General features: G+C 43.8%; 3 protein-coding genes across 39 annotated transcripts; all 3 read left to right on the plus strand.

The window, feature by feature from the left end:
- Positions 1-1,971: 1,971 nt before the first annotated feature.
- LOC110535397 (phospholipase D1) lies at positions 1,972-32,777 on the plus strand. 6 transcript variants are annotated; one of them, XM_021620378.3, is made up of 26 exons: positions 1,972-2,545; positions 12,773-12,947; positions 13,311-13,474; positions 13,571-13,713; positions 14,112-14,223; positions 14,300-14,365; positions 14,444-14,502; positions 14,604-14,696; positions 15,918-16,070; positions 16,240-16,389; positions 16,931-17,014; positions 17,412-17,493; positions 17,626-17,736; positions 18,017-18,202; positions 18,336-18,555; positions 22,571-22,702; positions 22,777-22,895; positions 23,059-23,172; positions 23,271-23,381; positions 23,468-23,556; positions 25,267-25,380; positions 25,758-25,807; positions 26,893-27,027; positions 30,497-30,650; positions 30,787-30,904; positions 31,058-32,777. In XM_021620378.3, the coding sequence occupies exons 2-26, from the start codon at positions 12,809-12,811 to the stop codon at positions 31,280-31,282; spliced, it is 3,123 nt and encodes a 1,040-aa protein (XP_021476053.1). In that variant the 5' UTR covers positions 1,972-2,545; positions 12,773-12,808; the 3' UTR covers positions 31,283-32,777. The 6 variants fall into 6 exon arrangements, 4 of the variants coding, with proteins under 4 accessions (XP_021476053.1, XP_090045730.1, XP_021476052.1 ...); XR_005034587.2 differs by having other exon boundaries at positions 1,976-2,545; positions 26,893-27,031; XR_016484407.1 differs by lacking the exon at positions 1,972-2,545 and adding an exon at positions 9,242-9,389 and having other exon boundaries at positions 26,893-27,031.
- Positions 32,778-38,414: 5,637 nt separating this feature from the next.
- LOC110536565 (TRAF2 and NCK-interacting protein kinase) lies at positions 38,415-103,734 on the plus strand. 29 transcript variants are annotated; one of them, XM_090189574.1, is made up of 33 exons: positions 38,415-39,000; positions 50,421-50,486; positions 58,806-58,862; positions 58,974-59,099; positions 59,191-59,301; positions 59,406-59,496; positions 59,743-59,873; positions 59,981-60,035; positions 60,213-60,291; positions 60,360-60,535; positions 60,632-60,698; positions 60,832-61,030; positions 61,262-61,378; positions 62,215-62,301; positions 68,886-69,074; positions 69,446-69,781; positions 70,700-70,864; positions 72,006-72,245; positions 75,799-75,908; positions 75,991-76,106; positions 76,239-76,330; positions 84,956-85,131; positions 85,547-85,649; positions 86,042-86,182; positions 88,979-89,090; positions 89,288-89,464; positions 89,735-89,878; positions 90,336-90,470; positions 90,810-90,910; positions 91,023-91,172; positions 91,637-91,796; positions 98,745-98,884; positions 99,016-103,734. In XM_090189574.1, exons 1-33 carry the CDS (start codon positions 38,944-38,946, stop codon positions 99,097-99,099), a joined length of 4,290 nt encoding a protein of 1,429 aa, XP_090045700.1. In that variant the 5' UTR covers positions 38,415-38,943; the 3' UTR covers positions 99,100-103,734. The 29 variants fall into 29 exon arrangements, with proteins under 29 accessions (XP_090045700.1, XP_090045707.1, XP_036790965.1 ...); XM_036935061.2 differs by having other exon boundaries at positions 38,560-39,000; positions 61,262-61,390; XM_090189581.1 differs by lacking the exon at positions 72,006-72,245.
- A 686-nt stretch (positions 103,735-104,420) lies between these two features.
- LOC110535399 (eukaryotic translation initiation factor 5A-1) lies at positions 104,421-120,628 on the plus strand. Of its 4 annotated transcripts, none has more exons than XM_021620381.3 (5): positions 104,421-104,692; positions 110,071-110,259; positions 110,549-110,653; positions 119,333-119,464; positions 119,563-120,628. In XM_021620381.3, the coding sequence occupies exons 1-5, from the start codon at positions 104,543-104,545 to the stop codon at positions 119,629-119,631; spliced, it is 645 nt and encodes a 214-aa protein (XP_021476056.3). In that variant the 5' UTR covers positions 104,421-104,542; the 3' UTR covers positions 119,632-120,628. The 4 variants fall into 4 exon arrangements, with proteins under 4 accessions (XP_021476056.3, XP_090045735.1, XP_090045734.1 ...); XM_090189609.1 differs by having other exon boundaries at positions 104,686-104,813; XM_090189608.1 differs by having other exon boundaries at positions 104,688-105,022.
- Positions 120,629-144,179: the final 23,551 nt, after the last annotated feature.

Here is a 144,179-nt window from a genome sequence, read left to right on the forward strand (position 1 = left end):
ATACAACCATGTTATTTTCTACTCCCTGTATACAACCATGTTATTTTCTACTCCCTGTATACAACCATGTTATTTTCTACTCCCTGTATACAACCATGTTATTTTATACTCCCTGTATACAACCATGTTATTTTCAACTCCCTGTATATAGCCATGTTATTTTCTACTCCCTGTATACAGCCATGTTATTTTATACTCCCTGTATACAACCATGTTATTTTTTACTCCCTGTATACAACCATGTTATTTTATACTCCCTGTATACAACCATGTTATTTTTTACTCCCTGTATACAACCATATTATTTTATACTCCCTGTATATAGCCATGTTATTTGCTACTCCCTGTATATAGCCATGTTATTTTATACTCCCTGTATATAGCCATGTTATTTTCTACTCCCTGTATACAACCATGTTATTTTCTACTCCCTGTATACAACCATGTAATTTTCTACTCCCTGTACATAGCCATGTTATTTTATACTCCCTGTATATAGCCATATTATTTTATACTCCCTGTATACAACCATGTTATTTTCTACTCCCTGTATATAGCCATGTTATTTTCTACTCCCTGTACATAGCCATATTATTTTCTACTCCCTGTATACAACCATGTTATTTTCTACTCCCTGTATACAACCATGTTATTTTATACTCCCTGTATACAACCATGTTATTTTCTACTCCCTGTATACAACCATGTTATTTTCTACTCCCTGTATACAACCACGTTATTTTCTACTCCCTGTATATAGCCATGTTATTTTCTACTCCCTGTATATAGCCATGTTATTTTCTACTCCCTGTATACAACCATGTTATTTTCTACTCCCTGTATACAACCATGTTATTTTCTACTCCCTGTATACAACCATGTTATTTTCTACTCCCTGTATACAGCCATGTTATTTTCTACTCCCTGTATACAACCATGTTATTTTCTACTCCCTGTATACAACCATGTTATTTTCTACTCCCTGTATACAACCATGTTATTTTCTACTCCCTGTATACAACCATGTTATTTTCTACTCCCTGTATACAACCATGTTATTTTCTACTCCCTGTATATAGCCATGTTATTTTTACTCTTTATTTTTATTTGTTATTCACTGTGTATTTATTCATCATGTCACTATTTAATAAAAAATAAAAAATGTTATCTTAACTTTAACTCTGCATTGTTGGAAAGGACCCATAAGTAATCATTTCACTGTTAGTCTACACCTGTTGTCTTCCAATCATGTGGCAAATACACATTTATTTGACATGTCTCTGTCTCTCTCCCTCTCTTGCTCTCTCTGTCTTTCTCCCTCTCTCGGAATGCAAGGCTCCTCTGGACTGTATTGGTACCCACTGCGCAAAATTACTCATCTGTAAAAAAAAATGTGTGTGTATGTAGAGACTGGGTTGCTTTCAGAGTCCAGTTTTTGTTTATGGTTGCATCATTTCTGGTAGTATTAGTCGGCTGAACCAATGAGCCACCTTGCTGCAGTGGTTTTAACAGCAGCAGGGAAATAAATAAGGGTGCGTTCCAGATACACACATTGTGCACTGCAGACCTGCAGAAATCAGTGACGTGGTTGCTGAGACGCTTCCCCAGACATCGTAAAGATTTGATATTCTGTGCAAGTCAACTTGCCTAATGTGCGTTATCTGGAACGCACCCACAACCTTCCGCTTATCTCCGCTTCCTTCCCAGAACAGACCTCACAACCATCCCCGGGTGAGACAGTGCTTTGGCAATGTAAACATGTTTCCCATGCCAAAATATTGCTCTTGAATTGAGAGAAGGAGAGAGAGAGTGCGATAAAGGCAGTATGTGGGAGATTCAATCCGCCTCTGTGTGGAAGGTTAATGGCTGTAATTTATTGGTGAATCTTCAACACAACTGCTTTCTGATTACCAGAGGAGATAGAGAGGGGGAGGGAAGGAGAGCGAGAGAGGTTGCCGCAATCAATATTTTATTCACTGCACGTCTGGGCAGCTGAATACACACAACAGCATTGACTCCCTTTCTTTCTTCATCTCTCTCTCTCTCTGACTGGGGGACATAAACCTATTGCGATTGACAGGCTAGTTGCATAATTTATTTTCACCAGCTGAGAGGCAGAGCGAAAGAGAGAGAGAGAGGCAGCGCGAGAGAGAGAGAGGCAGAGCGAAAGAGAGAGAGAGGCAGAGCGAAAGAGAGAGAGGCAGAGCGAAAGAGAGAGAGAGAGGCAGAGCGAGAGTGAGAGGCAGAGCGAGAGAGAGGCAGAGCGAAAGAGAGAGAGCGGGGCAGAGCGAGAGAGAGAGAGGCAGAGCGAAAGAGAGAGAGAGGCAGAGCGAAAGAGAGAGAGAGGCAGAGCGAAAGAGAGAGAGGCAGAGCGAAAGAGAGAGAGCGGAGGGGGGCGTGGCGTAGTGTAGCGTGGTGTGGTTGGGCAGATGGTTCCTTCTGGCTCCCTTGCACTCGACGTTTACTCCTCAAACCGATCACCGGGTACCCCTACTTTTCCAGCCTTCAACCGTGTGTAATTAATTACCCGATTCTACTTAATGAGGTAGCTATGTTTTCATTTTCACAACCTTTATGTAGGGTATTTGCCTATGTTGTGTATATTGTCATAAACTCCGGTTAAATTCTTTCCTTGATGACGAAGATTAATGTCTAGAAAAAGTTGAGGGAGTCTGTCCCACTCCATGGTTAATTTGTAATCGAAATCAAACAAGCAAACAAACTCTTATCCTCCAACCGTAGAAAAACATCTGACTGGTCGACTCCCTTGTCAGATCGAATCAATGGGTATGGTCAGGGTTGGCTAGGTTACCTTCTAATTGTAATAATTTGCAGTTACTAGTTAGTTACCTGTCCAAAATTGTAATCAGTAACGTCATTTTTGGATTAACCAAACTCAGTTACATCATATAAGTACTTAATGCTACTTTTTGATTACTTTCCGTAAGAGGCATTAGAAGAAGACAAGACATCTGTAAATAGCCCACCGAACTACCTCTTCCCCATGTTATTTATTTTTGCTGGTTTTCACCCCAGTATCTCTACCAGCACATCATCATCTGCACATCTATCACTCCAGTGTTACTGCTAAATTGTAATTATTTCGCCTCTATGGCCTATTTATTGCCTACCTCCCTACTCTTCTACATTTGCACACAGTGTACATATATCTTTCTATTTTTCTTTTCTTTTGTGTTATTGACTGTACGTTTGTTTATGTGTAACTCTGTTGTTTTTGTCGCACTGCTTTGCTTTATCTTGACCAGGTCCCGGTTGTAAATGAGAAATTGTTCTCAACTGGCCTACCTGGTTAAATAAAAAAAAGTGCATTTGGTGTGTCATCATATTGGTCTATGGCTGCTATGTCGACACACCATCATAGAGTCTGATGGAACAAACTTAAACTTGCTCCTTTTTTCAATGCTGAATTGAAAGTAATTGAAAAACAGAAAGGTATCATGTATTTTTTTCCACAAAATTCCTTTCTGAATGTAAAAGTAATTCAAGAAGTAACATCTAGTTTTTCAAAAGTATCTGTAATCTGATTACAATACTTTTTGCTGGTAACGTAACTGATTACAGTTAGTGTTTTTTAAATCCAATTACGTATAACTGATTGTGCAGGGGCGACCGGGATGCTGCAGTACAGTAGCCCACTGCAGATGGCCAGCTTCTTGTGTGTGCTGATTTGAAATCCGGGACACAGCACCAATGTAGGTGTAACGGATGTGAAATAGCTAGCTAGTTAGCGGTGGTGCGCGCTAAATAGCGTGACGTCACTTGCTCTGAGACCTTGAAGTAGTGGTTCCCCTTGCTCTGCAAAGGCCGCGGCAACCTGGGTTGTCGCCCCTGTTTTACCCCACTGATCTAAGGCCAAGTAAGGCACTTGAACCAGAATCTGTAGCACACTTAGGCTTTAGCAGAAGTAGTGTTTAGCCATCACCCCACCACTCTGGGGTGGGAGAGAGGAAGTTACGAAACAGACAGTCCTGAAAAAGTCTTATTTTACAAACGAAAAACCTAGCTCCTATTAAGGCACTTGTGGAGATCAGAGAGGATCTGAGGAAATAATATGCACATATTACACTTAGCCAACCAAAGGGGGGGAAGGAAAGAGAGAGTTGATGAGATGGGGAGAAAGCGAGAGGGATGGAGAGAGTGTATTGTGGTGTTAACTTATCTCTCTCCTCTCTGGAATGGCATTCTTTATAACTTGTGTGTGTGTGTTTTAAAGAAAATACCTGCTTTTTCAGCGTGGTTGAGTGTTCCCTATATGTCATTTAGGGTGAAGATAATTCACTTGGAACCACTTGTCTTTTCTTGTCAGGAAAGACACCCAGGCAAACACTGTATAGGTGTGTTTGGTTGACTTTATGGGTGTGGGCAAAAGACATACACACATACACATACACACCTCGTGGCCCAACATTGATTGCGGATACAGTGAGCTCAAGGAGCAGTAGGTGTGGGGGACAGGTCCAACCTTAGAACAACATTATCAGTTATATGTAATGCCATGGACACACACATAAACACAGTAAGGAAGTGTTGTGTGTTGGTGCACACAGTTCACTGTTTGTGTCCAATATTGGAATGTGAGCGAGTTTGTCATGAGATGGGCATCAGGGAACCTAGTCTACCAACAACCATCAGCTGATCCCATTTCAAACCCCACCTGACAGGATCTGAAATGATGGTTTTACCAATCTTCCAGGATATAAATTGGCTGGTGATGGGCTATAGGGTCTCTCTCTCTCTCTCTCGATCCTTCCTTCTCTCTTTCCTTCTCTCTCTCTCCACATTGAAAGGGGAAGTGGTGTCTGTCTAGTCAGAAGTGTCATAGGGTTGCAGGATGTGAAGTGGGGCTTGTGATTCTGCATCACTGTATCATCAGATTGTTTTCTACTCAGATATGACCTAATCTACCAGCTGCAAAAACATAAACACTGTGTATTTAACACATACATACACATATGAACCTGTGCAAAGATAGTGTTTGTGTGTGTGTCGTTCCTGTCTTGCAGGACAGGGGAAGTTTTTAATTCCAGGTGCATGTAGCTCAGTCTACCAGAAGATGGCAATGGTACCATAGACATGCATGTAAACAAACACTAGTGTTGTGTGCAAAATAGTGGGTTGTGGCCAGTTCCTCATGGATTACAGCCAAACACCGTTAAACAGAGTTGTAGTTATTTGGTGGTAAGTCTTTTTAGGGGCTGCAATGGAAAAACGTTTGGGAACCTATCAACATTGCAGAAAGTAAATTCTGTATCGTCACAAACCCATGCTAGGTCTAATATGTTTTGCAGTTAGTTGGGTGTGTATCTTACGAGTGTAGGAGGATTTGGAAATAGGCAGATGAATGTGATTCTGTAGCAGGGTGATAACACGTGATATTGCTAATTTGGAAAGTAAATAACAAAACATGTTTGAGCACTTAGAAGTTTCGGAGGACTGGGGGAGGGGGAGTGCATCTGATGATTAGCCATATGCTGGGATATCATAACAAGAGCTGATCATGCAAGACCTTTAAATATTCTACAGTGTGCATGTGCCCGTGTGTGCTGTAGAGACAGAGATAAGAAAACAGCCTGCTAGCCATGTCTAAACAGATTATTACAAAGCAACTGAACTCCGCTGTTTGAAGTGGCTTCCTCTCTTCTCCTCTCCTCCTACCCTTCATCTGACCTGATATGAAAGGACTGTATAGGAGTTAGCAGATTTCCATTATGCACCCTCCTCCTTATGCAGTTCTTTCACGTAAGTGCAGATGAAGGATGGAGACTGTACTATTGACATGCACTCAGGAGTAATACAACAATACTCTGGCAGGCAAATCAATGACCATCCAGATCAGGTGACTAACCTGATCAATGACCAGCCATACTCAACTGGCGGATGTTGCCCATATATAAAACAAATATTCTGTTGGGATTTTAACTTGCTACTGTTGAGAGTTGTAATAGTAGAATTGAAATTGGGTAGGGCATGGTCAGTTTTCCTCTTATGCATTCACTGACAGACCTTGCTTAGAGAGATATTAATAACCTGTCAGAAATGTCCAGTTGATCAACTACTGACCATGTTAGATGGGTAAATTAGGCTAACCAGTTATCTATCTAAATCTTGTAATTATCATTGCCAGATTACTCTACCCCCCAGGGGGCCCACATTGATTTTGTTGAGTCACTCGGGTATCATAACACACGGTCCTGGGCAAAATGTGTAGATTTGCAGGAAATTATCTTTAAAACTACAAAAGAACACAGATACTGGACAGAGGAACTCTGCCTAGAAGGCCAGCATCCCGGAGTCGCCTCTTCACTGTTGACGTTGAGACTAGAGGTCGACCGATTATGATTTTTCAACGCCAATACCAATTATTGGAGGACCAAAAAAAGCCATTACCGATTAATCGGACGATTTTATTTATTTATTTGTAATAATGACAATTACAACAATACTGAATGAACACTTATTTTAACTCGATATAATACATCAATAAAAATCAATTTAGCCTCAAATAAATAATGAAACATGTTAAATTTGGTTTAAATAATGCAAAAACAACGTGTTGGAGAAGTAAAAGTGCAATATGTGCTATGTAAGAAAGCTAACGTTTCAGTTCCTTGCTCAGAACATGAGAACATATGAAAGCTGGTGGTTCCTTTTAACAGGTGTCTTCAATATTCCAAGGTAAGAGGTTTTAGGTTGTAGTTATTATAGTTTTATAGGACTATTTCTCTCTCTACCATTTGTATTTCATATACCTTTGACTATTGGATGTTCTTATAGGCACTATAGCATTGCCAGTGTAACAGTATAGCTTCTGTCCCTCTCCTCGCCCCCACCTGGGCTCGAACCAGGAACACATCAACAACAGCCACACTCGAAGCAGCCTTACCCATCGCTCCACAAAAGCCACGGCACTTGCAGAGCAAGGGGAACAACCACTCCAAGTCTCAGAGCGAGTGACGTTTGAAACGCTGTTAGCGTGCACCCCGCTAACTAGCTAGCCATTTCACATCGGGTTACACCAGCCATTAGGCTGATATAGGCTTGAAGTCATAAACAGCGCTGTGCTTGCGAAGAGCTACTGGCAAAACGCACGAAAGTGCTGTTTGAATGAATGCTTACGAGCCTGCTGCTGCCTACCATCGCTCAGTCAGACTGCTCTATCAAATCATAGACTTAATTATAACATAACACACAGAAATACGAGCCTATGGTCATTAATATGGTCGAATCTGGAAACTATAATTTCGAAAACAAAACGTTTATTATTTCAGTGAAATACGGAACCGTTCGGTATTTTATCTAACGGGTGGCATCCCTAAGTCTCAATATTCTTGTTACATTGCACAACCTTCAATGTTATGTCATAATTACGCAACATTCTGGCAAATTAGTTCGCAATGAGCCAGTCTGCCCAAACTGTTGCATATACCCTGACTCTGCGTGCAATGAACGCAAGAGAAGTGACACAATTTAACCTGGTTAATATTGCCTGCTAACCTGGATTTCCTTTAGCTAAATATGCAGGTTTAAAAATATGTACTTCTGTGTATTGATTTTAAGAAAGGCATTAGTGTTTATGGTTAGGTACAGTCGTCCAACGATTGTGCTTTTTTCGCAAGTGCGCTTTTGTTAAATCATTCCCCAGTGTTGCATCAATTATATGCAATGCAGGACATGCTAGATAAACTAGTAATATCATCAACCATGTGTAGTTATAACTAGTGATTTATAATTGATTGATTGTTTTTTATAAGATAAGTTTAATGCTAGCTAGCAACTTACCTTGGCTTTTACTGTATTCACGTAACAGGCAGGCTCCTCATGGAGTGCAATGAGAGGCAGGTGGTTAGAGCGTTGAACTAGTTAAATGTAAGGTTGCAAGATTGGATCCCCCAAGCTGACAAGGTGAAAATCTGTCGTTCTGCTCCTGAACAAGGCAGTTGACCCACCGTTCCTTGGCCGTCATTGAAAATAAGAATGTGTTCTTAACTGACTTGCCTAGTTAAATAAAAGTATAAAAAAAATATATATTATTATTTTATTTTTTTATTGTTAAAATCGGCGCCCCAAAATACCCTTTTCCGATTGTTATGAAAACTTGAAATCGGCCCTAATTAATCGGCCATTCCGATTAATTGGTCGACCTCTAGTTGAGACTGGTGTTTTGCGGCTACTATTTAATGAAGCTGCTAGTTGAGGACTTGTGAGGCATCTGTTTCTCAAACTAGACACTCTAATGTACTTGTCCTTTTGCTCAGTTGTGCACCGGGGCCTCCCACTCCTCTTTCTATTCTGGTTAGAGCCCGTTTGTGCTGTTCTGTGAAGGGAGTAGTACACAGCGTTGTATGAGATCTTCAGTTTCTTGGTAATTTCTCACATGGAATAGCCTTCATTTCTCAAAACAAGAATAGACTGACGAGTTCCAGAAGAAAGTTATTTGTTTCTGGCCATTTTGAGCCTGTAATCGAACCCACAAATGCTGATGCTCCAGATACTCAACTAGTCTAAAGAAGACCAGTTTTATTGCTTCTTTAATCAGAACAACAGTTTTCAGCTGTGCCAACATAATTGCAAAAGGGTTTTCTAATGAGTAATTAGCCATTTAAAACGATAAACTTTGATTAGCTAACCCAACACAGGAGTGATGGTTGCTGATAATGGGCCTCTGTACACCTATGTAGATATTCCATTAAAAGTCAGCTGTTTCCAGCTACAATAGTCATTTACAACAGTATCAATGTCTACACTGATCAATTTCATGTTATTTTAATGGACAAAAATGTGCTCTTTCAAAAACAAGGACATTTCTAAGTGACCCCAAACTTTTGAACGGTAGTGTATATATATTTTTTCTTTCTTTACAAATTGATACTTGGAGTCAAATATTGATATAATATCATCCAAAAATAATGTTGCTATAGTAACTGTATTGACCCCCCCCCCCGTCATCCAAAGACGTCATCCGGATGTCTTTGGAAAGTCATCAATGAGTCACATGATCTTGTGAGCTAAGGCTAGGATGGATTCCATTGTCAATACCACAAAAGCACATACACACACTTACACGTGGGTGGTGTGTAGACAGACAGTTCCCAGGGATAGGAGATCCCAGACATGAATCTCACCCCCAGCTCCCCATTGGCCGTCTGTCAGTGATTGACATGTCTTTGTCCAATAGTTCTACCCTAGGCCCCACCTCATCCTCCCTCCCTCTATTCCTTCTCACATTCACTCCAACTCGCAGCTAGAGTACAGTTAGATCTGCCGTCTTCCGACAGAGAGAGAGAGTGTGTGTGTGTGTGTGTTATCTGAAGTGAGAGAATAGGACAGGCTTGGAAATCATGGGGTTCCCACACCGTGAGTGGGTACAGGTCAGTGAAACACTGTCACTGTGTGTGTCTCTTTCTATTCATCTTTCTCTCTCTCGGTCTGTCTTTTCATAGCTCAGGAAAAGGTGTGTTTTGTTACTGTTGGCTTTCTTTTATAATTGAAGTTGCTGTGGGTGGGTGTGTGTCTTGCATGACTTTGTCTGAGCGTGTTGGTGAGAGAACTCTGCATGCTTCCACCTGGCTGGTGAGAGATCCAGAGTGGTCAGCCTTGGCCTCCTCAATTAGAGTGAGTGCTGGCTGTACATCTAGTGTTGTCCCTTGGACTCAAGCATGCAACACAATGTCATAAGAAACTGTATCAGTCAACTCCTATTGACCCACAGTAGACTACTAGCCCTTGTTTCTTTGTCAGAATTATAAACTGATATATGAACTTTTTAATTTTTTTTTTATCTTTCATTTGCCACCCTCCTTTCTCTCCTCCTAATCTTCCTCCTTTCTCAGTGGCTACTCCCTGCAGCACCGGTCTAACCGGACCCATTGTTAAATGTTTGTCACTGTAAATATCTCAGCTGCACACACCTCACACTTCTCTCTCAATAGAGAAATAAATACTTTTTTTGGTTTTTAAGTGAAGAGTTGGGGGAATTTCTCTTCTACTTTCTAAAACAATTCTGCAAGTTCATAAAGACACACAGACATATGTCCAGAGGTGTGTGTGTGTTTAGGAGGTATGGTATTAGTTGTAGGTGGCTTTCCTGCTGTCGTGTCCTTATTTACAGAAAACAACATTTATAGAGCACAGTGTGTGTATGTTTTTAATACCTACATGAAAGTGTGTGTGTGTGTAGGGTAATATAGTACGGTACATGCAGGTAACGGAAGCATGAGTATTTGCATGAAGTGAGCGTTATTTCCATACGGAGTGAATGAGTGAAAGCAGAGGGAGTGAATGGAAGTGTGTGTAGACTCTCTCTGTTTCTCCAGGAACCATTTTAGGAAATTAATGCCATGATAAAGGGGAGACCTTGCCAGGAAGGCGCACCCACACTCACACACATGCTTGCACATGCAAGCACACACACACACACACACACACACACACACACACACACACACACACACACACACACACACACACACACACACACTGCAGCTCTGTTGGTAGGACACCAGGTTGCTGATCTTGCCATGCTCTTTTTCTGGGCTAGTCTGTTTGGAGCCATCTCTCTAATCTCTCACTTGTTTCACCATGTCTGAGCAGCTCACCTGCCTCAATGTTTCTGTCAATACACACTTACTCTCAGATAGTCATAAACGTGTTCAGGAGCGCATGTCTGACCTGTTTTAGATGATTTGAATCTGCTGTTTAGGTTTTAAAGAACACACACAAATACACGCACACAAATAATGCTGGATTAAACATCACACTGCTGTGTCATACCTCCACCGTTGTCCTCTTTCTCGCTGATAATCCTATTGTTTAGTGCCTGCTCTGTGACCAGAGAGGGAGAAAGGGATGTAGAGAGATGAGATATAATTAACTTTATCTTTAAATAAAGCTGGAATCCGTAGCTGTGAAACTCCCAAGTCCATTTGCAATATTACAACAAAGACGTTACTTCAAACCAAGAACATTGTTTTTTTTCCATCAGACATCAGTGCACGCGCAAATAGAACAGCAGAGTATTTTTTGACAACGATGCTCCATTTCCTAAACTAAATGAAAAACAAATGCACCTGGGGTGACTTTCATCTCATGCAGATCTCAAATCAAATTGTGTTTGTCAGATGCTTCATAAACAACAGGTGTAGATGTAACCGGTGTGAAATGGCTAGTGGGATGCGCCCTAATAGCGTTTCAATCAGTGACGTCACTCACTCTGAGACCTTGAAGTAGTTGTTCCCCTTGCTCCGCAAGGGCCGCGGCTTTTGTGGAGCGATAGGTAACGATGCTTCGAGGGTGTCTGTTGTCGACGTGTGCAGAGGGTCTCTGGTTCAAGCCCAGGTAGGGGCAAGGAGAGGGACGGAAGCTAAACTGTTACATAGACTAACAGTGAAATGCTTACTTACGAGTCCTTCCCAACAATGCAGAGAATAACAGGAGTAATGTTAACTGTAGTACCCGTACTGAGTCCATGTGCTTGGGTACAAGGTAATTGAGCTCCTTGCGGTCTGATGCCAAGCCGTTGCCATACCAAGCGTTGTTGTAGCCAGTCAAGATGCTCTCAATGGTGCAGCTGTATAACTTTTTGAGAATCTGAGGGCCCATGCCAAATCTTTTCAGCCTCCTGAGGGGGAAGAGGCGTCGTTGTGTCTTCTTCACGACTGTCTTGGTGTGTGTGGACTATGATAATTCCTTAGGGATGTGGACACTGAGGAACTTGAAGCTCTCGACCTGCTCCATTACAGCCCTGACGATGTGGATGGGGCCATGTTCTGCCCTCCTTTTCCTTTAGTCCACGTTCAGCTCCTTTGTCTTGCTGACGTTGAGGGAGAGGTTGTTGTCCTGGCACCACACTCCCAGGTCTCTGACCTCCTCCCTGTAGGCTGTCTCATCGTTGTCGGTGATCAGGCCTACCACCATCATGTCGTCAGCAAACTTAATGATGGTGTTAGAGTCGTGCACGGCCACGCGGTCGTGGGTGAACAGGGAGTATAGGAGGGGACTAAGCACACACCCCTGAGGGGCCCCCGTGTAAAATATTGTCCCATGTACATTGTGTAATTTAATGATGGGCCCTAATTAGCCCTATGGGGATATCCCTGGTCATTACGATCGGGTCGTGTACAGCTGCGCTCTGAATGGATGATTACTTGGGTGCTGCCAGCTGTGGGCATGTGGACAGGACTGAAATAAACACAATCCAGGGAAAAGTGTTCTGTTGCCTTCATTCTGTGACATACCATCTTTTCCTAATCATCTCGCAAATCTCTGTTGTGACTGTATGGTCAAAATGATCCTATTTACACTTTAGTCAATTTTGACACTAATATTTTTTTTGATGCCACATATGCAATTTTCAAAAGGAGAAGTTTATTTTTTGGTTGAGTTGGACTTTAAGGAGAGTGGAAGCAGCCTTGTTATATTTTAGCATTAAGCCGTGGCTTACAGAGAAGACAGCCTATGGCAACAGTGTGTGAATTCCATTGTGTTTCCTCCTCCTCCTCGTTGTCTTTAGCCTGCTACTACAGGCCATTCCTGATGTGCTGCTATTCACCAGTTCCCATTCAAACACTCTTACCAGCCTTTATCTGCATATTTACACACACATACAACCTACTGCCTTGGGGGTAACAGTAACACTAAGGTTGCAGTCAGATTCCATAAACTTGTCATTGACGTCATGTTGTCTACCTGGTCTCTCTGTCTGTCCCTGTCTCTCCCTACCTCCCTCCCCCCTCCCCCTCTGCCTGTTCACCAGGTGAGCCCTGGGCGCCGAGCGTGCTAGCCAATAACCATGCTGCGCCAATCTGAGCCTACCAATAGCACGTTGCACCTGGTTGCTACGGATATGAGTGAAATTATGGAGAATTTGGACACTCGTGAGCTGTACCTAGGAGACGGGGAATATGACACTACAGACTTTAAACTCCCAGGTAGGGTGTGTGTGTGCGCAAATGTTTTATTCATTGATTGATGGATTAGTTTATAAGAAGACAGTTTTACCCATCTAACTATTTATAACCTATTCATGAGCAACAAAGTGTGTGAAGTGTGGGGAATGTTATGTCTTAGAGATGTGTGTGTGTAGTGTAGTTTCTGATGTGTGTGTGTGTAGTGTAGTTTCTTATGTGTGTGTAGTGTAGTTTCTGATGTGTGTGTGTAGTGTAGTTTCTGATGTGTGTGTGTGTAGTGTAGTTTCTTATGTGTGTGTAGTGTAGTTTCTGATGTGTGTGTGTAGTGTAGTTTCTGATGTGTGTGTGTGTAGTTTAGTTTCTGATGTGTGTGTGTTCCCCCAGAGGAGCGTCGGGGCTTTGCGTCTGTCTACAATACTGTGGGGTTTAAGGAGGCAGAGGTCAAGGTGTTTCTCTCCTCTCCCATCACCGCTAAGATACTAGAAGTGGAGAGATTCACCTCTGCACAGGACCGCTTCAATATCACATCACAGCGCAGTGTCAACAAGGTACACACGCACATACCTCAGCAAAGCACCACAACACACACAAACACACACACACTCACTCAGCCATACCTTTTATATTTTTTCCTGTCTGTGTAGAGTCTGCCTGCGGTATTTAAGATTGAAATGAGACATGGAGAGTTCAGCTGGGTGGTCAAGAGGAAGGAGAAACACTTCATGGACCTCCATAGAGAACTGCTCCGATACAAGACTTTCATGAGAATACCACTACCCTCCCGCAGGTATACACACACACCTGTTTGTTTTACTACCCTTGTGGGGACCAAAAAATGGATTCCTATTTAATATCACATTTTTACTGACCCCTAACCCCTCACCCTAATCCTAAGTATAATTGGAACTCTAAACCTAACCCCTAAGCCTAAAATAGCCTTTTTCCTTCTGGGGACTGGCAAAATATCCCCACTTGTCCTAGTGTTCCTTCTTTTTACTACTAGGATAGTAAAACCAAAAATACACACACACACACACACACACACACACACACACACACACACACACACACATAGTATCAAAGCTGTTGAAACTGAAAAGACACTAACAATTTCCTATTGACTCCCTCTTTCTCTCTCCTCTTTCTCTCCATCCTCTCTCTCTCCCCCCTCTCTCTCTCTTCCAGCCACACAGTGAGAAGGCATAGTGTTCGGAGGTCAGAGGTCAGGGCCATGCCCACTCTGCCACGGGGGAGCGGGGATGAGCTGGCCCGGGAGGAACAGGTGTCCAGCAGGAGGGTACGCCATTCGGCAAACACATTTGTCAATCACCTGCTTTACTCTTCCTAACACGGCCTGTCTTTATTGGTTACAGAAAGCATTGGAGGACTACCTGAACAAGCTGCTGAAGATGTCTATGTACAGAAACTACCATGCTACGGTGAGACACACACACACTGCTGGAGATGTCCACGCTACGAGGATATGTCCAACTTTCAAATGTTCTTGTTTCTCTTAGATGGAGTTTATAGACGTCAGCCAGCTATCCTTCATCCATGATCTGGGACCTAAAGGCTTGTGAGTAACTCTACACTATCTACTGTAACTAACTACTCATCACCACCATGATACTTCAGTCAGGAAGAGAAGTCTTCTACTTGTTCTCTTCATTTCCCCAGAGAAGGGATGGTGTACAAGCGGTCAGGTGGTCATCGTATCCCAGGACTTAACTGCTGTGGTCATAGCAAGATGTGCTACCGCTGGTCCAAACGGTCAGTACCCTGAATTATAGGTGAAATATCAAGATGTGCTACCGCTGGTCCAAACGGTCAGTACCCTGAATTATAAGTGAAATATCAAGATGTGCTACCGCTGGTCCAAACGGTCAGTACCCTGAATTATAGATGACATATCAAGATGTGCTTCCGCTGATCCAAACGGTCAGTACCCTGAATAATAGGTGAAATATCAAGATGTGCTACCGCTGGTCCAAACGGTCAGTACCCTGAATTATAGGTGAAATTTCAAGATGTGCTACCGCTGATCCAAACGGTCAGTACCCTGAATTATAGGTGAAATTTCAAGATGTGCTACCGCTGGTCCAAACGGTCAGTACCCTGAATTATAGATGAAATATCAAGATGTGCTACCGCTGGTCCAAACGGTCAGTACCCTGAATTATAGGTGAAATATCAAGATGTGCTACCGCTGGTCCAAACGGTCAGTACCCTGAATTATAGGTGAAATTTCAAGATGTGCTACCGCTGATCCAAACGGTCAGTACCCTGAATTATAGGTGAAATTTCAAGATGTGCTACCGCTGGTCCAAACGGTCAGTACCCTGAATTATAGGTGAAATATCAAGATGTGCTACCGCTGATCCAAACGGTCAGTACCCTGAATTATAGGTGAAATTTCAAGATGTGCTACCGCTGATCCAAACGGTCAGTACCCTGAATTATAGGTGAAATTTCAAGATGTGCTACCGCTGGTCCAAACGGTCAGTACCCTGAATTATAGGTGAAATTTCAAGATGTGCTACCGCTGATCCAAACGGTCAGTACCCTGAATTATAGGTGAAATATCAAGATGTGCTACCGCTGATCCAAACGGTCAGTACCCTGAATTATAGGTGAAATATCAAGATGTGCTACCGCTGGTCCAAACGGTCAGTACCCTGAATTATAGGTGAAATATCAAGATGTGCTACCGCTGGTCCAAACGGTCAGTACCCTGAATTATAGGTGAAATTTCAAGATGTGCTACCGCTGATCCAAACGGTCAGTACCCTGAATTATAGGTGAAATATCAAGATGTGCTACCGCTGGTCCAAACGGTCAGTACCCTGAATTATAGATGACATATCAAAGTCTGAGAATGATTCTATCCTCCTCTGGAGTCCAGATGTTGTCTCATATCTCCTCTTACTGCTCCAGCTGATACTGCTGAGCTGTGCTGTAATAATAAACTCTAGTGTCTGTCTGTCTGTCTAGCTGGTTGGTGGTGAAGGATTCGTTCCTCCTCTACATGAAGCCAGACTCGGGAGCCATTGCCTTTGTTCTCCTGGTGGATAAAGAGTTCTGCATCAAAATGGACTCCAAAGACACAGAGACCAGACACGGAGTACGGATTGATAGCCTTTCCAGGTGGGTGGGTTGTAGTAAGATGCTGGTTGTAAAAATAAATACAAAAGTAGGTTGCTACCTCACCAAGGAGTATTGAAAAAAACAGAATCTACAGAAATGATTCAGACAAATCATTGAGTAAAAAGGAGTTTCAACAATCCTTGTTTTTGTGTGTGTGTATATTCTGCAGGGCCCTGGTGTTGAAATGCAGCAGCTACAGACATGCCAGGTGGTGGGGTCAGGCCATCGAGGGCTTCGTCCAGAAGCATGGCTCTGCCTTCCTGACCGACCACCGCTTCGGTTCCTTCGCCCGACAGGAGCACAACATCCCAGCCAAATGGTATCCACGGCTACACCACAATCATTAAACCACGACACGTTTAATGCAGTCAGAGTTAAATAACACCCCAGTCTGAACATTAAATGAGAACAATGCAGAATATATATTTAAAATGGGAAATTACTCTGGGAATGTATTTTTTCAAGACACATTTACTGTACACACCAAAGTCCCAGTAGAGCATAAAGGCCAGCTAGTGTGGCAGGTGGGTTATCCCAGGTAATCCCAGGTACACTTTGGCCCAGGTACAGTTTGGCCCAGTTACAGCCCTTAAAGATATCTGTCTCACTGGAGTAACCTGACACAAAGAGAGGGAAAATGACACTGGGCTTCTCATCACCTGTCACCTGCTGGGGCAACACTATACTGTCTGTGTGAGACATGGGGGGGGTGTGTGCAACAGTGAAAGTCTGTGGGTGGGTGTATGCTTGCGTGCGTGGGAAGGTTTGTGTGTCTGTTTACCCGAGAAAGAGAGAGAGAGAGTGTATGAAAGAGAGCCCGCACTGTGTTTTAAGTGTGTGACTATAAACTCTGTTTATAGGTATGTGAATGGGAAGACCTACATGGCCGACGTGGCAGACGCTTTGGAGGAGGCTGAAGAAGAGATCTTCATCACTGACTGGTGGTACGTGTGGGTTGTTTACTGTGTGTGTGTGTGTGTGTGTGTGTGTGTGTGTGTGTGTGTGTGTGTGTGTGTGTATGGAGAGCACAGAGCGGTCACACCTCCAAGGCAGACTGTGGTCAAACAGATGGGTTACAATCAGAGACCTGGAATACTGTTACACCCACCCCACACAGCTGTCAGCCACCAGAGCCTGGTTTACCCTCAGAGCCTGGTTCCTCTCTAGGTTCCTTCCTAGATTCCTGCCATTCTAGGGAGTTTTTCCTAGCCACCGTGCTTCTACATCTGCAATGCTTGCTGTTTGGGGTTTTAGGCTGGGTTTCTGTACAGCACTTTGTGACATCGGCTGATGAAAAAAGGGCTTTAAAAAATACATTTGATTGTATGTGTGTGTTTTTAGGCTGAGCCCTGAGATCTTTATGAAGAGGCCGGTTGTCGAGGGAAACCGCTGGCGCCTTGACTGCATCCTGAGACGCAAAGCGGTGAGCAACAAAATGCTGTCTCATTGGTCCATTTGCACCCCTCAAACTGCCTTAGTGTGGATCTTATCATTGATTAAATGATTTGATTATGTGGTGATTAGTAACGGTGACTCTGTCTTTCTGTCCCTATAGCAACAGGGAGTGCGTATCTTTGTGATGCTGTATAAGGAGGTGGAGCTAGCTCTGGGCATCAACAGTGAATACAGCAAGAGAACACTAATGCACCTCCACCCCAATGTCAAGGTAGGTGTGTGTGAAATGTGTTTACAGTGTGTTTATAGTTGTTTATAGAGCATAGGAGGTTGGTGGCACCTTAATTGGGGAGGACGGGCTTGTGGTAATGTCTGGAGCGGAATCGATGGAATGGTATCAGATGCATGAAACGCATGGGTTCCATGTGTGTTTGATGCCATTCCATTCACTCCATTCCAACCATTATTATGAGCCGTCCTCCCCTCAGTAGCCTCCACTGGTATAGAGGGTATCCTTTTATGTAGTAAAAGTGTGTGTGTTTCTTCTGTAGGTGATGCGTCATCCGGACCATGTCTCCTCCTCTGTATACCTGTGGGCGCATCACGAGAAGATCATCATCATCGACCAATCAGTGGCCTTCGTGGGTGGGATCGACCTGGCTTACGGTCGCTGGGATGACAGAGAGCACCGTCTGACGGACGTGGGGAGTGTGACGCGCTCTGTAGCCCTGGAGCAGGTCAGACACACAACCACACACACAGTCTGAGTGTCACATGATCACTAGCCAACATAGAGCATGTGAGGACCAGACATCCACACCAACTTTCCTCTCGCTCTGTCTTTCTGTCTCCTGCCTCCCGTCTCCACAGGCTGAGGGATCCTCCTTCAAGATGGCCACCGCACCGACCAGTAGTTCTGCCCCTAGCAATGGGAAGGGTGCTGCTGCCCTGGTAGTGGACTCAGGGGACCAGCCCAAGTTGAAGGGTCTGGGGAGAATTAGGAGGACAGGGTTCAGTATGAAGAGACACCTGCAGAAACATGGACTGGCCCACGCCGACTCTGTTAGCAGTGTGGATAGCTCAGAAGAGAGTGAGTCCGTACATGCACATGTCATAAACGCATGCAGAAGCTAAACGTTGCCCAAATTGTTGTATTTTACGGAGTCATTTGCTGCTTTGTGTATCTAACCGTCATGCCTGACTGTTTTGAATGTTTAACATCACTAAATCTTCTCTACTAACTACTCAACACAACGCTACATTGATGCTGGTGCTCTGCTTATCACTTGGTAAACAATACCAATGTTAGCATAGCAAACTACTCAGTTCACGCTAGTTCACGCTAGCATTATGTAGATAGAAGAATCAGATCTGAAGCCTCCGTTTAGAACTTCCACTCTCCACCAAATATGGTGATGAGAGGAAGTCCAGCGGGCTGTGGGAGAAGATGGAGATAGATGAAACTTGGCGGTCATTCTGCTAACTTTCAGATCGATAAATCTCGATGCAGTTATCTGTTCCCAAAACTAGAATTTGTTACGAACAGATTGCACTAACATTTGTAGACTTGACCATTTGCCAAAGTAAAAAGAAAATGCGTTGTTTACAAGGAGTGAAAGGGCAAATTGAGTTATTGCACACACGGAATTCACAGAGAAGGAAAATATGCAGCTACATGCTAAAACGCGCCAATAGGATCTCGCTAGCTTGGCTCTGCCCACTGTGCTTCATTTGCTCCCATTGGAAACAACGCCGATGAGATATCTTTGGTTAGTTACCAGTATCTTTGGTACTGTAATACTAGCTCGCTATCCCCATTCTGGTCTGGAGTCTCCCAGAATTAAAAATTCACGCACTAGCACGCATTTAGAGACCACAGTACTTCAGGTGCAGAGAGAGGGACAGGACCATAGTCTGCAGAGGTTAAATGGCAATCTGTGTGTCCAGGTTGGACGAACAGCGTCAACAGCCAACACAATCTGATCCTTACTAGAGGGGTGGAGCTGAGACTGGCCCCTCCCATTGGGTTGGCACAGGCTGGTGAGTGAGTCTCTGATTGGAAGATGCGCTGTGGGATCGGGGCTTCAACTGTCCCGCTGCTAAACTCATCACCCAGTGTGCTTTGCAGTGTTCATCACGTGTGTCTCTCTGAAAGAGTGCAAATATCTCAGGGGCCTCATTTATAACCGTTGTGTAAATTTTATATGAAATATCTGTAGACTGAGCATGCACCAAAATATTGAGATTGATCAACTTGGCGCATGCTTGCCATAAATAGGCAAGTTTCCCATTATAAATCAGACCTGCAGAAACTGCGTGTATAAACAAGCATTATAACTCTGCCTGAAAACCCTCATCTATTATGGTGACAACGCCCTTATTTGCTGTATACTTTGTAATTATTGTAATTAGGCCAAGACCGTATCTAAAGGAAAAAGCAATGGCGAACTTGATCAATGTCTTTGGAGATTTTGGCAGAATGTTTTCTTTCGCGGTGACATTTGCTGTATCTGACCGTGTCTGGAAGACAAGCTATTGAACATTGTTGTGGACCTGTAAACAGATCGGTTTAATTCACTAATGTTTTGCATTTGACCTTTTCCCGAACCTAAATATGCTGCACTGCCGGCGAATTCTGAAACATTGTCTACTCAGGAAAAAAAAAAAGTAAACTACAGTGGGCCTACCTACAGTGGTAGTTAACACACTTCAATGCTAAATATCAACTGTCTGTTCACCTGTAAAGCTCTATGTTATAAAACGTGCTCCCATTCGGATGCAGAGAGCAATAACCTGAAAGTACAATAGCCTATCTATTAGGCATAATGAGAGATGTGCATGTTAAGTTATTGCATGGCTACTTCAGGAATATGAACTCATGCCAGAAAAGGTGAGGAATTTATTCTGCTATGGTATGTATATATCTATGTATTATGTAGGCTATTATGTTTATAATTGAAATATTATTTACTCAATAAATGTTACATTAGGCTACAATATTCAGACATAGTCTACAAACGTCAATGGGAAAGGTGGACCATCGGTCCGCATAGAGCTAAGTACTTACAAAGCCTATCTGTTTATTTACTACTGTGAAGTGGGTCCAATTAAGAGAGATGGGAAGAATGGTAGCCTATCCTACCTTGTTGTAGGCCTACAGGCTATTTCAGATGTAGCGAGTATAAAAACATCCCAGTCAGACAAAGTTTTAGTCTGCAATGATTGTGGAAATTAAATAAACAATAGATGATTATTTCAAATGATTTTAGAATGCAAAGATACAAATAAATAGATTTTTGCTCTTCTAACTAATGGCAAATGAGTGCATCTTATTATATTTAGCTACTTGTTTTTTTTGTTCTAAATAAGACTGTCCTATATTGTCAATGATGTGCGTACTGAGAGCAGAGTCAGGTGCAGGAGAGCAGAGAGGTGTGAACAGGCACACACTTTATTTAGGCAGGAGAAACCAACAGACGGACGCCACTGCGTCCAAACCTCCAGCCAATTGGCAAAAGTGCAAACGCGCAAACAGTCACAATAATATGTACAAACAAATAAACATATCTCGTGAAATAAAACTCGGAATAAACGCATACCAGTATAGCGCATCAAAATAGACACAAAACAATCTCACACAAGAACATGAGGGGGAACAGAGTAATAAATACATGTAGTGTGATTTGGGAATGAATACCAGGTGTGCAGGGAACAAGACAAAACAAATGGATACATGGAAAATGGAGCGGCGATGGCTAGAAAGCCGGTGACGTCGACCGCTGAACGCCGCCCAAACAAGGAGAGGAGCCGACTTCGGCGGAAGTCGTGACATATATTCCTACACAAGGCTAGTCTACTGTTGCCTATTTGCAATGCAATACTTGAACCATTAGAAACTGTGCGTACACATGGTCTGAAATTTACGGGAGGATAATAAGCACATTCTAACATAAATTTCAGTTTATATAAAGGCCGACTTTTGCGTGAAAACTGGTGCACGCATGTTTTGGGGCCTATTTTGTGTGGCAATGTTTATAAATGAGGCCCCAGGTCTTTCTGCACCGTGTGGCGTGGCATGAGTGTCTGTGCTCATGTCAAGACTTTGTTTGTACAAGGTCAATAAGCATCCCCCATGTTGCAGACTAGGCCCTCTGCAGTGTGTTTTTATGGCGGAAGAATTTCAAGGAATGTGGAGGAGGCAAAGACCCACCCAGACATATTATCCCTTAAAATGGCAGCTTACTGCAGCTTGCACACACACAACTTCTGGTTGTGGTTATGCCTGGGAATGTTCAGATGTTTTCCTCAGATCACTATGTTTTTACTACTGTGAATGTTGTTCAACTGGGCACAATAGTACTCAACTGTTTAGCTAGACTCAGACAAGACCGCTGCTGCTGGTAAATGAGCTGACATATCTGTCTGAAACAGGATGGACTGTGACTCTGTGTCATGGCTGTCTGGGTGTGGGGTGTTCTCTCTCTCTCTCTCTCTCTGTGTGTGTGTGTGTGTCTGGGTGTGGGGTGTGTTCTCTCTCTCTCTGTGTGCGTCCGTCCGTCCTTCCGGGGACTATTTTGACTCTCAACTGTCTTTCTGTCCACTGTTTGTTTAATGCATTGAGGAAACAAATCCTTATAAAACTAATTTAAACCTTGAAACTAACTACTTATAGTAACCAACCTCTCTCTCCTTGGAGTCTCTTCTGATTTCAACTGAAATGTGTCTTCCGCATTTAACCCAATCCCTCTGAATCAGAGACGTGCTGGGGGACGCCTTACGTCTTTGTCGCCCCTGGAAAAGTGGGTTAACTGCCTTGCTCAGGGGCAGAACAACAGATGTTTACCTTGTCAGGTCAGGTATTCGATCCACCAACCTTTCGGTTACTGGCCCAACGCTCTAACCACTAGGGTACCTGTTGAAGGCATTCAGTTGAACAACTGACTAGGTATCCACCTTTCCCTTTCCCCTTCTGATTTCCACTGCCCCCTGCTGCTGGTTTTGGGAGGTGCAGGGAAACATTTTTCCTGGTCAGATCAGAGTCAGGAAAACCTCCTGGCCCTATACGCTTGATGTTTAACTTCTATGTGTCTGTGTCTGGCCTTTAGAGACGGTGCGTAGCATGCAAACAGGAATAGGAGGAGTAGGAGAGTTGGTTGGAGATACAAGGTTCTGGCATGGGAAAGACTACTGCAACTTCGTATACAAAGACTGGATCCAACTGGACAAGCCCTTTGACGGTAAGCACATCACCTGAACACACACTTGAACCTGGTCATAAACACCTGTACATCACTGTATCCCGTCTCGCCAGACTTCATTGACAGACACACCCACCCCAGGATGCCGTGGCATGACATCGCCTCTGTGGTTCATGGGAAGGCTGCCAGGGATGTGGCCAGACACTTCATCCAGCGCTGGAACTTCTGCAAGGTCAGACACAGGTCACAGTGATGTCAATAAGAGTCAGAGGTAACATGTCTGTCTCCTTCACAATTTCTGTACAAGAACAGCATTTTGGTAACTGAACATTTCTCTCTCTGTCTTGCATCCCCCATTTCACTTCCTCTTTGTCTGTTTCTCTATCTGGCTCTAGATAATGAAGCCAAAGTATCGTTCTCTCTCCTACCCGTACCTCCTGCCCAAGTCTCACACTACCGCAGGAGAGATCAGATACCAGGTCCCCAACTGCATCCCTGCAAAAGTACAGGTAAACACACACTAACACGCGCACCATCCTACACACACAAGTTTTATGGCTTGAATATCCAACTGCACATTTCCACTCCACTCTGTGTCCACTGTCAGATCCTGCGCTCAGCATCCGACTGGTCAGCTGGTATAAAGTACCATGAAGAATCCATCCACAACGCCTACGTCCACGCTATCAAGAACAGCCAACACTACATCTACATAGAGGTACTGTTGTACATATACAGTACATTACATAACACTACATAGGCGTTACGTAGTGTAACATGCTTCTATGTCCTGCTGTTTCTCAGAACCAGTTCTTCATCAGCTGTACTGATAACAGACATGTCTTCAACAAGATAGGAGACGCCATCGCTGAACGCATCATCCAAGCATACAAGTAACCTGCCCCTCTCCACACACACAAACATGCACACATGTGCAGTACCAGTCAAAAGTTTGGACACACCTACTCAAAATTTCTACATTGTAGAATAATAGTGAAGGCATCAAAACTATGACAAAACACATATGGAATCATGTAGTAACCAAAAAACTGTTAAACCAATCAAAATATATTTGAGGTTCTTCAAAGTAGCCACCCTTTGCCTTGATGACAGCTTTGCACACTCTTGGCTCTCTAGCTTCACCTGGAATGCTTTTTTTTAAGGAGTTCCCACATATGCTGAGCTCTTGTTGGCTGCTTTTCCTTCACTCTGCGGTCCAACATCCCAAACCATCTCAATTGTGTTGAGGTCGGTTGATTGTGGAGGCCAGGTCATCTGATGCAGCACTCCATCGCTCTCCTCCTTTGTCAAATAGCCCTTACACAGCCTGGATGTGTGTTGGGTCATTGTGCTGTTAAAAAAAACAAATGATAGTCTCACTAAGAGCAAACCACATGAGATGGCCTACCCCTGCATAATGCTGTGGTAGCCATGCTGGTTAAGTGTGCCTTGAATTCTAAGCAAAGCACCATCACACCACCTCCTCCTTGCTTCACGGTGGGAACCACACATCATCCGTTCACCTACTCTGCGTCTCACAAAGATACGGTGGTTGGAACCAAAAAGCTCAGATTTGGACCCATCAGACCAAAGGACAGATTTCCACCGGTCTAATGGCCGTTTCTTGTGTTTCTTGGCCCAAGCAAGTCTCTTCTTATTATTTGTGTCCTTTGTGTAGTGGTTTCTGTGCAGCAAATCGACCATGAAGGCCTGATTCAGTCTCCTCTGAACAGTTGATTGTTGAGATGTGTTTGTTACGTGAACTCTGTGAAGCATTTATTTGGGCTGCAATTTCTGAGGCTGGTAACTCTAATGAACTTATCCTCTGCAGCAGAGGTAACTCTGGGTCTTCCATTCCTGTGGCGGTCCTCATGAGAGCCAGTTTCATCATAGTGCTTGATGGTTTTTGTGACTGGACTTGAAGAAACGTTCAAAGTTCTTGAAATTTTGCGTATTGACTGACCTTCATGTCTTAAAGTAATGATACTGTCGTTTCTCTTTGCTTATTTCGAGCTGTTCTTGCCATAATATGGACTTGGTCTTTTACCAAATATGGTTATATTCTGTATACCACCACTACCTTGTCACAACACAACTGATTGGCTCAAACGCATTAAGAAAGAAAGAAATTCCACAAATTAACTTTTAAGAAGGCACACCTGTGAATTTAAATGCATTCCAGGTGACTACCTCATGAAGCTGGTTGAGAGAATGCCAAGTGTGTGCAAAGCTGTCATCAGTGAAAAGGGTGGCTACTTTGAAGAATCTCAAATCTCAAATATATTTTGATTTGTTGTTTTTTCTGGTTACTACACGTGTTATTTCATAGTTTTGATGTCTTCACTATTATGTAGAAAATAGTCAAAATAGAGAAAAACCCTTGAATGAGTTGGTGTGTCCAACCTTTTGACTGGTACTGTACACACACATATGTACACACACACGATATGACACGTACAGTAGAAACACACTCATTGAGAATAACCAGCTCCACATGGCAACTGTTAGGTTTGGCAACAGCAGCTTTCATGAGGATGTTCCCACTGTTTAAGGTCACATCTTTCTCCGGGGGGGGGAAATAAACTGTGTGTGTGTCCTTTTAGGGAGGGTAAGAAGTTCAGAGTGTACGTAGTGACCCCCTTGTTGCCCGGCTTTGAAGGAGACATCAACACCGGAGGAGGCAGTGCCATTCAGGCTGTCATGCACTACAACTACAGGTGTGTGAGCGGCACGCCATCAAATTAGACATGTCTGTCTGTGTAATGTATCTCTGCTGTAATATAAGGGGATTCAGAAGGCTGTGGCCAGAGGAGGCTTGGGATGGCACTTGGGAGGCCAGTTAAATGGTTTATATCTACCTCTGTTTACACACAGTAGACACTGAGAAGACCTGCCTTTACTTTACAACCACAGCAGTAAAGTGTCTGTGTGTGTACTCCACCCATGGAGATGGACTTTATGGGTCAAATTAGTATCCTTGTGGAAACACTACATCACACACTGGCTAGGCTGTCTACACATCCCTCCCTGTTCCTGTGACTCATCAATCTAGAAGTGGCAGGTACTGGAGTTAACATTCTCTCACTCTCTGTAGAACCATGAACAGAGGAGATTGTTCCATCATATCTCAGCTGAAGAGAGAAAGTAAGTTTGTGTGTGTGTGTGTGTGTGTGTGTGTGTGTGTGTGTGTGTGTGTGTGTGTGTGTGTGTGTGTGTGTGTGTGTGTGTGTGTGTGTGTGTGTGTGTGTGTGTGTGTGTGTGTGTGTGTGTGTGTGTGTGTGTGTGTGTGTGTGTGTGTGTGTGTGTGTGTGTGTGTGTGTGTGTGTGTGTGTGTGTGTGTGTGTGTGTGCGCGCACACACAAGGGTGACGGGAAGTTCATGCCAGTTTCCACATTACACAGTTAGGCTACCCTCTTCACCAGAGTGGCGTCATACTGACCAGTACAAACAGCCAATCATAGTTTAACACACACCATCTCAGTGCAAGAGGCCTTTACAGTCCCTGGTTCGAATCCAGGCTTTATCACACCTGGCCGTGATTGGGAGTCCCATAGGGCGGTGCACAATTGGACCAGCGTCATCTGGGTTTGGCCGGGGTAGGCTGCCATTGTAAATAAGAATTTGTCTTAACTTACTTGCCTAGTTAAATAAAGGTTACATTTAAAAAATAATAATAATAGCACACGCACCGAGGAGAACACAGACCTACTCTTTGATTAACATTAGACATGTCTCCTTATGGTTCCTGGTTCTGCTTTTATTTATGGTTCTGTGTGTGTTTCATTGGACTGGTTCTGTGTGTGTTTCATTGGACTGGTTCTGTGTGTGTGTTTCAGTGGACTAGTTCTGTGTGTGTTTCATTGGACTGGTTCTGTGTGTGTTTCATTGGACTGGTTCTGTGTGTGTGTTTCAGTGGACTAGTTCTGTGTGTGTTTCAGTGGCCTGGTTGTGTGTGTGTTTCAGTGGACTGGTTGTGTGTGTGTTTCAGTGGACTGGTTGTGTGTGTGTTTCAGTGGACTGGTTCTGTGTGTGTGTTTCAGTGGACTGGTTCTGTGTGTGTGTTTCAGTGGACTGGTTGTGTGTGTGTGTTTCAGTGGACTGGTTGTGTGTGTGTGTTTCAGTGGACTGGTTCTGTGTGTGTGTTTCAGTGGACTGGTTCTGTGTGTGTGTTTCAGTGGACTGGTTCTGTGTGTGTGTTTCAGTGGACTGGTTGTGTGTGTGTGTTTCAGTGGACGAGCAGTGGATGAACTACATCTCGTTCTGTGGTCTGAGGACCCATGCTGAACTGGAGGGACGCCTGGTCACAGAGCTCGTCTACGTCCACAGCAAGATGCTCATCGCAGACGACAACACCGTCATCATAGGTGGGTAGGTTTGGATTTGTGTGTATTGTTTTGTATTGTTAGGTATTATTGCACTGTTGGAGCTAGAAACATAAGCATTTCGCTACACTTGCGATAATATCTGCAAAATACAGTTGAAGTCGGAAGTTTACAAACACTTATCTTGGAGTCATTAAAACTCGTTTTTCAACCACTCCACAAATTTCTTGTTAACAAACTATATCGTTTTGGCAAGTCGGTTAAGACATCTACTTTGTGCATGACACAAGTAATTTTTCCAACAATTGTTTACAGACAGATTATTTCACTTAGAATTCACTGTATCACAATTCTAGTGGGCCAGAAGTTTACATACACTAAGTTGACTGTGCCTTTAAACAGCTTGGAAAATTCTAGAAAATGATGTCATGGCTTTAGAAACTCCTGATAGGCTAATTGACATCATTTGAGTCAATTGGAGGTGTACCTGTGGATGTGTTTCAAGGCCTACCTTCAAACTCAGTGCCTCTTTGCTTGACATCATGGGATTTTTAAAATTTAAATCAGCCAAGACCTCAGAAAAAAATTGTAGACCTCCACAAGTCTGGTTCATCCTTGGGAGCAATTTCCAAACACCTGAAGGTACCAGGTTCATCTGTACAAACAATAGTAAGGAAGAATAAACACCATGGGATCACGCAGCCGTCATACCGCTCGGGAAGGAGACGCGTTCTGTTTACTAGAGATCAACGTACTTTGGTGTGAAAAGTGCAAATCAATCCCAGAACAACAGCAAAGGGCCTTGTGAAGATGCTGGAGGAAACAGGTACAAAAGTATCTACATCCACAGTAAAATGAGTCCTATATCGACATAACCTGAAAGGCCGCTCAGCAAGGAAGAAGCCACTGCTCCAAAACCGCCATTAAAAAAGCCAGAATACGGTTTGTAACTGCACATGGGGACAAAGATTGTACTTTTTGGATAAATATTCTCTGGTCTGATGAGACAAAAATAGAACTGTTTGGCCATAATGACCATCGTTATGTTTGGTTGAAAAAGGGGGATGCTTGCAAGCCGAAGAACACCATCCCAACCGTGAAGCACGGGGGTGGCAGGATCATGTTGTGGGGGTGCTTTGCTGCAGGAGGGACTGGTGCACTTCACAAAATCGATGGCATCCCGAGGAAGTAAAAGTATGTGTATATATTGAAGCAACATCTCAGGACATCAGTCAAGAAGTTAAAGCTTGGTCGCAAATGGGTCTTCCAAATGGACAATGTCCCCAAGCATACTTCCAAAGTTGTGGCAAAATTGCTTAATGACAATAAAGTCAAGGTATTGGAGTGGCCATCACAAAGCCCTGACCTCCATCCTATAGAACATTGTCGTGACGTTGTATTGTATTGGATTGTATTGGAGCAGTGACTAACTGAATCAAGCAATTATTAACTCATTAACCTGGGGCACCATGGGAAAACTAGTTTTTATTGAGTTTCTATTTCCCAAATTAACTCAAAGAATATTAGAATATCGATTTTACAACAGCCGCTAATTAACCAGTTGCCTCTATTAGTTTCATAATCTGAACGTCGTATAGCCCTTGAATCTTCACGGACCCGGGGCCCACTAATGAATTCGAGTCACACCAATTTTATTTGAATATTTATTTACTAAAAAGCTAAAATGATGATAAAAGATACACATAGACAAAACACATTTATAGGCTATTGATTAGAACTTAGTATAACGGGCCAACACACTATGGCGCGTGTTACCCACAATGGGAATTTCAAAAGAAAGAGAAAAAGTACACAAGAGAAATATACATTTGGGTGAATTTGTCAGCTATGCTATTCTAACCGTAGCCTTGCCTCAAACCGCCGCCCTCATGGGTCAGAATATATAATGATGTAATTACTGTGGTGATGATCTCCGGGGATTCTCTGTGTGGACCGTTCTGCACTGCTCCTGTGCGCCTCATTGCTCGTCCTCCCGGTATTCGTGTCCTTTGTGGCTTAGGAGTCTGTTACCTCACCCCTTTCTCTGGAAGGGGTCTTCTGAGGACAGGCAGCTCTGTAGCTCAGAGCTCACAGCATAGGAATGAAACCCTTTAGATACCACGATTCGATGGGAGATGGAGGCTAGGTGGTTCGACTTGAATTCACCCGCTTAGACACAGCTACTCATCCGTAGCTTGGGTAGAAAAGGATTTCTTTGTCCTCAAACTTGCGTTGCGTTCTGTGTTGGTTTGACTTTTCAGACCCTGCTGCAGCTGGGGTCATGTAGTCTTGTCGTAAATTCTATACTCACAAATTTTATACCCTTGGGTCAGAAGTGGGCATAACCGCCTTTAGGGCAATTCTCTGGGCGTACCAAGTTAATGAGGCAAGGGTTAGGTTTTCTCAAATCCCATTTTAGACAACTAACTTAACATTTCATCTTCCCCAAAACATTCTCTTTGATTTGGATATTTTCCATACAACGTACAATGTGTAAACATCAAACATATATTAGGAAAACCCTTCACAATCCAATGTTTTTGTAATAACGTCATCTATTAACCTTTTAATAACAGAAGAAAAATGACACATATTTTCATATTCCATCTATCGTCATGACCAGCATTGTGGCTGACGGAAACCATTGTTCCAAAGTCTCTTTATTTCATGTTTAATGTTCTGAGGTTGGTTCTCCATAGTGACAGGACAAAGGAATTTGTCTGTGGCCTGAGATTTACAAGGGGCGTGGGGCCATAAACCCCCCCCCCCCCCCCCCCCCCCCATGTCTTCAGACCCACAGCTCTCTCCTCTTGTGGTTGAGAGATAATCTGTAGGGTTGGGGTCTCCTGTAACCTGACCTGATCAAGAGAGTCATGACAACATTTATGGGCAGAACTGAAAAAGTGTGTGTGAGCAAGGAGGCCTACAAACCTGACTCAGTTACACCAGCTCTGTCAGGAGGAAAGGGCCAAAATTCACTCAACTGATTGTGGGAAGCTTGTGGAAGGCTACCCAAAACATTTGACCCAAGTTAAACAATTTAAAGGCAATGCTAACAAATACTAATTGAGTGTATGTAAACTTCTGACCCACTGGGAATGTGATGAAAGAAATAAAATTTGAAATAAATAATTCTCTCTACTATTATTCTGACATTTCATATTCTCAAAATGAAGTGGTGATCCTAACTGACCTAAGACAGGGAATTTTTACTCTGATTAAATGTCAGTAAATGTGAAAAACTGAGTTTAAATGTATTTGGCTAAGGTGTATGTACACTTCCGACTTCAACTGTATGTGACCAATAAAATTGTATTTGATTTCTGTGTGCAAATTTGGATTAATGTACGTCTGTAACCTAAGCTTTACATTACCATCTGCTGGTCAGTGTTATTACTGCATCCATCCATCCATCCACCAACTCATCGCCAAAGAAGAGCTTGAGAAAGTCCTAATGACAGACACAAAGGACCCACACACACACCTAACACTTCCTCTGTGTGTGTTGTAGGTTCGGCCAACATCAACGACCGCAGCATGTTGGGGAAGCGTGACAGCGAGGTGGCGGTGATCGTCGAAGACTCGGAGACCGTTACCGCGGTGATGGATGGACAGGAGTACCAGGCCGGTCGCTATGCACTGGCACTACGTCTAGAGTGCTTCAGGTGTGTGTCTGTGTGTGAGCCTTCAAGTGCTTTGACTTACGACCTCACGAGGAATCAACTCTTCTCTTTAATACTGAGACTTTTTCCCTTCTCTCTCCCATCACTCCCTCCATCCCTCTCTCCCGCCTTCCATCAGGACTATCCTAGGGGCCCATACTGATCTGTCTATAGACGTGTCTGACCCTCTCAGTGATCACTTCTACAAGGAGATTTGGATGACCACCTGTGCTCGCAACGCCACTATCTATCAGAAGGTAGCTAACAGACACACAAAAACACTCCATCTACCAGAAGGTACACAAACACTAACATGCAACATTAGAACCAACCCCGTCAGTATTATGTCATAATGCTACTATGCTATCACAGAGAGTACAGAGTTGAACTTCTCCCTCTTTCCCCCCCAGGTGTTCCGGTGCCTTCCCTCCAGTGATGTCAGGAACATTCTGGAACTGGAAGGCTATCTGGCCAAGCCGGGGTTGGAGAGGGAGGATTCTGCACGCGCTCATGAGGAGCTGAAGAAGATCCGTGGCTTCCTGGTCCAATTTCCGCTCTACTTCCTATCTGAGCAGAATCTACTTCCTCCCATCGGCTCCAAGGAGTCCATGGTCCCCATGGAGGTTTGGACCTGAGACTGAGACCAGAGACTTTACACACACACACTCCACATTCAATACCAGAGAACTCTACCAGTGTCTGGAGTGATGAGGTCATTCCACTCTGGAGTGTGTCTGAAAAGCAGACAGCACCTTCACGTTTACATTAAAAAGAAGATAACAAAGGAGGAGGTGAGGACAATGGAGTGATTAACTGTGTGACCTTACACATACCTGTCTGTGTAGTTTAAGGGAATGTAACGGACTGCTCTGTAACTGTTCTGTACTGTTTACTAACACTATGGATCGCCGTGAGGGCTGGAGAACGCAGCTCAGACTCCTCTGCGTGATGTTTCTATGAAAACATACTAAGGCCTTAGAATAATGTAAGACAAAAAAAAGACGAGGGAGAAAAAAAGGAGAGTGTGATATCAGAGACTGTTAGAAAGGGAGGGGGGAGGGGGGGGGGGGGTGAGAGAGAGCTCTGTGCCCTTGCAGTCACAGTGTGCAGGTGAAATCTTAAAGCCCTGCCCTTAACACCAAAATGAAATCACATGAACTCAACACAAGTGCCAATTATTGATACGGTAATGTTAATGCAGTATGCCTTCTCTTACATTCCTCATATTCATTCTGTGGATTTCAGACTATGACCTTAAGGATCACTGTTTCTACTAGTGTGCCTTTAGGTCTCTAGAGGGATAGACACCCTACAATAGCAAAACACAAAGGGACATTGTATTCCATCTTGGAATGTTGTATGATGCTGCACGTAGCTGTTAGCATGCTAGCTTGTCACTGCACGTATCCATTAGCATGAAAACAAGTCAGTCTGCTGTGTGTTGCTGGTAACTTGTCATGTTAGCTACCAGTCCATGCAATCATTAGCATGCTAGCTAGAGTCAGTCCATTTTTAGCTACACCCGGCATGTAGCTACAGTAGCAAGGTTGGTCTTAATTCTAATTGAAGACAGTCAGTTCAGGAAGTGATTTTGTATTAAAATAAAATTGAAATAAATAGCTGCTTCTTTTCAGTTTGAGAAGTCCTTGAAAATAAATGCTATTTTTTTCCCGATAATTGATTTGTAGTTTACTTTGAATTGAGCCCAACCCTGGTAGCTAACTGATATGCTTACCGTTTGCTTCCTAGTAAATGGCTGGACTGTGGTCATTATACCAAAATTAAGTTATCTTCTTACTTTACTGACTGTAACAGTTCTGTCAGAGATAAGAGGTCTCCATGGGAGGAAGTCCCAACGGTCTCATATCAGAATGTATCAACGATGCTCTGTCCCCCTTTCTCTGTCACTGTCCTTTTCTCTCTGTTCCTTCTCATTTATTTTCTCTGTCCTGTCGTTGTTCCTCTTTAGGACATTTCTCTTTCACTCTACCTTTCACTGTTTCTAGAAATTGCACTTTTTGCACAGACTGATTGTGTCTTGTAGGAAAACCCAAATACTGATAATTCACGGATTTAATTATTTGTGCGTTGATGAAATGAATATTAACTATTAAACATTTCAGTTTTTTTCTCAGTGTCCTGGTGTGTCTTATTTATAATACAACCAAATTAGTCTGAGACAATTTTCATTTATGTAACCTCTATTTCACTGGGCAAGTCAGTTAAGAACAAATTATTATTTTACAACGACTGCCTGCCCTGGCCAAACCTTCTCTTAACCCGGACAACGACTGCCTGCCCCGGCCAAACCTTCTCTTAACCCGGACAACGACTGCCTGCCCCGGCCAAACCTCCTCTTAACCCGGACAACGACTGCCTGCCCCGGCCAAAACTTCTCTTAACCCGGACAACGACTGCCTGCCCCGGCCAAACCTTCTCTTAACCCGGACAACGCTCGGCCAATTGTGGGACTTCCGATCACGGCCGGGTGTGATACAGCATGGGATCGAACCAAGGTCTGTAGTGACGCTTCCAGCACTGAGATGCAGTGCCTTAGACCGCTGGGCCACTCGGGAGCCCAATGATAATGACCTGGCCAGAGGCAAAACATTGCAATGAGGAGCCCTGTCTGTTTTCACAGGGGCTAACAATTCAACTTAACCTGATAAAGCCTTTATAATCAGCCCTCATCTCTTAGAGAATTTCCACTGCTGGTGGCCCTGTCCCTCTGTTATCCTATGTCACACCTCACTCTACCCATAGAGGATGCCTGGTTATTCTTTAAAAGTGCCTTCCTCACCATCTTAAATAGCATGCCCCATTCAAAAAAAAATTAGAACCAGGAATGGATATAGCCCTGACTGCTCTTGACCAGCACAAAAACATCCTGTGGCGTACTGCATTAGCATCGAATAGCCCCCGTGATATGCAACTTTTCAGGGAAGTTAGGAAAGTAAAGGCTAGCTTTTTCAAACAGAAATTTGCATCCTGAAACACAAACTGAAAACGTTCTGGGACACTGTAAAGTCCATGGAGAATAAGATCACCTCCTCCCAGCTGCCCACTGCACTGAGGCTAGGAAACATTGTCACCACCGATAAATCCACTATAATTGAGAATTTCAATAAGCACTTTTCTACGGCTGGCCATGCTTTCCACCTGGCTACCCCTACCCCGGTCAACTGCCCTGCACCCCCCACAGCAACTTGCCCAAGCCTCCCCATTTCTCCTTCACCCAAATCCAGATAGCTGATGTTCTGAAAGAGCTGCAAAATCTGGACCCTTACAAATTAGTCGGGCTAGACAATCTGGACCCTCTCTTTCTAAAATGATCTGCCGAAATTGTTGCAACCCCTATTACTAGCCTGTTTAACCTCTCTTTAGTATCGTCTGAGATTCCCAAAGATTGGAAAGCTGCCGCGATCATCCCCCTCTTCAAGGGGGAGACACTCCAGACCCAAACTGCTACAGACCTATATCTATCCTACCCTGCCTTTCTAAGTTCTTCGAATGCCAAGGCAACAAACAGATTACCGACCATTTTGAATCCCACCGTACCTTAACCCAGTGGCGTTTTTTTTTGGGGGGGGGCCCCCTAAATGTGGAGTATGAAACTAATTTTTGCTATCGTTCTTTTTTTACATCCGTTATTAGACAGTGGCAACGATGATGATTATGAACATGGTCTTTTGCCTGCTAATGCCTGCAATGCAGAAAACAATGACAACAATAACGTCTAATGTAACTGGCCCCTCTAACAGTACAACTGGCCCCAGCTTGGCCCCCCCAGTTGAAATGGTCTAGAACCGCCACTGCCTTCTCTGCAATGCAATCTGGTTTCAGAGCTGGTCATGGGTGCATCTCAGCCACGCTCAAGGTCCTAAATGATATCACAACCACCATTGATCGATAAGAGACATTACTGTGCAGCCGTATTCATCGACCTGGCCAAGGCTTTCGACTCTGTCAGTCATCATATTCTTATCGGCAGACTCAACAGCCTTGGTTTCTCAAATGACTGCCTCGCCTGGTTCACCAACTACTTCTCTGATAGAGTTCAGTGTGTCAAATCGGAGGGCCTGTTGTCCGGACCTCTGGCAGTTTCTATGGGGGTGCCACAGGGTTCAATTCTCGGGCCAACTTTCTTCTCTGTAAACATCAATGATGTCGCTCTTGCTGCTGGTGATTCTCTGATCCACCTCTACGCAGACGACACCATTCTGTATATTTCTGGCCCTTCTTTGGACACTGTGTTGATTAACCTCCAGACGAGCTTCAATGCCATACAACTCTCTTTCCGTGGCCTCCAACTGCTTTTAAATGCATGTAAAACTAAATTCATGCTCTTCAACTACTCTTCACTATTCTGGACGGTTCTGACTTAGAATATGTGGACAACTACAAATACCTAGATGTCTGGCTAGACTGTAAACTCTCCTTCCAGACTCACATTAAGCATCTCCAATCCAAAATTAAATCTAGAATCGGCTTCCTATTTAGCAACAAAGCATCCTTCACTCATGCTGCCAAATATACCCTCCTAAAACTGACCATCCTACCGATCCTCGACTTCGGCAATGTCATCTACAAAATAGCCTCCAACACTCTACTCAACAAATTGGATGCAGTCTATCACAGTGCCATCCGTTTTGTCACCAAAGCCCCATATACTACCCACCACTGTGACCTGTACGCTCTCATTGGCTGGCCCTCGCTTCATACTCGTCGCCAAACCCACTGGCTCCAGGTCATATACAAGTATTTTCTAAGTAAAGCCCCTCCTTGTCTCAGCTCACTGGTCACCATAGCAACACCCACCCGAAGCACGCACTCGAGCAGGTATATCTCACTGGTTACCCCCAAAGCCAATTCCTGATTTGGCCGCCTTTCCTTTCAGTTCTCTGCTGCCAATGACTGGAACGAACTGCAAAAATCACTGAAGCTGGAGACATATCTCCCTCACTATCTTTAAGCACCAGCTGTCAGAGCAGCTCACAGATCACTGCACCTGTACATAGCCCACCTGTAAATAGCCTATACAACTACCTCATCCCCATATTGTATTTATTTATTTATCTTGCTCCTTTGCACCCCATCATCTCTACTTGCACATTCATCTTCTGCACATCTATGACTCCAGTGTTTAATGGTATATTGTAATTGCTTTGCCACCATGGCTTATTTATTTCCTTACCTCACCTATCTTACCTCATTTGCACACACTGTATATATACTTTTTCTACTGTATTATTGACTGTATGTTTGTTTATTCCTTGTGTAACTCTGTGTTGTTGTTTGTGTCAAACTGCTTTGCTTTATCTTGGCCAGGTCATAGTTGTAAACGAGAACTTGTTCTCAACTAGCCTACCTGGTTAAACAATGGTGAATTTTTTTATATATATTAAAAAAATCCCCTTACAGGGCTAGAGAGACTAGCGGGTCATAAACTGTCTCCCCAAACTCAGACCTCTGTGACCAGGCCACTGATAGGTTGCTGGGGTCAGGTGGTTGGTAGGGGGCTGGACACCTGATAGTCTTCTTGCCTGCTCAGGTCAGATCTGCCTCAGTCTCTCTCCAAGTGGACATGTGTGATGGGGTGAGTAGACAGAAGTGAGTTGGTGCTACTTTTGTAACTTGTGCATTTACTTTGTACAGTTACAATCTCTGTAACTGTACAAAGTCGTTGGGCTTTGTCTTATACAGCCCTTTGCTTATGCCACTATCACTTTATACAGTCCATATTATTATTGCTCTTCCACTATCGTATCTGGTTAACCATGCATTGCCATGCTATGTTTATTATGTATAGTATTTTCATTCATATCACTCTTTGTAGGTTGGCAGTTATTGTCATGAATCTTGTTCTGGAGGCAGCTCTGCAGAGTGGTCACTAGCTGGCACAGCCACAGTCATAAAATCTGATTTTAAACTTAACCGTATTCTTAACCACACTGCTAACATTAACCTTAAATTTTGACTTTGCAGCTGGCCCGGCTAGCAGAAATCGCCCAGTTCTGCCTCCAGCGCAAGATTCATGACAATAAACGTCAACATGCGAACCACGTCCATCTCATATGCCCTCTGGAAATAAAGTTCCTTCTTGTGTGTAATTTCTCTGTGAGGTTGCCTTGTTCCTCTGACTGGGAAAGTTGTCGGTGAGTCACAGACCAGCCCAACTGGAGAGCCGCTTTATTTTACATTAGTTGGCGTTATTCTTCACAGGTGCTAATAGACAATCAGCTCTCATCTCTTTCACGGTCCCTCTCCCCCTCTGGTCTAGCTGGCCCAGTTTGACAGATTAAGCATTGGTTTCTGAATTAATGCTCTGGATTACATAACTCTGACTAGAAATGAATATACAGTATAAAAGATGTCACACAGACACATTTACCCTTAACAACCACAGATCTAGGGTCAGGTTTTACTGTCATTTCTAATCATGGGAGGTGATTAAATGGACTTCTGATCTGCTGTGTGGGGCGATTGCTAGCCAAGCATGGCTTCAAATCCCATACCCTGTCTCTTTCTCTATTCTCCCCTCTTGTTCTCCTCCTGTCCTTCATCTGTTTCTTACTCTACTAATTATTTATTGTTTATACATTTTATTTACTACACAGGTATACAGAATCTAAATAAATAAATAAAATAACATGATAATGGACTCCAGAGCAAACTGTAACAATTTACTCTATAGCGGTAGACATTGATATTGTGTACCTGAAACTCCCTTTAAATTTTCTTATATACCACTCTCTCCCTCCCCCTAATTACTATGCCCATATGGATTTCCTGCTAAGCCCTCACTCCAACAAGAATTCTACATGACCCAGCTATGCCCATATTTGCAGCTCCTGACAGATTAAGACAGAAATGGACTCATACATACACACACTCACAGACACACCTGATACAGTCACTCCTCTGGAATGCTGGAAATATTTCTCTCCGTGTGTGTGTGTGTGTGTGTGTGTGTGTGTGTGTGTGTGTGTGTGTGTGACTGAAAACTGACAGTGCACTGACTGTTCCTCTCAGGAGGATCTTGTTCAACCACTCTCTTTAACATCTTATCTCTGCTTTGCATCTAAGTCCCAACATTTCTCACTCATCCACTCTCTATTTCACCCTTTTACTCTCAGCTCTATTTGTGGCCTCTTCTCTCTCTCTCTCTCCCTCTCCTCTCTGCCTCTCTTTCTTTCTCTCTCTCTCTCTCTCTCTCTCCTCTCAGCCTCTCTTTCTTTCTCTCTCTCTCTCTATTTCTCTCTCCCTCTCTCTCTCTCCTCTCTTTCTTTCTTTCTTTCTTTCTTTATCTCTTTCTCTTTCTCTTTCTCTCTCTCTCTCTCTCTCTCACTCTCCATTCTCTCTTGTCCCACTTTCCTCTCCTGCTGTTCTTCTCTCCACCAGAGGATGCCAGTGAACATCTATCTAGTTCATGTAGCAGGATATTCCATTCAGTTTATCATAGGAAAGTCATTTTTCATAAAGAAAGACCTGCTCACAGTTAATGCTGCTTTATTCCTGCACAGCAATGAACAAAGCGTTTTTGGCCAAACATTATTGTGGTTATTTAGGACTAGAATTCGATTTACAGTCAGGAATTGAGAATACAGACTTAAGCAAACAAGACACAGTTGATTGACGATGATGATGATGCAGATTGTGATGCTGTTACTACTATTTAGGATGATCTTGATGAAGATGGTGTGTGTGATGGTGATGATGATACACAGTGATGATGATGCCCTAGGCTACCATGTGAAGAGATGCAGCAGGTCATTAAGTACTTATAGAACATAAAGACATTCTTCGTTTTATGGCACATTAGCCTGAAGATACAATAACACTTAACCTAACCTTGGATCGAGTATTTTTTCTCTCTCACTCACACCAAGTGTGCGTGCGCGTGTGTGACATTGTGGGCGTCCCTGTTTCCAGGAGAACCGCCCGCTGCTTGGCCACTCCCGGGGAGCGCGAGACTACACTGTTTCGGGCGCTTTGCTTTGCTCTCTCAGTGTGTATGCGAATGTGCTCACTGCTCTCTCGTGGAGTGTGTGTGAGTTTTCACCATTCACCCGTGCAGGGGGCCGGTATAAAGCATGTAGTACCTGGATCACCTCGGGGTCTCGAGCCGTATTCCCACCGGGATCAAACGGAAAAACGGATTATATTACCCATTGTGGAATAGTATTAATGGACGCCTAACGGGGATCTAACGGGGGACTATAACGGCTGGAGGGGAGAGAGGGTTTCTCTTCTCAGTAAATGATCGGAGAGGAAGCTTCCATTTTGAGAGAGAATCATGGCTAGCGACTCCCCTGCCCGGAGCCTGGATGAGATAGACCTGTCAGCGCTACGGGTAAAGAGAGTGTGTGTGTTGATTGAGTGTGTGTTCGTGATAAAATGGAGACTGTATGAATGAGACACGGCGTCTCGAGCACCTGACCCATCCCCAGTTAACGACAGTCTCTCTTCACCTTACCGACTGTGTGTATGTCTGTGTGTGGTTGGCGTCCTCGAACCATCGTTAACGGCCATGCACGCGACAACATCCGCTGATCAGATATAATTCATTTGGATCAACCGACGTCTGCTGTAGCCTACTACAGCGATGCGACATAACAGCGATGCGACATAACGAGGGGAGGGGGGTACAGGGGTATAGAAAAGGAGTTGATGATTTGATCCTCGTCTCTCCTCGGTAATGGCAACTCCCTCCCACGCGCTTTAGAACCTCGGAAAGCTTTTTCTTCTCAACAATTGGAACGTGATGTAATGGAGCCCTGGGCCTGTGTACTGTAGTATAGCCCCCTCTGTATTTGGGGCAGATGTTAAACTGTCAGTCGTGCAGCCTCACGCCGCCCCTGACACACACACACACACACACAGCCTACACACACACACACACACGGTTGAATAATATTAGAGATATCAGAAGAAGCGGTTTCCGCCATTTCGTGGCATTGTGGGGAGTCAGTGACAGCGGCCTCATAGCACTAGTGTCTGTTGACAACCTTTAGTCTTGCTGGGTGAGATGAGAGGCTCATTACAGGCAGGTCGTTACACAACATGATCTTACCTGCAGTACCTGGATCAAGCCCCAACATGAACCAACAATGCTGTGTGTGTGTCTGTATGTGTGTTTGCTTGCTTGCTTGCATTTTCCCTAATATGGCAATGGCTGTGAATGATGCACATACTATGCAAATACATACACATTTGCAGAATCTTTGGACTGTGGAAATCTGGCACATCCAACAGCACATCGACTTATTCATCCTCTCTCTTGAGAAATGTAGCCAAACAATTTGCAGAGCTCTCTCTTTCTCCCAGCCTGTCTCCCTCACTAGTTATCTCTATCTTCTCCATCTACATCTGATAGATGTGTGACAGTTATTACACACACACACACACACACCTGGCCTCTCTCTCTGAGCTCATGTCCAGAGTCTGCGGTGCGACTGGAAATGAGGTCACAGAGCGGCAGAAAGCTGGGGAGGATTTCAGTGTTGTGCACACTACCCATGATAGATGGGCATTTACTCTTCCTGGTCGGTCTCACTTCCCCTAGACCAGGGATGTTAAGCAAGACCTGATGAGAAGCCCTAGACAACCACGCAAAGGCACTATGGAGTTATTTTCCCTGGTTGACACAGACATGCTCAGGAAAGTGATTTCACAACTTAAGCCTTCTACCTGCCTTCTCAATCCTATCCCCACCACCTCCTTCAAAACTGTCTTTAATTGCATATCTGAAGAAGTGCATGCTATTATTATTATCTGACCTTGTTGGTTGTCTATGAACGTTTGAACATCCTGTTTCCTCTCTAGGTATCTTCTTAGGTTCTGGCCTTTCTAGGGAGTTTTTCCTAGCCACCGTGCTTCTATATCTGCGTTGCTTGTTGTTTGGGGTTTTAGGCTGTGTTTCTGTATATCACTTTGTGACATTGGCTGATGTTAAAAGGGATTTATAAATACATTTGATTGATTAGTTAATCACTTTTCACAGGCACTTTCCCTCTGCACTAAAAACAGCTATGATGAAACCTGTTCTGAAGAAAAGTTATCTAGAGTTTTCAGATCTTAGCAATTTCCGGCCAATCTCCATTCAACCAGTTCAGTTTATATATATTACCCCTTAGTAGCGTTATCAGAAAGCACAGCATTGGCCTCCCGAGTGGCCGTGCTGTCTAAAGCACTGCATCGCAGTACTTGAGGTGTCAATACAGACCCGGGTTTGATACCAGGCTGGTTCACAAATGGCCGTGACCGGGAGTCCCATAGGGCGGCGCACAATATGCCCAGCGTCGTCCGGGTTAGGGGAGGGTTTTGCCGGTGGGGCTTCACTTGGCTCATCGCGCTCTAGCGAGTCCTTGTGGCGGGCCGGGTGCCTGCAGGCTGACTTTGGTAAACAGGGTTTTCTTCAACACATTGATGCAGCTGGCTTCCGGGTTAAGCGGGCAAGTGTTAAAACTTCTTAGGTATAGCCCCTTTTCCCCCCAATTTTTGCCTAAATGACATACCCAAATCTAACTGCCTGTGGTTCAGGCCCTGAAGCAAGGATATGCATATTCTTGTTACCATTTGAAAGGAAACACTTTGAAGTTTGTGGAAATGTGAATTGAATGTAGGATAATATAACACAATAGATCTGGTAGAAGAAAATACAAAGAAGAAAACAACTAGTCTTTTTCTACCACCATCTTTGAAATGCTATCCAGCACTCTGGTTGTAATTCTGATAGTGTCCACAAGATGGCAGCGGTGTATGTGCAAAGTTTCAGATGGATAATTTGAAGTATGAGTGAACTACAATACTTTGTGTTAAGTCCTCAGGTACATTTGGGCAAATCGGGAAGGAGACATTCATATTACATTTTTCTGCAAGAATATCGTCAAATCTGTATACTTGGACTTTGATTTAGCTTTCTAAGTATTAGTAGCCATATTATAAGTTCAACATTTGCAAAACAACCAGTTTTCATAACTTCATAACTCTGAATTAGAGGTCGACCGATTATGATTTTTCAACACCGACACCAAAAAAAGCCGATACCGATTAATCGGACAATTTTATTTATATATCTATATTTTTTTAATTTCACCTTTATTTAACCAGGTAGGCTAGTTGAGAACAAGTTCTAATTTGCAACTGCGACCTGGCCAAGATATAGCAAAGCAGTGTGACACAGACAACAACACAGAGTTACACATGGAGTAAACAATTTTTATTTATTTATTTATTTTACCTTTATTTAACCAGGTAGGCAAGTTGAGAACAAGTTCTCATTTACAATTGCGACCTGGCCAAGATAAAGCAAAGCAGTTCGACAGATACAACAACACAGAGTTACACATGGAGTAAAACAAACATACAGTCAATAATAAAGTATAAACAAGTCTATATACAATGTGAGCAAATGAGGTGAGAAGGGAGGTAAAGGCAAAAAAAGGCCTTGGTGGCAAGGTAAATACAATATAGCAAGTAAAACACTGGAATGGTAGTTTTGCAATGGAAGAATGTGCAAAGTAGAAATACAAATAATGGGGTGCAAAGGAGCAAAATAAATAAATAAATTAAATACAGTTGGGAAAGAGGTAGTTGATAGGGCTAAATTATAGGTGGGCTATGTACAGGTGCAGTAATCTGTGAGCTGCTTTGACAGTTGGTGCTTAAAGCTAGTGAGGGAGATAAGTGTTTCCAGTTTCAGAGATTTTTGTAGTTCGTTCCAGTCATTGGCAGCAGAGAACTGGAAAGAGAGACGGCCAAAGAAAGAATTGGTTTTGGGGGTGACCAGAGAGATATACCTGCTGGAGCGTGTGCTACAGGTGGGAGATGCTATGGTGACCAGCGAGCTGAGATAAGGGGGGACTTTACCTAGCAGGGTCTTGTAGATGACATGGAGCCAGTGGGTTTGGCGACGAGTATGAAGCGAGGGCCAGCCAACGAGAGCGTACAGGTCGCAATGGTGGGTAGTATATGGGGCTTTGGTGACAAAACGGATTGCACTGTGATAGACTGCATCCAATTTGTTGAGTAGGGTATTGGAGGCTATTTTGTAAATTACATCGCCAAAGTCGAGGATTGGTAGGATGGTCAGTTTTACAAGGGTATGTTTGGCAGCATGAGTGAAGGATGCTTTGTTGCGAAATAGGAAGCCAATTCTAGATTTAACTTTGGATTGGAGATGTTTGATATGGGTCTGGAAGGAGAGTTTACAGTCTAACCAGACACCTAAGTATTTGTAGTTGTCCACGTATTCTAAGTCAGAGCCGTCCAGAGTAGTGATGTTGGACAGGCGGGTAGGTGCAGGTAGTGATCGGTTGAAGAGCATGCATTTAGTTTTACTTGTATTTAAGAGCAATTGGAGGCCACGGAAGGAGAGTTGTATGGCATTGAAGCTTGCCTGGAGGGTTGTTAACACAGTGTCCAAAGAAGGGCCGGAAGTATACAGAATGGTGTCGTCTGCGTAGAGGTGGATCAGAGACTCACCAGCAGCAAGAGCGACCTCATTGATGTATACAGAGAAGAGAGTCGGTCCAAGAATTGAACCCTGTGGCACCCCCATAGAGACTGCCAGAGGTCCGGACAACAGACCCTCAGATTTGACACACTGAACTCTATCAGAGAAGTAGTTGGTGAACCAGGCGAGGCAATCATTTGAGAAACCAAGGCTGTTGAGTCTGCCGATGAGGATGTGGTGATTGACAGAGTCGAAAGCCTTGGCCAGATCAATGAATACGGCTGCACAGTAATGTTTCTTATCGATGGCGGTTAAGATATCGTTTAGGACCTTGAGCGTGGCTGAGGTGCACCCATGACCAGCTCTGAAACCAGATTGCATAGCAGAGAAGGTATGGTGAGATTCAAAATGGTCGGTAATCTGTTTGTTGACTTGGCTTTCGAAGACCTTAGAAAGGCATGGTAGGATAGATATAGGTCTGTAGCAGTTAATAAACAATAAACAAGCCAACAACACAATAAACAAATCAATGACACAGTAGAAAAAATAAACTCTATATACAGTGTGTGCGAAAGGCATGAGGAGGTAGGCAATAAATAGGCCATAGGAGCGAATAGTTACAATTTAGCAGATTAACACTGGAGTGATAAATGAGCAGATGATGATGTGCAAGTAGAGATACTGGTGTGCAAAAGAGCAGAAAAGTAAATGAAATAAAAACAGTATGGGGATGAAGTAGATGGATTGGGTGGGCTATTTACGGAAGGACTATGTACAGCTGCAGCGATCGGTTAGCTGCTCAGATAGTTGATGTTTAAAGTTGGTGAGGGAAATAAGTCTCCAACTTCAGCGATTTTTGCAATTCGTTCCAGTCACTGGCAGCAGAGAACTGGAAGGAAAGGTGGCCAAATTAGGTGTTAGCTTTGGGGATGATCAGTGAGATATACCTGCTGGTACGTGTGCTACGGGTGGGTGTTGTTATCGTGACCAGTGAACTGAGATAGGGCGGAGCTTTACCTAGCATAAACTTATAGATGACCTGGAGCCAGTGGGTCTGGCGACGAATATGTAGCGAGGGCCAGCCGACTAGAGCATACAGGTCGCAGTGGTGGGTGGTATAAGGTGATTTGGTTACAAAACGGATGGCACTGTGATAGACTGCATCCAGTTTTCTGAGTAGAGTGTTGGAAGCTATTTTGTAGATGACATATCCGAAGTCGAGGATCGGTAGGATAGTCAGTTTTACTAGGGTAAGTTTGGCGGCGTGAGTGAAGGAGGATTTGTTGTGAAATAGAAAGCCAATTCTAGATTTGATTTTTGATTGAAGATGTTTAATATATTTACAGTCTAGCCAGACACCTAGGTATTTATAGTTGTCCACATATTCTAGGTCGGAACCGTCCAGGGTGGTGATGCTAGTCGGGCGGGCGGGTGCGGGCAGCGAACGGTTGAAAAGCATGCATTTGGTTTTACTAGCGTTTAAAAGCATTTGGAGTCCACGGAAGGAGTGTTGTATGGTATATATATTTGTAACAATGACAGATACAACAATACTGAATGAACAATGTACACTTTTATTTTAACTTAATATAAAACATCAATAAAATCTATTTTATTAGTCTCAAATAAATAATGAAACATGCTCAATTTGGTTTAATAATGCAAAAACAGAGTGTTGGAGAAGAAAGTAAAAGCGCAATATGTGCCATGTAAAAAGTTCCTTGCTCAGAACATGAGAACATATGAAAGCTGGTGGTTCAATATTCCCAGTTCTTAAATAATCCCAGTTAAGATGTTTTAGGTTGTAGTTATTATAGGAATTATGACGCGTCAACTATTTCTCTCTATACCGTTTGTATTTCATATACCTTTGACTATTGGATGTTCTAATAGGCACTTTAGTATTGCCAGCCTAATCTCAGGAGTTGATAGGCTTGAAGTCAAAAACAGCGCTGTGAAGCAAGCTTTGCTAAGAGCTGCTGGCAAACGCAGTAAAGTTTGAATGAATGCTTACGAACCTGCTGCCGCCTACCACCGGTCAGTCAGACTGCTCTATCAAATATCCAAAACTTATAGACTTAATTATAATATAATAAACAAAGAAATACGAGCATTTGGTCATTAATATGGTCAAATCCGGAAACTATAATTTCTAAAACAAAACGTTTATTCTTTCAGTGAAATACGGAACCGTTCCATATTTTATTGAACGGGTGACAACCCTAAGTCTAAATATTGCTGTTACATTGCACAACCTTCAATGCTATGTCATCATTATGTAAAATTCTGGCAAATTAGTTTGCAACGAGGCAGGCGGCCCAAACTGTTGCATACATATACCCCCACTCTGCGTGCAATGAACGCAAGAGAAGTGACACAATTTCCCTAGTTAATATTGCCTGCTAACATTAATTTACTTTAATACACTGTCTTTGCAAATTGAACGAGTGGAAATACAAAATCGATCGTGCATGCTATATGGAAATTATTTTATCTAACAAAACTTCATGTTTTCTCTGGGACTCTTTGGATGATAATAATTCAGAATGTACAGTTGAAGTCGGGATTTTACATACACCTTAGCCAAATACATTTAAACTCAGTTTTTCACAATTCCTGACATTTAATCCAAGTAACAATTCCCTGTCTTAGGTCAGTTAGGATCATCACTTTATTTTAATAATGTAAAATGTCAGAATAATAGTAGAGAGAATTATTTATTTCAGCTTTTATTTCTTTCATCACATTCTTAGTGGGTCAGAAGTTTACATACACTCAATTAGTATTTGTTAGCATTGCCTTTAAATGGTTTAACTTGGGTCAAACGTTTCAGGTAGCCGTCCACAAGCTTCCCACAATAAGTTGGGTGAATGTTGGCCCATTCCTCCTGACAGATCTGATGTAACTGAGTCAGGTTTGTAGGCCTCCTTGCCCGCACACACTTTTTCAGTTCTGCCCACAAATTTTCTATAGGATGGAGGTCAGGGCTTTGTGATGGCCACTCCAAAACCTTGACTTTGTTGTCCTTAAGCCATTTTGACACAATTTTGGAAGTATGTTTGTCCATTTGGAACCAAGCTTTAACTTCCTGACGGATGTCTTGAGATGTTGTTTCAGTATATCCACATAATTTCTCTACCTCCCTGCCATCTATTTTGTGAAGTGCACCAGTCCCTCCTGCAGCAAAGTACCACCACAACATGATGCTGCCACCCCCGTGCTTCACAGTTGGGATGATGTTCTTCGGCTTACAAGCCTCCCCCTTTTTCCTCCAAACATAACGATGGTCATAATGGCCAAACAGTTCTATTTTTGTTTCATCAGACCAGAGGATATTTCTCCAAAAAGTACCATCTTTGTCCCCATGTGCAGTTGTAAACCGTAGTCTGGCTTTTTTTATGGCGGTTTTGGAGCAGTGGCTTCTTCCTTGCTGAGCAGCCTTTCAGGTTATGTCGATATAGGACTCATTTTACTGTGGAGATAGATACTTTTGTACCCGTTTCCTCCAACGTCTTCACAAGGTCCTTTGCTGTTGTTCTGGAATTGATTTGCACTTTTCGCACCAAAGTACGTTCATCTCTAGGAGACAGAACGCATCTCCTTTCTGAGCGGTATGACGGCTGCGTGGTCCCATGGTCTTGGCTGATTTTTATTTTTATTTTCCCATGATGTCAAGCAAAGAGGTACTGAGTTTTGAAGGTAGGCCTTGACATACATAAACAAGTACACCCCCAATTGACTCAAATGATGTCAATTAGACTATCAGAAGCTTCTATAGCCATGACACAATTTTCTGGAATTTTCCAAGCTTTTTAAAGGCACAGTCAACTTAGTGTATGTAAACTTCTGACCCACTGGAATTGTGATTAAGTGAAATAATCCATCTGTAAACAATTGTTGGAAAAATTACTTGTGTTATGTACAAAATAGATGTCTTATCTGACTTGCCAAAACTATAGTTTGTTAACAAGAAATTTGTGGAGTGGTTGAAAAACAAGTTTTATTGACACCAACCTAAGTGTATGTAAACTTCCGACTTCAACTGTAAGTATACATTTCACCTTCAGAGGTGAATTATTAAACTTATCGCGGTGAATAAAGTGTTTTGTTGTTAGGAGCTCTCCTCACAATAGCATGGACTTTTTCCGCAGTAATAGCTACTGTAAATTGGACAGTGCAGTTATATTAACAAGAATTTAAGCTTTCAGCCGATATAAGACACTTATATGTACCGACATTTGTTGTTTCTCTAAAATCTGCGATCTTGACATAACGCGCTGAAGGGACGCTGATCCTGAAGAAGTTTTAAGAAGCGCGGTTTGGCAGGTTATGCTCTGGAGGAGTTGCAGCGATGAAGCAATATTGTAATTAGATCGCAATTGGATATCACAAAATTGGGGAGAAAAGGGGGGTAAAAAATACAAATAAACACAGCATTAATTATCACTGCTTCGCAGATGACACACAACTTTCCATTTCTATGTCACCATTGATAAATGATTAGACTGTATTCGTGATTTAAATACCTAGATGGCTCACAACTTCAGCTAAATCAAAACAAGCCCGAGATACTTATTGTTGGAGTGGAAGCACAGAGAGAGATTCTGGCCGCACATTTTAATTTGTGGGCAATAAAGATGAAACGCCAAGTAAAAAACCTAGGTGTCATTTTAGATTCTGAACTCAATTTCGAATCACACATGAGGAATTTTTCAAAAATAGCTTTTTACCACCTGAGGTGCATTGCCAAGGTGCGTCTGTCTCTCAGGCTGATACAGAGAGACTCATCCATGCTTTTATTACAAGCAGGCTTGACTACTGTAATGCTCCCCTGTCTGGTCTGCCCAAGAAAGCCATTGGTCAACTGCAAAACATACCGAATGCTGCAGCACGGGTACTGACCAAGACCAGACGGAGAGCACACATTACACCGGTTTTAAGGTCTCTGTACTGGCTGTCTGTTAGTTTTAGAATTTATTTTAAGTTTCCTCAATTGGTTTTTAAACCAATCCACGATTGTGCACCCCAATACATATCAGACATACTTTTAAGTTATTTACACAGTAGGTCCCTCAGGACTTCTGACACTGGCCTTTTAACTTTCCCAAAGCCTAGGACCAAGAGGCATGGAGAGACAGCCTTTAGTTACTATGCCCCCAGCCTCTGTAATAACCTGCCAGTGAACCTGAGGGAGGCCGAAACTGGACATATTTAAAAGAGATATTAAAACACACCTTTTTAGCTTGGTTTTCCTTAGGGTGCATTTTAGCCATTCAGTTTATATTGTTTTTCTTTTGTATTTTGTCCTATTATGCTTGATGTGTAGTAAATATTTTATCTATAGTTTTTAATTTTTTTCCTGTGAAGCACATTGCGTTGCTCCAGAACGTGCTCCATGGCCAAGTGTGGTTTCTTTAAGTTGTGTATTTACAGTCTTTCATGTATTGCCTTGGAATCAACTTCAATTCTAAGTTTAGTCCGTTATAGTTTACAGAAATTAAGTATCAAAATTTAGACCAATCTTTGCTAAATATCTTAACTTGAACCCATTTGCAGTCTAAGTAATTGCATGGCTTCAATAGTATTAGCACTGATATAGGGGCTAGGCCTACTGTAAATTACATTATGGCTGAGCATGGACATGTCAAACATTGTTAATCAGCAAGATTCAATTCATTATTAATAAGGCCTAAAAAGAGAACAAATAATTAGAATTCAATTCTAAACAAAATAGGCTATATCACACTTACAGGCACCTTCATTTCTCCCCGTGGGCATATAATATTAAAACAACGCAGACTATGGAGGATTTTACGCACATCCAAACTTTCACAGTAGCTGGACAAAGATCCAATATAAATCAAATGGGAGAATGTCCACTCACCGTTATACTGCTTCCATATAGGCCTATGTTTATTAACATAATCTGAACCATATTACAGATCAGATCACGTTCACACATCTCCAGAAGTTGCATTGCAAGAGCGTCGCGGACGTTGTCACCATAATACCAGGACGGGGAATCATTCTAATAAGTTTGGTTGTAATAAAATTAAACGAAAACAAGTCTTTTTATTTTTTTTATTTTTCAACAACAATAAATAAATGTAAAATGTAATGACATCATAAAACCACCAGGATAAAAAAGACAGTCAGTGCTGTTGAACCAGCCATCTTTATAGCAGCCCTAAGGGAGGGTTTTGAACCTATGAAACGGAAAATAAGCCATTTCTTACCTTATAGATTATTTATAAATAAGGTTAAGGTTCTCTCTCCTTTCATGATGGGCATTGACACGTAGCCTACATCATGGTTTGGGGGGATTTATGCATATCCGAAACGGGACCTTGCTGGGTAAAATAATGTGGGGAGAGGGGTTTGCTTGGTTTTTAATCAAATAATCAAATAAAATATCATTTACATCAGGCTACTATAGTTATATGGACGTCACAGCGGGATAGGCTGCGTTTCCTCTGTCAAAATTCATGCCATAACCAACTGTGTTACCGCTAAAACCAGTTTTTGGTTGGTCTTAAACATCCCCATCAGTGCTGCCTCATGTTTTTAAGGACACACCCCAAATATTTCCGCCCCTCCCATCTGACCGTAAGCGAGCTGATATAAGACAGGTAAATTAACAAACCTGGCATAGGGCTAGAAAATGCGAAATTGTGAACTAACGTGCGTTTGATACTAGCGCCGCCTTAACGCCAGCCGTTAATAGCACCATAATCTCATATTTATGGTTTAATATCGAATGCTCTCATCTAGAGTGGTTAGTGACTAGGGGGTTAGTGGCTTCACTCCCTGAGAGTTGTTTAAATCAAGGGCCATTTAGAGATCAAAGATTAAATGAGGAGACTAATACATTAATCAACTTCCAGACACCCTCATAACTTGAGTGGTATGAAGCAAGAAAATTTGCACAATATTCATATTGACATTGCTATTAACGCACACATACACACGCATTGGCACACACACTCACGCCAAGCCATGACTCCAATGCTTTCTCCTTTCTCACACACACGTGTGAGGAGACATTTATGTGTGTGGTGGTGCTAGTTAAAAGACAGAGAGGTTGTGTGTAGATGTCAACCTGTCTCTAGAGCAGTGTTCTAGGTTTAGAAGTGCTTCTGTTTGACCTTGAATAAAAAAGAATGTCACTTTTTTTTTGCAAATCCCATCTGGGAGTGTGGGGGGGGGGTCAGATTCCACAGGATCTGAATTCTTGAGTAAAGAGTTTCAATGCTTGACTAACTATTCTCTCTTCTCTCTTCCCTCTCTCCTACTCTCCCGCTCTCTGCTCCCTCCAGGACCCTGCTGGTATATTTGAGCTAGTGGAGTTGGTGGGAAATGGAACCTACGGGCAGGTCTACAAGGTAAGACACACCCCTCACCACACTCTCAACCTACAGCGTGCCTGAGGACTCCTCCCACTTGGGCTCTGTCACCAAAGACAGTATAGTATGAAGATAGGCACAAACTGCTTTCCAATAGAAATCCCTGATCCCACTTGTAGGCGACGTTATGGCAATGTTGGCTAGTTAAGCTCGTCCGTAGAAACTAGATGTTGACCGATTTATGATTTTTCAAAGACGATACCAAGTATTGGAGGACCGAAAAAAAGCCGATAGCGATTAATCAGTTGATTTTTATATATATATATTTGTAATAATGACAATTACAACAATACTGAATGAACACTTATTTTAACTTAATATAATACATAAATAAAATTCAATTTAGTCTCAAATAAATATTGGAAGATGTTCAATTTGGTTTAAATAATGCAAAAAACACCGTGTTGGAGAAGAAAGTAAAAGTGCAATATGTGCCATGTAAAAGAGCTAACGTTTCAGTTCCTTGCTCAGAACATGAGAACATATGAAAGCTGGTGGTTCCTTTTAACATCAGTCTTCAATATTCCCAGGTAAGAAGTTTTAGGTTGTAGTTATTATAGGAATTATAGGACTATTTCTCTCTATACCATTTGTATTTCATATACCTTTGAATACTGGATGTTATAATAGGCACTTTAGCATTGCCAGCCAGATCTTGGGAGTTAGGCTTGAAGTCATAAACAGCGCTGTGCTTCAAGCATTACAAGATCTGTTGGCAAATGCAGGAAAGTGCTGTTTGAATGAATGCTTACGAGCCTGCTGCTGTCTACCACCGCTCAGTCAAACTGCTCTATCAAATCATAGACTTAATTATAATAAACACACAGAAATGCGAGCCTAAGGTCATTTATATGGTTAAATCAGGAAACTATAATTCCTAAAACAAAACGTTTAGTCTTTCAGTGAAATACGGAACTGTTCCATATTTTATTGAACGGGTGACATCCCTAAGTCTAAATATTGCTGTTACATTGCACAACCTTCAATGCTATGTCATCATTATGTAATATTCTGGCAAATTAATTACGGTCTTTGTTAGGAGGAAATGGTCTTCACACAGTTCTCAATGAGCCAGGCAGCCCAAACTGCAGCATATACCCTGACTCTGCTTGCACTGAACGCAAGAGAAGTGACACAATTTCCCTAGTTAATATTGCCTGCTAACATGAATTTCTTGTAACTAAAGATGCAGGTTTAAAAATATATACTTCTGGATTTTTCATCTGGATTTTAAGAAAGGCATTGGTGTTTATGGTTAGGTACATTGTTGCAACGATTGTGCTTTTTTCGGGAATGCACTTATTAAATCATCACCCGTTTGGCGAAGTAGGCTGGGATTCGATGATAAATTAACAGGCACCGCATTGATTATTTTCAACGCAGGACAAGCTAGTTAAACTAGTAATATCATCAACCATGTGTAGTTAACTAGAGATTATGTTAAGATTGATTGTTTTTTATAAGGTAAGTTTAATGCTAGCTAGCAACTTACCTTGGATCCTTGCTGCACTCTCGTAACAGGTGGTCTCCTCGTGGAGTGCAATGTAATCGGCCATAATCGGCATCCAAAAATGCAGATTACCGATTGTTATGAAAACTTGAAATCGGCCCTAATTCATTGGCCCTAATTAATCGGCCATGCCGACCTCTAGTAGAAACACGTTATCTGGTCTAACGGTCGTCTCACGTCAACATGTTAAGCTGTCTGTCCTGCAGCCTTATACTGACACACACAGCCTGCACACACACACGGTCGAATAATATAAGAGATAACAGCAGAAGCGGGTTCTGCCATTTCGTGTGTGTGTGTGTGTGTGTGTGTGTGTGTGTGTGTGTTTTGACAGCCTTTAGTCTTGCTGGGTGAGATGAGGCTCATTACACAACATGATCTTACCTGCAGTACCTGCATCAAGCCCCAACATGACCATGGCAGTGCTGTGTGTGTCTGTGTGTTTGCTTGCATTTTCCTCATCTTCCTCATATCGTCAATGATGCACGTACTATGCAAACCCACACACGCGTACACTACTGGTCAAAAGTTTTAGGACACCTACTCATTCAAGGGTTTTTCTTTATTTTTACTATTTTCTCCATTGTAGAATAATAGTGAAGACATCAAAATAAACATTGACAAACATCTTTCTGGTAAGAAGAGGGGCGGGGGCGTATGCCTTATGGCTAACGTGACATGGTGTGATGAAAGAAACATACAGGAACTCAAATCCTTCTGTTCACCTGATTTAGAATTCCTCACAATCAAATGTAGACCGCATTATCTACCAAGAGAATTCTCTTCGATTATAATCACAGCCGTATATATCCCCCCCCCCCAAGCAGACACATCGATGGCTCTGAATGAACTTTATTTGACTCTTTGCAAACTGGAAACCATTTATCCGGAGGCTGCATTCATTGTAGCTGGGGATTTTAACAAGGCTAATCTGAAAACAAGACTCCCTAAATTTTATCAGCATATCGATTGCGCAACCAGGGGTGGAAAGACCTTGGATCATTGTTACTCTAACTTCTGCGACACATATAAGGCCCTGCCCCGCCCCCCTTTCGGAAAAGCTGACCACGACTCCATTTTGTTTCTGCCTACAGACAGAAACTAAAACAAGAGGCTCCCACGCTGAGGTCTGTCCAACGCTGGTCCGACCAAGCTGACTCCACACTCCAAGACTGCTTCCATCACGTGGACTGGGACATGTTTCGTATTGCGTCAGACAACAACATTGACGAATACGCTGATTCGGTGTGCGAGTTCATCAGAACGTGTGTTGAAGATGTTGTTCCCATAGCAACGATTAAAACATTCCCTAACCAGAAACCGTGGATTGATGGCAGCATTTGCGTGAAACTGAAAGCGCGAACCACTGCTTTTAATCAGGGCAAGGTGTCTGGTAACATGACCGAATACAAACAGTGCAGCTATTCCCTCCGCAAGGCTATCAAACAAGCTAAGCGTCAGTACAGAGACAAAGTAGAATCTCAATTCAACGGCTCAGACACAAGAGGCATGTGGCAGGGTCTACAGTCAATCACGGACTACAGGAAGAAATCCAGCCCAGTCACGGACCAGGATGTCCTGCTCCCAGGCAGACTAAATAACTTTTTTGCCCGCTTTGAGGACAATACAGTGCCACTGACACGGCCTGCAACGAAAACATGCGGTCTCTCCTTCACTGCAGCCAAGGTGAGTAAGACATTTAAACGTGTTAACCCTCGCAAGGCTGCAGGCCCAGACGGCATCCCCAGCCGCGCCCTCAGAGCATGCGCAGACCAGCTGGCCGGTGTGTTTACGGACATATTCAATCAATCCCTATACCAGTCTGCTGTTCCCACATGCTTCAAGAGGGCCACCATTGTTCCTGTTCCCAAGAAAGCTAAGGTAACTGAGCTAAATGACTACCGCCCCGTAGCACTCACTTCCGTCATCATGAAGTGCTTTGAGAGACTAGTCAAGGACCATATCACCTCCACCCTACCTGACACCCTAGACCCACACCAATTTGCTTACCGCCCAAATAGGTCCACAGACGATGCAATCTCAACCACACTGCACACTGCCCTAACCCATCTGGACAAGAGGAATACCTATGTGAGAATGCTGTTCATTGACTACAGCTCGGCATTCAACACCATAGTACCCTCCAAGCTCGTCATCAAGCTCGACACCCTGGGTCTCGACCCCGCCCTGTGCAACTGGGTACTGGACTTCCTGACGGGCCGCCCCCAGGTGGTGAGGGTAGGCAACAACATCTCCTCCCCGCTGATCCTCAACACTGGGGCCCCACAAGGGTGCGTTCTGAGCCCTCTCCTGTACTCCCTGTTCACCCACGACTGCGTGGCCACGCACGCCTCCAACTCAATCATCAAGTTTGCGGACGACACAACAGTGGTAGGCTTGATTACCAACAACGACGAGACGGCCTACAGGGAGGAGGTGAGGGCCCTCGGAGTGTGGTGTCAGGAAAATAACCTCACACTCAACGTTAACAAAACTAAGGAGATGATTGTGGACTTCCTGACGGGCCGCCCCCAGGTGGTGAGGGTAGGCAACAACATCTCCTCCCCGCTGATCCTCAACACTGGGGCCCCACAAGGGTGCGTTCTGAGCCCTCTCCTGTACTCCCTGTTCACCCACGACTGCGTGGCCACGCACGCCTCCAACTCAATCATCAAGTTTGCGGACGACACAACAGTGGTAGGCTTGATTACCAACAACGACGAGACGGCCTACAGGGAGGAGGTGAGGGCCCTCGGAGTGTGGTGTCAGGAAAATAACCTCACACTCAACGTTAACAAAACTAAGGAGATGATTGTGGACTTCAGGAAACAGCAGAGGGAACACCCCCCTATCCACATCGATGGAACTGTAGTGGAGAGGGTAGCAAGTTTTAAGTTCCTCTGCATACACATCACAGACAAACTGAATTGGTCCACCCACACAGACAGCATTGTGAAGAAGGCGCAGCAGCGCCTCTTCAACCTCAGGAGGCTGAAGAAATTCGGCTTGTCACCAAAAGCACTCACAAACTTCTACAGATGCACAATCGAGAGCATCCTGGCGGGCTGTATCACCGCCTGGTACGGCAACTGCTCCGCCCTCAACCGTAAGGCTCTCCAGAGGGTAGTGAGGTCTGCACAACGCATCACCGGGGGCAAACTACCTGCCCTCCAGGACACCTACACCACCCGATGTCACAGGAAGGCCATAAAGATCATCAAGGACATCAACCACCCGAGCCACTGCCTGTTCACCCCGCTATCATCCAGAAGGCGAGGTCAGTACAGGTGCATCAAAGCTGGGACCGAGAGACTGAAAAACAGCTTCTATCTCAAGGCCATCAGACTGTTAAACAGCCACCACTAACATTGAGTGGCTGCTGCCAACACACTGACACTGACTCAACTCCAGCCACTTTAATAATGGGAATTGATGGGAAATGATGTAAATATATCACTAGCCACTTTAAACAATGCTACCTTATATAATGTTACTTACCCTACATTATTCATCTCATGTGCATACGTATATACTGTACTCTATACCATCGACTGTATCCTTATGTAATACATGTATCACTAGCCACTTTAACTATGCCACTTTGTTTACATACTCATCTCATATGTATATACTGTACTTGATACCATCTACTGTATCTTGCCTATGCTGCTCTGTACCATCACTCATTCATATATCCTTATGTACATATTCTTTATCCCCTTACACTGTGTACAAGACAGTAGTTTTGGAATTGTTAGTTAGATTACTTGTTGGTTATTACTGCATTGTCGGAACTAGAAGCACAAGCATTTCGCTACACTCGCATTAACATCTGCTAACCATGTGTATGTGACAAATAAAATTTGATTTGATTTGATTTGGAAAACTATTAAAAAACACATACGAAATCATGTATTAACCAAAAAAGTCTAACACTTTTGACCAGTAGTGTACATACAAATTTGCTGTATCTTTTGGAGTGTGGCAATCGAGAAAATGAATAACTAACGAATAATTTTTCACTTCTGTCATTGACTTCTCAAACCCCAAACCACTGTTTTGTCTGCTTTGCAAGCATTCCCGGAAGTGTTGCGATGTTGCACCTGTGGGTTTACAAACTTTGTGGTGCCACCTTCCACTAACCTGTTAGAGCTTAACAGTGAGGAGCTGAGAGCTGATGAGTTGTATTTGCCAACATGTTTTTCACTTCAGGGCCCGGTTGCGATTCAACTCCTGGCCCCTAAACCCAAGCACTTGTGTAGATCTGAAAACACAAAGTGTAGCTAGTACTTCTTACCTCTTCAATCTCCAAGAAACAATGGGTTTGGTGCTAGGGGTTGTTTTTGGACAGGGCCCAGGTATTGATGCACTCGGTTGCACTTTAAAAAAATGTGTACCTTTTATTTAACTAAGCAAGTCACTTAAGAACAAATTCTTATTTACAATGATGGCCTAGGAACAGTGGGTTAACTGCCTTGTTCAGGGGCAGAACGACTGTTTTTTACCTTGTTAGCTCGGGGATTCGATCTTGCAACCTTTCGGTTACTGGCCCAACGCTTTAACCACAAGGCTACCTGCTGGTTACTGGCCCAACGCTCTAACCACAAGGCTACCTGCTGGTTACTGGCCCAACACTCTAAGCACAAGGCTACCTGCTGGTTACTGGCCCAACATTCTAAGCACAAGGCTACCTGCTGGTTACTGGCCCAACGCTCTAACCACAAGGCTACCTGCTGGTTACTGGCCCAACGCTCTAACCACAAGGCTACCTGCTGGTTACTGGCCCAACGCTCTAACCACAAGGCTACCTGCTGGTTACTGGCCCAACGCTCTAACCACAAGGCTACCTGCTGGTTACTGGCCCAACATTCTAACCACAAGGCTACCTGCTGGTTACTGGCCCAACGCTCTAACCACAAGGCTACCTGCTGGTTACTGGCCCAACGCTCTAACCACAAGGCTACCTGCTGGTTACTGGCCCAACGCTCTAACCACAAGGCTACCTGCTGGTTACTGGCCCAACGCTCTAACCACAAGGCTACCCGCTGGTTACTTGCCCAACGCTCTAACCACAAGGCTACCTGCTGGTTACTGGCCCAACGCTCTAACCACAAGGCTACCTGCTGGTTACTGGCCCAACGCTCTAACCACAAGGCTACCTGCTGGTTACTGGCCCAACGCTCTAACCACAAGGCTACCTGCTGCCCCAAAAGCACTTGCTTTCTCTGCTAGGGGCTGTTTTAGGTCAAATCGCTCTGATGCACTTGTTGTAAGCTAACTTGTGAGATTGCAGCCGGGGTTGGCTGTTCAGGGAGTCTGTTGCACACTGTTTGTCAGGCAGAGATGGGTAGGTTTGTGTGAAGCTGTAGGCCTATTTGTTTCCATGTTATCTATCTTTTCACTGGAAGACAAATTGGTAGGTCTCATAGCCCCTTCAGTCCTTCTCTCTTCCTCTATCTCTCCATGTCTGTCTCGGTCTCTGTTTTTGTCTCTGTCTGTGTCTCTCTCTCTCTCGTGTGTTGGGTCTAATCAGTAGAGTTAAAGTACTCCAACAGATCAGGAATGCGAGGCATGTCTGAACCAATGAGTGTTCTTATGCCTTAGGACACCTATAAAGGGAGTATTCTGTCCTTTTCTCTCCACACACACACACCCCTACACACACACTCACACACACACCCCTACACACACACACACACACCCCTACACACACACACACACACACCCCTACACACACACACACACACACACACACACACACACACACACACACACACATTACCGCTCTATCCAGTTCAATTATGTTTTATCCATTTCGATGTCTATTGATTCAAGTATTATTTTATCTGTTATACACTGAGTGTACAAAACATTAGGAACACATGCTCTTTCCATGACATTGACTGACCAGGTAAATCCTGGTGATACCTTATTCATTCCACTTGTAATATCCACTTCAATCAGTGTAGATGAAGGGGAGGAGACAGGGTAAAGAAGGATTTTTAAGCCTTGAGACAATTCAGACATGGATTGTGTATGTGTGCCATTCAGAGGGTGAATGGGCAAGACAAAAGATTGTGCCTTTGAACAGGGTATGGAAATAGGTGCTAGGCGCACCGGTTGTTGGGTTTTTCACACTCTACAGTTCCCCATGTGTATCAAGATTGGTCCACCACCCAAAGGACATCCAGCCAACTTGACACAACTGTGGAAGTCAACATGGGTCAGCATCTCTGTGGAACCTTGTCGAGAACAGAAGAGTGACTTTTAACAGTTTGGTTCAGCTTCTCTGCCTGTCAATTACATTCAGTGTGTCTGATGCAATACTAGGAAACAGATACGGTGTTTGTGTGTGTTGTAACCCCAGCTCACATGTCTGCCTGTCTGGACCACAGTGTAAAAATCCCTGTGACTTAACAACGTGCCAGGCCTGTTGCTAGGCTACCATGAGGAAGTGTTTCTATGTGTTATGGCAGTGATGTGGGAATTGTTCCTCACTATAAAGGCAAACACTCAATCCGCATCTTATCTTAAGTGATGTTTTTTGTATTATTTAACTTCCCTAGTGTAAAGTAGCTGCCTCTGTTGGCAGCTGACATACAGTAGATCTAGATGGAGCCTTGTCAATGCGCATCAGAGGCAGTCGTTTGTGTTGGCCGGTCAGCCATCTTGGTCAGGCTGAGAGCTGGGCGACAGCCTGTGGCTCTGGGACCAAAACACACAGATTACAGGATGGTAATGTTGGCAAAACTGATTTATTTCACATTCTCTCTCTCTCTTTTTTTCAGGGTCGGCATGTCAAAACAGGCCAGCTTGCGGCCATCAAAGTTATGGACGTCACTGGCGTAAGTCACATGCATGCACGTGCGCACACACACACACACAAATATAAAGAAAGCTATCCCAAATTGTTCTCAACTGTGTTTGTATCACTATATGGTGTGTGTGTGTTCCAGGATGAGGAAGAGGAGATTAAAGCAGAGATCAACATGTTGAAGAAGTACAGCCACCATCGGAACATTGCTACCTATTACGGTGCCTTCGTCAAGAAGAACCCACCTGGTATCGACGACCAGCTATGGGTACGTACGTGTTTGCATGTGTGCATGACTGTCAGTTCTGTTCAGTTTGGTGTGTGTTCATCTCTCTGTGTCTCTCTCTGTCTCTCTGTAGTTGGTGATGGAGTTCTGTGGGGCAGGCTCGGTGACAGATCTGATTAAGAACACCAAGGGGAACTCTCTGAAGGAGGAGTGGACTGCCTACATCTGCAGAGAGATCCTCAGGGTACCACCCTCTATCTAGAACTAATGCAATCAACACATTTGGAATGAGACCTACTGAAATAATGTCTTCTAATTACCAACCTCTATCTCTCTCTCTATTGCTAGGGTCTGACCCATCTCCACCAACACAAGGTCATCCACAGAGACATCAAGGGTCAGAACGTCCTGCTGACAGAGAACGCAGAGGTCAAATTGGGTGAGACAGACATGCAGGCAGGCAGACATGCAGGCAGCCAGACAGCCAGACATGCAGGCAGCCAGACAGACAGACAGACAGGCAGCCAGACATGCAGGCAGCCAGCCAGACAGACAGACAGACAGCCAGACAGACAGCCAGACAGACAGCCAGACAGACAGGCAGCCAGACAGGCAGCCAGACAGGCAGCCAGACAGGCAGCCAGACAGGCAGCAAGCAAACTGTTTAAACTTGTGTGTGTTCCAGTGGACTTCGGTGTGAGTGCTCAGTTGGACCGTACTGTGGGGAGGAGGAACACGTTTATAGGAACGCCCTATTGGATGGCTCCTGAAGTCATCGCCTGCGACGAAAACCCTGAGGCCACCTACGACTTCAAGGTACCTTAGCAGACTGTGTGTATATGTGTGTTTGTTTCAGGGGTATTTTCCCTTGTCATCTCCTCCATCCCTCCTAACTTCTTGCTCTTTCTCTCTCTCTCTCTCAGAGTGATCTGTGGTCTCTGGGTATTACGGCTATAGAGATGGCAGAAGGAGCACCGCGTAAGTACCAGCGCCAACCACACCACAGGCTGGCACAACACCGTGACATTAGACACGATCAGACGTTGTGTGCCTTGGTTGGAGGTGTTGTGGTTTGTTATTGGGGTATCTTGAGATGGGTATTGTGTGTGTTTGTGTCAAGGCTCTGGTGTTAACCCTTTCTTTTCCTCTCTGCAGCACTGTGTGACATGCACCCAATGAGGGCTCTCTTCCTGATCCCCAGGAACCCCGCCCCCAGACTCAAGTCCAAGAAGTGGTGAGTTACCAAAAACACACACACACATTCACACAAGCATTCACTATGTTATCACTGTGTGCGTTCAGGTCTAAGAAGTTCCAGTCGTTCATTGAGAGTTGCTTGGTGAAGAGTCATGGTCAGAGACCCAACACAGAGCAGCTGTTGAAGCACCCCTTCATCAGAGAGCTGCCCAACGAACGACAGGTCCGCATCCAACTGAAGGACCACATCGACAGAACCAAGAAGAAACGCGGAGAGAGGGGTGAGACATACAACAGAGGGCTCAGATCCCACTGTGTCGGCCATTGACGTGTGTTTGTAACTGCTTAATGTATGTGTTTCTAACCGTGTGTTACAGATGAGACAGAGTATGAGTACAGTGGCAGTGAGGAAGAGGAGGAGGAACGGGACATGGGGGAGCCAAGGTAGGGTGCTTGTGTTTTTTTTCTGTGCTTGTGCATACATGCGCTGGTGTGTGCATGCGTATTTGCTTCCAAATGTGATTTGCGCTCATCAACCTTCCTTCTCCTATCCCTTCTCTCATTCGTCTTTGTCCAGCTCCATCATCAACATCCCTGGGGAGTCGACGTTGAGGCGGGACTTCCTGCGGCTGCAGCTGGCCAATAAGGAGCGTTCTGAGGCTCTGAGGAGGCAGCAGTTGGAGCAACAGCAGAATGAAGAACACAAACGCCTCCTGTTGGCAGAGCGACAGAAACGCATAGAGGAGCAGAAAGAGCAGAGGAGGAGACTGGAGGAGGTAGAGCGCTGTTGGGAAGAGCAGCATGATCTATGATGCACACCTGAACCCTACTCTGCTGCCTCAGATCCTTTCTGTTCACGTTGCATTTTCCAGCACAGCTCAGCTTGATAACATATCTGGTGCCAGCTTTGAAAACCTATATAAAAAGATGCTCACCCTACAACATTCATTCTCTGTCTGTCTCTTTCTGTCTTTCTCACACCCTCCATCTCTCTCTTTCTCCAACAGCAACAGCGTAGGGAACGTGAGATGAGGAAGCAACAGGAGAGAGAGCAGAGGAGACGCTATGAAGAGATGGAACAACTACGGAGAGATGAGGAGAGGAGGCACGCAGAGAGAGAACAGGTACACACACAGGTAACACTCAAGTGCGCACACTCTCTCTCCTTTCTCTCTCTCCTTTCTCTCTCTCTCTCTCTCGCTCTCTCTCTCTTTCTCTCTCTTTCTCTCTTTTTCTCTCTTTCTCTCTCTTTCTCTCTTTCTCTCTTTCTTTCTCTCTTTCTCTTTTTCTCTTTCTCTCTCTCTTTCTCTCTTTCTCTCCTCTCCTCTCTCTCTCACACTCACACACATTCTCACACACATTCTCACATACACACACACACACACACACACACACACACACACACACTCTCACTCACATCAACTAGGATTCACCCCATTCTGTCAGAGCTATTTTGCAGTCCAGATATAGACTTAACATAGACAAGTCATGAGGCTGACATTTAGGTGTTATGAAGCTACATGTCCCAGGCCAGGTGTAGTAAGGGTCTGGGTCAAGGATCCGGATGGTTCTGTTTCACTAACGCTTCTCTTTCACTCTGTGTAATTTTCAGTCTCTAAAACATCTTGTTTTTTTATCTTACACACTTGATTCAATACTAAGACTCTCTCTCACCCTCTCTCTCTCTTCTCCCTTTTATCCCTCTAACCACATCTCCTCTCTTCTATGTTGGATTTAATCTTTACTTCTGGTTCTTTCTCTCTTTCAGCAAATCTTCTCCTTAATCTGTCTGTGTACAACCTCTCACTCTTTCTTTGTCCCTCTTCTCTTCTCTCCTTTCTCCTTCTCTCTCCACGTCACTCTATTTCTGCCTCCTCCGACTGCTCTGATGACTCACATGGCTGCTCTCCTACTGCTCTGATTGGCTGATATCCTGGCTATCTGGCCTGTGATTGGTTAGGAGTATATCCGTAGGCAGCTGGAGGAGGAGCAAAGACAGCTGGAGATTCTACAGCAACAACTACTCCAGGAGCAGGCTCTACTGATGGTAACCTCTCACCCGTGACCTCTCATCCCTGAGTCCTCAGCCTATCACTGCTAACCCTTTACTCAGTGGTGTGTCCAGACCATTTTAAATGGGGTGGACAAGGTGAGGCACAAACCCAGTTTAGGGGGGCCATACCATTTTAAATGGGGTGGCCAAGGTGGGGCACAGACCCAGTTTAGGGGGGCCATACCCTTTTTAATGGGGTGGCCAAGGCGGGGCACAGACCCGGTTTAGGGGTGCCATAACATTTTAAATGGGGTGGCCAAGGTGGGGCACGGACCCAGTTTAGGGGGTCCATAACATTTTAAATGGGGTGGCCAAGGTGGGGCACGGACCCAGTTTAGGGGGTCCATAACATTTTAAATGGGGTGGCCAAGGTGGGGCACGGACCTAGTTTAGGGGGCCATAGCATTTTAAATGGGGTGGCCAAGGTGGGGCACGGACCCAGTTTAGGGGGTCCATAACATTTTAAATGGGGTGGCCAAGGTGGGGCATGGACCCAGTTTAGGGGGCCATAACATGGTTCAACACCAGTCGAGGCTGGTGACTTGAATAATTGAGCAGGATGCACCGCACAGACTGCAAAGCTTCTTTGGAAAACTGTCTAAGACATAGTTTTAACCTACAACATTTATTAACGGCATTTCTAGTAAAATATTATGGGGAATGGGATTAGGAAAGTTCATCTAGGGAGTAGCAGTGCAGGACAGGCTCATCATGGACGGTGATGAGAAGACGAGCTCAACTCTTCCACTTATGACAGGGCCGTGGGCCTCCCTCTAGAGATGGGAGGCCCTCCACTTCTTCACCATGGCTATCTAGCTCTCTACTGCTACTCCACATCTCAGTAGAGCCTCCACAACAACCCCATAGCTCTGCTACTCCACATCTCAGTAGAGCCTCCACAACAACCCCATAGCTCTCTACTCCTACTCCACATCTCAGTAGAGCCTCCACAACAACCCCATAGCTCTCTACTCCTACTCCACATCTCAGTAAAGCCTCCACAACAACCCCATAGCTCTCTACTGCTACTCCACATCTCAGTAGAGCCTCCACAACAACCCCATAGCTCTCTACTCCTACTCCACATCTCTGTGTAGCCTCCACAACAACCCCATAGCTCTCTACTCCTACTCCACATCTCTGTGTAGCCTCCTCTCTACTCCTACTCCACATCTCAGTAGAGCCTCCACAACAACCCCATAGTGCTCTACTGCTACTCCACATCTCAATAGAGCCTCCACAACAACCCCATAGCTCTCTAGTCCTACTCCACATCTCAGTAGAGCCTCCACAACAATCCCATAGCTCTCTACTCCTACTCCACATCTCTGTGTAGCCTCCACAACAACCCCATAGCTCTCTACTCCTACTCCACATCTCTGTGTAGCCTCCACAACAACCCCATAGCTCTCTACTCTCTACTCCTACTCCACATCTCAGTAGAGCCTCCACAACAACCCCATAGCTCTCTACTCCTACTCCACATCTCAGTAGAGCCTCCACAACAACCCCATAGCTCTCTACTGCTACTCCACATCTCAGTAGAGCCTCCACAACAACCCCATAGCTCTCTACTCCTACTCCACATCTCTGTGTAGCCTCCACAACAACCCCATAGCTCTCTACTCCTACTCCACATCTCAGTAGAGCCTCCACAACAACCCCATAGCGCTCTACTGCTACTCCACATCTCAGTAGAGCCTCCACAACAACCCCATAGCTCTCTAGTCCTACTCCACATCTCAGTAGAGCCTCCACAACAATCCCATAGCTCTCTACTCCTACTCCACATCTCTGTGTAGCCTCCACAACAACCCCATAGCTCTCTACTCCTACTCCACATCTCTGTGTAGCCTCCACAACAACCCCATAGCTCTCTACTCCTACTCCACATCTCTGTGTAGCCTCCACAACAACCCCATAGCTCTCTACTCCTACTCCACATCTCTGTGTAGCCTCCACAACAACCCCATAGCTCTCTACTCCTACTCCACATCTCTGTGTAGCCTCCACAACAACCCCATAGCTCTCTACTCCTACTCCACATCTCTGTGTAGCCTCCACAACAACCCCATAGCTCTCTACTCCTACTCCACATCTCTGTGTAGCCTTCACAACAACCCCATAGCTCTCTACTCCTACTCCACATCTCTGTGTAGCCTCCACAACAACCCCATAGCTCTCTACTCCTACTCCACATCTCAGTAGAGCCTCCACAACAACCCCATAGCTCTCTACTCCTACTCCACATCTCAGTAGAGCCTCCACAACAACCCCATAGCTCTCTACTGATACTCCACATCTCAGTAGAGCCTCCACAACAACCCCATAGCTCTCTACTCCTACTCAACATCTCTGTGTAGCCTCCACAACAACCCCATAGCTCTCTACTCCTACTCCACATCTCAGTAGAGCCTCCACAACAACCCCATAGCGCTCTACTGCTACTCCACATCTCAGTAGAGCCTCCACAACAACCCCATAGCTCTCTAGTCCTACTCCACATCTCAGTAGAGCCTCCACAACAATCCCATAGCTCTCTACTCCTACTCCACATCTCTGTGTAGCCTCCACAACAACCCCATAGCTCTCTACTCCTACTCCACATCTCTGTGTAGCCTCCACAACAACCCCATAGCTCTCTACTCCTACTCCACATCTCTGTGTAGCCTCCACAACAACCCCATAGCTCTCTACTCCTACTCCACATCTCTGTGTAGCCTCCACAACCCCATAGCTCCCTACTCCTACTCCACATCTCTGTGTAGCCTCCACAACAACCCCATAGCTCTCTACTCCTACTCCACATCTCTGTGTAGCCTTCACAACAACCCCATAGCCCTCTACTCCTACTCCACATCTCTGTGTAGCCTCCACAACAACCCCATAGCTCTCTACTCCTACTCCACATCTCTGTGTAGCCTCCACAACAACCCCATAGCTCTCTACTCCTACTCCACATCTCTGTGTAGCCTCCACAACAACCCCATAGCTCTCTACTCCTACTCCACATCTCTGTGTAGCCTCAACAACAACCCCATAGCTCTCTACTCCTACTCCACATCTCTGTGTAGCCTCCACAACAACCCCATAGCTCTCTACTCCTACTCCACATCTCTGTGTAGCCTCCACAACAACCCCATAGCTCTCTACTCCTACTCCACATCTCTGTGTAGCCTCCACAACAACCCCATAGCTCTCTACTCCTACTCCACATCTCTGTGTAGCCTCCACAACAACCCCATAGCTCTCTACTCCTACTCCACATCTCTGTGTAGCCTCCACAACAACCCCATAGCTCTCTACTCCTACTCCACATCTCTGTGTAGCCTCCACAACAACCCCATAGCTCTCTACTCCTACTCCACATCTCTGTGTAGCCTCCACAACAACCCCATAGCTCTCTACTCCTACTCCACATCTCTGTGTAGCCTCCACAACAACCCCATAGCTCTCTACTCCTACTCCACATCTCTGTGTAGCCTCCACAACCCCATAGCTCCCTACTCCTACTCCACATCTCTGTGTAGCCTCCACAACAACCCCATAGCTCTCTACTCCTACTCCACATCTCTGTGTAGCCTCCACAACAACCCCATAGCTCTCTACTCCTACTCCACATCTCTGTGTAGCCTCCACAACAACCCCATAGCTCTCTACTCCTACTCCACATCTCTGTGTAGCCTTCACAACAACCCCATAGCCCTCTACTCCTACTCCACATCTCTGTGTAGCCTCCACAACAACCCCATAGCTCTCTACTCCTACTCCACATCTCTGTGTAGCCTCCACAACAACCCCATAGCTCTCTACTCCTACTCCACATCTCTGTGTAGCCTCCACAACAACCCCATAGCTCTCTACTCCTACTCCACATCTCTGTGTAGCCTCCACAACAACCCCATAGCTCTCTACTCCTACTCCACATCTCTGTGTAGCCTCCACAACAACCCCATAGCTCTCTACTCCTACTCCACATCTCTGTGTAGCCTCCACAACAACCCCATAGCTCTCTACTCCTACTCCACATCTCTGTGTAGCCTCCACAACAACCCCATAGCTCTCTACTCCTACTCCACATCTCTGTGTAGCCTTCACAACAACCCCATAGCCCTCTACTCCTACTCCACATCTCTGTGTAGCCTCCACAACAACCCCATAGCTCTCTACTCCTACTCCACATCTCTGTGTAGCCTCCACAACAACCCCATAGCTCTCTACTCCTACTCCACATCTCTGTGTAGCCTCCACAACAACCCCATAGCTCTCTACTCCTACTCCACATCTCTGTGTAGCCTCCACAACAACCCCATAGCTCTCTACTCCTACTCCACATCTCTGTGTAGCCTCCACAACAACCCCATAGCTCTCTACTCCTACTCCACATCTCTGTGTAGCCTCCACAACAACCCCATAGCTCTCTACTCCTACTCCACATCTCTGTGTAGCCTCCACAACAACCCCATAGCTCTCTACTCCTACTCCACATCTCTGTGTAGCCTCCACAACAACCCCATAGCTCTCTACTCCTACTCCACATCTCTGTGTAGCCTCCACAACAACCCCATAGCTCTCTACTCCTACTCCACATCTCTGTGTAGCCTCCACAACAACCCCATAGCTCTCTACTCCTACTCCACATCTCTGTGTAGCCTCCACAACAACCCCATAGCTCTCTACTCCTACTCCACATCTCTGTGTAGCCTCAACAACAACCCCATAGCTCTCTACTCCTACTCCACATCTCTGTGTAGCCTCCACAACAACCCCATAGCTCTCTACTCCTACTCCACATCTCTGTGTAGCCTCCACAACCCCATAGCTCCCTACTCCTACTCCACATCTCTGTGTAGCCTCCACAACAACCCCATAGCTCTCTACTCCTACTCCACATCTCTGTGTAGCCTCCACAACAACCCCATAGCTCTCTACTCCTACTCCACATCTCTGTGTAGCCTCCACAACAACCCCATAGCTCTCTACTCCTACTCCACATCTCTGTGTAGCCTCCACAACAACCCCATAGCTCTCTACTCCTACTCCACATCTCTGTGTAGCCTCCACAACCCCATAGCTCCCTACTCCTACTCCACATCTCTGTGTAGCCTCCACAACAACCCCATAGCTCTCTACTCCTACTCCACATCTCTGTGTAGCCTCCACAACAACCCCATAGCTCTCTACTCCTACTCCACATCTCTGTGTAGCCTCCACAACAACCCCATAGCTCTCTACTCCTACTCCACATCTCTGTGTAGCCTTCACAACAACCCCATAGCCCTCTACTCCTACTCCACATCTCTGTGTAGCCTCCACAACAACCCCATAGCTCTCTACTCCTACTCCACATCTCTGTGTAGCCTCCACAACAACCCCATAGCTCTCTACTCCTACTCCACATCTCTGTGTAGCCTCCACAACAACCCCATAGCTCTCTACTCCTACTCCACATCTCTGTGTAGCCTCCACAACAACCCCATAGCTCTCTACTCCTACTCCACATCTCTGTGTAGCCTCCACAACAACCCCATAGCTCTCTACTCCTACTCCACATCTCTGTGTAGCCTCCACAACAACCCCATAGCTCTCTACTCCTACTCCACATCTCTGTGTAGCCTCCACAACAACCCCATAGCTCTCTACTCCTACTCCACATCTCTGTGTAGCCTCCACAACAACCCCATAGCTCTCTACTCCTACTCCACATCTCTGTGTAGCCTCCACAACAACCCCATAGCTCTCTACTCCTACTCCACATCTCTGTGTAGCCTCCACAACAACCCCATAGCTCTCTACTCCTACTCCACATCTCTGTGTAGCCTCCACAACAACCCCATAGCTCTCTACTCCTACTCCACATCTCTGTGTAGCCTCAACAACAACCCCATAGCTCTCTACTCCTACTCCACATCTCTGTGTAGCCTCCACAACAACCCCATAGCTCTCTACTCCTACTCCACATCTCTGTGTAGCCTCCACAACCCCATAGCTCCCTACTCCTACTCCACATCTCTGTGTAGCCTCCACAACAACCCCATAGCTCTCTACTCCTACTCCACATCTCTGTGTAGCCTCCACAACAACCCCATAGCTCTCTACTCCTACTCCACATCTCTGTGTAGCCTCCACAACAACCCCATAGCTCTCTACTCCTACTCCACATCTCTGTGTAGCCTCCACAACAACCCCATAGCTCTCTACTCCTACTTCACATCTCTGTGTAGCCTCCACAACAACCCCATAGCTCTCTACTCCTACTCCACATCTCAGTAGAGCCTCCACAACAACCCCATAGCTCTCTACTCCTACTCCACATCTCTGTGTAGCCTTCACAACAACCCCATAGCTCTCTACTCCTACTCCACATCTCTGTGTAGCCTCCACAACAACCCCATAGCTCTCTACTCCTACTCCACATCTCAGTAGAGCCTCCACAACAACCCCATAGCTCTCTACTCCTACTCCACATCTCAGTAGAGCCTCCACAACAACCCCATAGCTCTATTGTGGCGCCAGCATAAACATTGTGCCGTTGCGTTCCTCCCCTAAACCGTGAGTGTGTGTGTGTGTAACTACAGGAGTACAAGCGTAAGCAGATGGAGGAGCAGCGGCAGGCAGAGCGTCTCCAGAGACAGCTGCAGCAGGAGAGAGCCTACCTGGTGTCCTTACAGCAGCAGCAGCAGGAGCCACGGCCACAAGACAACAAACAGCTGTACCACTACAAAGACACAGCCCCCAATAACGACAAACCTGCCTGGGCCAAGGAGGTACTGTTGATGCACTCAGCACTTGTACATGGATTCAGTTCATGTGGTTACACCAGCAGTATAGTTTACAACATTGACATCGTCTCCTACAATGATCTGTCTTTCTCTTTCTCGCTTCCAAAAGCAGGATTGATGTTTTCTGAAGAATTGGAGCCCTGTAGCGTTGCTATGTCTGAACTTTAAGATATCTGACAACGTCTCTCTCTTACTCAGGCACACACAGCGTCTCCGTCATAGACAGATCCTCTACTGGTTTATGTGTTTGAAAAGTTTGGTTCAGGTTCTGCCATGGTAATGTGTGTGTGAATTGACAGTATGTCCACCTGTATGTATGTGTGTGTGATGTTCTGGATGACGCCCCCTGTCTCTAGGTGATGCGTCGAGCCCAGAGTAACTCCCCTCGTATACCTCCCAAGAAGCACCACTCCTTTAACCTGCCTGGAGACGCCAGCCTATCACACCTCCTCCTGCTCCCTGGTTACAACCCCCGTTCCCGCCCCCCCTCCTACCCCGCCCAATCAAGTCACTCCATGGAGAGGCTCCTCAAATTTGAAGGCCATAATGTGACTGTTCCGTGTATACGTGTGTCCTGCACCTCTGATCCTGCCCCTGACTCCTCTTATCCAATCCTGCTTCATCCCGAGGCCAGAAGGAGTAGCCCTGAGGGAAGAGTCCAGGAGTCTAGGGGGAGGAGTCCAGGTCGACTGGTCAGTCAGGGAGACATACCCACTTCCTGTTTGTCTAACACACTCCCTTCCCCTCTCTCTCTCCAGAGGTGGACTAACATTACTCGACTGGTGTGTCTGGGGAAGCTCTCTCTTTTCCTAACCTCCTTTCTTCTGGACATGACTCTCCTGTCCCTATTAAACATTTTCTCTTCCCTTGCACCAGGAGACGGACTCCTGAAAAAACCCTGCCTGGAATGTTCTATGTTCTAGAATGGTGGCTGGTGTTTTCTACAACAACTTCTTTCCCTCTCTAAGTTCTGGTGCCTGGCATCTTTTAGAATGGTCATAGATGTACTTTCAGAGACTTGTCATTTCTACATTATGGTCTGTAAGTGTGCCATGAACGCCTTCCTCCCATCTCTCTCTTCCTCTAGTCTCTACTCCTACTCCACATCTCAGTAGAGCCTCCACAACAACCCCATAGCCCCGATCCCGACTGATTGGTCTCCTTCAGAATCTCAGCTCTTCAAACTGAGTGTTTTAGTCTGCTTCATGTTCAGGCACCAGGCTTCTCTCAGGGACACACTGCAGCTCCTGATTTAGCCTAGATCCAGGCCACACACACCACCAGGCTTGCCCCCCAGTGGCCACTGTGGGCTGATGTAGGCCAACCGTGGCTATATCTGTCTCAACACACATGGGTGTATCTGCTTCCCTCTAGACGCCCATACACCAGTACATACACCGGTACACACACACACACACCGGCATGTACACACACACATGCACACTGTAGCCAGGTTTGTCTCTGGGCTTCTCCATGGTAATGGCTCTGAGGGAAACTGGAGGTTTGACACACGTCACCCAAGACACACAAACATACAATGATAAATCTGTCACTGACGGCCAATATAAATGATTGTGCTCTAACTTTGTGTGCGGGTGTGTGTGTGGCAGGTGGAAGAGCGTTCCAAGCTGAACAGACAGAGTTCTCCAGCACTGCAACATAAAGTGTCCAACCGTATCTCTGATCCATCCCTGCCCCCCCGCTCAGAGTCGTTCAGCAGCGGGGGCATACAGCAGGCCCGAACACCCCCCATGCACCGCCCCGTAGAACCACAGGTGTGTGTGTGTGGGGGAGTGAAAGTGTGTGGGTGCATGTGTACAGTATATGTAGGTGCACGTTTACCCTTTATGATGTTTGTTTCTCCTCCTTTCATTTTTCCTTCCCCTCCCCCTCTACTTTCCTCACCTCCTTCCCCTCTCACCTCCCCATCTACTTTCCTCACCTCCTTCCCCTCTCCCCTCCCCCTCTACTTTCCTCACCTCCTTCCCCTCTCCCCTCCCCCTCTACTTTCCTCACCTCCTTCCCCTCTCACCTCCCCCTCTACTTTCCTCACCTCCTTCCCCTCTCCCCTCCCCCTCTACTTTCCTTACCTCCTTCCCCTCTTACCTCCCCCTCTACTTTCCTCACCTCCTTCCCCTCTCCTCTCCCCCCTCTACTTTCCTCACCTCCTTCCCCTCTCCTCTCCCCCCTCTACTTTCCTCACCTCCTTCCCCTCTCACCTCCCCCTTTACTTTCCTCACCTCCTTCCCCTCTCACCTCCCCCTCTACTTTCCTCACCTCCTTCTCCCCTCTCACCTCCCCCTCTACTTTCCTCACCTCCTTCTCTTCTCCCCTCCCCCCTCCCCCTCTACTTTCCTCACCTCCTTCTCCCCTCCCCCCTCCCCCTCTACTTTCCTCACCTCCTTCTCCTCTCCCCCCTCCCCCTCTACTTTCCTCACCTCCTTCTCTTCTCCCCTCCCCCTCCCCCTCTACTTTCCTCACCTCCTTCTCCCCTCCCCCCTCCCCCTCTACTTTCCTCACCTCCTTCCCCTCTCCCCTCCCCCTCTACTTTCCTCACCTCCACCCCCTCCCCCTCTACTTTCCTCACCTCCTTCTCCCCCCCCCTCTACTTTCCTCACCTCCTTCCCCTCTCCCCTCCCCCTCTACTTTCCTCACCTCTTTCCCCTCTCCTCTCCTCTGGCTCCTCCTCTCTTCCTCCTCTACACCTGCTCCTCTACCTGCCTGGTGCTGATGTATGATCCTGCTCCTCTACCTGCCTGGTGCTGATGTATGATCCTGCTCCTCTACCTGCCTGGTGCTGATGTATGATCCTGCTCCTCTACCTGCCTGGTGCTGATGTATGATCCTGCTCCTCTACCTGCCTGGTGCTGATGTATGATCCTGCTCCTCTGGTCTGTTATGGTCTGGTCTTGTCAGATGGCCCACCTGGTGCAAGTGAAGTCCCATGGTCTGTCTGGGTCCCAGTCTCTCCACGACCCTGCAGGGGTCACAGCCCTGTCCCCCTCCCCATCCTCCGGCCGCCCCCCCATGCCCCGCCAGAACTCTGACCCTACCTCAGACACCCCTCCTTCTATACCTCTTCCCCGCCTCGCTCCCCCCCTCGACAAACTGGACCGCAGCTCCTGGCTACGAACAGACCTAGACCTACCTCCTAAGGTCTGCATGACAATGTCTGTTTGTTTTTGGCTGGAATACAATGTCTCAGAACTTTTGGGGACCCTTACCTTTGTTTATCTCAAATCACTATGTACAGTTGAAGTCGGACGTTTATATACACTTAGGATGGAGTCATTAAAACTCATTTTTCAACCACAAATTTCTTGTTAACAAACTATAGTTCTGGCAAGTTGGTTAGGACATCTACTTTGTGAATGATACAAGTAATTTTTCCAACAGTTGTTTACAGACAGATTATTTCACTTAGAATTCACTGTATCACAATTCTAGTGGGTCAGAAGTTTACATACACTAAGTTGACTGTGCCTTTAAACAGCTTGGAAAATTCCAGGAAATAATGTCATGGCTTTAGAAGCTTCTGATAGGCTAGTTGACATCATTTGAGTCAATTGGAGGTGTACCCGTGGATGTATTTCAAGGCCTTCCTTCAAACTCAGTGCCTCTTTGCTTGACATCATGGGGAAAAAATATTAAAATCAGCCAAGACCTCAGAAAAAATTGTAGACCTCCACAAGTCTGGTTCATCCTTGGGAGCAATTTCCAAATGGCTGAAGGTACCACGTTCATCTGTAAAAACAATAGTGCGCAAGTATAAGCATAATGGGACCACGCAGCCGTCATACCGCTCAGGAATTAGACGCGTTCTGTCTCTTAGAGATGAACGTACTTTGGTGTGAAAAGTGCAAATAAATCCCAGAACAACAGCAGAGGGCCTTGTGAAGATGTTGGAGGAAACAGGTACAAAAGTATCTATATCCACAGTAAAATGAGTCCTATATCGACATTGTCTGTTGAAACAAAAATAGAACTGTTTGGCCATAATGACCATTATTATGTTTGGATGAAAAAGTGGGAGGCTTCCAAGCCGAAGAACACCATCCCAACCGTGAAGCACGGGGGTGGCAACATCATGTTGTGGGGCTGCTTTGCTGCAGGATGGACTACACAAATATATGGCATCATGAGATAGGAAAATTATGTGGATATATTAAAGCAACATCTCAAGACATCAATCCGGAAGTTCAAGCTTAGTCGCAAATGGGTCTTCACAATGCCCTGACCTCAATCCTATAGAAAATGTATGGGCAAAACCGAAATGGCGTGTGCGAGCAAGCAGCAAGGAGGCCTACAAACCTGGCTCAGTTACACCAGCTCTGTCAGGAGGAATGGGCCAACATTCACCCAACTTATTGTGGGAAGCTTGTGGAAGGCTACCTGAAACGTTTGACTCAAGTTAAATAATTCAAGGCAATGCTACCATATTCTATTTGAGTGTATGTAAACTTCTTAACGGGATCGATATGACAACAGCCAGTGAAAGTGCAGGGCGCCAAATTCAAAACAACAGAAATCTCATTATTAAAATTCCTTAAATACATACATGTATCTTATACCGTTTTAAAGGAAATCTTGTTGTTAATCCCACCACAGTGTCCAATTTCAAATAGGCTTTACAGCGACAGCACCACAAACGATTGTTAGGTCACCACCAACTCACAGAAAAACACAGCCATTTTTCCAGCCAAAGAGAGGAGTCACAAAAAGCACAAATATAGATAAAATGAATCACTAACCTTTGATGATCTTCATCAGATGACACTCATAGGACTTCATGTTACACAATACATGTATGTTTTGTTTGAGAAAGTGTATATTTAAATAAAAAAATCTCAGTATACATTTAGCGTTACGTTCACTAGTTCCAAAAACATCCGGTGATATTGCAGAGAGCCACAATTTTACAGAAATACTCATTATAAATGTTGATGAAAATACAATTGTTAGACATGGAAATATAGATATGCCTCTCCTTAATGCAACCACTGTCAGATTAAAAAAAAAAAATTGGAAAAAGCAAACCATGCAATCTGAACGGCACTCAGGAAAAAAAATATATATATATCCGCCATGTTGGAGTCAACAGAAATCCGAAATAACATTATAAATCTTTCCTTACCTTTGATGATCTTCATCAGAATACACTCCCAGGAATCCTAGTTCCACAAATGTTTGATTTGTTCAATAATGTCCATTATTTATGTCCAAGTAGCTACTTTTGTTAGGGTGTTTAGTACACAAATCCAAGCGCTCGTACAGGTCTAGCTGAACGTCGGACGAAAACTTCAAAAAGTTATATTACAGTCGTAGAAACATTTCAAACTAATTATAGAATCAATCTTTAGGACGTTTTTATCATAAATCTTCAATAACGTTCCAACCGGAGAATTCCATTGTCTGTAGAAAAGCCATGGAACGCAGGTTGCTATCATGTGAAATGCTCATGACCAGGACCTGGCTCTCTGCCAGATCACTGACTCAAAGAGCTCTCATCCGGCCCCACATTACAGTAGAAGCCTCATTCAAGTTTCTAAAGACGGTTGACATCTAGTGGAAGCCTTAGGAAGTGCAACATAACCAATATCCCACTGTGTATTCAATAGGGACTACCTGACATGATGACTCCTTGCTGTCCCCATTCCACCTGACCGTGTTGCTGCTCCAGTTTCAACTGTTCTGCCTTATTATTATTTGACCATGCTGGTCATTTATGAACATTTGAACATCTTGGCCATGTTCTGTTATAATCTCCACCCGGCACAGCCAGAAGAGGACTGGCCACCCCACATAGCCTGGTTCCTCTCTAGGTTTCTTCCTAGGTTTTGGCCTTTCTAGGGAGTTTTTCCTAGCCACCGTGCTTCTACACCTGCATTGCTTGCTGTTTGGGGTTTTAGGCTGGGTTTCTGTACAGCACTTTGAGATATCAGCTGATGTACGAAGGGCTATATAAATACATTTGATTTGATTTGACCAACCTCAGATTTCCCACTTCCTGTTTGGATTTCTTCTCAGGTTTTTGCCTGCCATATGAGTTATGTAATACTCAGACATCATTCAAACAGTTTTAGAAACTTCAGAGTGTTTTCTATCCAACACTAATAATAATATGCATATATTAGCAACTGGGACTGAGGAGCAGGCTGTTTACTCTGGGCACCTTTCATCCAAGCTACTCAATGCTGCCCCTGTAGCCGTAAGAAGTTAAAATAAAGTGGTGATCCTAACTGACCTAAGACAGGGAATTTTTACTCTGATTAAATGTCAGGAATTGTGAAAAACTGAGTTTAAATGTATATGGCATGGTGTATGTGAACTTCCGACTTCAACTGTACATACAGTTTAGCAAACTTAGTTTGCGATTGAGAATACCGTATATGATCTACTCAGACACTCTGTCCCACTTAGAAAAGGTCTAACTGATTGTTATTGGTTCTCTCTGTGTGTGTGTGTGTGTGTGTGTGTGTGTCTGTGTGTGTTGTTTATTTTTTTACTATCCTTGTGGGGACTAGAAGTCCTCACAAGGATGGTAAAACAAGTCAAATTCAGACAAGTGGGGACATTTCACCGGTCCCCACAAGAAAAAGGCTATTTTAGAATTAGGTTCAGGGTTAGTGGTTAAAGAAAACAGGATTTTGAAGGGGAATCAATTTTTTGGTATTCACAAGGATATTAAAACAAACGTGTGTGTGTGCAGGTGCCCCAGAGGACCACGTCTATCTCTCCAGCCCTGGTCAGGAAGAACTCTCCTGGGAACGGACCTGCGGGCCTTGCTCCTAAAGCTGGAGCACACCTGATACGGGCCAGGTACACACACATATACTATACACACACTCCATGTTCCTTTGTGAATCAGGCAGTTTAATGTTGTTTGTGTGTGTTGCTGTAGTAACCCAGACCTGCGGAGGACTGATGTCCCAATGGAAACTCCCCTGAAGAGGAAGAGCAGTGGCAGCTCCTCCAGCTCCTCTACCCCTTCCTCCAAGGGGGGCAGCAATGAAAGAGGTACACACACACACCACCACACAGATTCCCATGTGTGTTACTGTAAATGTTTCAACCCTTAACACTCTATACAGTCAGAGAGAAGATGTGATTGGTTGACTATTTAGTGAGCAGAATGTGATTGGTTGACAGGGGCAAATCAAGCGGAGGGTTCTGGGGCATCGGCCCAGGAGACCAAAGAAGAAAACAGAGATGTGACGCTGACACGACCTAGCAGGCCCGCGGTAAGTACAGACACACAGAGAAAAACACAACCCATTCTCTTCTCTGAACTAACCAATACATGTCTCATCTCTCTTTCATCTTCTCTCGTCTCTGTCCCTCCCATATTCCTTTTTTACTTTCTCCCTCTTTCCTCTCTCTGCATTTTTCTCCAACTTCTTTAGAGCTATAAGAGAGCTGTAGATGAGGTTAGTGGCATTTCTCCTCCCCCTTTCTCCATCTCTCCCCTGTTCACCTCCTAGCTCTTTCACTCATTCACCCACTCAGATATTTACTTACTCTCCACCCCCCCATCTAAGGCTGTTGCGGTGACCGTATTACCACCATACCGGCAGTAAAATTGAGTCACGGTAATCTCCTCTTGTGCGCTCAGGACATGCGTTGTTAGTACTGAACTCACTAACGACCATCAGGTCCTAATGGTCTGGTTCTCAGGGCTCTGTTGTCCATCTAACCACTCTGACAGCAATGCTAATGCAACCGAAAATCACATAAAAAATACTTAGCATCAAAACAGCATTGTCCTTTTAAAACTCACTTCATGGTGCCTCCCGAGTGGTGCAGCGGTCTAAGGCGTCACTACAGACCTGCTTGAGGCGTCACTACAGACCCGGGTTCGATCCCAGGCTGTGTCACAACCGTCCGTGACCGGGAGTCCCATAGGGCGGCGCACAATTGGCCCAGGGACATCCGGGCTAGGGGAGGGTTTGGCCTTGGGGGGCTTTACTTGGCTCATCGCGTTCTAACGACTCCTTGTGGCGGGGCGAGCGCCTGCAGGCTGACTTCGATCGTCAGTTGAACAGCACATTGGTGCAGCTGGCTTCCCGGGTTAAGTGGGCAGGTGTTAAGAAGCACGGTTTGGTGGGTCATGTATCGGAGGACGGATGACTCGACCTTCGCCTCTCCCGAGCCCATTGGGAAGTTGCAGCGATGAGACAAGATCGCAATTGGATATCACAAAATTGTTGCGAAAAAGGGGGTAAAAAAAAATATATATATATATATATATATATACAGTACCAGTCAAAAGTGTGGACACCTACTCATTCCAGGGTTTTTCTTTATTTTTACTATTTTCTACATAATAGAATAATAGTGAAGACGTCAAAACTATGAAATACTATGAAATAATGACATAATGAAATAATGACAGATTCTTCAAATTGCCTTGATGACAGCGTTGCACACTCTTGGTATTCTCTCAACCAGCTTCATGAGGTAGTCAACTGGAATGCATTTCAATTAACAGGTGTGCCTTGTTAAAAGTTATTTTGTGGAATTTCTTTCCTTAATGCATTTGAGCCAGTCATTTGTGTTGTGACAAGGTAGGGATGCTATACAGAAGATAGCCAGCCCTATTGCACTTGCAAAAACCATAAAGCGCTATGATGAAACTGGCTCTCATTAGGACCGCCACAGGAATGGAAGACCCAGAGTTACTTCTGCTGCAGAGGATAAGTTCATTAGAGTTACCAGACTCAGAAATTGCAGCCCAAATAAATGCTTCACAGAGTTCAAGTTCAGACACATGTCAACAATCAACTGTTCAGAGTAGACTGTGAATCAGGCCTTCATGGTCGAATTGCTGCAAAGAAACCACTACTAAAGGACACAAATAATAAGAAGAGACTTGTTTGGGCCAAGAAACATGAGCAATGGACATTAGACCGGTGGAAATCTGTCCTTTGGTCTGGAGTCCAAATGGGAGATTTTTGTTTCCAACCGTTGTGTCTTTGTGAGACACCGAGTAGGTGAACGGATGATCTCAGCATTTGTGTTTCCCACCGTAAAGCATGGAGGAAGAGGTGTGATGGTGCTTTGCTGGTGACACTGTCAGTGATTTTATTTAGAATTCAAGGCACAATTAAACAACATGGCTACTACAGCATTATGCACCGATATACCATCCCTTCTGATTTGTGCTTAGTGGGACTATAATTTGTTTTTGAACAAGACAATCACCCAACACACCTTCAGGTTGTGTAAGGGCTATTTGACCAAGAAGGAGAGTGATGGAGTGCTGCATCAGATGACCTGGCCTCCGCAATCACCCGACCTCAACCTAATTGAGATGGTTTGGGATGAGTTGGACCGTAGAGTGAAGGAAAATCAGCATATGTTGAGACTCATTCAAGACTGTTGGAAAAGCATTCCAGGTGTAGCTGGTTGAGATAATGCCAAGAGTGTTAAGTTGTCATCATGTCAACTTTGAAGAATCTCAAATATAAAATATATTTTGATTTGTTTAACACTTTTTTGGTTACTACATGATTCCATGTGTGTTATTTCATAGTTTTGAAGTCTTCACAATTATTCTACAATGTAGAAAATAGTAAAAATAAAGAAAAACCCTTGAATGAGTAGGTGTGTCCAAACATTTGACTGGTACTGTACATTAAAAAAAAACTCTTACTGTGATTGATCAATCTGAATAAATTACTTCAAACGGGTTGAAACTGAGTGGAAAAACATTGTCTTTGTGGATGTTGTTTTTAAAAGCCTAACAATGAAATGGACAGAGCTTTCAAAGGTGATGATTAATTCAAAACACCCATACACATATTACAGCTTATGCATAGGCCTATATATGAGCCCAAGCCCAGTAAAATGATTGTTCCCTAATACAAGACATAGTCTTACAAGACATAGCCCCTGTCTGTCTGTGTGGTGCGAGTGTATGTAGCCAGTTGATGTGATAACCTTCTTGTGGTTTGACAGAAATACTTTCCCCCAAAACCTTCTCAATTAAAGGTTAACTGTAAAGTAGGCTTAATTGGAGGAAGTATATAATTTGTATATTATATGTTATTTGCAAACTTTACCATGAAATGATCAGCAGCAGTACAGGACCATTGATAGAGCAGCACATTAGATGGCACATTCCTCAATGGCTAGATGCACAAATTAAGAAGCCAGATGTGCAATTAAAGGGGGATTAGACTCAATCTAAATCTGTTCTTTCAGACACCCAATAAATGGTGTTCTGATGTGATTTAAGCGTTGTTATGGACTCAGAACATCCAATTTCATTGTTTCTCTGCGAGAAATTGTAATTTTGAGAGTAAAATAAAAATATAAAACCAGAAAAAATATAACCAAAAACATAATTTGGGAAAATATAAAACAGATTTAATAGCCCCCCCCCCCCCTTAGAGTTGTTTATTAACCATTATTTTACCAGGTCTATTGACAGAAAACAGTGTACAAGAGAATGTAGCGCACTAATGAGCTGAAGAAGATGTGCAGGGGAGAAGAGTGCCTATTTGAAATCTAGAAAAAAATAAGTAGCTCGCAACATGTTAAATTTTTTAGAAGTAGCTCTCGTGCTATAGAAGGTTGGAGAACCCTAGTCTATCGCGTATTACGCACGGCAGAATTTTTCTTTTTTTAATTACTGATTTAAGAAGTCTTTGGTGCATTATTGGTCTAGCCTATACTCCTAAATTGAACATATTCTAGTTATCGGCTTTGAGTGTGGAATCTATTAGTATGCATACTGGATGGACTGGTTACCTTGTGCTACGCTCCAAACTTTCTATCCATGAGTCTGGGAGAGAACGTATAGGCCTAGACAATGCTTTTAGTTCATTGATTGTGCAGGGCAGCTTACAGTAGCTTGCAGCTTTCAGCCTATAGTGAATATGTATTTAATTTTTAATAGCCTAGTAATAAGGTATTTTCATAATAGATTGACCCATTACCTTTAACTATGAAATATCTCACCATGCGTTTCCATCTCCTCCCCTCTCTCCTTCATTCCGTTCTAGAGTGTGCAGAGAGAGGGGCTGTCAACAGTTTAATAACATATTTTTCTTTGTGAAACATGCCACTATTGATGTTCCCCAACAGATTTCACGTGGTTTCCCAAAAGAAGCACTAGATAGATGCAGGAACAGGGTTGGAGAGCCCATGGCATACAGAACACTAGATAGTTGCAAAACAGGGTTGGAGAGCCCATGGCATACAGAACACTAGATAGCTGCAGGAACAGGGTTGGAGAGCCCATGGCATACAGAACACTAGATAGCTGCAGGAACAGGGTTGGAGAGCCCATGGCATACAGAACACTAGATAGCTGCAGGAACAGGGTTGGAGAGCCCATGGCATACAGAACACTAGAAAGCTGCAGGAACAGGGTTGGAGAGCCCATGGCATACAGAACACTAGATAGCTGCAGGAACAGGGTTGGAGAGCCCATGGCATACAGAACACTAGATAGCTGCAGGAACAGGGTTGGAGAGCCCATGGCATACAGAACACTAGATAGCTGCAGGAACAGGGTTGGAGAGCCCATGGCATACAGAACACTAGATAGCTGCAGGAACAGGGTTGGAGAGCCCATGGCATACAGAACACTAGATAGCTGCAGGAACAGGGTTGGAGAGCCCATGGCATACAGAACACTAGATAGCTGCAGGAACAGGGTTGGAGAGCCCATGGCATACAGAACACTAGATAGCTGCAGGAACAGGGTTGGAGAGCCCATGGCATACAGAACACTAGATAGCGCAGGAACAGGGTTGGAGAGCCCATGGCATACAGAACACTAGATAGCTGCAGGAACAGGGTTGGAGAGCCCATGGCATACAGAACACTAGATAGCGGCAGGAACAGGGTTTGAGAGCCCATGGCATACAGAACACTAGATAGCTGCAGGAACAGGGTTGGAGAGCCCATGGCATACAGAACACTAGATAGCTGCAGGAACAGGGTTGGAGAGCCCATGGCATACAGAACACTAGATAGCAGCAGGAACAGGCTTGGAGAGCCCATGGCATACAGAACACTAGATAGCGGCAGGAACAGGCTTGGAGAGCCCATGGCATACAGAACACTAGATAGCTGCAGGAACAGGGTTGGATAGCCCATGGCATACAGAACACTAGATAGCTGCAGGAACAGGGTTGGAGAGCCCATGGCATACAGAACACTAGATAGCTGCAGGAACAGGGTTGGAGAGCCCATGGCATACAGAACACTAGATAGCTGCAGGAACAGGGTTGGAGAGCCCATGGCATACAGAACACTAGATAGCTGCAGGAACAGGGTTGGAGAGCCCATGGCATACAGAACACTAGATAGTTGCAGGAACAGGGTTGGAGAGCCCATGGCATACAGTTTGGGAGGAATATCACTTGTCGCCCAGCGAGATGCTGCATGCTCCTCAAACAGTGGTTGATGTCTGGAGTGAAATAACCAGAAGAGCCTGCATGATTGAAAAACGAACAGGCGAGAAATCGGCCTCCATTCGCTATTCGAGTGCATACTGTTGTCGTCCTTTTCCCCCCTGTCTTTGTTCCTGCCCATTTCATAATGGGCCATTCTAAATCGAAACCACTTTTACATATTAGTGGAGACAAAATTGAATTGAGAATAGTCTGATGGGTGAAAATATGATCACTTGATGAGAGAACAGCGTGAGCAGCCGGAGGCAAGGAATGGAAGGCAAACTGATTTTTTTTGTAACTTTCTCAAATCATCACTAGCCAGACGCATCATGCAGCCCATATATGTTTTGATTCATAAGATATTCTAAGGTTTGTATCATTCACAAATAAAGTTGGCAAATAACTCTATATAACGTATAGGACCTGTTTCAAATGATCACTTTTACGCTCAACATAACCACTTCATATGCACACTCGCTCCGGAATGGGAAAACATACTTTCTATTTTATTCAGCTAAGTTATTATATTACTTACTAAAAAATCATATAATATATAATAATGGCACGGGACTTTTAAGCATATCTTGTCTGCTAAATGAACAAGTCTACAGCCTATGGCATGGCGCATAGCCAGATAACATACAGTAGGTCAACTCATATTGTGTTTTTCTGAAATACACTGAACAGAAATATGGATGTAACAGGTCTGTTTCATGAGCTGAAATAAAAGATTTCCGAAATTGTCCATTTTGACCCCCCCCCCCCCCCCCCCCTTTGTTCAGGGACACATTATTCAATTTCTGTTAGTCACATGTCTGTGGAACTTGTTCAGTTTATGTCTCAGTTGTTGAATCTTATGTTCATACAAATATTTACCACATGTTAAGTTTGCTTAAAATAAACTCAGTTGACAGTGAGAGTTTATCTGTATTCCCAGTCAAAGTGCACCTGTGTAATGATCATGCTGTTTAATCAGCTTCTTGATATGCATCACCTGTCATGTGGATGGAATATCTTGGCAAAGGAGAAATGCTCACTAATAGGGATGTAAACACATTTGTGCATTTATTAGACTTTTAAAAATGTAGATGTTCCAAAGGCACACATCGGTAGCTTGTATACGTGAAGGCCTGGAAATGCTAAACATGTTTGTTAAATAATGGTCAATTAACGTAAGACTGGCAGTCTTTTGCATGACAAACGGCTGGCAAAATGTCATAACCGCCACAGCCTTCTCTCTCTCTCTCTCTCAATCTTTCCCTTGGAGTACAAAGGTTTGTGTATCCCTGCAGTAGTTCTAGCTTCATTCTTACATCTCTCTCTCTCTCCCCTTTTCTCTCTCTTATTGCCTCTCTTTCTCACTCTCTGTCTTTCTCTATTTCTCTCCACCTCCTATCATCCAGGAGGAGTTGGTAAGATATCTATTGATCCCCATGTGCACGCTCATATCCACACTGTCCCCTCTTTTCACATGCACGCCCAGGGCCGGATTAAGAAATCATAGGCCCTGAGGCTTTTTTCCCCTTCCCTGCACACACATAATTTGGTGTAAACAAGTCTGTGCACCAAGATGCAATTCGATGCTTGTTAAATTTACTGTTGAAGAAAAATACCCTTTATAAATAAAGCCATACTAATGTTTGCCATGTGGCATAGGCTATTAATTGAGCAGAGGCATTTTCAGGATTTCCTCAAAAAAATTGGCCTTTTAATTAAAAACGCACTTCATGCAATTCGTCATTTTCATGACAGAAGACATTGACTGAACATGTTTTAATACCACACAAATGACAGAAATGAGTGGCTTCTCCGACACTGACAAACTGAGATCAATCTGGTCTTTAATTCAGACAAACAATAGCCCAGGTCAATGAAGCAACACACAGATTGTACAATATTAGGAGGCAATATACATTACCAGTCAAAAGTTTGGGCACACCAACTCATTCAAGAGTTTTTCTTTATTTTTTCTATTTTCTACATTGTTGAATAATAGTGAATACATCAAAACTATGAAATAACACATATTAATTCATTTAGTAACCAAAACAGTGTTAAACAAATCTAAATATATTTTATATTTGAGATTCTTCAAAGTAGCCACCCTTTGCCTTGATGACAGCTTTGCACACACTTGGCATTCTCTCAACCAGCTTCACAAGGAATGCATTTCAATTAACAGGTGTGCTTTGTTAAAAGTGAATTTGTGGAATTTCTTTCCTTAATGCTGTGTGTTGTGACATGGTAGGGGTGGCAGTAGCCGATCTCAAGATAAGCTACTTTGAAAACCAGTGCTGCTGTTAGCTAATGTTTATGTTTATATTGGTTCTACAGACAGACTAGTCATCTTTTTTCAGCAGCAGGCATTTTCTTTCCAAACTGTACATTTTTCCTGCCATTTTATTTTGAAATCTGAAAAAGGCAAACTGACAGCTGCAATCAACCATATAAGTATAATCCATAGATGGCAGTTCCCATTCAAGTCAGGACTGGCATCCATTGCTATTGTACCAATGAGTTTAACAGTCAAATTGCCAGGGTAAGGGGTTACAATACCCTTCTATGGATTATATGTCTATGGCCACAACGCAACAAGCTGTAACCTATATTTGGTGTGTATGCTGCCCAAACTTTAGCCTTGCCGACTGTTGGCATACTGGTAACTGTCAAAATAAAGAAAACAACACTTGTGTAAACAAGGGATACAAAGTATATGTTATGGTGTGGGGGGCATGTTCCTGTTATGGTTTAGGTCCACATGTAGAATCGATGCTGAAGCTGTTCTAGCAGCTCGTGGTGACGCAACACCCTTTTAAGACACTTTATGTTAATACACTTTGTGTTGGTTTTTCCTTCATTTTGACCAATACCTGTATGTGCTTGTGATAAAGTTAACCACCATTATTAAAAAACAATAAAAAATCCTCTGTTGGCTAAATGATTCTTTCTGATGTATTTTGAACATTGAGAGCGGACTTCTTTGGTTGGATAAAATTACAATAATAAAAACAACGTCATTTCCCTCTTGGGCCCCCACGGGCCTGGGCCAAGGGGCTTCATCCCCGGTAAGCCCCTACAATAATCCGGCCCTGTGCACGCCCCTCTCTCCTCTAGCTCAGCTGTTTTGCTCTACCTGTTCCGTGTGACAGGCAGACTGGGGAGCATTGGAGCTGTGTTTCCCCTTAAACAGATAACAAATAACCTCTAACCACTGACCATAAGGGTTGAGTTCCCAGAACCCTAACCCTTCTGTAAGTGACCTTTCTTGACTCCATCCTGACTGAATCCTCATTGTTCCTCACTCACACTCTGAGGAAGGAGTTTAGCCGCTGAAAAAGGTTTAAAATGTTGTGCCAATAAAATGTTCCCCATAAATCAAAGCAACTGTTACTGCACCCACGACATGAGTGCTGACCTTTTATAATATCCTCTACTGACCTTTGACCTCCTCACCTCCAGGACCTGACGGCTCTAGCCAAGGAGCTGAGGGAGCTGCGTCAGGGGGAGGAGCCTAATCGCCCGCCCGTCAAGGTGACGGACTACTCCTCATCCAGTGACGAGTCACAGAGTGACGAGGAGGGAGAGGGAGGAAGTAACGACGGCTCTGTGTCTGTCAGCGACATTCCACGCATCATGTGAGTGTGTGTGTGTGTGTGTGTGTATTTGCATTTTAACATATGCATTTATTTTATTTTAGCTATGTATCTTAAATCTGTAATATGTAACTTTTTGGCAACCAGACCAAATCCACATAGAAATGTGAGTTATAGATCTGTAATTCCATTGAAAGCAAGTCTAAAAGCTGTAGATCTTTTCTACAGTATCTGCACTATTTGCTTCTTTTACTTTGGGTTTTGTACACCAGTTTCAAACAGTTGAAAATACAATATTGTTGGTTCTGGAAACCATATTTCAGTGGTTTAAATGTGACAATGATTCTCTACACATAAACTTAAATTACTATTAGAATTTTAGCAACCAGGAAATGGCAAAGCGATGTCTGCATAGGGCATCTTTTAGTTTTTTAAACGTGTGTGTGTGTGTTGTCAGGCCGGCTGCGGGGCAGAGTAGTGGTGAGGTGTACGGTGTGATGGGAGGACATAATGATTCCTACGGCAACCGTTCCCAAGACAGCACCCTGATGATGAGAGAGGTCAGTCGCCTTTCACTTTTAACCCCTGACCCCTGGGCTCCGCTCTGCTTGCTTAATACACAACTCAGCATCCTGGCATGCACTCGGCTCTGCGTGTGTCTGTCTGTGTAGAATGAGTCTCTGCATTGTCACCAGCCGTCGCTCAGCTTCTTCAATCCTTTGGGTTTTACCCACCTTCCACATCGGCGGCAGAACATCCACCTTAACCACAGACCCAGATGAACCTCCAAACCCTAAACCTCACCTTAACCATTAGATTCCAACCTTAACCTTACCTTAACCACAAATCTAGAATCATCTTACCTTTCCCAAATCCTACCCATCACAAGGAAATAGATTAATCTGAACACAGATCAGTGTGTAGAGTGGCCCTCACTCTCTCTCTGTTCCAGACCTATGGGGACAGGAGGCGGAACTCCGCTCTCGCCGACAGCAACGGTTTCCCCGGAAACGCCAATCTGCCCGATCTGGTGCAGCAAAGCCCTTCCCCCATGGTCTCCCCTGGCGATGGCTCTGGGCGCAGCCACCCCAAAGTAGGTTCACTAGACCCCTACACCCTAACTGCTTATGCCCTTGCACCCTACACCCTTACTTGCTAGCCCTGTAAACACAAGCTCCCTACTCCCTAGCCAGCAGATCCGACCCTCTTGCTTACAGCTGCATTAAGGTCGGACAGGCTTCCTGTGTAGATTAAGAAACCATGGATGGAGCCAGTGCGAGATATGGCTCAGAAACGTAACTCAATCCCGGGATTAGAAATGCGTTGTACTCCAAATTGTCCCATTATCCCAACTAGGGCCGACCCCTTTTAGTCGACTGGTCGATTATTTGGTCGATAGGCTGTTGGCTGACCAAGATTTCTTTAGTCGAGCAGAAAAAATATATAATAATGATCATGGTGTACAAGACACCTGTCTGATTCGCTCTGTGTGGACTGATCCATTGTGGAGGCCGTGGGGATGGTACAGTCCATCGCTTTAAGACATGTGCTACTGAAATTGTATATGGTTATATTACATAAACAATGGTGCAACACTAATAAAAAAAATAACATTATTTTATAACAAATGCGCTTTCTCCCATGTTGGATAGTGGTCGCCGGCAGCGGTTATGAAACACATCAGTGCTCTGTTGAATTGGTGCCTTTTCCTAGACCATTTTGCTATGTGCATAATAGCAAAGTTAACCAGCATATCGGTGTTGAGAACAATGCCGGAGGCAGCAGCAGAATGAGGAGTTGACAATACAGCCCTTGCCTTTTTGCCTAATAAAAGTGAGGAGAGAGGAAACCAGAACTTAAGTAGGTCTATAATCAATAGCCTAACTGTTAAATGTGCCTGTCTTTATACATCATCAATATATCTACAAGAGTAAGACAGATCCTGTTTCTCTTGCCTGCTTGAGTGTGTGTTTAATAGCCTACTGATTCCATGAGCACCAAGCTTCACACAGCAATTTCACAAATTCGGCTGTTTTTAACCTTCTCTGTAATAAAGGCTTTACTTTGTTAGAACAGCCTCTCTGGTATTATTTCTCATTTATTTTGTGTTTACACTGTTTCAAATTGTTTGAAAAATAATATTTATAATAATAATAATAACTCATATTTTTCTTCATCTCCTTGAATAATTAGCTTAAACAATAAATAAACCGTTCAATTTCGGAAATTGCATTCATGAATGAATGCGACTGTTTAGTCTTTGCTGAAATAAAGGCTTAGCAAAAAAACAACATTTTAACAGACTCTGGTACACTTATACTTTATTTAGTGTTTACATTGTTCCAAATGGTCAGACAAATTCTATTGTAATCTATACAACACGTGTTAGTCACACATAATATGCACGCAGGGCTTGTCACATTTCTAGTCACATTTATTCCACACATCGGAATTCCCCTTTACCTCCTGAGCAACCTGGAAAATATTCCCCTGTTTCAAGTTTATTTGTCACATCCTCTGCATCCATTTTGAGTTGATATGTGTTACGGTGTTCAGAGTTTGTTATAACCAATTTATTGATGTGATTAGGATATGCTATAGGCACGGCCTGCCCACTCATTAAGCAGCAACAACACATCCAACAACAACACAAAACCTCAAATTCTGCCCCAAAACAATGACACTTTCTCTCAACCCAGTGACCTGTGGGCTCTTTTGGTGAGGGCTGATGCCGATCTTTGATAAGCATTGCCCACTTTGTCAAGGGCAGGGACTAAAAATATTTTGCTTGTTCATTCACAGCGTGCCTCTCCAGGGTGCTGTAGGAGAGACACATCTCTGCAGCGCTGCACCAACGTTCAGTAAAAAAATGATCTAACATAAATCATGTAGCAGATACAGGATATGGAAGAAAGAGTATCAAATCAAATTGTATTTGTCATATATACATGTTTAGTGCCTTTTCCTAGACCATGTTGCTATGTGCATAATAGTTTGTATTGGGTTATGTATTTATGTATTTATGTGCACGAGCGCAAAACACCACATCCCGTCCTAATCTGCCGTGGCACTAATTTTTACCTGGCAGGAGAGTAAAATTTCCAACCAGAATGAATAACCTATTGTTTTTTGGCAAACTCCAAGGTTCTCTGATAATACTAGTCCGATGCGAACACGGACAGCGCAGTAAACACTTTGATGTTCTGTGATGGTCGCTGCAGCACGGAGGAGAGAGAGACAACGGGTGCCAGTCACAGTAGCAGTCGTTCAATCTTCTCGGAGTAACATTTGGGATAATGGGACAATTCGGAGGACAACGCGTTTCTCGTCCCTGAATTGAGGCACTGTCCGAGCCATATCTCGCACCAGCTCTGTGGTGTCTTAATCTACACAGGAAGCCTGTCCAACCTTAATGCAGCTGTAAGCAAGCGGGTCGGATTTGCTGGCTACCTAGCCCTGTGGCTCTGTGCCCTTGTGCTCTCTCTGCATCCTGTACTAAAACAAACAAAAAAACTCACCCTCTGTCAAGTCTGACTTAGACCTAGACGCTGAGTCTGTCTGGCTCGCGATTAAACCCACTCTAACCTAGTCTAACCCAATCCATAACCATTTCTTCCATATGTTCTCTTCCTTTTTTGCTGGTCACATTCTCTGCTCTCTCTGCATGCTGTGTGTTTGCATGGCAAACCAAGCCTAATGTTGCTCAACACGCTTTCTGCTCTGGCAACCCATAAGTGTATGCTGAAAAGTCTCACCACCTGGCAACCTGTTACCTCAGGACAGAAATTAGGGCCTGGAGTTTTTCTTGTTTAGATGTTCAGGGAAAACTCTGAACCCTACCTATAATGCTCTGAGATCCTGATCCCACCCCTCTCTCTCTGATTTGCAGTATGGCATGGGCAGTGGGAGTGGCTCCAAGTCCTCCTCCTTCACGCCATTCGTTGATCCACGAGTCTACGGAACCTCCCCCACCGATGATGATGATGAAAACTCTGCCTCTGGTGAGTCAGTTATCTTGTCAATCTTCTGTCATCCTTGCTGTAGCTCTTGTTGCCAGTAAATTGCTTAGGAAGGAGGAGGTTGCATGAATGTTGCTCTAAGGTTGTAGTGTTGTGTGAACATACTGTACAGGGTGTCCTGTTGTTGTAAGTTTGAAAGGTTTTGTGAACATTAGTATAATGTTATCCTGTGGTTGCAGCTCTCTTTACAAATGAGCTGCTGCTTCAGGAGCAGGAGCAGGCCAGACTGAACGAGGCCAGAAAGATCAGTGTGGTCAACGTGAACCCGACCAACATACGACCTCATAGCGACACGCCTGAGATACGCAAATACAAGAAGCGCTTCAACTCTGAGATACTGTGTGCTGCTCTCTGGGGTAAGACACTTGAAATGTACGTTATATATGTTTACACACGTGTGTGTGTGTGTGTGTGTGTGTGTGTGTGTGTGTGTGTGTGCGTGTGTGTGTGTGTGTGTGTGTGTGTGTGTGCGTGCGTTGGAAGGTGCTTTCTGTGTCCATATATCCATGACTTTTGTATCTATAAGTGTCCATATATCCATGACCTATGAAATCTTGGAATTGTTCTTGACTGCAATGTGATTTGTGGATTCAAATAAAGTATTTAAAATGTGTGTGTGTGTCTAGGTGTGAACCTGCTGGTGGGGACAGAGAACGGTCTTATGTTGCTGGACCGCAGTGGTCAGGGGAAGGTGTATAACCTGATCAACCGCCGACGCTTCCAACAGATGGACGTTCTGGAGGGCCTCAACGTCCTGGTCACCATATCTGGTAGGGCTGACTGCAGCAAGACAGCTACTTCAACACAGTTGGACTTGAACAAAGGGTTCTGTGGCCCCGTCGAGTAAGATTTATGGTGTTCTTCTGTTTTTGACTTTGTGGTTTTTAACTGTCTGGCCCCAAAAGGCAGACTTGTGTTTCCTAAAGAGCTGGAGGCCTGTAGCATTGCTCTGTTCAGATTCTATGATCACTCTCAAATAGCCAACAGGCTTAAGACCTTTCCCTCCCTCCCCCTTCCCTTTCCTCTCCTTTCCTCTCTCTCTCTCTCCCCCTTCTCCTTTCCCCTCTCTCTCCCTTCTCCTTTCCCTTCTCTCTCCTCTCCCCTTTCCCTTCTCTCTCCCTTCTCCTTTCCCTCTCTCTCCTCTCCTCTCCCCTCCCCCCTCTCCTCCATTCCCCTCATTCTCCCTTCTCCTTTCCCCTCTCTCTCCTCTCCCCTCTCCTCCTCCAGGGAAGAAGAATAAGCTGCGTGTGTACTACCTGTCCTGGCTGAGGAACAGGATATTACACAACGACCCCGAGGTGGAGAAGAAGCAGGGCTGGGTCACTGTAGGAGAGCTGGAGGGCTGCGTGCACTACAAAGTCGGTATGTGTGTGGACTGGGGTCATGACGTTTAACTCTGGGTGTCTGTGTGTTGCATTAGCCCATTAAGGGGCGGCAGGATAGCCTAGTGGTTAGAGCGTTGGACTAGTAACCGGAAGGTTGCAAGTTCAAACCCCGAGCTGACAAGGTACAATCTGTCGTACTGCCCCCGAACAGGCAGTTAACCCACTTCCTAGGCCGTCATTGAAAATAAGAATTTGTTCTTAACTGACTTGCCTAGTTAAATAAAGATTTTTAAAAAAGAAGCTAAAGCCAAGGCATTATCACCGGGTACTAACTAACAAGTGATTGACTATCCTGTGTCTGTGTGTGTGTTTCCAGTGAAGTATGAGAGGATCAAGTTTCTGGTGATCGCTCTGAAGAACTCAGTGGAGATCTACGCCTGGGCACCCAAACCCTACCACAAGTTCATGGCCTTCAAGGTAACACACATATTATCAGCCATTTTGTAGCTGAATGCTCTCTACAGTATCTCTCTCAATAATGTCTATCTTTCTCTCTGTTCCCCACTGTCTTTCTCTCTCTATCTGTCAGTCGTTCACTGACCTACAGCACCGCCCCCAGCTGGTTGACCTGACAGTGGAGGAAGGTCAGAGGTTAAAGGTCATCTATGGCTCCAGCGTTGGGTTTCATGTAATCGATGTCGACTCTGGCAACCCGTATGACATCTACATCCCCTCCCACGTAAGGCTGCGTGTGCATGAGTGTGTATGTGTGTGCGTGCGTGGTCAGAGAAGGACTACTGAACCAGGTAACATCTGATTTCTGCACTCTGGTGGTGAGAAGATGGTTTCCCTCTTAACTACTACCCTTTAAATGGTAACCGTACCTACTGTCTGGCGGTTCTGGTTTCAGGGCTCAAATACCATGACGGTTACCATTTATGTTGTTGAAACCATGACAAGGCTGTTTTGTTGACATTGTGTGTTACCATGGTGATTGTGTGACTGATGGAGTGGGAGATTCCATTGTTGCAGCAGTTTCTAATCGCACAGGGGGGTGGGGAGCTGGCCACAAGACAAGGAGGGAAAGAAGGGCTAGAAAGAGAGATTTGGAGGTAGAGGAGTTGCGGGGGTCATGTTCTGTGCCAGCCAGGCTGACACCAGCCCCCCACCCCTCCACTGTGTGGTATCTATCGCCCCCGGCAGATTCAGAGTCAGGTGACGCCCCATGCCATCGTGGTGCTGCCGCGGACCGATGGGATGGAGATGCTGCTGTGTTACGAGGACGAGGGCGTCTATGTCAACACCTACGGACGCATCACTAAAGACGTGGTGCTGCAGTGGGGAGAGATGCCTACATCTGTTGGTAGGTCACACACACACTATATACACAACTCTCACTGCCACCCTCACAAACACTATGCCTCTCACTGGTTCATAAAATACACCCCTCAATACCTCTCACTAGTCCCTCTCTTTACCTTGGCTACCCCTCTCCCTCACTATTCCGCACAACCATGCACTACCCCTCACTACCCCCCTATACTCCCTCTCTATCCCCCTCTGATCCACTAGTACGGCTAGGACTCCTAGTCTTTTCAGCTTACAACCCCAGACTCAACTCCAGCCCCTGCTCCCCAGCTCCAGCCCCTGCTCCCCAGCTCCATCCCCTGCTCCCCAGCTCCATCCCCTGCTCCCCAGCTCCAGCCCCTGCTCCCCAGCTCCAGCCCCTGCTCCCCAACTCCAGCCCCTGCTCCCCAACTCCAGCCCCTGCTCCCCAACTCCAGCCCCTGCTCCCCAACTCCAGCCCCTGCTCCCCAACTCCAGCCCCAGCTCCAGCCCCTGCTCCCCAGCTCCAGCCCCTGCTCCCCAACCAGGGCCAGCTCCAGCCCCTGCTCCCCAACCAGGGCCAGCTCCAGCCACCTGCTCCCCAACCAGGGCCAGCTCCAGCCCCTGCTCCCCAACTCCAGCCCCTGCTCCCCAGCTCCAGCCCCTGCTCCCCAACTCCAGCCCCTGCTCCCCAACCAGGGCCAGCTCCAGCCCCTGCTCCCCAACCAGGGCCAGCTCCAGCCCCTGCTCCCCAACTCCAGCCCCTGCTCCCCAACCAGGGCCAGCTCCAGCCACCTGCTCCCCAACCAGGGCCAGCTCCAGCCCCTGCTCCCCAACCAGGGCCAGCTCCAGCCCCTGCTCCCCAACTCCAGCCCCTGGTCCCCAACCAGGGCCAGCTCCAGCCCCTGCTCCCCAACTCCAGACCCTGCTCCCCAACCAGGGCCAGCTCCAGCCCCTGCTCCCCAACCAGGGCCAGCTCCAGCCCCTGCTCCCCAACCAGGGCCAGAACGAATGAGTTTCTAATGGCGGGCACATTTCTTCACTGGACCTCCTATATGTGCATGCGCTTGCATATTCACCATTTGTTTTAGGAGTGTTATAGTGAAAACCATAGGCAGCTTGTGAGTTTCAAGGTTGGGGAAGCTACAGTTTATCCTACCATCTCTACCGATCTGCATGCCAGTTATGATTCTTTTTATATGCGCATTTTCGTGGAACAGTTTCATTTCACTAACAACGTTTTTGTCTCTCAAAATCAGTGTTACATGGTCAATCATGAATCTGAAGTAAAACAATAAAAAGCTAAAAGTAAAAACTCAACTAAGGCGAGAGCCTCTGCTATATGGGCACATTGATACACTGGCGGCTGAAGAAATGAGAGCATTAAACTCAGAGATCGCCTTCAGGCCAATGCAGTAAGCCTAATCGTCAACTAAGTAAAATACATTGGCCTAAAGTTGACTATTAAACATTTTCGAAAATATTTCTCATTCATCTCTCTACTCCGCCTCTCTGCCTCCCTTTTTAATCTGTCTTGACTTGAGCTATTGCTGGTGAAGTGTAACATTGTATCAAATCATCAACTGGATCCAGCCCCAAGCTGTCTCTAGGGAACGTGCAACATTATATCAACTAACCTATTCCAGGTCTTCAGAGTTTCCTGTGCCATTGAGCTCGGGACAGACAGCTGTTTTTTTATGACATTTCCACTGGGTATATTATTATATATATTTTTTTCATTATTTAATCTTTATTTAACTAGGCAAGTCAGTTAAGGACAAATTCTTATTTACAATGACGGCCTACACCGGCCAAACCCGGACGACCCTGAGCCAATTGTGCACCGCCCTATGGGACTCCCAATCACAGCCGGATGTGATACAGCCTGGAATCGAACCAAGGACTGTAGTGACGCCTCTTGCACTGAGTTGCAGTGCCTTAGACCGCTGGGCCACTTGGGATCCCATGGATAATATGGAATAATCAGATCTAGATATTCTGTTCTTTTACACCGATGCGTGATTATCAAGGCCGGGGGTGTTGAAAAGATTTTTCAAATACTGAGAAACTGTCATTCACAAAAACAGACTTTGTTGACTTACTGTGTGAGGTGAAGAAAAAATGACTGACAAGCTCAGTTTATTAGTGGTGGACGTGGTGAGCTATAACAATCAAAATCAGACATTACCAAATGGGTACTTAACTACTTTTGCACGCAGCAGGCCAGGTAGGCCTACTTCTGAGTGTGCTCAGGCACGTGTGCTCCCTCAACTTTATCAGGAAATAGAAACCAGACACATGCTCATTGCTCACATGGAGCACTCCAAACAAAAACAATTGACAAATCTGGTAATTGTTATTAAATAAACCAAAACTTGTTTCTCACAAGTGTAGCAGGTTGTGAACTCTGTAAACAATGTTTCCTGTCTGATAATGTTTATGGTAAATGACTGTAATTAATACATTAACAGAAATTCATGTAACCAAATGACAGGGGATTAACGGTACATCTACTAGACCTGCTGATGTGTTATGGACAATTACTCAAAAAATAAACAATCAGCGGTCTAAGGCACTGCAGTGCTTGAGGCGTTAGTACATATCCAGGTTCGATCCCGGGCTGTGTCGTAGGCGGCTTTGACCAGGAGACCCATGAGGTGATGCACAATTGGACTGAATGAATGTCTTTCTGTCTGTGCGCGTCTCTGTGAAATAAATTATTAATATTTCAATATTTTATTTGGACGGGCAAGGAGATGCGGTAGGGTGGGCCAGGCCCCCTAAGGCCCGCCCATAACGCCAGACCTGTCTCCAACCCCTGCACTCCAACCCCTGCACTCCAACCCCTGCACTCCAACCCCTGCTCACCAACCCCTGCTCACCAACCCCTGCTCACCAACCCCTGCTCACCAACCCCTGCACTCTAACCCCTGCTCACCAACCCCTGCACACCAACCCCTGCACTCTAACCCCTGCACTCTAACCCCTGCACTCTAACCCCTGCTCTCCAACCCCCGACCAAATACCTCATAGTAGTTTTACATGTAGCATTCCCCTTCCAAATGCAATATAATAACACACAATTGCAACCCATAGATCGACAGTTACAGACACTCTGCATGCTCCTACAAGTGATGCCCCTCGACCTGGACTTCTCACACTCCTTACCCCTAGAGTACTGCCCCTCCTCAGCACAGGGAGGAATGTTTCTGTGTCTGTTTGTCTGCTGCTTTATTATTCATGTTGTTTTTGTGTTGTTTGATTGACAACCAGATGATACTGAAATCTAATGGATATCTACCTGTACATGAATCTACCTGTCTCTCTGGGTCTGGGATCTGTCTACCTGTCTCTCTGGGTCTGGGATCTGTCTACCTGTCTCTCTGGGTCTATGATCTATCTGCCTGTCTCTCTGGGTCTGGGATCTGTCTACCTGTCTCTCTGGGATCTGTCTACCTGTCTCTCTGGGTCTGGGATCTGTCTACCTGTCTCTCTGGGTCTATGATCTATCTGCCTGTCTCTCTGGGTCTGGGATCTGTCTACCTGTCTCTCTGGGTCTGGGATCTGTCTACCTGTCTCTCCGGGTCTGGGATCTGTCTACCCGTCTCTCTGGGTCTATGATCTGTCTCTCCGGGTCTAGGATCTGTCTACCTGACTCTCTGGGTCTGTCTGTCTCTCCAGGTCTAGGATCTACAGTTGAAGTCGGAAGTTTACATACACTTAAGTTGGAGTCATTAAAACTTGTTTTTCAACCAGTCCACAAATTTCTTGTTAACAAACTATAGTTTTGGCAAGTTGGTTAGGACATCTACTTTGTGCATGACACAAGTAATTTTTCCAACAGTTGTTTACAGACTGATTATTTCACTTATAATTCACTGTATCACAATTCCAGTGGGTCAGAAGTTTACATACACTAAGTTGACTGTGCCTTTAAACAGCTTGGAAAATTCCAGAAAATTATGTCATGGCTTTAGAAGCTTCTGATAGGCTAATTGACATCAAATGAGTCAGTTGGAGGTGTACCTGTGGATGTATTTCAAGGCCTTCCTTCAAACTCAGTGCCTCTTTGCTTGACATCATGGAAAAATCAAAAGAAATCAGCAAAGACCTCAGAAAAAAATGTAAGACCTCCACAAGTCTGTTTCATCCTTGGAAGAAATTTCCAAATGCCTGAAGGTACAAAGTTCATCTGTACAAACAATAGTATGCAATTATAAACATCATGGGACCACGTAGCCGTCATACCGCTCAGGAATGAGACGCGTTCTGTCTCCTAGAGATTAACGTACTTTGGTGCGAAAAGTGCAAATCAATCCCAGAACAACAGCAAAGGACCTTGTGAAGACGTTGAAGGAAACGGGTACAAAAGTATCTATATCCACAGTAAAATGAGTCTGATTTTGACATAACCTGAAAGGCCGCTCAGCAAGGAAGAAGCCACTGCTCCACAACCGCCATAAGAAAGCCAGATTACGGTTTGCAACTGCACATGGGGACAAAGATTGTACTTTTTGGAGAAATATCCTCTTGTCTGATGAAACAAAAATAGAACTGTTTGGCCATAATGACCATTGTTATGTTTGGAGGAAAAAGAGGGAGGCTTGCAAGCCGAAGAACACCATCCCAACCGTGAAGCACGGGGGTGGCAGCATTATGTTGTGGGGGTGCCTTTGCTGCAGGAGGGACTGGTGCACTTCACAAAATAGATGACATCATGAGGGGAAAATTATGTGGATATATTGAAGCAACATCTCAAGACATCAGTCAGGAAGTTAAAGCTTAGTCGCAAATGGGTCTTCCAAATGGACAATGACCCCAAGCATTTTTCCAAAATTGTGGCAAAATGGCTTAAGGACAAGAAAGTCAAGGTATTGGAGTGGCCATCACAAAGCCCTGACCTTAATCCCATAGAAAATTTGTGGGCAGAACTGAAAAAGTGTGTGCGAGGAAGGAGGCCTACAAACCTGACTCAGTTACACCATCTCTGTCAGGAGGAATGGGTCAAAATTCACCCAACTTATTGTGGGAAGCTTGTGGAAGGCTACCTGAAACATTTGGCTCAAGTTAAACATTGTAAAGGCAATGCTACCAAATACAAATTGAGTGTATGTGAACTTCTGACCCAATGGGAATGTGATGAAAGAAATAAAAGCCGAAATAAATTATTCTCTCTACTATTATTCTGACATTAAATAAAGTGGTGATCCTAACTGACCTAAGACAGGGAATTGTTACTGATTAAATGTCAGGATTTGTAAAAAAAAAAAAAGTTTAAATATATTTGGCTAAGGTGTATATAAACTTCCGACTTCAACTGTATCTACCTGTATATCCAGGTAGGATCTATCTATCTGTCTTTCTGGATCTAGGATATGTCTACCTGCCTCTCTTTGGATGGAGACATTTTCTGTTTGTTTTTATGTACGCATGTCAAATACATTGTCTTTATTTACTGAGTGTACAAAACATTAGGAACACCTGCTCTTTCCATGACAGACTGACCAAGTGAATCCAGGTGAAAGCTATGACCCCTTACTGATGTCTCTTGTTAAGTCCACTTCAATCAGTGTAGATGAAGGCAAGGAGACAGAATAAAGATTTTTTAAATTTATTTTTAGCCTAGAGACGTTTGTGTATGTGTGCCATTCAGAGGGTGGATGGGCAAGTCATCTATTTAAGTATCTATGGCAGTAGGTGCCAGGCGCACTGGTTTGTGTCAATAACTGCAACGCTGCTGTATTGGAGTCAACATGGGTCAGCATCCATGTGGAACGCTTTCGAAACCTTGTAGTGTCCATTAAGACGAATTGAGGCTGTTCTGTGGGAAAGAGGGGCGGGGCATGCAACTCAATATTAGGAAGGTGTCTTTAATGTTTTGTACGCTCAGTGTACATACGTCAAATACTTTCAAGTACATGAGTTGCGCTTGATTAAATTTCCTCTGTGCCATGGACTAGCTCCAACGGCGTAAGGTCCAAGCTAAATCAAGCTCACCTCAAGTATTTGACCCAGGTCTATTAACGACGCACATCACATCTCTAACTAATTAACAAAGCTCAGGGTCAGTAACAAGGATCTTATTGCTTTAATCCCACTAGATCTAGAATGGGTATTGATAGATCCCTCTGATCCCTTCAGATCAGCTCCGCTTCTCTTCTGTCTCTCCACTCTTAATACCAAGCCTCAGTTTATCATGTCTGTCTGGTTGACTCGTTCTGTTTTCATTTGGCTCGTTCTGTCTTTGTCTGAAACACTGTGTTTGTGTTGTTGTATTTTGAGACTGCACTCAGTTCCTAGGAACTTCTACCCCTGAGTTTGTCTCGTTCTTTTAAAGGCATCTCCACCCCGGGCCCCAACACACACACTATATAAACACATACAGCCCCAAGCCACCCAATACAAACCAGTACACACATACACATTCACACACGGACTGGCACACACACCCACACACTAACAATCCAGTCCGTTGGCCAGCTCACTCCCTGAGCACAAAGGAGCTGGATGACAGAACTGGGAGGTAAAATCACCCAATCATTATCATGCTGCTACTACTGTAACCATCCTCACAGCATAGTCATCAGTCACCTGCAGAGTCTCTGCTACAGTACAACCACCCAGGGGTAAACCCAGGGCAGGGTTACCGTCCACGTCAAACCACTATACCAGAGTCATTACAGTTGACCCCCAGATGACCTTCTCTCCCAGTAGAGCTCTACGGTTGACTTTGACTATGCCCCCATAAATCTGGGCATCTCTCTTATTAGTGTTATCCCTGGGTCTGTATGAAACTGCCCTCCCCATCCCCCCTCGGAGTGGACAGCTCAGGTGTTTGAGTTTTATCCGTCGTTCAGAATGAGATACAGAAACTGCTGCAATGATTTCCTCCCGGAGGCGTGGCCTAGGGGTGTGATCTGTGACTGGTTTGAGTGAGTGCTCTCCTGTCCATTCCCCTGTCTGTGTGTCCCTGTCCCTCCCCCAGCCTACATCCACTCCAACCAGATCATGGGCTGGGGAGAGAAGGCCATTGAGATCCGCTCCGTGGAGACGGGACACCTCGACGGAGTTTTCATGCACAAGCGAGCTCAGCGACTGAAGTTCCTGTCGGAGAGGAACGACAAGGTGTGTGTTAGCACGAACACATGTACATGTGTACAAGCACAAGAGCACACACATGCTGCAAAACCTAACTGTATAAGCCAACACACATGCTTACTCTCCTCACTTCCCATGATGCTTTGTGCTGTGTGCAGGTGTTTTTCGCCTCTGTGCGTTCCGGCGGCAGCAGCCAAGTCTTCTTCATGACCCTGAACCGGAGCTCTATGATGAACTGGTAACCCTGGCAACCCCTCCTTACATCCTCCCTCCATACTGTACATGCCTAACCAGAGGACAGGATGGAGGGATGAAAAGAGAGAACTGAGACAGATGAGTGAACACAGAGTGGCGGCGGCTCAGTGGAGACGGGAGGAAGAGAAAAACCGTCTTCCGTCCAACTCTCATCGCCAGCCAGCCAGACGCCTGCAGTACTAACCTCCCTCCACCAGAGGAACTAGAGAGGAGCTCTCCAACAACTTTCCAGATACGCTCAGACAACTCTCTCTGTGGTGCGTTTAGTTTCTCTCAGGCACCGTCCAAGATGGCCCATATTCCCTATACAGTGCAATACTTTTGGCCAGAGTAGGGAATAGCGTGCCGTTTTGGATGTAGCCTCAGTGTTTGTTTTTGGGAGGTGGTGACAAGAGGTGCTGGTGTAGTCTCCCTCATGGGGTCAGGGGTACTGAGGGTGTTGTCATGACCCCTGACCTGTGTGCGTATATACGCCGTGGGGCTGAGTGTAGATTCTTGACTGCAGGAACACTTGAAAAAATACAAATATTGTCACCGGTGGTCACAGAAAATATATATACTATTGTCATTCTTGTTCTAGTTCACCTGTGCTCCCCTCTTTCTCTGTGACTTCTATTTTACATTCAATCTATTTGGCATATTTATATTCTGTGTGTTTCACATCTGTAAATACACATTCTATGATCTGAAACGGAGCTGCTTCCCTATCAGACACTCTTACACTGAGACGGAACAATGGAGGACAGAGAAAAGGAGGAGATGGAGAGAATGATGAGAGCAGTCTGAGTTTGTTTAGTTCATCTTCCTCCTGTAGAAATGTCATTAAAAAAATGTGACATGCTTCTTCATATTAAAGACTGCAAGAGAGGGAGGAGTGATGGAGAGACAGACGTTTGGGTTAGTTGTCAGGCTTCCTCCTACACCACCTCTTCTCTCATCTCTTCCCCCCTTCCATTAGTTGACCTGCTCCTCTACATTTGCATAGTGACACCTATTCCACTTGTCGTCATCACTTTTGACTTCTAAACTAAGGCAATACACAGGTGTAGTCTGACTGGACAAATGCGTGGTTGGAAAGATTTAACTTTCCAAAATGAGACCCACCATGTTATAGTCAGTCAATACCTTAAACTGGGGGTGGGGGTGTAAATGTACTCAAAATAGCTTTAGATGGCCAGGTGGAATGACCACATGAATCTCAAACCGTTAAGTTTAATCACATTTAGTCTTCTAGGATACTGTGTCTGACACTATCTGCAAAGGTAGTAGAGCGTTGAGGAGGGTGACTGTGTTTACTGAACCAATGATGAGACTACTGATGTGGGTTGTATGTAATAAAGGGTAATAGCAATGAGCCTACTCCATCCACTAATTCCTTACCTCTTCAGTTATAGATCTGAAATGACTGGTTAAATATAAATGTGACCGACTGGTGTTTGAACCTGGGTCGGCAGCCATCTTGCTTTCTCCTATCCAGTCCTGTCAGATCTTTGAACACTGCAGGGGGTATAGGTTAGAGGAAAAGAGGGTTGTTTCCAAGAAACCGTAGGGTAAATATGATAAAGCATTTGATTATGATATCTAATGGATAATTTAGAGAAAGACCATCATGTTCATACTATAAGGCTTTCTACAGAGTAGAGAAAATGGTTTCTACAATATGTTTTTATTGTGTTTAGTATCAGACTTTGAACATGTGTGCAAGAATGAAAGTGTGCGTGTGCATGTGTGACTTGTCTTCCCTGCTAACAGTACAGAATTAAACTGCCACTGTTAGGTGTGTGTGTTCACCTCGTCTGAATCAATAACCCGCCCCCCCAGACTGGTACTCCAGTCAACTACAGTGGGGAGAACAAGTATTTGAATCTGCAAAATCGGCAGTGTTTCCTACTTACAAAGCATGTAGAGGTCTGTCATTTTTATCATAGGTACACTTCAACTGTGAGAGACGGAATCTAAAACAAAAAAATCATACAATGTGATTTTCTGGATTCAAGTAATTAATTTGCATTTTATTGCATGACATAAGTATTTGATACATCAGAAAAGCAGAACTTAATATTTGGTACAGAAACCTTTGTTTGCAATTACAGAGATCATACGTTTCCTGTAGTTCTTGACCAGGTTTGCACACACTGCAGCAGGGATTTTGGCCCACTCCTCCATACAGACCTTCTCCAGATCCTTCAGGTTTCGGGGCTGTTGCTGGGCAATACGGACTTTCAGCTCCCTCCAAACAAGTTCTATTGGGTTCAGGTCTGGAGACTGGCTAGGCCACTCCAGGACCTTGAGATGCTTCTTACGGAGCCACTCCTTAGTTGCCCTGGCTGTGTGTTTTGGGTCGTTGTCATGCTGGAAGACCCAGCCACGACCCATCTTCAATGCTCTTACTGAGGGAAGGAGGTTGTTGGCCAAGATCTCGCGATACATGGCCCCATCCATCCTCCCCTCAATACGGTGCAGTCGTCCTGTCCCCTTTGCAGAAAAGCATCCCCAAAGAATGATGTTTCCACCTCCATGCTTCACGGTTGGGATGGTGTTCTTGGGGTTGTACTCATCCTTCTTCTTCCTCCAAACACGGCGAGTGGAGTTTAGACCAAAAAGCTCTATTTCTGTCTCATCAGACCACATGACCTTCTCCCATTCCTCCTCTGGATCATCCAGATGGTCATTGGCAAACTTCAGACGGGCCTGGACATGTGCTGGCTTGAGCAGGGGGACCTTGCGTGCGCTGCAGGATTTTAATCCATGACCGCGTAGTGTGTTACTAATGGTTTTCTTTGAGACTGTGGTCCCAGCTCTCTTCAGGTCATTGACCAGGTCCTGCTGTGTAGTTCTGGGCTGATCCCTCATCTTCCTCATGATCATAGATTGCCCCATGAGGTGAGATTTTGCATGGAGCCCCAGACCGAGGGTGATTGACCGTCATCTTGAACTTCTTCCATTTTCTAATAATTGCGCCAACAGTTGTTGCCTTCTCATCAAGCTGCTTGCCTATTGTCCTGTAGCCCATCCCAGCCTTGTGCAGGTCTACAATTTATCCCTGATGTCCTTACACAGCTCTCTGGTCTTGGCCATTGTGGAGAGGTTGGAGTCTGTTTGATTGAGTGTGTGGACAGGTGTCTTTTATACAGGTAACAAGTTCAAACGGGTGCAGTTAATACAGGTAATGAGTGGAGAAAAGGAGGGCTTCTTAAAGAAAAACTAACAGGTCTGTGAGAGCCGGAATTCTAACTGGTTGGTAGGTGATCAAATACTTATGTCATGCAATACAATGCAAATTAATTACTTAAAAATCATACAATGTAATTTTCTGGATTTTTGTTTTAGATTCCGTCTCTCACAGTTGAAGTGTACCTATGATAAAAAATTACAGACCTCTACATGCTTTGTAAGTAGGAAAACCTGCAAAATCGTCAGTGTATCAAGTACTTGTTCTCCCCACTGTATGTGTTGTTTAAGCGTAACTGTCCTTGTACAGAGACATGATTATGATTACATAGACATCCTCCGCTGCTTTACTTCTCACTCTGTGTCTGGATGTCTGTGTCTGACATGTAAAGTACATGGCAGCCCTATCTCACACTGTTGGCCACATGATTTTCCCCTGCCCCTTTGTCCCCCATGTTCAGCTCCATAGCACACATACACACACAAAGAAACAAGCACCTGTGACATACTAAATATTGGGATGATGTCCTGCTCTGTTGAGGATCCATATGATTTCCTTGTTTGAGAGCTATTTTCATGTTTTTTTATTGAATTAGAACCAATGTCAATACTGCTGTACGTAGATCTGGAGTCATAGAGGGCTCTGTCTTTGGCTCCATGGGATTAGCTGTGTGGTCTGCTGTGTATGGTAAACTACCCAAGGTGCTTCACCTCCATGATCTGTGTTTTTGTGACAAAGTGCTTGAAGTGGAATGAAATAGGTACCAGTACTTATTTAAATTCTACAGTACAGGTAATCTCGACACCCAGAACCAAATCTCAGCTTTTAAGGCTGTCACAAGAGACTATAGTACATGGGTCCATATTTTAGAGCCAATGTTCTGTAAGAGGTGCCAGTACTCAAGCAGTAGCATATCAGAGGAGGCTGTTCTCCGTACCGATCAGGACCGACCCACTGGTCTGAGAGCATTTTTCTAGCGTTATTTTCTGTCTGTCTGCATGTGGAGGTGTGGGGAGAGAGAAGCGGGGCTCACTGCAGTAGGCCTACTTACAGGTTCTTTAGACTTTGGGCCTCCAAGTTTGGCACATCACAAATATGTATGTTTTAAATATAAGTGAGTAGAATTGGATAAACATGGATTATAAGGGAACAATGTTGGGATGGTATCTGTACACTGGATCCTAGCTTCCTTAGAGTGTTTAGCAATAAAGAGCTACTGACTTCTTTAGTCTTCTGCTGTTACTTCTGTGTCACCATGACAGACACAGAGGGAGGATGTATGGGTGATGAGCATGGATACATGTGATTATTGATGGTGATTAATTAATGTGGACTGGAGGCATTTTGTTTGACTTTTCCATGTAACCTATTCACACACTTCATGTTTCCAAATGACAACATGCATTAGAAATGTGCTGTTTTTTTCTTAAATAAAATAAGTTAAACATGAGCTATGTGTGAAATATCTTGTCTGTACTCCTCTCTCTCTCATCATAAAATTATTTTGTTATTATGAGCCTACCAGGGCTGTGGTCAATTCAGAAAGTACTCTAAAATTCCAATTCTCTTCAATGCTTTTCAATTAGTATTTAAACATTTTTAATTGGAGTTTGGTTCACTTTCTGAATTCATTGGAATTGAAATGGAATTAACCCCAACCCTGGAGCCTATATTCCCTTTCATCTAGTATCATGCAGTGCCTTCAGAAAGTATTCCCCTTGACTTTTTCCAAATGTTCTGTTACAAAGTGGGATTAAAATTGATGTAATTGTCATTTTCTGTCAACGATCTACACAAAATACTCTAATGTCAAAGTGGATGAAAAATGTGAACATTTGTCCCAAAAAAAGAAGAAATATATATATTTAATAAAAAAATATATCTTGATTTGGTAAGTATTCAACCCTCTGAGTGAATGCATGTTAGAATCCCCTTTGGTGGTGATTACAGCTGTGCCTTTCTGGGTAGGTTTCTAAGAGCTTTACACACCTGGATTGTACAATATTTTCACAATATTCTTTAAAAAATGTGTCAAGCTCTGTCAAGTTTGTTGTATAACATTGCTTGATAGCCATTCTCAAGTCTTGCCATAGATGTTCAAGCCTATTTAAGTATAACTAGGCCACTCAGGAACGTCTTCAGCAAACAGTTATCATCCTAGTTTGTAGGTACTTTGCTGTTTTATTGTCATTAACCCCACACTATGGAACCAAATATGTTGCAGTATTGGCTGAACACTACATTAGGACCATAGCAGTATGTTTTATTATAGGGGTATGTTGGGAGAACACAGAAGAAAATCTTTGGACTACCGCTTTAACGGAAACTATATAAATGTTCCTCTGTCTACGTATGCCGCAGTTAAATTGGTCGCGCTTGCGCAGTCCTGTTCTTCTTTTTCTTGGAAGGTAAGTGGTGCATGCAGCGTGCTTCTGTTCACGGGGGAAAATTGACAACTTTTAGTAGTTTTATGTCAGTTTATTTTTGACTGGACAGATTCCTTTTAGGTTTTGGTAGTGGAAAGCAAAGGTCAATTTTAAGTTTACTTCACGAGTGTAGGTGCATACGGCAAAAGGGTGTTGGTCCCATGTTTCTGAATCCACCGATTTTACGCTAATGGAAAAGAGGCATGAGGCCTTCTGCGCGCTTGTTGGACGTTGCTAGTCATGTCTTGCTAGCCTAGCCTGCTAAACTAGCCGAATGTTTAACTGCCCTAGGAAAACTAACAATGTTGTAATGTACGTTACATTGACATAAGACAATTTAACAAAGATGCCAACTGTTTATTTTTATACGTGTTTATCACTTCCGAATTAACATTTTTGTGTTTAGGCAAAGTATTGTGATGAGGTTGCTAATTGCAACGTTAGCTAGCTAACATTAGCTAATTGGCTAGGTAATGCAATGTTTTCGTAAAACAAATCTGGGAAGTTGTGATGACTTAAAATTACCCCGAACGTTTTTACAATTAACTTCTCGCTTATGACATGGAATTGTCGTCATACTAGTAACGCTAGCTAGCAAACTATCGCGTCTTTCAATCTAATTTAGCCATCTGGTTAGCTGGCTAATACATTAACGCTTCTATTTATAATCCAATGTGTCTCTTGTTAATCAATACTATTTGGTGTGGTGGTTAACGTTGTCTTTTATAATCCGTAGTCGGTGTTTTTTCTCTCCCAATGTTGATTCTCAAAGCTAGTTACAATAGATACACAGCGTGTAGGCCGGGCCAGTAGCTAACTAGCTTATTGTTAGCCTCTTTCAGCTAACCTATCCAAACTTGTGTGAAGTTGGTTGAACGGTATCACTGGTGCTTGTGTGAATCACATTAGCAATCTGACGTTAGCGTAGGAAGTTGTCTAGCCAACAATGATAATAAATGTTGTCCGGTCGGCTGCGAGCGTCCCGGGCCAGGCCTCCGTTATTTACCGGGGCACTATAATGCGGCAGGTTCATCGTGACGTGAAGCAAACTCCCGTTCTGCCTCCCGAACAGAGGCGCAGGCCAAACTGGGACACGTGGACAGGGCGTGGGGATGATCGTTAACATGACCAGGTCGGGCCCTGATCCAGTTTTTTGGGCTGATTTGTGAAGTGGGTTGGCAGTCGCCTGTTAAATTTGACTATTGAGGTCCACGTGTGCTGGGACGTCCATTATTCCCACGTTGTCACCCACAGCATGATTTTGGTTATAATAGACATGAGTACAGGAACTGATGTCAACTATCTTTAACCAGACTAGTGAAACTGTTTCGTGGAATAGCTTTGTGATTGCATGACCAATAAGGACAATTTTGACCCCATATTTTTGCATTGCGTAGTGTTTTTGATGCACACTGAAAAATACAAGCATTTCCCCGTCTCACGCCTCATGTCCACCAAATGTGTCAACTCTTTGGGTTCTGACAGAAGTCATTCATTGTCTATGGAACAGTCCGCAATGCAGGGCACTCCGAGTACCACATGCCTTAAATATTTTCAGCTCCGTTTTATTTGCTGTTCAATGGTACAGAAGGACAGACTCCAACTAGCTAGGTTAAAAGTTATTCACATGTGCGTCAAGTACGAAAATGTAGGCTGGTCATCTTGCAAAACGCATTTGATGTCACTCGCTCCGGATAAGATAACCAAGCTACATTCCTTGCCAAATTTAAAATGGACTGGTTGAAGTAGGGAAATGTTCCAACTAGCTGCAGTTCCACGTAGGTTATTTGTGAACTGTTAGTGGCATTTAGAATTGGCTTGGCTATGACAGCAACACACTGAAAATATTCTGACATTAGTTTATTGAAGACAGGGATCATTATTTAACTTGCCAAGTAAATTATGAACAAATTCTTATTTACAATGATGGCTGAACCCTAACCTGGACTACGCTGGGTCAATTGTGATATCGAACCAGGGTCTGTAGTGGCGCCTCTAGCACTGTGATGCAGTGCCTTGCACCTCTGCGCCACTCGGGAGCCCAGGGCCTACTCACCAAACGGATGTTGTGGCCCTAAATCATCACCATGCAGTGTTAAATGTGGAATAGTCAATCCTTTTGCAAAATTCCAAATGGGCAGAATAAATTAAATTTACCGTCTGTATATCGGGGGTTTGTATTTTATGTTTTTAACTCTTGGAACTACCCATCCGGGATCCGTGAGAATTGTCAGCAACTACACCAATTAGCATAGCGCAACGGTCAAAAAATATTACTAGAAAATATTCACATTCATGAAATCACAAGTGAAATATAGTGAAACACAGCTTAGCCTTTTGTTAATCACCCTGTCATCTCAGATTTTGAAATTATGCTTTGCAGCCAAAGCAAGACAAGCGTTTGTAAGTTTATCGATAGCCTAGCATAGTGTTATGTCCAGCTAGCAGCAGGAAGCTTGGTCACAAATCAGAAAAGCAATCAAATTAACCGTTTACCTTTGATCTTTGGATGTTTTCACTGACGAGACTCCCAGTTAGACAGCAAATGTTCCTTTTGTTCCATAAAGGTTATTTTTATATCCAAAATTCCTCTGTTTGTTTGTCACTGAATTTTTTTTATTTTACCTTTATTTAGCCTGTTGTGTCGCGCAATCCCGTATCCGGGAGCGTAATTATAGCCTCAGGCTCATTACCATAACAAAACGTTAACTATTCATGAAAATCGCAAATTAAATGAAATAAATATATTGGCTTACAAGTTTAGCCTTTTGTTAACAACACTGTCATCTCAGATTTTCAAAATATGCTTTTCAACCATAGCTACACAAGCATTTGTGTAAGAGTATTGATAGCTAGCATAGCATTAAGCCTAGCATTCAGCAGGCAACATTTTCACAAAAACAAAAGCATTCAAATAAAATCATTTACCTTTGAAGAACTTCGGATGTTTTCAATGAGGAGACTCAGTTAGATAGCAAATGTTCAGTTTTTACAAAAATATTATTTGTGTAGGAGAAATCGTTTTGTTTGGCTAAGGAGAAAACCCGAAAATTCAGTCATTACAACGCAAAACTTTTTTCCAAATTAACTCCATAATATCGACAGAAACATGGCAAACGTTGTTTAGAATCAATCCTCGGTGTTTTTCACATATCTATTCGATGATAAGTCATTCGTGGCAGTTTGGTTTCTCCTCTGAAGCAAATGGTAAAATACACGCAGCTGGAGATTACGCAATAATTGCAACAGAGGACACCAGACGGAGCACCTGGTAAATGTAGTCTCTTATGGTCAATCTTCCAATGATATGCCTACAAATACGTCACAATGCTGCAGACACCTTGGGGAAACGACAGAAAGTGTAGGCTCATTCCTTGCGCATGCACAACCATATAAGGAGACATTGGAACAAAGCGCATTCAAAATCTGGTGCATTTCCTGTTTGAAATTTCATCTTGGTTTTGCCTGTAGCATCAGTTCTGTGGCACTCACAGATAATATCTTTGCAGATTTGGAAACGTCAGTGTTTTCTTTCCAAAGCTGTCAATTATATGCATAGTCGAGCATCTTTTCGTGACAAAATATCTAGTTTAAAACGGGAACGTTTTTTTTATCCAAAAATTAAAAGATCGCCCCCTATATCGAAGAAGTTAACTAGGCAAGTCAGTTAAGAACAAATTCTTAATTTCAATGACGGCCTAGGAACAGTGGGTTAACTGCCTGTTCAGGGGCAGAACGACAGATTTGTACCTTGTCAGCTTGGGGATTTGAACTTGCAACCTTTCGGTTACTAGTCCAAAACCACTAGGCTACCCTACCCTGTTGAGAAATCCACCGGAAATAGCGGCCACGACAACTCAGAAAAAAATTCGCATTATATCCATAATATCAACAAACATGGCAAATGTTTTTTTATAATCAATCCTCAAGATGTTTTTCAAATATCTATTCGATAATATATCAACCGGGACAATTGGCTTTTCAGTAGGAGCGAGAGGAAAAATGACTACCTCTGTCTTTTACGCAAGAATCACTCTGAGAGCCCTCAGCTGGCCACTTACGCAATGTAGTCGTTTACGCTCATTCTTCAACATAAAGGCGAAACTACGTAGAAAAAGGAATCTGGTTGATATCCCTTTCAGTTGCCAATACGGGTGCATAGGAACACAACGGTTTCAAAACATGAGTCACTTCCTGATTGGATTTTTCTTGGGCTTTCGCCTGCGATATCAGTTCTGTTATACTCTCAGACAATATTTTGACAGTTTGGAAACTTTACAGTGATTTCTATCCTAAGCTGTCAATTATATGCATATTCTAGCATCTGGTCCTGAGAAATAGGCGGTTTACTTTGGGAATGTTATTTTTCCAAAAATAAAAAGTGGTGTTACTAAACTGATCAGATCTACCACATCTTAGACTTGCTTTCAATGAGTGACATCTTTAATGAATTTCTGTGAATTTGGTCGGGTTGCCCATGAAGTTACATATTTCACCTTTTTAAACATGTCCAACGATGTTATGAATTTCACAAGATTATAACAGGGCAGCCAATTCTAGCCTGGGCTACTTATCATGTTCTTTTATCAAGAACTAGTCACAAGCTGCTACTGCTAGAATTGGGACCATTTGCTTCTCTTTTGACCTGAACTACAACAAACAGTAGGTAAATGTAATGGCTGTAATGTTTCTAATTAAAATTACTGCGGCAAGTTACTTTAAATTGATAAACTAGCAATATTTTCGGGCAACTGAGTTAGGAGCATTGAGCAACATGAATACATTTCATGACTCCAACTTAATTTCCACATTTCTTCACTCATCTCCTATAGCTTGACTACCACATCTGTACTGGAATATATCAGCTAACAAACAGCAACTGAGGCCTTGCCCCTGCCTTGTTCATCCGCTCGACCTACTGTCAGTCAAGTCATTGGCAAGGCGAACATAAGAACTCAATTTAGCCAGTGTTTTAGTAAACCGTTCTAAGCAAACCATCTAGTTAAACATACCAAAAGCTATTTAAATTGGTCCGGTTGTCCCATTGACATGGCATGGATATCAGTTGGCCTGCTAAACATGACAAACTGAACACAGTAAGGTATCATGATCTAACATTGTAATGAAGCAACATGATATGCGACTGGCCACCGTTTCACTCCATAATGGATGTGAAGGATGTGCGCTTAAAGGGTCCGTACATTGAAGAAATGGAGATGTGCTTAACCGTGTCCAAAGATTTAATGGCGTTAATGTTTTACTCATTGACTTTGACAGCCCTCATATTCATACATGGAAATAAATTGGCAGTGCTGTTGCTGTAATTGCCTGATATAACCGATACATGTGTTCCTCTGCAGTACCCCCTAATCCATCGCACCATGGCAGATCCCGAACTTGACTTCACCACCGGAGAGTCTGGTGCCTCCGCCACCATTCCTATGCAGTGCTCTGCCCTGCGAAAGAACGGTCACGTGGTGTTAAAGGGACGCCCATGTAAGATTGTGGAAATGTCCACCTCCAAGACCGGAAAGCACGGACACGCCAAGGTAGGGGGTGGCCTAGACGCGCATACAAATACTACATGCCCTAGGGATGCCTCTGCTACATAGTGGCAATGTCTGGCGGCATCAGTATTGGGGAATTTGTGGGGAACAGACTTCTGGTGTACTTTCTTTGTCCACGTCTGAAGTAATTGACCCAAAAATGCTTTGTCTGAATTTTCCAAGCATAACTTGACTCATCAAATTAGGTTTTACTTAACTTGTTATGACTGTTATTAGTGGTGTGGTTAAACTCTGTTCTCTAAGTTGATGTTTATCCCTCTTCGTCTTTTAGGTTAACATGGTGGGCATTGACATCTTCACCAACAAGAAGTATGAGGACATGTGTCCCTCCACCCACAACATGGATGTGCCCCACATCAAGAGGAATGAGTTCCAGGTCAGTGTGACCAGGGTGGGAAATGAACACATGCCAAAAGCGGGTAGATTGGGGACACTGCCCTGTGTAGGGTGCCGTCTTTCGGATGGGACGTTAAACGGGTGTCCTGACTCTGAGGTCATTAAAGATCCCATGGCACTTATCATAAGAGTAGGGGTGTTAACCCCGGTGTCCTGGCTAAATTCCCAATCTGGCCCTCAAACCATCACGGTCACCTAAAAATCCCCAGTTTACAATTGGCTCATTCATCCCCCTCCTCTCCCCTGTAACTATTCCCCAGGTCGTTGCTGCAAATGAGAACGTGTTCTCAGTCAACTTACCTGGTAAAATAACGGATAAATAGGACTTCATGTTACACAATACATGTATGTTTTATTTGATAAAGTGCATATTTATATCAAATCTCATTTTACATTGGCGTGTTATGTTCAGTAATTCCAAAACATGCGGTGATTTAGCAGAGCGCCACATCAATTCACAGAAATACTCATAATAAACATTGATAAAAGATACAAGTGTTATGCGTGGAATTGTAGATATACTTCTCCTTAATGCAACCCCTGTGTCAGATTTAAAAAAAACTTTACGGAAAAAGCACACCATGCTTTTTCTGTGTACGGCACTCGGAGACAAACAGCCAGAGATCGGCCATGTTGTGTAGTCAACATTAGTCAGAGATGATAAATATTCACTTACCTTTGATCTTCATCAGAATGCACTCCCAGGAATCCATCGACAAAGTTCATAATTTATGTCCAAGTAGCTTCTTTTGTAAAGGCGTTTGGTAAACAAATCCAAACGCGCGTGCAAGTCTAGCCGAAAGGTCGGACGACAAGTCCAAAAAGTTATATTACAGGCCGTAGAAACATGTCAAACTAAGTATAGAATCAATTTTTAGGATGTTTGTATCATAAATCTTCCGTAATGTTCCAAACGGAGAATTCCATTTTCTGTAGAAAAGCAATGGAATGCGAGGTAACTCTCACATGACAAGACCTCTGACTCATTCCCCTCTCATTCGGCCCCACTTCACAGTAGAAGCATCAAACAAGGTTCTAAAGACTGTTGAAGCCTTAGGAAGTCGTCCAACATGACCAATATCCCACACTATCTTCAATAGGGAATGAGTTGGAAAAACAACCAACCTCAGATTTCCCACTTCCTGGGTGTTTATGACAAATACAACAACACTGAATGAACACTTATTTTAACTTAATATAATACATCAATAAAAATCTATTTAGCCTCAAATAAATAATGAAACATGTTCAATTTGGTTTAAATAATGCAAAAACAAAGTGTTGAAGGGAAAGTGCAATATGTGCCATGTAAGAAAGCTAACGTTTCAGTTCCTTGCTCAGAACATGAGAACGCTGGTGGTTCCTTTTAACATCAGTCTTCAATATTCCCAGGTAAGAAGTTTTAGGTTGTAGTTATTATAGGACTATTTCTCTCTATACCATTTGTATTTCATATACCTTTGACTATTGGATATTCTTATAGGCACTTTAGCATTGGCCGTGTAACAGTTTAGCTTCCGTCCGTCTCCTCGCCCCTACCTGGGCTCGAACCAGGAACACATTGACAACAGCCATCCTCGAAGCATCGTTACCCATGCAGAGCAAGGGGAATAACTATAGGTCTCAGAGCGAGTGATGTTTGAAACGCTATTAGTGCCCACCCCGCTAACTAGCCAGCCATTTCACATCGGTTACACCAGCCTAATCTCGGGAGTTGATCGGCTTGAAGTCATAAACAGCGCAATGGTTGAAGCACAACGAAGAGCTGCTGGCAAAAATGCACAAAGGTGCTGTTTGAATGTATGCTTACGAGCCTGCTGGTGCCTACCATCGCTCGGTCAGACTGCTCTATCAAATCAGAGACGTAATTATAACATAACACACAGAAATACGAGTCTTAGGTCATTAATATGGTCGAGTCTGGAAACTATCATCTCGAAAACAAGACATTTATTCTTTCAGTGAAATACGGAACCGTTCCGTATTTTATCTAACAGGTGGCATCCAAAAGTCTAAATATTCCTGTTGCATTGCACAACCTTCAATGTTATGTCATAATTACATACAATTCTGGCAAATTAGGTGGCCCAAACTGTTGCATGTACCCTGACTCTGCGTGCAATGAACGCAAGAGAAGTTAAACAATTTCACCCAGTTAATATTGCCTGCTAACCTGGACTTCTTTAAGCTAAATATGCAGGTTTAAAAAATATACTTCTGTGAATGGATTTTTAACCTTTCTGATCTCCCCATCCCGGATCCGGGTTCGTGAATACAGACTCAAGCTCATTACCATAACGCAACGTTAACTATTCATGAAAATCGCAAATGAAATGAAATAAATATGCTAGCTCTCAAGCTTAGCCTTTTGTTAACAACACTGTCATCTCAGATTTTCAAAATATGCTTCTCAACCATTGCAAAACAAGCATTTGTGTAACAGTATTGATGGCTAACGTAGCATTTAGCATTAACATTCAGCTGGCAACATTTACACAAAAAAACAGAAAAGCATTCAAAAAAATCATTTACCTTTGAAGAACTTCAGATGTTTTCAATGAGGAGACTCTCAGATAGCAAATGTTCAGTTTTTCCTGAAAGATTATTTGTTTAGGACAAATCGCTCCGTTTTCTGCGTCACGTTTAGCTATGAAAAAAACCCTGTATCCAGGATTGTGTAAATCTATCAGCAAGCTCATTAGCATAACGCAACGTTAACTATTTATGAAAATCGCAAATGAAATGAAATAAATATGCCATCTCTCAAGCTTAGCCTTTTGTAAACAACACTGTCATCTCAGATTTTCAAAATATGCTTCTCAACCATAGGAAAACAATAATTTGTGTAAAAGTAGCTAGCTAGAGTTAGCATTTCGCGTTAGCATTTAGCGTTAGCATTAGCGTTAGCATCCAGCACGCAACATTAACAAAAACATAAAAGCCTTCAAATAAAATAATTTACCTTTGAAGAACTTCTGATGTTTTCAATGAGGATACTCTCAGTTAGATAGCAGATGCTCAGTTTTTCCAAAAAGATTCCTTGTGTATTAGAAATAGCTCCGTTTTATACATCACATTTGGCCACCAAAAAAAATCCATAAATTCAGTCCTCAAAACGCAAACTTTTTTCCAAATTAACTCCATAATATCGACTGAAAACATGGCAAACGTTGTTTAGAATCAATCATCAAGGTGTTTTTCACATATCTCTTCATTGATACATCGTTCTTGGACACATGCTTTCTCCCCTGAATCAAATGGTAAAGTGGAAGCAGCTGGCAATTGCGCACCGAATTCGACGCAGGACACCAGGCGGACACTTGGGAAATGTAGTCTCTTATGGTCAATCTTCCAATGATATGCCTACAAATACGTCACAATGCTGCTAAGACCTTGGGCGAACGACAGAAAGTGTAGGCTCATTCGTTGCGCAATCACAGCCATATAAGGAGAGAATGGAAAACAGAGCTTCAGAAATTCTGCTAATTCCTGGGTGATGCATCATCTTGGTTTCGCCTGTAGAATGAGTTCTGGGGCACTTACAGACAAAATCTTTGCAGATTCTGAAACTTCAGAGTGTTTTCTTTCCAAAACTGTCAAGAATATGCATAGTCGAGCATCTTTTCGTGACAAAATATCGCGCTTAAAACGGGAACGTTTTTTATCCAAAAATGAAATAGCGCCCCTAGAGCTCTAAGAGGTTAAGAAAGGCAATGATGTTCATGGTTAGGTACACATTGGAGCAAGGACGGTCCTTTTCCGAGAACACGCATCGCATCGATTATATGCAACGCAGGATAAACTAGTAATATCATCAACCATGTGTAGTTAACTAGTGATTATGGGTATTTTTTTATAAGATGTGTTTAATGCTAGCTAGCAACTTACCTTGGCTTACTGCATTCGCGTAACAGGCAGGCCCCTCGTGGAGTGCAATGAGAGGCAGGTGGTTAGAGCATTGGACTAGTTAACTGTAAGGTTGCAAGATTGAATCCCAGAGCTGACAAGGTGAAAATCTGTCATTCTGCCCCTGAACAGGGCAGTTAACCCACCGTTCCTAGGCCGTCATTGAAAATAGGAATGTGTTCTTAACTGACTTGCCTAGTTAAATAAAGATGTCAGAAAAAAATAACGATGTCCAAAAATACAGATTTGACAACTTCATATCGGCCCTAGTTAATCGGTCGACCTCTACTCTGGGCACCTTATTCATCCAAGCTACTCAATACTGCCCCCAGTCAACAAGGAGTTAAGTACTCTTTCAATAAATGTCATCGTTAGAGACCTGAACTAATAAATCCGTATCACGCAGCATTTTGTGACAGGGCAGGCACTTGGATGTTCAGTTGTAGAACATCATTCAACTTCTTACTATTTTAGCATTGGATAAGACTGGGGTCAAAATTAAACTGACTTGAGCGATATACTTCATTACTACTTCTGTTTCGGTGTTATTGTGGATAAAATAATTGGCATGGCTTGTAGATTTTACATCTACCTGCCACAGTGGCTGGTGGAACAAAGAGTGAATTCCCTGCCTAGAGTGTGACCTCACTTCCTGTCAATGCTCATTCCCCTATGCCAGGGTTTCCCAAACGTGTTGGGTACAGTTTGGTGTTTGCCCAAGACAGCTGACTCAAATAATCAACTCATCAAGCTTGAATTTTTTTAATCAGCTGTGTAGTGCTATGGCAAAAGGTGCACTGAGGTGGCCAGGACAGATTTGGGGGAAAATGCCCCATGTCACTTGTTCCCACATAGTTGGAATGATACCAGAACCAGTACTAATTCAGAATGTGAATTAGGCATTATGATCAGGGCACTGCTTTTCCAAGAGACTATTCAACACTATTCAGTCACTGGCTGTCAAACCAACCACCGTCATAAGGCTAGACACTTTCCTAGAAGGCTCCCTGGGCAGTCCTGTAGTTGGTCCGTTTTCAGTGTGGGGTAGTGAGACTGGCTCCACACGCTCCCAGTCTGGCCCGCTGTCACCTGTGAGGTGGTGCAATGTGATTGGCCATATGGTCTTGCTCGCCCAGGCATGATGTCATCCTTGTCCATGGAGCTTGTATTTATTGAGCTTTAATGCACTTGATAGTTGCTGGTAAGGCATTGAAGACGGGCACATCGTGCACCACTCCCTAGCATTCTTCTCGCCAATGACCAGTCTCTTGACAACAAGGTTGATGAAATCCGAGCACGGGTAGCATTCCAGAGGGACATCCGAGACTGTAACGTTCTTTGCTTCACGGAAACATGGCTCACTGGAGAGACGCTATCGGAGTCAGTGCAGCCAGCTGGTTTCTCCATGCATCGCGCTGACAGAAACAAACATCTTTCTGGTAAGAAGAGGGGCGGGGGCCTATGCTTCATGGTTAACGTGACGTGGTGTGGCCACAACAACATACAGGAACTCAAGTCCTTCTGTTCACCTGATTTAGAATTCCTCAAAATCAAATGTCGACCGCATTATCTACCAAGGGAATTCTCTTCGATTATAATCACAGCCGTATATATTCCCCCCCAAGCAGACACATCGATGGCTCTGAACGAACTTTATTTGACTCTTTGCAAACTGGAATCCATATATCCGGAGGCTGCATTCATTGTAGCTGGGGATTTTAACAAGGCTAATCTGAAAACAAGACTCCCTAAATTGTATCAGCATATCGATTGCGCAACCAGGGCTGGAAACCTTGGATCATTGCTATTCTAACTTCCGCGACGCATAAAAGGCCCTGCCCCGCTCTCCTTTCGGAAAAGCTGACCACGACTCCATTTTGTTGATCCCTGCCTACAGACAGAAACTAAAACAAGAGGCTCCCGCGCTGAGTTGTGTTCAACGCTGGTCCGACCAATCTGATTCCACACTCCAAGACTGCTTCCATCACGTGGACTGGGATATGTTTCGTATTGCGTCAGACAACATTGACGAATACGCTGATTCGGTGTGCGAGTTCATTAGAATGTGCGTTGAAGATGTCGTTCCCATAGCAATGATTAAAACATTCCCAAACCAGAAACCGTGGATTGATGGCAGCATTCGCGTGAAACTGAAAGCGCGAACCACTGCTTTTAATCAGGGCAAGGTGACCGGAAACATGACCGAATACAAACAGTGTAACTATTCCCTCCGCAAGGCAATCAAACAAGCAGTATAGAGACAAAGTAGAATCTCAATTCAACGGCTCAGACACAAGAGGTATGTGGCAGGGTCTACAGTCAATCACGGATTACAAAAAGAAAACCAGCCCAGTCACGGACCAGGATGTCTTGCTCCCTGACAGACTAAATCACATTTTTGCCCGCTTTGAGGACATATTCAATCAATCCCTATCCCAGTCTGTTCTCACATGCTTCAAGAGGGCCACCATTGTTCCTGTTCCCAAGAAAGCGAAGGTAACTGAGCTAAACGACTACCGCCCCGTACCACTCACTTCCGTCATCATGAAGTGCTTTGAGAGACTAGTCAAGGACCATATCACCTCCACCCTAGACCCACTCCAATTTGCTTACCGCCCAAATAGGTCCACAGACGATGCAATCTCAACCACACTGCACACTTCCCTAACCCATCTGGCATTTAACACCATAGTGCCCTCCAAGCTCGTCATCAAGCTCGAGACCCTGGGTCTCGACCCCGCCCTGTGCAACTGGGTACTGGACTTCCTGACGGGCTCCCCCAGGTGGTGAGGGTAGGCAACATATCCACCCCGCTGATCCTCAACACTGGGGCCCCACAAGGGTGCATTCTGAGCCCTCTCCTGTACTCCCTGTTCACCCACGACTGCATGGCCACGCACGCCTCCAACTCAAACATCAAGTTTGCGGACGACACAACAGTGGTAGGCTTGATTACCAACAAGGACGAGACGGCCTACAGGGAGGATGTGAGGGCCCTCGGAGTGTGGTGTCAGGAAAATAACCTCATACTCAACGTCAAAAAAACTAAGGAGATGATTGTGGACTTCAGGAAACAGCAGAGGGAACACCCCTCTATCCACATCGATGGAACAGTAGTGGAGAGGGTAGTAAGTTTTAAGTTCCTCTGCGTACACATCACAGACAAACTGAATTGGTCCACCCACACAGACAGCATCGTGAAGAAGGCGCAGCAGCGCCTCTTCAACCTCAGGAGGCTGAAGAAATTTGGCTTGTCACCAAAAACACTCTCAAACCTTTACAGATGCACAATCGAGAGCATCCTGTCGGGCTGTATCACCGCCTGATACGGCAACTGCTCCGCCCACAACCGTAAGGTTCTCCAGGGGGTAGTGAGGTCTGCACAACGCATCACCGGGGGCAAACTACCTGCCCTCCAGGACACCTACACCACCCGATGTCACAGGAAGGCCATAAAGATCATCAAGGACAACAACCACCCGAGCCACTGCCTGTTCACCCCGCTATCATCCAGAAGGCGAGGTCAGTACAGGTGCATCAAAGCTGGGACCGAGAGACTGAAACAGCTTCTATCTCAAGGCCATCAGACTGTTAAACAGCCACCACTAACATTGAGTGGCTGCTGCTCAACTCCAGCCACTTTAATAATGGGAATTGATGGGAAATGATGTCAAATATATCACTAGCCACGTTAAACAATGCTACCTAATATAATGTTTACATACCCTACATTATTCATCTCATATGTATACGTATATACTGTACTCTATCATCTACTGCATCTTTATGTAATACATGTATCACTAGCCGCTTTAACTATGCCACTTTGTTTACATACTCATCTCATATGTATATACTGCACTCAATACCATCTACTGTATCTTGCCTATGCCGCTCTGTACCATCACTCATTTATATATCTTTATGTACATATTCTTTATCCCCTTACACTTGTGTCTATAAGGTAGTAGTTTTGGAATTGTTAGCTAGATTACTTGTTGGTTATTACTGCATTGTCGGAACTAGAAGCACAAGCATTTCGCTACACTCGCATTAACACATGGTTAGCAGATGTTATGTGACAAATAAAATTTGATTTGAAGTTACTGTCCACGACCCTTTGTTTATTGTCGTGTTGACAGTGTTTACGTACTTTGCTACATTACCTGGGGGAGACTTAGGCCTCAAAGCATGATCAAATGCGCTTGCATGTGTTAGGCTTACGCCTGGTCAATTGGGTGACCTCAAAGTTTCTTGGTACATTATTCGACTGCCTTGGGAGTAATGCTGTTGTGCTGATCACAATGGCCTTCTCTTTCTGGGAACAATGAGTCCACAGCTTGTGCCTCTGCTGTCAGCACTGGCCCCTGATTGGGTCACAGTAATTTTCCCTTTGCAATGTCATCTTTTTTTCTTTTTATAAACACTTTGATTACATTTAACTGTGAATTTGGTGTTGGAGTCTTGCCCCGTGCTAATGCATGACGATCACCCAGCACTGTGCCAATACCCGTGGCGTGAGTGTGAATGGTTCATGCTACAGAGATCTCCTTGGAGATGGCTGTTACACCAGAGTGATCACATCACAAACCTCTGGTGCGATTGCTAACATCACAAATGCACATTTTCTCTAACATACTAAACTGCATGACAATGTGTGAGATTTCTGCTTATTTCCTTATCTGCACAGCCTGGCTGACATTAAGACCACTTGTAGTGTGCGTTTGTCTGACTGTAACCTGTTTGTTTTCAGCTGTTGAACATCACTGATGGGTTCATGTCCCTCATGGGTGACAATGGTGATGTGAGGGAGGACCTGCGTGTGCCTGATTCAGACCTGGGCAAGGAGATCGAGCAGAAGTTTGCTGCCGGTGAAGATATCCTGGTGAGTGACTGGCACAGCGTTGGCTGGGGTGTTGTTACGTTTGACAGTTTATTTTGAGTGGTGCCTACGAAGAATATTAACCATTTCTCTGCCTGCAGGTCTCTGTGCTGGCCGCTATGGGGGAGGAGTGTGCTGTGGCCGTTAAGCAGATGACCGGTGGCAAATAGAAAGACCAGACTGGGCTGCCCAGGCAACAAACTCCACCCACAACCAGTCTAGCATTCTTATTGGTTATTCTGTCACCAAAGCGACGGCCTTCAGACAACTTCAATCATTCTGTTATGATTCCTTTTTTTTCTCGTTTTTTGGTTTTCTCTCCGACACTGTCGGACTGTCCCACCGTTACAGCGGCTTGCTCGCTGTTGGGTGGCATTCTGCCGGATCACTGAGGTTTAGTTATACATAATCTACTATATAAAGAAAAATACTTTCAAAATATAGATTTTCTTTTTTGACTTCCTCATTCCTGTTTATTTTTGCCTTCGAGATGTTTTGGTCTTGCCACATACATTCCAGAATGTTTAAAATAATGATGGGATCCAGCTTTTTGTATGATTATTTTTTTATATTACTTAGATTGAATAGAACAGGTCTGATGCCTTTTGGGGGGAGGGGGGGGGGGGCTTTTTGACTGGTGGGAGGAGGGGGCTGGAGGCCCCTTTTACTGTCCAACTCTTGTTGGGGTTGTCCCTCTCTGGCCGCCTTACTGCTGCTTCCCAGCATGGCCTCTCTGCTCTGGCAGATCAGACAACTCAGATGCTTTTCTCCCAAGCCACGAACGATGGTGGCAGTCCCACCCTAGCATTTAAATAAACCTTCGATATCAAGAAAGAGAACATTAGAGAAGATGCTAAATATGAAACCAAACTTCAGTGATTTCTCTTGTCAATGCCGCTCTGTCTGTTTAGGAAGCTGAGGGCCCTGTGCGCTTACCTCTATTGTCACCACGGCAACCTGGCCCCGCCCCAGCTGCCCTGGGCATCCCATAATAGTCGAGTCTGAGGTGTTGGTGTGGCAGCGTGGGCTTCCGGAATGTTCTGGAAGGCAGTTTGCAGTGAGGTGTGTATGAGGGCAGGGGGGGTGGAGTTGCAAACTTATTTTGTTCACTCGAGGCCTTTGTCACCTGACTGGAGATGGCAAAAAATAAAGTTAAAACAAATAGAACGTTTTCTTAGTTGTGGTTTGTTTTCTCGCTATAATGTTCCACTGTCCCAATGCCTAGCTGAAGTAAAAAATAATGATACAGGAATGGATAGGTTTGAGCTTTGGTTGGGAACTCTGCACTCCAATTTGCTTGGAACCATATGGTTTGCTACTCTGTATATGCATAGTACACTGAACAAAAATATAAACGTAAAATGTAAAGTGTTGGTTTCATGAGCTGAAATAAAATATCCCAGAAATGTTCCATATGCACAAAGCTTACTTCTCTAAAATTGTGGGCATTTCTCCTTTGCCAAGATAATGCATCCATCTGACAGGTGACATGTCAAGGGTACATTGTGCTGGGAACAAAGGCCACTAAAATGTGCAGTTTAGTCACATGCTACAGAAATTGCAAATGGCATGCTGATAAGGAATATCCACCAGACTTGATTGTCCATTTCTCTACCATAAGCCAAGTCAATGACTTGAGAGTTTGGCAGTATGGTGTACCGGCATCAAAACAACAAAATAGGCAGAACCACGCCAGCCCAGTACCTCCACGTCAGCTTCACCTGCATTATCGTCTGAGACCAACCAACCGGACCGCTGAAACTTGGTTTGCACAACCTGAAAATTTCATCACAAAATGTCAAACCGTCTCCAGGAAGCTCATCTGCGTGCTTGCCCTAACTTGCGTTGTAACTAACTAAAGTTGGTAGTTGGCCACTGACATGCTGAAGAATTGTGCTTATCACGGATGATTCCAAGTTTCACCTGTACCAGGCAGGTGTCGTGTATGGTGTGGGCGAGCGGTTTGCTGATGTCAGCGTTGTGAACAGTGTGCCCCTGCGGCAATGTTATGGTATGGGCAGGCATAAGATACGACACAATTGCATTTTATCGATGGTGTTTGAATGCACAGAGAATTTGAAGAGATCCTGAGGCCCATTGCCGTGCCATTCATCCGCCACCGCCATGTTTCAGCATGATAATGCATGGCCCCATGTCGCAAGGATCTGCACACAACTCCTGGAAGCTGAAAATGTCGCAGTTTCTCATGGCCTACAAATTCTCCAGACGTCACCCATTGGGATTCTCTGGCTCGATGTACGCGTGTTCCCATCAATATCCAGAAACTTCACACAGCCATTGAAGAGGAGTGGGAGAACATTATACTCCTACTTTTTTAAAGTATTATTTTTAAGGTATCTGACCATGTGAAATCCATAAATGCAAGTCCTAATGGATTTATTTTCATTTACGGTTTTCCTTATGAACTAAGTAAGATCTTGGTTAGACTGCGTTTTATTTTTGTTCAGTGTATCAATTTGATCCCTGGCATCTGGCACATCCTGTAATGTGGATTTGTCTTCAATTTGCTGGGTCTGGTAAGTAGAATGCTGTAGTCTTTGCTAGAGGAAGCCTCACTTGACTGCTTGACCGTTTATCTTTTAGGGCAGTTTGCTAAAGCTGTTTTGAGGAACTTGTACAGCCTGGGTTTGTACCTGACACCCAGTGAAGTACTCACACTGCTGCTTCCTCTGCCCTTCTGGTCTGGCCCGGCCCATTGCCCAGACTAGAGTACACTGCAACAGAGGCAAAGCACTGCAGATACCAGTGTTCAGGGCTCAGCTAAGACTCCATGACTGAGCGGCAGTGTCTGGGTTTGAGCCAGGATGAAGCCCTGTCCCTGCAGGGGCTTGTATGGCTGAGCCACACCCTGCCTGAATGCCTGCCACTGCAGTGTGAAGAGAACTCATTCATTCTCTTCACACAATGTATACTCACGCATACAATTGTACACATCTGTATGCTCTCAGACTGATCTGACTCATTGTCCAGGTTTCTAACACTAGACTAATGCATATAGAATAATTAGGTAAAGGAAAGAAATGTAAGGTTGGTGTGTTTAGGTCACTCAGTAAGCATATTGGCAACAATACAGACCCATTACATCAGTAAAGCCATGACCCTGCTGTTGTAGGGTCAATCGGATTAATGCAGGTGCTTAACAGGGCTCAAGCCTGTGGGGGGGCCCCATAGGAAGCTAAAAATGAAATATATAGAGTATACATTATAGCCTGGGTGGTTTGAGCCTTGAATACTGATTGGTTGACAGCTGTGGACTGTATACCACGGGTATAACATTTATTTTTATTCTAATTACATTGGTAACCAGTTTATAATTGCAATAAGGTACCTGAGGGGTTTGATATGGCCAATATACCACGGCTGTAACCAGGCACTCTGCTTTGCGTGTAAGAACAGCCCTTGGCTGTAGTATATTGGCGAAATACCTACCACAACCCTTATTGCTTAACTTTTGACTGGTTGTGTATATAGTTAACACCTACTCATTCAAGGGTTTTTACTATTTTCTACATTATGCAATAATAGTGAGAACAATAAAACTATGAAATAACACACATGGAATCATGTAGTAACCAGAAGTGTTAAATGTGTTTAAATAGATTGTGTGAGATCCTTCAAATAGCCAATCTTTGACTTGATGACAGCGTTGCACACTCTTTACATTCTCTCAACCAGCTTCACCTGGAATGCTTTTCCAACAGTCTTGAAGGAGTTCCCACATGCTGAGCACTTTTGGCTGCTTTTCCTTCACTTTGCGGTCCATCTCATCCCAAGACATCTCAATTTGGTTGAGGTTGGGAGATGCATCACTCCTTGGTCAAATAGCCCTTACACAGCCTGGAGGTGTGTAACACCACCACCTCCATGCTTTACGGTGGGAAATACACATGCGGAGATCATCTGTTCACCCACACAGCGTCTCACAAAGACTGGTTTGAACCATAAATCTCCAATTTGGACTCATCAGACCAAAGGACAAATTTTCACCGGTCGAATGTCCATTGCTCATGTTTCTTGGCCCAAGCAAGTCTTATTATTGGTGTCCTTGAGTAGTGGTTTCTTTGCAGCAATTTGACCATGAAGGCCTGATTCACGTAGCCTCTGAACAGTGGATGTTGAGATTTGTCTGTTACCTGAACTCTGAAGCATTAATTTGGGCTGCAATTTCTGAGGCTGGAAACTCAACTTATTCTCTGGGTCTTACTAGTCCAACCACAAGGCTACCCTGCTGCCTCTTGGTCTTTTACCAGATAGGGCTATCTTCTGTATACCCCCTACTTTGTCACAACACAACTGATTGGCTCAAATGCATTAAGATGGAAAGAAATTCCACAGATTTACTTTTAACAAGGCACACCTGTTAATTGAAATGCATTCCAGGTGACTACCTCAGGAAGCTGGTTGAGTGAATGCCAAGAGTGCAAAGCTGTCATCAAGTCAAAGGGTGGTTACTTGGAAGAATCTCAAATATGAAATGCATTATGATTTGTTTAACTATTTTTGGGGGGGTTACGACATGATTCCATGTGTTATTATTTTATAGTTTGCGGTCTTCACTATTATTCTACAATGTAGAAAATAGTAGAAAATATAAATAAATAAAAAACGAACACTTGAATGACGATTTTTACATGTTATGTGCGTCAGCGGTCCCGTTCTGTGAGTTTGTGTGGCCTACCACTTTGTGACTGAGACATTGTTTCTCCTGGACGTTTCCACATCACAATAACACTTACAGTTGACCGGGGAAGCTCTAGCAGGGCAGAAATCTGACAAACTGACTTGTTGGAAAGGTGGCATCTTATGACGGTGCCAGGTTAAAAGTCACTGAGCTCTTAAGCAAGGCCAGCCTACTGTCACTGTTTGTCTGTGGAGATTGCATGGCAGTGTGTTCGATTATATATATCTTAGCAACGGGTGTGGCTGAAATAGCCCAATCCACTCATTTGAAGGGGTGTCAACAGACTTGTGTACGGTCGTGGCCAAAAGTTTTGAATGACACATTCATTTCCACAAAGTTTGCTGCTTCAGTGTCTTTAGATATTTTTGTCAGGTGTTACTATGGAATGCTGAAGTATATGTACAAGCATTTCATAAGTGTCTTAGGCTTTTATTGACAATTACATGAAATTGATGCAGAGTCAATATTTGCAGAGTTGACCCTTCTTTTTCAAGACCTCTGCAATCTGCCCTGGCATGCTATTAATTCACTTCTGAGCCACATCCTGACCGATGGCAGCCCATTCTTGCATAATCAATGCTTGGAGTTTGTCAGAATTTGTGGGGTTTTGTTTGTTCACCCGCCTCTGGAGGATTGACCACATGTTCTCAATGGGATTAAGGTCTGGGGAGTTTCCTGGCCATAGACCCAAAATATTAATGTTTTGTTCCCCGAGCCACTTAGTTATCACTTTTGCCTTATGGCAGGGTGCTCCATCATGCTGGAAAAGGCATTGTTCATCACCAAACTGTTCCTGGATGGTTGGGAGAAGTTGCTCTCGGAGGATGTGTTGGTTCCATTCTTTATTCATGGCTGTGTTCTTAGGCAAATTTTGTAAGTGAGCCCACTCCCTTGGCTGAGAAGCAACCCCACACAGGAATGGTCTCAGGATGCTTTACTGTTGGCATGACACAGGACTGATGGTAGCGCTCACCTTGTCTTCTCCGGACAAGCTTTTTTCCGGATGCCCCAAACAATCGGAAAGGGGATTCATCAGAGGAAATGACTTTACCCCAGTCCTCAGTAGTCCAAACCCTGTACCTTTTGCAGAATATCAGTCTGTTCCTGGAGAGACGTTGCTTCCTTGCTGACCTTCTTGACACCAGGCCATCCTCAGTCTTTGCCTCACTGTGCGTGCAGATGCACTCACACCCGCCTGCTGCCATTCCTGAGCAAGCTCTGTACTTGTGGTGCCCCGATCCCGCAGCTGAATCAACTTTAGGAGACGGTCCTGGCACTTGCTGGACTTTCTTGGGTGCCCTGAAGCCTTCTACACAATTGAACCGTATTCCTTAAAGTTCTTGATGATCCGATAAATGGTTGATTTAGGTGCAATATCCTTGCCTGTGAAGCCCTTTTTGTGCAAAGCAATGATGAAGGCATGTGTTTCCTTGTTGGTAACCATGGTTGACAGAGGAAGAACAATGATTCCAAGCACCACCCTCCCTTTGAAGCTTCCAGTCTGTTATTCGAACTCAATCAGCATGGCAGAGTGATCTCCATCCATGTCCTCGTCAACACTCACACCTGTGTTAACGGGAGAATCACTGACATAATGTCAAATGGTCCTTTTGTAGCAGGGCTGAAATGTAGTGGAAATGTTATTTGGGGATTCAGTTCATTTGCATTTATCTGATCACTCTTCATAACATTCTGGAGTATATGCAAATTTCCAAAATATAACTTGAGGCAGCAGACTTTGAAAATGAACATTTATGTCATTCTCAAAACTTTTGGCCACGACTGTATGTATGTGTGTGTATGTATATATATATATATATATATATATATATATCTGCCAAAATAAATGAAACACCAACACAAAGTGGTGTTGGGCCCCCACGAGCTGCCAGTTTGAATGCGCCTTGGCATAGATTCTACATGTGGGCCTAAACCATGCCAGGAAAATGCACCCCACCATAATATATACTTTATATCCCTTGTTTACTCAAGTATTTACTTTATTTTGGCAGTTACCAGTATGCCTAGAGTTGTATTGTGGCTATAGACATAATCCATAGAAGGGTTTTGTAACCTCTTACCCTGGTAATTTGACTATTAAACTCAAGGGGTACAGTAGCAATGGATGCCAGTCCTGACTTGGAATGGGAACTGCCATCTATGGGTTATATTTCTATGGTTGGTTGCAGCTGTCTTTGTTTTGAAGATTTCAAAATAGTAAAAAATGAAGCCCTGGAGCCTATGATTTCTTAACCTGGCCCTGCTGTCAATGATTGACCACACTCTCCAGTCTGGGTGAGTGCTGTCTGGCTGCTCTTTGGACCCAATTTGGCCTTTGGAGTGGATTTCTTTTTTTAAAGGCAATGCCATCACAACCAATAACCAGCGAAAGCCTCTTATTTTCCTCACTAATAGTACATTAGTAGATTTGTCACTATAGATGCAAAGTTAAAATATAGTATCTCATTCATGGTAAATGATAATGGTCAATTTCACAACTATAAAACACGAGTGATCTATGAATAAAGAAATGAAATGTATGGAATAGTATTTCATCCATTATAAGTGTACTGCAGAATAGTGAAAATTGAATTGTATAACAGGGTCCCCCAACTGACGGCCGCGGGTGGTTTTCTTTGCTCCCGCAAGCTTTCTGAGCGCAAAAATATTCCGATTTATTTTGGGTTGGACATAAAAGACGTTGGAACTGATTTCCTGGTGGGGTTTTTTTCTAAGTTATTTTAATTCAATAAATCTGTTATCAAGTATTGTTCACACCTAATATACACGTGATCATATACAAACGTAAGCAATGTTGAAACAGATTATGTTTCAGTCAAACACATGTTTTTGCGTATTGCGGTCAATTTGCGGTCTACAAATTATTTGTAATTTTGTTCCGGTCCCCTGATCATCCGCCCAAGAAAAAATCGTCTGGCGGCGGAATCTAGTTGATGAGCCCTGCTGTGGAATATCCCACATTCCAATTTGGAATGCCATTCACAGAACGATGAACATATTAGGTAAGGGGCCTGCGTAACTAGGTGTAAGATCACCGCAACTTCCTATATACTCATCACTCAACATGGCACCTGTATGTGAAAAGAGCTCTTCTGAACTTTTTTTTTTTAATCGTTAATTTCACTTTTACTAAACAAAATGTGTTATTTACTTGTGCTATATAGTGCATTTCATTGTGATGTGTTTATATTATTAAATCAAGTATAAAACTACTCCCCATTCATTTGTAGTCAAGGTTTAGCTAGTTTACGTTAGCTTGGCTTGTTAACGTTACACATGTTCAGTTTCAAAGATGGCAATTACTGTAAAGTAAGTTCAAAGCATAGATTCAAGATAACTATTTGTTTTCACAATTGATACCTTTTTTTTTTTACAAGTATGCAATTTGCAGCCTCTTCACTAGCAATGGCATAAATACATTTTACCTCATTTTGGATTGTCGGTCAGTGTGAAATGAATTGGATCCATTGTGCCTAATCAGAAAGGGGTGAATTTGCTATTACAGTACTCCAGTCTGGGGACAGCTAAATCATGTAAATTAGATCCCTATTCTAATCTCTGAGAGATGTGGTTCAGGACAAACATTAGATTGAGGAAAGCCTTTTATTGCTATCTGACCCATAGTAGCTCAAATAGAATTTGTCACATGCTTCAGTAAACAACAGGTGTAGACGAACAGTGAAATGCTTACTTACGGGCCCTTCTCAACATTGCAGAGAGAAAGAAAATCTAGGAATAATAAAGTAATAATGAGTAATGATTACGTGGCTATATACACAGGGTACCGGTTCAATGTGTTTTTGTTGTTGTAATGTAACCTTTATTTAACTAGGCAAGTCAGTTAAACGTCTTCAGGATCGGTGGGTCCCCTGGGGGACGGTTGAGCTAACGTAGGCTAATGTGATTAGCATGAGGTAAGTAACAAGAATATTTCCCAGGACATAGATATATCTGCTGTTGGCAGAAAGTTTAAATTCTTGTTAATCTAACTGCACTGTCCAATTTACAGTATGTATACAGTGAAATAAAACCATGATATTGTTTGAGAGTGTGCACAGTTGTGAACATGAAAAGTTATTAAGAAAAATTCTTATTTACAATGACTGCCTACCCCGGCCAAACTCAGACGACGTTGGGCCGATTGTGCGCCACCCTATGAGACTCCCAATTACGGCCGGATGTGTGATAGCCTGGATTCAAGCCAAGGACTTTTTTTTTTTTTTTTTCCACTTCTTGCACTGCCATGCAGTGCCTTAGACCGCTGCACCACTCAGGCGCCCAATATGAGGAAATTGAGGTTGCTATGTACATATAACTAGGAATAAAGTGACTTGACAACAAGTCACACACACAAAATTCAAATATGCTCAAACTGTCCCCCCCAATATATTCACATAAAGAATTTGCTACGACGGAACCACTAATGTTACGGTGTACTGCAGTTCTGCGTGTGGTTTGTCCAGGTAGTTTTGCCGTTGCTCGACTGCTGTGGGTAGGTACAATCAATGTCAAACATTTGTATCAAACATTTGAAAACAAGAATGTAATGTAGTCTATATCACTCGATTGTGATAGTTTTAATGTCAACACGTCGTTTTGCGCTGGAACGGTAATTGTGGAAATAATATTTTGCTAAAAAGTGTCAATATTTGCATGGAGTGGAAACAAACATTTTGGTGAAAACGGGCCGATTTGCGAGTGCTAATCAATCAACCACCACTAACGTTAGCTATCATAGCTAAAATACCTGGAAAATTAATTAGCCACACATTCACCAGGGACCAACAATGGTGCTCACGGGCGTATTCAATTATGTTAATGTCTTTATTAGGTTATATTTGTCAGAAATCCCAAGTGAAGTCTGAGTAAAGTGTCAATCATTAATGTTGCGCAGCATGTGTAATTTATGTAGACAGTAGTAGCTTTAATTTATTGCATATTAGTATAGTGTACTGTATAGCTGTACTTGCTTATGATAAATATAATTATTAGTGTTTGATTAAAGTGCAAGCAGTTTTATTACAGTCAGCTTTCATTCACAGTTAGTGTCATCATGAGCAAGAGGAAGGGTGGCAGTGACATTCGTCAGTTTTTTTTGGGCAGTCTCAGAATTGTTTAAATTTTTATTTAACCAGGTAGGCCAGTTGAGAACAAATTCTCATTTACAACTGACCTGGCCAAGATAAAGCAAAGCAGTGCGACAGAAACAACACAGTTAAACATAAACAAATGTACAGTCAATAACGCAATAGAAAAATCTATGTACAGTGTGTGCAAATGTAGAAGATTAGGGAGGTACGGCAATAAATAGGCCATATAGGCGAAGTAATTACAATTTAGCATTAACACTGGAGTGATAGATGTGCAGATGATGATGTGCAAGTAGCGATACTGGGGTACAAAAGAGCAAGAGGATAAGTAACAATATTGGGATGAGGTAGTTGGGTGTGCCATTTACAGATTGCCTGTGTATTGGTGATTGGTGACAGTGATTGGTAAGCTGCTCTGACAGCTGATGCTTAAAGTTAGAGAGGGAGATGTAAGACTCCAGCTTCAGTGATTTTTGCAATTCGTTCCAGTCATTGGCAGCAGAGAACTGGAAGGAAAGGTGGCCAAAGGAAGTGTTGACTTTGGGGGTGGCCAGTGAAATATACCTGCTGGAGCGGTGCTATGGGTGGGCATTGCTATGGTGACCAGTGAGCTGAGATAAGGCGGGGCTTTACCTAGCAAATACTTATACAGTGCCTTGCGAAAGTATTCGGCCCCCTTGAATTTTGCGACCTTTTGCCACATTTCAGGCTTCAAACATAAAGATATAAAACTGTATTTTTTTGTGAAGAATCAACAACAAGTGGGACACAATCATGAAGTGGAACGACATTTATTGGATATTTCAAACTTTATTAACAAATCAAAAACTGAAAAATTGGGCGTGCAAAATTATTCAGCCCCCTTAAGTTAATACTTTGTAGCGCCACCTTTTGCTGCGATTACAGCTGTAAGTCGCTTGGGGTATGTCTCTATCAGTTTTGCACATCGAGAGACTGACATTTTTTCCCATTCCTCCTTGCAAAACAGCTCGAGCTCAGTGAGGTTGGATGGAGAGCATTTGTGAACAGCAGTTTTCAGTTCTTTCCACAGATTCTCGATTGGATTCAGGTCTGGACTTTGACTTGGCCATTCTAACACCTGGATATGTTTATTTTTGAACCATTCCATTGTAGATTTTGCTTTATGTTTTGGATCATTGTCTTGTTGGAAGACAAATCTCCGTCCCAGTCTCAGGTCTTTTGCAGACTCCATCAGGTTTTCTTCCAGAATGGTCCTGTATTTGGCTCCATCCATCTTCCCATCAATTTAACCAACTTCCCTGTCCCTGATGAAGAAAAGCAGGCCCAAACCATGATGCTGCCACCACCATGTTTGACAGTGGGGATGGTGTGTTCAGGGTGATGAGCTGTGTTGCTTTTACGCCAAACATAACGTTTTGCATTGTTGCCAAAAAGTTCAATTTTGGTTTCATCTGTTCAGAGCACTTTCTTTCACATGTTTGGTGTGTCTCCCAGGTGGCTTGTGGCAAACTTTAAACGACACTTTTTATGGATATCTTTAAGAAATGGCTTTCTTCTTGCCACTCTTCCATAAAGGCCAGATTTGTGCAATATACGACTGATTGTTGTCCTATGGACAGAGTCTCCCACCTCAGCTGTAGATCTCTGCAGTTCATCCAGAGTGATCATGGGCCTCTTGGCTGCATCTCTGATCAGTCTTCTCCTTGTATGAGCTGAAAGTTTAGAGGGACGGCCAGGTCTTGGTAGATTTGCAGTGGTCTGATACTCCTTCCATTTCAATATTATCGCTTGCACAGTGCTCCTTGGGATGTTTAAAGCTTGGGAAATCTTTTTGTATCCAAATCCGGCTTTAAACTTCTTCACAACAGTATCTCGGACCTGCCTGGTGTGTTCCTTGTTCTTCATGATGCTCTCTGCGCTTTTAACGGACCTCTGAGACTATCACAGTGCAGGTGCATTTATACAGAGACTTGATTACACACAGGTGGATTGTATTTATCATCATTAGTCATTTAGGTCAACATTGGATCTTTCAGAGATCCTCACTGAACTTCTGGAGAGAGTTTGCTGCACTGAAAGTAAAGGGGCTGAATAATTTTGCACGCCCAATTTTTCAGTTTTTGATTTGTTAAAAAAGTTTGAAATATCCAATAAATGTCGTTCCACTTCATGATTGTGTCCCACTTGTTGATTCTTCACAAAAAAATACAGTTTTATATCTTTATGTTTGAAGCCTGAAATGTGGCAAAAGGTCGCAAAGTTCAAGGGGGCCGAATACTTTCGCAAGGCACTGTAGATGACCTGGAGCCAGTGGGTTTTGTCGACAAATATATAGTGAGGGCCAGCCAACAAGAGCATACGGGTCGCAGTGGTGGGTAGTATATGGGGCTTTGGTAGACTATTTATTTTTATTTCACCTTTATTTAACCAGGTTGTCCAGTTGAGAACAAGTTCTCATTTACAACTGCGACCTGGCCAAGATAAAACAAAGCAGTGTGACACAAACAACACAGTTACACATGGATTAAACAAATGTACAGTCAATAACACACTAGAAAAGTCTATATACAGTGTGTGCAAATTAAGTAAGATTAGGGAGGTAAGGCAATAAATAGGCCATAGTGGTGAAATTATTACAATTTAGCAATTAAACACTGGAGTGATAGATTAGCAGGAGATGAATGTGCAAGTAGAGATACTGGGTTGCAAAGGAGCAAAAAATACATAACAATATGGGGATGAGGTAGTTGGGTGGGCTGTTTACAGATGGGCTATGTGCAGAATGCAATGATCTGTAAGCTGCTCTGACAGCTGATGCTTAAAGTTAGTGAGGGAGATAGGAGTCTCCAGCTTCAGTACTTTTGCAATTATTTCCAATCATTGACAGCAGAGAACTGGAAGGAAAGGCGGCCAAAGCAGGAGTTGGCTTTGGGGGTGACCAGTGAAATATACCTGCTGGAGCGCGTGCTACGTGTGGGTGCTGCTATGGTGACCAGTGAGCTAAGGCGGGGCTTTACCTAGCAAAGACTTATAGATGACCTGTAGCCAGTGGGTTTGGTGACGAATATGAAGCGAGGGCCAGCCAACGAGAGCATACATGTCGCAGTGGTAGGTAGTATATGGGGCTTTGGTGACAAAATGGATGGCACTGTGATAGACTGCATCCAATTTGCGGAGTAGAGTGTAAATTACATTGCCAAAGTCATGGATCGGTAGGATACTCAGTTTTACAAAAGAAGAATAAGTTGTGAGCAGTGAGAAAATGAGTACCAGTCAGATGATAGAAGTCTACAGTAGTACAAGAGATGAGTCAATGTTTCTTGATATAATAATCAATGCCATTCAGATCAGAAATGGTTAGTAATCCATTCCTGAACATCATGGCAAGAAACACCACTTGTTTACTGATATTTATTTCATGTTCACTCTGGTGCGTTCAGAGTAAGGAGGATGAGGATGCCAACAGGGCAGGGAAAGCAGGTGACATGGAGGTGAGTGAGAAAAGGAGTAAATATTGATGGTTAAGACAGTTGATGGTTAAGAATAATGACATAACAGCTGTCTAATCCTAATGTTAATTTAAACAGATATTCCTCTAAGTATGACTTCTCATGTGTATTTCAGGTAATACAATCAAGCAGTTTTATGAAGATTGTTGGGGGTGTGAAGTACTTGGTGCAGCAAGGTCAGGCTTTTTGAGGCGTTGATAAGGAAAGTGGGAATTTCAGCCAGCTTCTAAAGTACAAGTCAGAGGGCGGTGCAGAGCTGACCACCTGGTTGAAAGGTCACTTTGATTTCACCAGTCCCCAAATGCAAACCGAAATTTTGAAGCTGGTGGGCAATATAATCGTCAAAGAAATTCTGTCGGAAATAACATCAATGCCAGTGGTTCAGATCGCACTTATCATTGAGGGCACCCAGGATATATCAGGAGTCAATATTAGAGGTCGACCGATTATGATTTTTCAACGCCGATACCGATTATTGGAGGACCAAAAAAAGCCTGTACCGATTGGCCGATTTTTGTGTGTGTATGTGTGGGTGGGTGGGTGAGTGTGTGTAATGACAATTACAACAATACTGAATGAACAATGAATGCTTATTTTAACTTAATATAATACATAAATAAAATCTATTTAGTCTTAAATAAATAATGACACATGCTCAATTTGGTTAAAATAATGCAAAAACAGTGTTGGAGAAGAAAGTAAAAGTGCAATATGTGCCATGTAAAAAAAGCTAACGTTTAAGTTCCTTGCTCAGAACATATGAAAGCTGGTGGTTCAATATTCCCAGTTCTTAAATAGTCCCAGTTAAGATGTTTTAGGTTGTAGTTATAGGAATTATGACGCGTCAAATATTTCTCTCTATACCGTTTGTATTTCATATACCTTTGACTATTGGATGTTCTAATAGGCACTTTAGTATTGCCAGCCTAATCTCAGGAGTTGATAGGCTTGAAGTCAAAAACAGCGCTGTGAAGCAAGCTTTGCTAAGAGCTGCTGGCAAACGCATTAATGTTTACGAGCCTGCTGCTGCCTACCACCACTCAGTCAGACTGCTCTATCAAATATCAAAAGATAGACGTAATTATAATATAATAATCACAGAAATATGAGCCTTTGGTCATTAATATGGTCAAATCCGGAAATTATAATTCCGAAAACAAAACGTTTATTCTTTCAGTGAAATACGGAACCGTTCCATATTTTATCGAACGGGTGACAACCCTAAGTCTAAATATTGCTGTTACATTGCACAACCTTCATGTTATGTAATTAGTTTGCAACGAGCCAGGCGGCCCAAACTGTTGCATAAACTCTGACTCTGTGCAATAAACGCAAGAGAATTGACACAATTTCCCTAGTTAATATTGCCTGCTAACATGAATTTCTTAAAACTAAATATGCAGGTTTTAAAAAATAACTTCTGTGTATTTATTTTAAGAAAGGCATTGATGTTTATGGTTAGATACATTCGTGCAACAATTGTGCTTTTTTTGTGAATGCATTTTTGTTAAAACATCACCCGTTTGGCGAAGTAGGCTGTGATTCGATGATAAATTAACAGGCACCGCATTGATTATATGCAATGCAGGACAAGCTAGTTAACCTAGTAATATCATCAACCATGTGTAGTTAACTAGTGATTATGTGAAGATTGATTGCTTTTTTATAAGGTAAGTTTCATGCTAGCTATCAACCCACCTTGGCTCCTTGCTGCACTCGCATAACAGGTGGTCAGCCTGCCATTTAACTAACAATTTAGCAGTTTTATGGCTTGGGAGTAGAAGCTGTTCAGGGTCCTGTTGCTTTCAGACTTGGTGCATTGGTACTGATAGCTGTGTGGTAGCAGAGAGAACATTTCAGGGCTCTACATTCTGAACATTTTACTGACATATGTGCCTAAATATGTTGCTGTGCGACCAGGCCCCAAGAAATTAAGGATTCTAGCTTTATTACCTCAAATATTTGTCATTGTGCGCCTAAATTACTTTGTGTGCGCTTTCATTTTTAAATTTTAGGCGCACACGTGCTCCTTTAAAAAAAAAGGTCAGCATTGAGCTCTGCAGTCTAGGACTTGGTGGCTGGAGTCTGACCATTTTTTAGGACCTTCCTCTGACACACCGCCGGGTATAGAGGTTCTGGATGGCTGGAAGCTTGGCCCCAGTGATGCACTGGGCCATACGCACTACCATCTGTAGGATCTTGCGGTCGGATGCCAAGCAGTTGCCATACCAAGCAGTGATGCAGTAGGGCTGAGCGATAAGGCCTGACACTCATAGCTCACCTTTTATTTATTTTTCTTATGAGCGATTCACGATAACATCTTGATTTAAAAATATATATATATATATATATATATATGTGTGTGTGTGTTTTCTCTAAGATTTGTTGTACAATTTAAAGGTCAAATCCACTGCATTTAAAACAGTCCACAATAATTGAATTAATTGAGAGCTTGTGTAATTATACTGAGACTGAATATATACAGTGGGGCAAAAAAGTATTTAGTCAGCCACCAATTGTGCAAGTTCTCCCACTTAAAAATATGAGAGGCCTGTAATTTTCATCATAGGTACACTTCAACTATGACAGACAAAATGAGAGAAAAAAAATCCAGAAAATCACGTTGTAGGATTTTTAATGAATTTATTTGCAAATTATGGTGGAAAATAAGTATTTGGTCACCTACAAACAAGCGAGATTTCTGGCTCTCACAGACCTGTAACTTCTTCTTTAAGAGGCTCCTCTGTCCTCCACTTGTTACCTGTATTAATGGCACCTGTTTGAACTTGTTATCAGTATAAAAGACACCTGTCCACAATCTCAAATAGTCACACTCCAAACTCCACTATGGCCAAGACCAAAGAGCTGTCAAAGGACACCAGAAACAAAATTGTAGACCTGCACCAGGCTGGGAAGACTGAATCTGCAATAGGTAAGCAGCTTGGTTTGAAGAAATCAACTGTGGGAGCAATTATTAGGAAATGGAAGACATACAAGACCACTGATAATCTCCATTGATCTGGGGCTCCACGCAAGATCCCACCCCGTGGGGTCAAAATTATCACAAGAACGGTGAGCAAAAATCCCAGAACCACACGGGGGGACCTAGTGAATGACCTGCAGAGAGCTGGGACCAAAGTAACAAAGCCTACCATCAGTAACACAGTACGTCGCCAGGGACTCAAATCCTGCAGTGCCAAGACGTGTCCCCCTGCTTAAGCCAGTACATGTCCAGGCCCGTCTGAAGTTTGCTAGAGAGCATTTGGATGATCCAGAAGAAGATTGGGATAATGTCATATGGTCAGATGAAACCAAAATAGAACTTTTTGGTAAAAACTCAACTCGTCGTGTTTGGAGGACAAAGAATGCTGCGTTGCATCCAAAGAACACCAAACCTACTGTGAAGCATGGGGGTGGGTGGAAACATCATGCTTTGGGGATGTTTTTCTGCAAAGGGACCAGGACGACTGATCCGTGTAAAGGAAAGAATGAATGGGGCCATGTATCGTGAGATTTTGAGTGAAAACCTCCTTCCATCAGCAAGGGCATTGAAGATGAAACGTGGCTGGGTCTTTCAGCATGACAATGATCCCAAACACACCGCCCGGGCAACGAAGGAGTGGCTTCGTAAGAAGCATTTCAAGGTCAGATCTCAACCCCATAGAAAATCTTTGGAGGGAGTTGAAAGTCTGTGTTGCCCAGCAACAGCCCCAAAACATCACTGCTCTAGAGGAGATCTGCATGGAGGAATGGGCCAAAATACCAGCAACAGTGTGTGAAAACCTTGTGAAGAATTACAGAAAACATTTGACCTCTGTCATTGCCAACAAAGGGTATATAACAAAGTATTGAGATAAACTTTTGTTATTGACCAAATACTTATTTTCCACCATAATTTGCAAATAAATTCATTAAAAATCTTACAATGTGATTTTCTGGATTTTTTTTCTTCTCATTTAGTCTGTCATAGTTGAAGTGTACCTATGATGAAAATGACAGGCCTCTCTCATATTTTTAAGTGGGAGAACTTGCACAATTGGTGGCTGACTAAATACTTTTTTGCCTCACTGTACCTTCCACAACCATAAGACCCACTAATAAGTTAATCAAAATAGTTGTACCTGCTTTTTTTTTGCAATAATCACTGATCTGGATTTCAGGTTTGTCTATAAAAATGCTATTTTTGTTACAAATTTAACCAGAACCATTCATAATGCACATTCACTAATAATTGTATATAATGCTTGCTACATTAACACCAGTCTCATAAACAATTCTCTCAAACACAAGCCCAGGTGCTAGTGAGTAGCCAGCTAATATTTATATTTCATGTTTAGCCAACTTGGATCTAGGTATAATTTCACAAGCTCTGAATTCAGCTAGCAAGGCAAAACAGTTCAATTGTTATGAACACAACCTTCTGTCTGTCTCCAACTGTTTGAACAGCATGCTAGCCTGTCCACTATGTTCAGATGTTTAAATCAAGTGGCTTACCTTATTTCTCAGAATGAGAACGAGTTGCCAATTCCTTTATAATTGTTTTATGCTTATTGCACATCTATAAAAGACTAAACAGCTAGTATAACAATCTTTATTTGACTAAAATGCTGCTAGTGATTTGTGGTACCATAATGGTACCATGGTACCATTCAGAATGAATGTTCATTGGTACATCTGTTTTAGTATATTCTGCTCTGCTTGAATTTTGAGGAGTTGAAACATAAACAGGATATGGTTTCGAAAGTTCAACTTCTCCTCTATTACAGTAAAATAATGTCTCCATGTGTTTCGGTGTCCAAATTAGAGGTCGACCGATTAATCGGAATGGCCGATTTAATTAGGGCTGATTTCAAGTTTTCATAACAATCGGAAATCTGTATTTTTGGGCGGCGATTAAAAAAAAAAAAATGTACTTAAAAAAATGTATACCTTTTATTTAACTAGGCAAGTCAGTTAAGAACACATACTTATTTTCAATGATGGCCTAGGAATGGTGGGTTAACTGCCTTGTTCAGGGGAAGAACGACAAATTTTCACCTTGTCAGCTCGGGGGATCCAATCTTGCAACCTTACAGTTAACTAGTCCAATGCTATAACCACCTGTCTCTCGTTGCACTCCACGAGGAGACTGCCTGTTATGCGAATGCAGTAGAAGCCAAGGTAAGTTGCTAGCTAGCATTAAACTTATCTTATAAAAAACAATCAATCATAATCACTAGTTCTAACTACACATGGTTGATGATATTACTAGTTTATCTAGCGTGTCCTGCGTTGCATATAATCGATACAATGCTGGGAATGATTTCAAACAGCATTTTGCCAGGAGTTTATAACTTCAAGCCTATCAGCCTAATGGCTGGTGTAACCGATGTGAAATGGCTAGCTAGTTAGCGGGGTGCGCGCTAATAGCGTTTCAAATGTCACTCGCTCTGAGACTTGGAGTAGTTGTTCCCCTTGCTCTGCATGGGCCGCGGCTTTTGTGGAGCGATGGTAACGCTGCTTTGAGTGTGGCTGTTGTCGATGTGTTCCTGGTTTGAGCCCAGGTAGGGGCGAGGAGAGGGACGGAAGCTATACTGTTACACTGGCAATACTATAGTGCCTATAAGAACATCCAATAGTCAAAGGTATATGAAATACATATGGTATAGAGAGAAATAGTCCTATAAATACTATAACTACAACCTAAAACCTCTTACCTTGGAATATTGAAGTCTCATGAACCACCAACTTTCATATGTTCTCATGTTCTGAGCAAGGATCTCAAACGTTAGCTTTTTTACATGGCACATATTGCACTTTTACTTCTCCAACACGTTGTTTTTGCATTATTTAAACCAAATTGAACATGTTTCATTATTTATTTGAGGCTAAATGGATTTTTATTGATGTATTATGTTAAGTTAAAGTAAGTGTTCATTCAGTATTGTTGTAATTGTCATTATCATTATTATTATTTCCCTCGACCCTGACAAGTCTCCCAGTCCCTGCCGCTGAAAAACATCCACACAGCATGCTTCACCGTAGGGATGGTGCCAGGATTCCTCCAGACGTGGCATTCAGGCTGAAGAGTTCAATCTTGGTTTCATCAGACCAGAGAATCTTGTTTCTCCTGGTCTGAGAGTCCTTTAGGTGCCTTTTGCAAATTCCAAGTAGGCTGTCGTGCCTTTTACTGAGGAGTTGCGTCCGTCTGGCAACTCTACCAAGAAGGCCTGATTTGGTGGAGTGCTGCAGAGATGATTGTCCTCCCATCTCCACAGAGGAACTTTGTCAGAGTGACCATCAGGTTCTTGGTCACCTCCCTGACCAAGGCCCTTCTCCTCTGATTGCTCAGTTTGGCTGGGCAGCCAGCTCAAGGAATGATGGATGCCACTTAGTTGGTGGGGACCTTCAATGCTGCAGAAATGTTTCAGTACCCTTCCCCAGATCTGTGCCTCGACACAATCGTGTCTCGGAGCTCTACGGGCAATACCTTCGACCTCGTGGTTTGGTTTTTGCTCTGACATGCACTGTCAACTGTGGGACCTTATATAGATGTGTGTGCCTTTCCAAATCATGTCCAATCAATTGAATTTACCACATGTGGACTCCAATCACGTTGTAGAAACATCTCAAGGACGATCAATGGAAACAGGACGCACCTGAGCTCAATTTTGAGTCTCATAGCAAAGGGTCTGAATACTTGTGTAAATAAGGTATTTCTGTTTGTTTTTTTATGTGCAAAAATGTCTAAAATCTGTTTTTGCTTTGTCATTATGGGCTATTATGTGTAGATTGATAATTCATTCAAATATTGAATCCATCTGAGAATAAGGCTGTAACGTAACAAAATGTGGAAAAAGTCAAGGGTCTGAATACTTTCCGAAAGCAGTGTATATCGCCCAGCCCTATAATGCAGTCAAGATGCTCTCAATGGTGCAGCTTTTTGAGGATCCGAGGGCCCATGTCAAATCTTTTCAGCCTCCTGAGGGGGAAGAGGTGTTGTTTTGCCCTCTTGACATCTGTGTTGGTGTATGGGTACCGTGATCAATCCTTAGTGATGTGGACACTGTGGAACTTTAAGCTCTCGACCTGCTCCACTACAGCTTGTCGACGTGAATGAGGGCGTGCTCGGCCCTACGTTTTCTGTAGTCCATGATTAGCTCCTTTGTCTTGCTGACGTTGAGGGAGAGAATCATTAGCTGAAGCAGAAGAAACAGACTGTGGTCAAGAGCGCCAAGGGGGTTCACACTGGACCTGACCCACCCTGTGGAGTACAGCATCCTGGACTCTGCCAACTTCGTAAGTTACCTGCACCGCTTCACCGGACACCATAGGGCTACTGCCCATGGTCTTCATCATTAAACAGGCTAGGGATATTATGCTTTATCATTGTGTAATGTTTGTCTAACTCTGTGTGTGGATTATGGTAACATTCCCTAGCTGACTAGGGTTCTTTTCCCTAGTCACTGCTCTTTCCAACAGGAAACCTTTCTCAACGAGAGGGTAAAGGTCAATGGCAAGACAGGAAATCTGGCAAATGTAGTCGAGATCAACCTTCTGAAAAACAAGATCCACGTCACAGAACCAGCTTTCCAAGAGGTAAGCTATTGGTGTCGATAGTCTACTACTACTAATAACTCCATTGAGTGTGCCTTTTTTAACTAGGAGTAGGTTTGAGGAACTCCCTGGCCTCAACCCTTTAGGACAGGTCTGAGGTGTACTCCTCCCCTTCTTTGACATCAAACTACTCCTCTCCCATTGGTCCACAGGTACCTGAAGAAGAACAACCTCCGTGATTGGTTGAGAGTCGTGTTGTCAGACAAGGAGACTTACGAGCTTAGATACTTCCAGATCAGCCAGGAAGAGGACAATGACGAGTAGAGCCAAGCTCCGCCCACCTGCCCCAGCATGCAGGACTGGAGACTGGCCAGTCCGTCACACTTGTCACTTGTTTGTGAGGGAAAGTCTTCTGTGAGAGACATTTGTATTTGTCAGTGGATAGACTGTAAACTTCAGTGTGTCATCAAGTCTCTAGTTTTGATGGGAGAATAAATTAGATCAACAAAACAGCCCTGGTGTGTTCTGCTTGAATATTTTGTGGGTGCATGACTGTTTCAATGAAGTATGAAGTTCAGTGAGAAATGATTGTCACAGAACTTCTCAGATGACTATCATAGGTGTAATTCCCAGTATGTCCACCTGATGTCACCAGACGCTGTTACTGCATCCTGCCCTGCTGTTATATTGTTATAGTCATCTGAGATAGTATAGTAGTGCGAATCAGGACCGCTAATGGCAATGCTGGCTAAACTGGAAGGTTTACAATGTAAAATAAATAACCTCACTGCTGCTCTACTCTATGAAGATGGAGTATGTGATTATCATACTATAAGCAGAGCACAAACCCTCCCGTACCATCTGTGCTTTACCTGACCCCACTGTAGATGCTTTCAGTTCACTATAACTCAAACAAATCCTTCTAACCAGCAAACTGTTTGTAGCAGCACTCTGTATAAGGTATGGTGAACTGAGTCCGATTCAGAACCGCAGGTGGTTTTCCTGTTGTCCCATTGCTGCCAAGATACTTTTGTATATATAGTGTATGTAGACACCCTTTCAAATTAGCACACAGACATGCAGTCACCATAGACAAACATTGGCAGTAGAATGGCCTTACTGAAGAGCTCAGTGACTTTCAATGTGGCACCGTCATAGGATGCCACCTTTCCGAGAAGTCAGTTTGCCAATTTCAGCCCTGCTAGAGCTGCTCCGGTCAACTGTAAGTGCTGTTATGGTGACGTGGAAAAGTATAAGAGTAGCAACGGCTCAGCCGCGAAGTGGTAGGCCACACAAGCTCACAGAATGGGACCGCTGAAGCGCGAAGCGCATAAAAATGGCAACACTCACTACTGAGTTCCAAACTGCCTCTGGAAGCAACATCAGCACAGTAACTGTTTGTTGGAGCTTCATGAAATGGGTTTCCATGGCCGAGCAGCTACACAGAGGCTTAAGATCACCATGCGCAATGCCAAGGGTCAGCTGGAGTGGTGTAAAGCTTGCTTGGACTCTGGAGCAGTGGAAATGCTTTCTCTGGAGTGATGAATCACGCTTCACCATCTGGCAATCCAACGGACGAATCTGGGTTTGGTTAATGCCAGGAGAACGCTATGTGCCCCCATGCATAGTGTCAACTGTAAATTTTAGAGTAGGAATAATGGTCTGGGACAGTTTTTTTATGGTTCGGGCTAAGCCCCTTGGTTCCAGTGTAGGGAAATCTTAACTCTACAGGACAATGATATTCTAGAAGATTCTGTGCTTCCAACTTTGTGGCACCTGTTTTGGGAAGGTCCTTTCCTGTTTCAACATGACAATGTCTCTGTCCACAAAGCGAAGTCCATACAGAAATGGTTTGCCGAGATCGATGTGGAAGAACTTGATTGGCCTGCACAGAGCTCTGAACTCAACCCTATCGAACATCTTTGGGATGAATTGGAACGCCGACTGCGAGCCAGGCCAAATCGCCAAACATCATTGCCCGACCTCACTAATGCTCTTGTGGCTGAATGGACGCAAGTCCCCGCAGCAACGTTCCAACATCTAGTGGAAAGCCTTCCCAGAAGAGTGGAGGCTGTTATACAGCAAAGGGGTGACCAATGAATGCCCATGGTTTTTAGCCATGTAGTTTATGATCTGGACAAAACGGTGAGAAGCTCCCCTTCTCCGTTCCTCTTCAATATGTGGTAGCAGTTAGCTCCTCTATCCTTTATAGTGTTCGATATTTTAGATTGGCAGTGAATTTTATTAAGCTGTTATGTTATATAATCCTACCTTGGCTGATGTGTCAGAATGTCAGTAAATGCTTTATATTCCCAGGAGCAGAGTAATGTTTTCCTGGGACTGATCCCACCCTTTCATCTGTGAGAGTGTGTATATGTGCGTGTGTACATGTGTTAGTTATCTTTGTCGTGCTGGAGACTAGTGTGTGGAACCGTTCACAGTAACAGCTTGTTTTGAGGTGACCTGGGTTCGATACCTGGTTAGTTGTGTGTGTGGATGCATGGGTGTATTCTCGGCCTTGCTTCCCACTCGCTGATCTGCTGTCTCATCTGCTGTAGATAAAACACACCGCCTCAGGAATGCCCATTTCACCCTGCAACTTCCCACTAGCGTGTGTCCATCTGTAATAGTGAAACTCTACACACCCCTTGTGTAACAGACTAAGAACCTGTTGTATTTGTGGAATTTTGCCCAAATTTGTTAGTTTCACAAATTCAATTAATGTTATTGAGTTCCTGTTAAAATATATCTATAGCTTAATTGATTTATATTGACATGTTTAATTAATGCGTAATTGACTGACATCCTGTGGTTGGTTGACGATATTGCACCCCATCTTCTCTTATTTTTGCGCACAATTTTCTGGAATTAATGGTAGATCGGAAGTCCTTCTCCACTCCTTGCCCAGTTTAAAAGCATTTTTTTTAAATATATAATTCCGTCCAAACTGTCAGGATTTGTATTAACAAATGTACAACGTATTAACATGTAGTTTGTCATAATGGGAAAGTGTATTTTGGTTTTAACCGTGTTTTCATGCTAACTTGTTAGCTATGCTAGCGCTCGTCCTGTTAGATATGTCAGAAATATTAGAGACAGGAGGAGTTGCAAATGAATGGAGGAACAACGTATAACGTCCCACCCAGCAGACTGTCGACCAATCGCCTTCACGTAGTCATTCGGCGTTACGCAATCCATTTTCAAAGTCAGGGTACGAGTTGATTAACTTGCCTATTCTACTCGAATGTACGTAATATCACGATTCCAAAGACATACAATATTACAGATAGAAAGTTAATTATGTGACATTTTTTTAAAAATATTTGTAATGTTGTACTTATTGTCGACGAAATTCATTGTAATGTTGGGTTTTTGATCTAGCGCCCTCCTTGTCCCAGAATCGCCCAGAATGCACCGCGTGGCCCATTGCGGTAGCATGTGCAACGTACACAATGGGCGTTGGTCCGATTCCAGCGGAGTTCCCCATCTCTTCAAAAGCATTTCGGGCCATGTACACTGTTAGCTAGCATGTTTCCTGCTCACCAGACGTGCTACCTTGACCCAGACCAGCTGTTTCGACTCTCCGTCAACCTGTCTCTCTCACTGGCTGCAGTCCAAATACGTTATTTTTACCTTATTTTTTGTATCTCTCTCTCGCTCTCTCCCACTACCGCACCTACTGTTACGACCTCAGAATCACAGATAGAACAACGAGACAACTAATGAGACAGATATTTCACCAGATGTGCCTTATTTCAATGTGATGTTGTTTCAGTCCCATATGTCATGTCTTTCTGGAATGGCCTTTTAAGTAATATTCATTGGAAAAACGTTTAGAAGTTTCTTCTAACTAATACGTTTAAATACGTTTCTTATAA

This window comes from Oncorhynchus mykiss, chromosome 11, assembly GCF_057628025.1.
Source record: "Oncorhynchus mykiss isolate SJ-2025 chromosome 11, ASM5762802v1, whole genome shotgun sequence".
Taxonomy (NCBI): domain Eukaryota; kingdom Metazoa; phylum Chordata; class Actinopteri; order Salmoniformes; family Salmonidae; genus Oncorhynchus; species Oncorhynchus mykiss.

Coding starts and splice junctions, on each gene's coding strand:
- LOC110535397 (XM_021620378.3), top strand. CDS start 12,809: ATGCTGCGCCAATCTGAGCCTACCAATAGCACGTTGCACCTGGTTGCT. Junction 14,224..14,299: donor AACAGGTGTCCAGCAGGAGG/GTACGCCATTCG, acceptor TATTGGTTACAG/AAAGCATTGGAGGACTACCT. Junction 14,503..14,603: donor GATCTGGGACCTAAAGGCTT/GTGAGTAACTCT, acceptor TCATTTCCCCAG/AGAAGGGATGGTGTACAAGC.
- LOC110536565 (XM_036935061.2), top strand. CDS start 38,944: ATGGCTAGCGACTCCCCTGCCCGGAGCCTGGATGAGATAGACCTGTCA. Junction 59,100..59,190: donor GTATCGACGACCAGCTATGG/GTACGTACGTGT, acceptor GTCTCTCTGTAG/TTGGTGATGGAGTTCTGTGG. Junction 75,909..75,990: donor GCACACCTGATACGGGCCAG/GTACACACACAT, acceptor GTGTTGCTGTAG/TAACCCAGACCTGCGGAGGA.
- LOC110535399 (XM_021620381.3), top strand. CDS start 104,543: ATGTTTTATTATAGGGGTATGTTGGGAGAACACAGAAGAAAATCTTTG. Junction 104,693..110,070: donor GTTCTTCTTTTTCTTGGAAG/GTAAGTGGTGCA, acceptor GTTCCTCTGCAG/TACCCCCTAATCCATCGCAC. Junction 110,654..119,332: donor TCAAGAGGAATGAGTTCCAG/GTCAGTGTGACC, acceptor GTTTGTTTTCAG/CTGTTGAACATCACTGATGG.